Source organism: Ictidomys tridecemlineatus, chromosome X (assembly GCF_052094955.1).
Source record: "Ictidomys tridecemlineatus isolate mIctTri1 chromosome X, mIctTri1.hap1, whole genome shotgun sequence".
In the NCBI taxonomy this organism is placed as follows: domain Eukaryota; kingdom Metazoa; phylum Chordata; class Mammalia; order Rodentia; family Sciuridae; genus Ictidomys; species Ictidomys tridecemlineatus.
This window is the reverse complement of record NC_135493.1, coordinates 9406935-9551113: the sequence shown is the minus strand read 5'-3', so window position 1 is coordinate 9551113 and position 144179 is coordinate 9406935. Positions and strand designations below refer to the sequence as shown.

Sequence of the window (144179 nt, the reverse complement as noted above, 5' to 3'; positions counted from 1 at the left end):
GACTAGTATAGAAATCTTGGGGAAAGATATGGAAACAGAGCTAGAATGGAAAGGGTATGCCATATATAATCGGAAGACATGATAAAGAATTTTAATTATTTTTCTTTTAACCACACAGTAACATGAAGTTATTTGATTGTAGAAAGTTATAAAAGATGATGAGGTATCATTAATTTGCAATGGGAAAGGTTATCCTGGCTGCTGCATAAAAAATAATTTGGAGGACACAGCTCTTAGGCGGTTGTAGCAGTATTACATGTGAGAGATTACAATGATGGCATGAACTAGTAGTTTAGTCATTAAAAGTCTTAGATATATCAATGGGAGACTCCTTCCTTCCTTCCTTCCTCCTTCCTTCCTTCCTTCCTTCATTCCTTCCTTCCTCCTTCCTTCCTTTCTTTCTTGTATTTAACCCAGGGGTGTTTTACCATTACTATTTATTTTGTTTTTATTTTGAGGCAGAGTCTCACTAAGTCATTGAGGTCCTCGCTAAATTTCTGAGGCTAATCTCAGGCTAATCTTGTGATTCTCCTGTCTCTGCCTTCCAAGTACTGGCATTATAGGTGTGTGCCATCACAGCCAGCTCAATTGGAGACTTTCAGTGGTATGTTAAAACATGTACTGGCTATTCAGAGGATATATCTGAGCTCTAAGTATGAGCCACTTCATACAGTAGTTGCATTTGAAATTGTTAAATTAGAAATAAAATATGTTTCTACAAAATTATTCCATGCAGTAGATTTTTAATCTCGCCACTTCCTAAGTTTCTCCCATCTCAGTGGCATGAGTAAGCATAAAAATAATTATTTGATTGTAACAAATAAAAGAGCAATGATATAATGAAATTATAGGGTCTGTCTTTTTTACTGCCCTCCAAGAATTAAGAACTGAAATATGAAGAAACAATTTCCAGCATAAAAAATAAAATACAAAATACGAATTCTATCTAAATACACATCCCCATTAAATAAGATAGAAAAAAGGATTTTGGACAAATTTCCAAAGAATTTCTGGAAGTTATTTATTTTGAAAGACTACATCCTGTAGTCTTTCAAAAATGATTTATGCATTTCAAAGACATGCATAATGCAAAACAGGATGAGGAAAAATAAAGTGAGAGCAAAATCAATTAAATGGAAGCAATGGCCTTGATATTATTTGCCATATGAAATGGTTAGATATTATAATAATAAGGCTTTGAATTGAAAACTGTACATTATAAGTTAGAAGACAACGAAGTGAAAAATATTGAGTTATGTATGCTGAATACAAATCAGAGCACATCATCTGACAATGGGATACATGGTATACCTGAGATTTTCCCAGAATACCTGGAATGTAAACTCCCTCTCTCTGTCTCTTCGGTACAAGGACTGAACTCAGGGGCACTTCACCACGAAACCACATCCCAGCCCTTTCTAATTTTCTATTTTGAGATAATGTTTTGCTAAGTTGCTGAGGGTGGCCTTGAACTTGCCATCCTCCTGCCTTAGCCTCTGGAACCCCTGGAATTACAGGCATGTGCCACCATGTGCAGCATACTCTTAAAAATATTTTAATGGTGTATAATTCTTATACTTATTTGTAGGGTACAACATTATAATTCAATACATGCATACAGACTGCAATCATCATATCATAGAAACTAGATTTTTCCATTTTTTCAAATATTATCATTTCTATATTTTGGTAGCCTTCAAACCCCTTATTCTAGTTATTTTGAAATGAGTAAATAACTGATGTGGATGAAAGTCACCTGGTAGAGAAATTTAGTACTACTTCTACTCTTCTAATTTTATCTTGGTATGCATTATTCACCCTACACTATCACCCTTCCCTGCCTTACACTTTCTAGTCTCTGGTGACATGTTTTCTACTCTATACTTGTACATGATCAATTTTTTAACATTCACAACTGAGTGAGAATATACAGTATTGATACTTAGTGCCTGGGTTATTTAAATTAAAACAATATTTGATTGTTCCACTCATGTTACAAAAAATTATAAGATTTCAACATTTTAGAGTGAATAATATTGCAATGTAATACATACACTAATTTTTACCTATTTAACCATCAATGACCATTTTGATTGATATCATATCCTAACTATTAATAATACTGCTGCAATAAACATAGGCATGGAGGTATCTCTTAGATATATGCTTTTAGTAAATTTGGATATATGGGATTTTGGGATAATATGATTGTTCTAATTTCAGTTTTTTAAGAGATGCCCACATGTTTTCCTAAATGTTATAATAATTTATATTCCCAACAATAGTGTTTATGAGTTCCTCTCTGCATCCTTACCAGCATATTTGCTTTTTGAAAAAAAATATAGGAATTGTAATGGATTGACATAATAGCCTATAGTGACTTTGGTTTGCATTTGTCCAATTATTGGTATTGCTGAGCATTTTTTTAATATAGTTATTGGCCATTTTGTGTGTGCTTTTATGAAATGTCTACTTAAGTATTTTGCCTATTTGTAAATTGGATTATTTGTGAAGTTTTTTTTTTCTATTGGATTGAGTTACTTTATATTCTGGATATTAATCCCTTGCCAGATGGATAATTTGTAAATATTCCTCCAATCTGAAGGTTTTTGCTTCACTCTGTTAATCATTTCCTTTCCTGCTTAGAAGCATCCAGTTTGATCTCTTTTATCTAACTTAGTTTTTGTTGCCTGTGCTTTGGTAAATTGTTACCTATTCTAATGCCTTGAAGTGTTTCTTCTATGTTTTCTTCTAATAGTTTTATAATTTTAGATGAAACACTGAAGTCCTTGATCCATTTTGACATGAGTTTTGAACATGGTGAGACGTAGGGGTCTTGTTTCATCTTTCCACAAGTGGATATCCAGTTTTCTGAGCATCATTTCTGTTGTAGTCAGTTTTTTCCGCAGCTGTGACTAAAGGATTTGACCAGAACAACTATAGAGGAGAAAGGTTTATTTGAGGACTCATAGTTTCAGAGGTCTTTGTCCATAGAAGGTTGTATCCATTTCTAGAGCTCCAGATGATGCTGAACATCATGGTGGAAGAGTGTGGCAAAGGGAAGCAGCTCACATCATGCTGATCAAGAAGCAGAGAGAGAGACTCCACCCTCCAGATACAAAATATATACCCAAAGCCACTCTCCAATCCCCACCTCCTCTAGCCACACCCTACCACTTCAGTTACCACTCAGTTAATCCCTATTAGGGGATTAATTCATCAATTGAGTTAAGACTCTCAAAAGACAATCATTTTTGCTCTGAACCTTCTTGCATTGTCTCACATGTGAGCTTTTGGGGGACACTTCATATTCAAACCATAAAAATTTTAAAAAAAGAGATAGTACTTACTTCACTGCATAGTCTTTCTGACTTTGTCTAAATTCAGTTGGCTATATGTACATTGGATAACTTATAGATTTTTCTATCCTGTTCCTTTAGTGTATGTTCCAGTTTTTATATCAAATCATGATTTTTTGACCCATATATCATTGTAGTATGTTTTGAAATCAGGTTTTGTGATGTGTTCAGATTTGTTTTGCTTAAGAATGCTTTGATTAGTCTTAGTCTTTTGTAATTCCATATGAATCTCATGTTTCTTTTAATATTCCTGTAAAGAATGTCATTAGCATTTTGACAAGGCTCCCCTTGATTATGCTGATCACTTTGAATAGTAAGGACATATATTCCTCCAATCCATGAACACTGAGTATCTTTCCAGTTTTTGGTGTATGTGCTCTTCATATTTCCATCAATTATTATAATTATTATAATTTCCATTGGTGGAGATATTTCATCTTGATCAAACTTATTACTGGTTATTTTATTTTTGTATATTATAGTGTTTAGCATAAAAGAATGTGCATACTTTTGTTAACAATAAATTTCCCTACAATAAATTCAAGAAGGCATTAATGGTGTGTTTACAATCTTATTAAAAAGATTTGGGATACAGATACAGGAATGTAGATCAGTGGTACAGGGTATACTTAGCATTCACAAGAACATAAATAGGTTCAAGCCCTAGCACTACACTGACTTGTTCAGCATTTTGAATGATTGTTTAGAGCTATGATTTTCTCTTTCTGTGTAGATATGAAATCATTATTTCATTTAATAATGAAACAATATTAAGAGACTTTGAATCAAAGATATAGGAACAGATCTCAGGACTTATGGAATACCACATTTTCCTATATATATTTCTCCTTCATATGAGGGCAACTCTTTCTTCCAAATCAAACAATTACTTATCCACTTTTTAGTTTAGATAATAAATGGGAAGATTTTTTAAGTTTTAAAGTAGGAAGGCACTTATGAACCCTACTCTTAATAGTAAGCTACCCTAAATATATTTTTATTCAGAAGACTAAATTTATATGTTTTGCTTCAAAAATGAAAAATAAAATAATGCATCAGTATGAATTTTCTTTTTAAATATAACTCCTGTAAGTTATTAAGTGATGTTCATGTAATACTTTATTTTAATTGTAATATAAAAGAGCTACAGATTGTTTTATTTCCAAATGTATATTATGTATATTATTAATTGTATATTATGGTACAAGTTACATATCAGGTCAATTACATTCCATGTCTTCTTGTGACTGGGATTACTTCTCCTTAAGAATTGAAAATTGCCAATAAAACGTTACACAAAGCTTCATTGCATGAATATAAAAATATAAATTATCAAGCCAGTTACTAAGTTTGCCATCATTCCAAAAAGGTATTTATACACAATCTTTTCCCTAAAGGGGTTGGTTATTTGTTCTTTCAGAACCTGTGTCCTTGAAAGAGCATAACTTGCTCATTAGCATTTTTAAGGAGTAGAATATAGAGAAGGAAATCATTTCTCTTGGGATTGATTGTTGATATGTCAAAAAGAATCTTATAAAGCCAGTTTTTGTGTAGGTAATATAATAATGATATGTTTCACTTCTATATTACAATAGTCTTTCAAATAATATTGCTACAAATTACATCCTGATAAATAATTCATAAAATACCATTTAAAGCAGTAATTCAAATGAAGTTTAGGTATTATAAACCTCTCTGTTTTCTGTATTTCTGTGTCTTAGTCAATTTTCTGTTTTATAAAAGAATGCCTAGGATTAGGTCAGATCTAAGATGGTGGAATAGAGGAGGTACTGTTTCTGGCTTCTCTGTGGAACTAAACCAAGAAAGTAGTCAGGAGGTGTCTCCACAAGGTCTCATCTAGATGGAATACAACATTTCAGAGCATGCAACAGGACCCCTATACAGCGGATTTTCACAGAAACCACCAGAGCTGTGAAAACCTGCACAGAAATCAGAGCCTCTGTGTTCCCGTAAGACTCTAGACTCTTGACCCAAAGCCCACAGTTCTAGTGCACACACAGTTCGCAAGTGGTGGAGCAGAAACACCTAATCAGCTGCACTCCACTCCCATGCAGGTCACTTGGCTGCAATCTAGCCATAGCACAAGGCCATCCCAGCTCCTCCCACCTCACCAGACACTCTGGTGCTGGAAGCAGACTGACTCCATCTTGGAAAACCTTTCTTGCCATTTTTTGGTGGGTATTGCTATCAGCTTGGATCTTCATTTGAACAGGTACCTGGTTTCCAACTCCCCCACCCACCCAACTGTCATAACCCAGCACAGTGACTACTCAGCAAATAAACCACTCTCAGTTGACTAGGAGTGCAGTGCGACCAGGGTACCGCCTACCTGGTGCAAGCCTGAGGGAGAGAGGTCCTGCAGTTGAGACCTGATAAGCAAGAAAGGGGAGGGGTCTAAAAACCTGGAGCAAAACAGAGAGTCCAGGATCTAGGAAGCTCCAGGCAGGACAGGGAGAGGATACCAGGGGCTCAAGTCTTCTCTCTCTGGTTACCTATATCACCCTGAGGGCAGAGACTCCAGCTTAGAATAGACAACTTCACCTACTAGAAGAGAAGAGAAGCAGGAAAGAAACAGAATTCTAAGAGTATTGTTTTTCCTTCTTATCCTTCTTCTTTCTCCTCTATCCTCCTATCCTCTGGCCCTCACAATCCCAACATATGTGAAACCAAGAACTTTACATGAAATAGAACTTTGAGAACTGAGTCACCTGAATAATATAATATAGAGGAATTGCATAAGCCCCCAAAGTTTTTTTCTTCTTCTGTCTTTTTTCCTTACTTTCTCCTTTTCTTCTTTTTCTTATATTTCTTCTTCTTTCACCCTCCAAATTTTACTAATTTAACATCCTGTAATTTTCTAAATACATATGTATGTTTGTTTTTATGTACTCTACTATCCTCCCACATACTTGTCTACCCTAAATTACCTCCTCTCTATTCCCCTGCTACTAATCCTCTTCATTAGAGTTCTCCTGGAAATTTCCTAAGTTATATTAACCTGATACCCTCAAACTTTGCCCCTGAGCTTATCGACCTACCCCTGAACCCCAGTTCATTGTTGCCACCTCAAACTGTACACCTTTTATGAAACTACTGATTATATTTTCAATAATAATTGAATCTAAAATTTCTGAACATTGAGACTAATATAAATGTCTTAATAACAATAATTTGTTCAGAAGTGATGTATTGTTGATATTGGGATCTGTTAACATTGTCCTTCCCCACAAAGGAGGGATATTGAAACCCTACAAGAACACTAGAAATCTATAGAGTAAAAAAAAATAACACACCAGTCCCACAGAGCTGGAAAGAGAGAAATGCGAGTAAGATTAAAAGACAAGGGAAGAAAGTACCACAAACAAATCAAGACAACACATCATTAGAAAAAGTGACAGCTACAGAAGAAAAAATTACAGAGAAAGATTTCAGGATGTACATGAATAAAATGTTTTTGGGATGTCAAAGAAGACATAAGAGAACAAATACAGGCAGTGAAATATCACTTCGACAATGAGCTACGTAAACAAATCCAAGAAGCAAAAGATCACATCAACAGGGAGATAGAGGTTATACAAAAAATCCAAACAGAAATCCTTGAAATGAAAGTAATAATAAACCAAATTAAAAACTCAAATGAGAGCATCACCAACAGAGTAGACCACTTAGAAGATAGGAATCAGCCAATGAAGATTAAATATATATCTTGAAAAGAACATAGACAACACAGAAAAAAAATAAGAAACCTTGAGCAGAACATTCAAGAAATATGGGATAGAATAAAAAGACCAAATTTAAGAGATATTGGGATAGAGAAATGCACAGAGGTCCAAACCAAAGAAATGAGCAATCTTTTCAATGAAATAATATCAGAAAACTTTCCAGACATAAAGAATGAAGCAGAAATCCAAATCCAAGAAGGCTTCACAATGCACAGATCCATACCAAGATACATTATAATGAAAATGCCCAACATACAGAATAAGGAGAGAATTTTAAAAGCCACAAGAGAAAGGAATCAGATCACATACAATTAGGATAATGGCAGATTTTTCAACACAGATCCTGAAATCTAGAAGATCCTGAAACAATATATTTCAAGCTCCGAAATATAATGGGTACCAACCAAGAATCTTGTATCCAGCAAAATTAAGCTTCAGATATTAAGATGAAATAAAAACCTTCCACCATAAGCAAAAGTTAAAAGAATTTACAGCTATAAAACTGGCACTACAAAGCATCCTTGGCAAAATTCTTCACGAATAGGAAATGAAAAACAACAATGAAAACCAGCAGAGGGAGGTAGTAAACTAAAGGAAAAATTAATCAAAGAGGAAAACCAAGTCAAGTTAAATAACAAAAAGAAACAAATATGGCTGGAAATACAAACCATGTCTCAATAATAACCCTAAATGTTAATGGCTTCAACTCACCAATGAAAAGACAGACTAGGGGCTGGGGATGTGGCTCAAGTGGTAGTGCACTCGCCTGGCATGCGTGTGGCCCGGGTTCAGTCCTCAGCACCACATACCAACAAAGATGTTGTGTCCGCTGAAACCTAAAAAAATAAATAAATAAATATTTAAAAATTCTCTCTCTCTCTCTCTCTCTCTCTCTCTCTCTCTTAAAAAAAGACATAGACTAGCAGATTGGATTTAAAAACAAAAGATCCAACAATATGCTGCCTACAGGAGACTCATCTGATAAGACAAGACATACACAGATTGAAAGTGAAAGGTTAGGAAAAATCATACCATTCACATGGACAATGGAAGCAAGCAGGAGTTGCCATACTCATATCAAATAAAGTATACTTTAAGCCAAAGTTAATCAAAGTGGTAAAGATGGACATTACATACTTTTCAAGGGAACCATACACGAACAAGACATAACAATCATAAATATATACACCCTAAACAATGATGCAGCTATGTTCATCAAACAAATTCTTCTCAAGTTCAAGAGTCAAATCGACCACAACACAATAATCATGGGTGATATTAACACAATTCTCTAACCACTGTATATAGCTTCCAACAAAAGTGAAATAAGGAAACTATACAGCTCAATGACACAATTAATAACTTAGACTTAACTGACATATATAGAATATTTCAACCTGCATCAATTGGTACACTTCTTCTCAGGAGCACATAGATCCTTCTCTAAAATAGACCATATGCTATGCCACAAAGCAACTCTTAGCAAATACAAAAAAAGTAGAGGTACTAGCATGCATTTTATCATATCTTAATGGAATAAAATTGGAAATTAATGACAAAATAAAAAATAAAAATTTCTGCATCATATGGAGACTGAAAATATTCTACTGAATGAACAATGGGTTTCAGAAGACATCAAGGAAGAGATTAAATATTAGAGGTAAATGAAAACACAGACACAACATATCAAAATCTCTGGGACACTATGAAACAGGACTAAGAGGAAAATTCATTTCATGAAGTTCATTCCTTAAAAGAGGAAAAAGTCAACAAATAAATGACCTCACATCTCAAAGCCCTAGAAATAGAAGAACAAATCAGCAGCAAAAGCAGAATAAGGAAATAAATAATTAAAATTAGAACAGAAATCAATGAATTTGAATCAAAAGAAACAATTAAAAAAATGGAAAAACTAAAAGTTGGTTCTTTGAAAAAGATAATAAAATTGACAGACCCTTAGCCATGCTAAAGAAGAGAAGGAGACAGAGAGAACTCAAATTACCAGCATACGTGATGAAATAGGCATTATCACAAAAGACGCTACAGAAATATAGAAGATAATTAGAAATTAGTTGAAACCTTATATTCCAATAAAATAGAAGACATTGAAGGCATCAACAAATTTGTTAAGTCATATGATCTTCCCAGGTTGAGTCAGGAAGATATACACATCTTAAACAGACCAATATCAAGTGAGGAAATAGAAAAATCCATCAAAAGATTACCAACCAAGAAAATCCCAGGACCGGATGGATACACAGCTGAGTTCTACAAGACCTTTAAAGAAGAACTAATACCAACACTCTTCAATTTATTTCAAGAATTAGAAAAAGAAGGAGCACATCCAAAGTCATTCTATGAGGCCAATATCACCCTGCCTAAGACACTTCAAAGAAAGAAAACTTCATACCAATAACTCTAATGAACATAGATGCAAAAGTTCTCAATAAAATTCTGGCAAATCAAATAGAAAAACATATCAAATATTATGTACCATGATCAAGTGGGATTCGTCCCCAGGATGCAAGGTTGGTTCAACATATGGAAATCAATAAATGTAATTCATCACATCAATAGACTCAAAGATAAGAATCATATGATAATAGATGCAGAAAAAGGATTTGACAGAATACAGCACCCCTTTATATTCAAAACAGTAGAAAATCTAGGGATAACAGGAACATATCTCAACATAGTAAAGATTATCTATGCTAAGCCTTAGGCCAACATCATCCTAAATGGAGAGAAACTGAAGGTATTCCCTGTAAAATCAGGTACAAGACCACTTTCACCACTTCTTTTTTTTTATATTTTATTTATTTATTTTTTTTATGTTAAATTTTTTTTTTATTGTTGGTCATTCAAAACATTACACAGTTCTTAATACATCATCTTTCACAGTTTGATTCAAGTGGGTTATGAACTCCCAACTTTACCCCGTATACAGATTGCTGTATCACATCAGTTACCCTTCCATTGATTGACATATTGCTTTTCTAGTGTCTGATGTATTCTGCTGTCAGTCCTATTCTCTACTATCCCCCCTCCCCTCCCCTCCCCTCCCCTTTTCTCTCTCTACCCCTTCTACTGTAAATCATTTCTTCCATTTGTATTATCTTGTCTTACCCCTCCTTTCCTCTTATATATCATTCTCTATTCAACATAGTTCTTGAAACATTTGCCAGAGCAATTAGACAGATGAAAGAAATTAAAGGGATATGTATAGGAAAAGAAGAACTTAAATTAGCTCTTTTTTATGACAATATGATTATATACCTAGAAGACCTAAAAAACTTCACCAGAAAACTTCTAGGTATAGTAAATGAATTCAGCAAAGTAGCATTATATAAAATCAACATTCATAAATTAAAGGCATTTCTGCATATCAGTGACAAATTCTCTGAGAAGAAAATGAAGAAAACTACCCCATTAACAATATCCTCAAAAAAAAAGATAATTGGGAATCAACTTAATGAAAGAGTTGAAATATCTATACAATGAAAACTATAGAACCCTAAATAAAGAAATCAAACAAGACCTTAGAAGATGGAAAGATCTACCTTGCTCTTGGATAGGCAGAATTAATATTATCAAAATGACCATATGAACAAAAGCACTATACAGATTTAATGCAATTACAATCAAAATCACAATGGCATTCCTCATAGAAATAGAAAAAGCAATAATAAAATTGATCTGGAATAATAAGAGACCCAGAATAGCTAAAGCAATCTTAAGCAGGAAGAGTGAAACAGGGTTTCACTATAACAGACCTTAAACTATACTACAGAGCAATCATAACAAAAGCAGCATAGTATTGGCACCAAAAGAGGCTGATATACCAATGCTACAGAATAGAGGACACAGAGACTAACCCACAAATATACAACTATCTTATATTTGATAAAGGGGCTAAAACCATGCAATGTAGAAAGGATAGCATCTTCAACAAATGATGTTGGGAGAACTGGAAATCCATATGCAACAAAATGAAATTGAATCCCTATCTCTCACCATGCACAAAAGTTAACTCAAAATGGATCAAGGACCTATGAATTAAATCAGAAAGTCTGAATCTAATAGAAGAAAAAGTAGGCCCTAATCTTCATCATGTGGGATTAGGCCCCAACTTCCTTAATAAGACTCTATATTACAAGAATTAAAACCAAGAATCAATAAATGGGATGGAATCAAACTAAAAAGTTTCTTTTCAGAAAAAGAAATAATCTGTGAGGTGAACAGAGAGCCTACATCCTGGGAGAAAATTCTTACTTCTCACACATCAAATAGAGCACTAATCTCTAGGGTATATAAAGAACTCAAGGGCTGGGATTGTCCTCAGCAGTAGAGTGCTCGCCTAGCACAGGTGGGACCCGGGTTCAATCTTGAGCACCACATAAAAATAAAAGCATTGTGTTAAAAAACTTATAGAAAAAAGAACTCAAAAAGCTAAACACCAAAAAAACAAATAACCCAATCAAAAAATGGGCTAAGGACCTGAACAGACCCTTCTCAGAAGAGGATATACAATCAATCAACAAATATATGAAAAAATGCTCATCATCTCTAGCAATCAAAGAAATACAAATCAAAACTACTCTAAGATATCAACTCACTCCAGCCAGAATGGCAGCTATTATGAAGACAGACAACAATAAGTGTTGGCAAGGCTGTGGGGGACCAAGATACCCTCATACATTGCTGGTGGGTCTGCAAATTGGTGCAGCCAATTTGGAAAGCAGTATAGCATATTTTAAATGTATGCCATAAACATACATTAAAAAATAGATAGCCTTTTCAAACAATGGTGCTGGGAAAACTGGAAATAAATATGTAGCAGAATGAATATTAACCCATATATGTCACCCTACAAAAAACTCAGAAACCCTGCAACTAATAGAAGAAAATGTAGGCCAATACTACAACATGTAGGCTAAGGAACTGAATTCCTCAACAAGACTCCTAAAGTGTAAGAAGTAAAATCAAGAATCAATAAATGAGAGGGCATTAAACTAAAAAGCTTTACCACAGCAAAGAAAACAATCAAGAATATGAAGAAAGAGCCTACAGAATGGGAGAAAATCTTGGCCACAGGCTTCTCAGTTATAGTATTAACTTCCAGAATACACACACAAAAAAAAAAAAAAAAAACACCAAAAAGCTTAACACCGAAAACAAAACAAAAATCCCAAAGCAAATAACCCAATCAATAAATGGGCAAAGGAACTAAGCACTTCCTTAAAAGAAGAAATAGAAATGGTCAACAAATATATGAAAATATGTTCAACATCTCTAGCAATTAAAGAAACACAAATTGAAACTACACTGAGATTTCACCTCACTCCTGTCAGAATGGCAATTTTCACGAATACACATAACAATAAATATAGGTGAGTATGTGAGGAAAGTTTCCACTCATACATTGCTGATGGAACTGCAAATTGGTGCAACTACTCAAGCAGTATGGAGATTCCTCAAATATCTAGGAATATAACCACTATTAGACCTGTTCATACCACTCCTTGGTTTTTACCCAAAGGATGTAAAATAAGCATACTGCAATGATGCAGCAACAACAATGTTTATAGCAGCTCAATTCACACTAGCTAAGCTGTGGAACCAGCCTAGGCATCTTACAACAGATGAATAGATAAAGAAAACAAATAAAACATGTATGCTTAGGAATGGAAATTTTATTTAAAAAGTGGTTTATTTTTTATTACAGTTCTGGAAGATGAAAAGTTCAAGTTCAGACTTGGAAGTCCAAGCTCATGCATGTAGTAAGGGGCCCTCTGCTTCAATTCATGGTGGAACTTGTAAGAGAAATGGATATTTCTTTCATCCTTGCTTTGTATTTAGTCATGTACATTTCCTTTAACTCAGTAGAGTATAACTTTCTGGAAAGCAGACATATATATTAGTCATATCCAGAAACTTTGTACAGCATTCACATACTGGTGACTCCATAGTGTTTAAAAAGTGATGAATTTTCTCCATAATAAACTTTTCTTGTAGAAACTAATCCAGTTTCTCATGCAAAAAAAAAATATATATATATCCATGATCCAAATTCCTCCTACAGTGAGCACTTTGCATCACCACCATGTTGAGGGATTAAGGTTCTAATGTATGAACTCTTGAGGCATATACTCAACTCATATCTGTCTGTTTATTATTATGACCTTAAGCCAGCATTAATGAGTCTTCTCTTTTCCCCTGAAGTAATCTAGAACTTTTCTTTTTATCCATATGAGTCCTTTGACTGTGACTACATTTAGCTCACTACAAAGGACACTTATGCCTGCCTATGTTTTTCAACCATTTTATCATTTTAAGGAAGCAAGTGGTCCTTATGGTGTGCTGGTTGATAAGTCCCAGATAACAGATAAAATGTATTAATTTTTAAGATTTAAATCAATAGGATATTTATGGAGCCACCATTATTTTAGTATTTTACAAAAGTTCCAGATTTGGCTAATGTATATATCTGCTTTCAATAAAGATACAGTCTGCAGAGTCGAGGGAAATGTGAAACCATTGAAAACAAAGCAAAAATAAAAGAAACAACTGCTCTCTTAGAAGTTTAAGCAAAGTGCTAATGGGGTTAAGAGGAAAGGGCTGGAGATTATGGATGATTTTGCAAATAAGCCATTGTTTGAATTTGAACTCATATTACACTTTAATAGAAGTATATATAGAGAAAAGAAATATGCCTTTGGTGGAGGGTATTTGAGAAATCCTAAAAAGTTGATCAAGGCTAATCAAAATATACTTTTGAAAGTATCAATTATAATATGAACACAGCAGTCTCTTCTTAAGTAATGTCTATGTCAGAAACAGTTTTAAAAATGAAATTTTCAAAGCTATATTTCTTCATGATTTATAATGGCTACAAAGAAAACATCTGCAGAGTTTTAAGGAATCACATAATGTAATTTTTTTATTTCTTATTAATCTCATTTCTTCTTATATAAAGATTAATCATTAGCTTCTTTTTGTAAGTACATCCAGGTTCTGTATATACATAATTATTGATTAGTGTTGTATAGGAAGATCTACAAGTATCTCATCATGGGCCACTTCTGGATTTAATGCATATTTTTGTGGTGCTGGGGACTGAACCCAGGGCCTTGTGAATGTGAGGCAAGAACTCTACCAACTGAGCTCTATTCCCAGCTCCTGAGTTGAATACATTTGAAAGAGAGTATATTCTTGGAGTTTGCCTGGAAACATGTTTTTACCAAAGACAAAGTCTTACTATGGCATTAACCTGTATTTTCTAGTGGATATAGAAAGCCTCAAATATAGTTTGTGATCTATTCAAATAAAGCTGAATTGCATGCTGCAATTCGGTAGTAAACAGATAGACTTTATTTTGGGCAGAATCAGCCTAAGCATTAGCCTTCTGTTCCATTATTTATCTAGGACTACATAGTGAAGTTTGTTCATACTTTAAAACATGCATTACCATTCATGAAACAGATCTGCCATTTTGGAGAATATAAAGGAGTGATTTCACAACTTTTACATTTAGAGCAATGGGACACTGAGAAAGTTTATGTATTTGTTTATCAAACATTACATCAAACTTTGAATAGATTTGTTAAAGTTATTTAAAATGACTTATTCAGAGACTAGAGTGTTTTCCATTCATTTCTGAAGAAACACAAATCACAGCATGAAAAGTGGTGTTAGTTTCTCAAGCAAACTAATTCAGAAAGGGAAAAAAAATGATTGTTTAACATAATAGAGTCAAAGCAATGAGTTATGTGATTAATATTTCACTGTTCAACTACTTGAAAAAAGGTATGAGCATTCTATGCAATCGTTTTTCTGAGTAAATGTGCAATTATTAAAATGTGCAATTAATTAAACCACCAGGAAAAGGGATTTTGGTTTCTGAGAGCACAATCTTGTTAATCCTGGTGTCCCCGCACACGAATAGAATGTAATGGGTATTTTCAAATGATGAATTAAATCACTTATGTAAGATAAGACAATTACAACATGATGCTGTCAGAATTTTTTCCTAGATTTAATTTGTGTTAGATTTGATGGGTCTAATCTTTGGTTTAATCAATACTGTAAATATTCTATCACATATCTTAGTGATTATAAAAACATTTGTAACACACATACCCAAGCAAACCATTTTAATATTTGAATGCTAGATGTATCCTGATATTCAAGTACAAAATATGTTGAAAAAGAAAAACAAAAACATTGAACATGATATCAAATTTAGTTTTAGGCATTTAAGAAATGATGAACTTTCAATGTAAATTGATGAAATATGTCATGTTAGTTTCATATTGTTGCATAAAAATTACAATGAACTTAATAGCTTAAAAGAGTAACTATTGTTTCATATTTCCGTAGGTGAGTAGGCTGAGCTAGGTTATGCTCTTATTAGCTGGGTTCTATGATTTGGGCCTCAGGAGGCTGAAATAAATCTTTTTGGAAAGACTGATTTCTTTATTTGACAGCCCTTAATAATCTTTTTTTTCCAGAACATTAAAGTATTTGGCAAAAAAAAAATGTTTCTCAGGTCTATAGCTTTGATATCCCCCTTACCTTGCTGTTTGTCAGATAGGAACTGGTCTTGGAGATTTCTCAGACTGTTTAGCACATGATCTCCATCTTCAAATCAGCAACGATGACTATATTCCAACCTATGCTTCATATCTCTCACTTTCTCTTTTATGAATATCTGAAGAAAATTCTAATTTTAAAGGACTCGTGATTTTTTTCTTACCTACCCTGATAATCTTATTTTAAGGTCAACTGATTTGGAATCTTAATTACATTCACCAAATCCTTTTACTGAATTACCTAGATTAGTATTTGATTGAATCCTGGAGACAAAGTGAATATCTAGAATGAGGGACCAAATATTTTGGGGGCTATCAAAGAATTTTACCAGCCACATATGGGTTCCAGAAAGTCAGGAACAAATGAAGCAAAGAGGGAAGTGGTAATTTTCTCTGTGTAAGAGAGAACAGAAGGGAAGTCATCATCTTTGATAGATACAAGTCCATTCTAGAACAGATGGACCAGGGATGGCTGAAAGAAGTCATTGTGAGAAAAAAAAATGATCCATTATTTTATATGTTTGAATGTTTGATGAACAAGTATTCAAAGACCCTTCTGGATATGGTATATTGAATATTATTTAAATTAAATTGCTGTAAACCAGTAAAAAGATGGAATACTAACACTAGGATATAAGAAGTTGCATAAAAAGAAAATATATTTATAGTTTTTATGTGTGTTAATTGTGAAAAAATTTACATAATCCTGGTAAATATAACCAGTGAATATTAATTTCACCAAGTCGAAACTGAATTACATTGATGTTTGTGTTTAGATGTGAGGTATCCTCCGAAAGCTAATGTGTAAGACAATTCAAGAAGGTTCACAGGGAAATAAATGATTGGGTTGTGAGAGCCTTGACCCAATCAGTGAATTAATCCTCTGATGGGACTAACTGAGTAGTAATTTAAGGCAGGAAGAGTGTGGCTGAAGGAGCTGGGTCTCTGGTGGTGTGACTATGGGGTATATATTTTGTATCTGGCAAGTGGACTCTCTCTCTGCTTCCTGTGTCTTATGATTTGCATCCCTCCACCAAACTCTTCTGTCATGATGTTCTGCCTCATTTTGCACCCCAATGAATGAAGCCAGGTGTCTATGGACTGAAACTTTTGAAACCATGAGCCCTCAAATAAACTCGTCCTCCTCTAAAATTGTTCTTGTCCGGTCGTTTAGTTAGAACAACAAAAAGGCTGACTAAGACAATTGATATGCTTACAGGAGATATCACATATACACATGCACAAAATTTGAGGTGATCAATCTATATTATGTTGATCTGATCATTAATCATTGTATGCATGTATTGAAATATTATACTGTATTTCATTAAACCATCAGTATATGTATAATTATTGTGTAAATTAAATTTTTATATATGATTAATATGGTTTTTAAAGTGGAAGTTGAAACAAAGTAAGACAACTAAATTTTTATCTACCATAAAAGGAAGTCAATAGATAATAAATGCATGTGAAAAATACAAACATGGTAATCAAAACAGTTCTTTGGAAATGTGGTAGTAAATGCAAGAATTAAATGATAGGTCTATCAATATAGCTCAGTTGGTTGAGTGTTTGCCTAATATGCACAAGGCCTGGTTTTAATCTCCAGCACTACCACCAAAAGAAAAAAAAAAGGAATTAAATGATAGAAGAAAATGATTACTTTGGAAAGATGCACAGGAGTGTTCTTTTCCCTTTTAGACCCTTTAGTGATTTTGAAATATATATTATGCTCATAATTTATATTTGATTAATATTAAACTAATTCAAAATATATATTTTATTAATATGTACTGTGATCAGTGAAGAATTGTGACACTACATTCCAAACTTTAGAAAACTAACCAGTCTCAATTTTTACTTTAAAATGTTAGTAAATTATAGTCAACAGACTTATTGTAAGAGATCCTTTCCAAGACCCCTTCCTTGTGGATACATGAAACTGTGAATAAACTACATATATACCAAGTTTCTCCTACACATAAAAACATATGACAAAATTTAATTTATATATGAGGGATAACAACAGACTACCAACAATAACTAATAATAATAAGATATGACCATTAAGATTAAATAGTCATAAAAGTTATGTGAATGTGCTCTCTCAAATTATTTTATCTTAATACATCCACATTTCTTAAAGAAATAAATGCACGAGGTATATTGTACAACTTAGTGAGGATGCTTAATAGCAATATATACTTGAAAACTACTGACTGTAAATTTTAAACATTCTCACCACAAATAAATGATGTGAAGCTGTGAGGGAACACACTGCTAATTAGCTTGAATTAGCCATTCCACAGTGTATTCCACATACTTCATAAAAAGATAATGAGAAATTATGCAAAGCCAATATGATGGGATGAAGTAAAATTAATGCTTAGATATGGTGACATGGGCAACTAGTTACCTTCTGAAGATATGTTGGAAGCAGGATCATCTGCTTTGTTTGATCCTGGATTGTTGAAACATGTTAAAGATAGTCAGGTAATGTATATATCATGCACATTCTGGAAAGAGGAATGATTCTTGTCCTAGTTGAGAGGGAATCAGAAAGTGTGAGATTTTATTATGCTATTCAGATGCTGTACAATTCTAAAATTATAAAATTTTATTTCTGGAATTTTCTATATGATATTGTCAGACTACACTTGACAAGATAACTGAAAACATAGGAAGTGTGAAGGGGGAGAGAGGGGTTAGTTTATTCAAATGTATGTGCTCAGCTAAGTGGGTAGCATCAGTTGCATTAGTTAAATTAATACATTAGTAACTGGCTAATATCTGACTTCACTTATTTATCTGAAAGCAGCATTAATTAATAAATGCTTATATAACTTCACCATTCTTGTTGAAGTTTGCAAATTCTCAGTATTTTGCTAGTTTCAGCATCATGATAATCTTTTCTCAAGCTCAGAATCACCATTTGCTAATATGTACTAATGATGACACTACTAAAAAGTCAATTAGCAAGTCTTTTATATTGAGAGAAGAACAGTCAACACAGGCACCCGTCACTAATATGCTAATATTTATTAGACAGTTGCCAGGCAACTTCTAGTCCCAGCACACATTTTCTAAAAGTTGCCTTGCTCAGTAAGAAGGGGAGTATTTTAGTACTTCATTTTAAACTCAATTGCCTCCCTTTCAAGCCAATTGTAAAAATTCACGTATGATCTCAGGAGATTCTTTAAAATAGGTCAGTAAGCTCAAGTGATATGAAGAATGCTACAGAAAAATTCTTTCACAATAACATGATCAAGGTGTTCTGAACCTAAGGAGGAATTTTGTGCCATTGTTAATATTGAGATTGTTACTTGTACATGATATCAAGACACCACTTTTTACAAATGTATAAAAGCCCTCCTCCCCACATACACACTCTCACAAAGTAAATTAAAAAGTCATTATATGGATAATGCAGCAGACAATAAGACATATTCTCCTGTTTTCAAAATCATTGGTAGGGTATTGTATTTAACTTTTATTCTCAGTACTTTTTTCTTGTCTTGATGTTTTGTGAACTTAGGATATTATTATTATTATGAACAATATGCTTAAATGCTAAATAAATCACAGAGTAAATATAAACAAAAATATTAAAGTTCAAATTACCTCTATTATTTAGAGACACAAAGATACTATATACATACAACATAGATATTGACCTATTATCAAAGATTAATATATTTACACCAAAATTCAACATTCAAATGTCTCCTGCATTCCTGAGAAACAGTTTTTTTTTTGTTTTGAGGAGTCAGTATGACTGACTTTCTAATCAACTGAATAAATTTTTAATTTGCCTTCAGAAGAACAATGGAAAGGAAGATACATTTAACATAAATTCATTCTACAAAATAATTTGGCTGGAATATCCTTCTACTTAGGAAAGGATAGCTAACAACAACAACAAAAAATCACCAAATTCTGTGTCTATTTTCATCTTTAACTTTCATCTCTAATACTTGGCTTAGCTAGTATGCCCTGTAAAAATGTTCCAGCCATTGATTTTACATTTTGAGAGTGTTCTATCACCTTAACATTTTAAGAGGACCAAACTTGTTGTCAGCAAATGTCAGTGGGCAGGTATAACATCTTTCATAATTATTTTTTAAATATCCTGAAGAATCTCAATAGAAAGGTTGCTTAACATGTTTTGTTAAAAGGATATGCAAAAAGGTAAGTATAGGGTGTGAAATCTTTGAATGCCAAGTATGCACACAAATTTAATGAACATAAGAAAAATCTGTGATAGATGCTTTGTTAGAATATCATTCTATGTTAGAAGTTATTTTTCACATACCCAGTCAGAAAAATGATATCTGTTCTGACCAAAGGAGATTATTACTCAGAGTAATTCAATGTATCCACATTCTAGGTAATTGTATATTAACAATATATTAAATATATTAACAATAAAGTCATTTGAATTTTTAAAATCTTCATTCCAAAGATACAAGATTTTGCTTTTAGTCATAAAACTTTATTTTCATGTTATCAAGTACTGATATCAGATTAAAAACACTTATCATTATCCAAAGCCCCTGTGAAAGGAAGATGACAATACAGAATTTTATTCTCTTTGTTGTTAGATTAAGGCACAGAAAATAAAATGTACTGCTTTTGCCCTATAAAGTGTTCCCAAAACAGGGTTGTGATTCAAATTCAAATACTCTTGACTCTTGTTTATCCTCAAGGATTAAGAGCAGTTCACTCTTTGATGAGAGTAGAGAAACATAGTTTTTTCTAGACAGATTTTCTAACTTGTGAAATATGCTAAATTATGGCAAAATCATAATTTTTATATGTCAAAATTTTGTCCCAAAATGAAAATTTTACAATGAATTCTTGCTAGAAAATCAACAAGTGAAGTATATTTTAAAGGATTCTATGAATGATAATTTATTTTACATTCATATTCATATTAAATGTCAAATAAAAGTCTCATACCAAATAGAAGATTACCCTTAAAATTTCGAGGGACACTATTGCTTAGATTCATGTTGAGTCTATCATTTGGTTTTTATTTTTACTAAAGTTTTTATAGGCCATTTCTTGAATTCCTTGCATTCAAAACCAATAAATGGTCAAGTTCTAGCCAATATTTTATATATGATGTTTCCAATGGACCCTCCTTTGTTTTTTTTTTTTTTTTGGAATATTAACTTTCTTCATTGCTGTGCTCACCAGCTGCCATTGTTATGAATGCAGATTAATAGTTTTTTTCTTGTTGTGGTCCCATAAGGTTTAGTATATCCTCTATGCTGTCCCTCTTAATTTCAATTATGTAAACAATAATTGTCAATACACATATTATATGTAACTCTGAGCAAACTTTTTGACATTAATCTGTAAATAATAAAACTTCACTAAAATATATGTCAACAACACTAGAATTACTGGCAGTATTGATCAAAGTTCAGTTCTCTTATTTTAGGTAGTCTTAAAGTATTTGTAAAGACAACTGCATCTTATATTTTTAAATATTTTAAAGTAAAAACTGAGTTTTATGTGCCAGTCCATTTTTATTTCTTTCAGCTCTTTTCTCTCATATTTGATGTTTTTAATGTTTTTTCTATGATAATTTCCTCTCCACAACTAAATCCTTTTTATTAATAAAACAGTGCTTTAATTCTAATTCTAAGGAAAAATTAAATTGTGAATGTGTGATCCATTTGAAATTTAGTGAAATTAATATACCATGTGAAAAAAATACTTAATTCATTGTTTGTAATAATATCAATTTTTTGCAGCACAGGTTTGGAAAACTCACCAATGTATGTAGATGAGTAGGGTTGACATGGGGCTGGAAATCTATTTTTAAGATGCATATTCAAGTTTTTATCTTGCAGGTGGTTCACAATCTCAAATTTTGTTTAATAAAGCTATGGCTCCTGAGTTTTTGTACTATCCATAGACTATAATAAAATTTAAACCATGTCTCATATTCACATTTTACAATTCTCTATTATTATTTTCATTTCTTTTTTAAAAAATATTTTTTAAGAGAGAGAGAGAGAGAGAGAGAGAGAGAGAGAGAGAGAGAGAATTTTTTTAATATTTATTTTTTAGTTTTTGGCAGACACAATATCTTTGTTTGTATGTGGTGCTGAGGATGGAACCCGGGCCGCATGCATGCCAGGCGAGCATGCTACTGCTTGAGCCACATCCCCAGCCCTTATTATTGTCATTTCAATCATTGATTTGAATATTCCAAACATTGTTTCATTTTGAAAGCATGGGTTGATCAGATTGTTTCCAGAAGTACTCACTTCTCTGAAAATAAAATTTTGGAAAATTTTTTTTCTTCCTGAAAAAAATGCTGCCTTTAAATATTCAAAGATCAAAATCCAAAATAATATAATAGGTATTTTCTAAATTGTTCAGTGCTGAGTTTGATATATTTAGATTTAAACCAATTTTGTGCACAGCCTTTATAAATATATTCTTTTATACATAATACACACAGTAAATAGTTGTTGTTACTCATTGCTTCATTAATAAATAGAGGTCATATTGTATTACATTTTGTACTTAATTAATCTTGTAATTAAAGTCTATTTTCAGCTCTATAGGCCATAAAGCAAATTTATCTAATCCACATATCTGTTGTTATTGTTTTAAATACATATTTCTTTATGACTTTATTTTATTTTTATGTGGTGCTGAGGATTGAACCCAGTGCCTCCCCCATGCTAGGCAAACACTCTACACTGAGCTACAGCCACAGCACCTGTTGTGTTTTTACTAGATGAATTATTAATAATAACTTTCAAAGAGGTTAAATTACTGGTATAAAAAGAAAAGTTGCCAAAGAAAGGCATTGGTTTCGTGGCTAATTGTAATGACTATACAATGTGAAACACATGTAGTACAATTATAGTTAGCTTTTTCCCTACTTTAACTGAAAGACCTGACAAGAACAATTTTAGAGGAGGAAAGTTTATTTGGAACTCATGGTTTCGGAGGTTTTAGTCTGTTGTTAGCTGACTCCATTGCTTGGGGCCTCAGATATTGCAAAACATCATGGTGAAAAGGTGTGAAGGAGGAAAGCAGCCTAGAACATGGTAATCAGGAAGTAGAGAGAGCTCTGCTCAACAAGGACAAAATATAAACCCTAAACGCTCATCACCAATGACCCATCTCCTCCAGCCATATTCTGTCTACAGTTACCATTCAGTTAATCCCTATCAGGGGATAAATGAACTCATTAGGTTAAAGTTCTCATAACCCAATCATTGCACCTCTAAGCTTTCTTGAATTGTCTCACACATGAACTTTTGGGGCACACCTCATAGGTAAACCATAATAAGTACATAAAAACAATCACTTCATTAAAATGAAGGATTATGGTGCCTCTGAAAAAATAGAAATGCATTCCACTAAGTGTCTTATCTTTATGAAAATAAAGAGGGGGTATCTAGATTTTTCTATTTATACTTCAAAAAAATTATGATTCCAACAAGGAATTGTACTAAATGAAATGAGAGAGAACACTTAGAAACCACAGAAATGTTTCTTCTTACCTATGAATAAAATTCAAACTGGTTACAATCACAATGCATAAAACAGGACAATCAGTTGGAGATGTTCTCAATTGAATAAATAATTACAATATTCTAAAGAAAAGCCTAAAGAAAGCACCCACCCTTTACTTTCTGCTTGAGAAACTGACAAATATTTTCAATATTCAAAAGAAAAAAATAGTTTCTTGGCTTATTAAAAATATAGATAATATATTTGATTATAATGTATTCATTTTAATATCTGCTTTGTATTTAAAGTCCATTCCGTAAGGCATGCAGTATAGCTGAATTTCTCTAAGTAAACCTTCTGGAGTCAATCTTAAAACATATTTCAATGGGTTACTTCCTAGCTACAGTATCCTTGAGGAAAGCTCTTACTGATGGAGGGGTCAGGGAGCAGAGAGAAAGGTTAGAAAGGGCCTCAGGGAAGATGCACCCTTCCAGGTCACACCCCAGTGACCCACCTCCTTTGGCTATGTCCCAGCTGCCTACAGTTAGCACCCAGTCAGTTCATTCCAACTAGGATGAACTGAGGAAGTTACAGCTCTCACAATCCAATCACTTTAACTCTGAACATATCTGCATTAACGCAGATGCTTTTGGGGGGACACCTAATGTCAAAACCATAACAGAAGGTCTTAATGTAAATGTGGTATTTAAATTAAAATGAGAGTTTATAAGGACTCTGTCTTCAGAATATCCACAAGTAGAGATTTTGAGGCAGAGAGAATAACAATTGAAAAGGCCCTGAGTTAGAAGTTTGCTCAGAATATTAAAAAAAAGTAATTAAAAAGGGGTCAGGGTGGTCAAAAATGGAGGAAAGTCATGGGAAATTAATTCAGCGAGCTAAAAAGCTGTGTAGGTTTTTGTTGTGGAGATTTGTGTGTGTGTCTGTTGTGTTTTGTTTTTAAGGGAAGTGGGAAAATATTAAAATTTTTCAATGGAGAAGACTGAACATTTTCTGATATTTTAACAAGATTATTTCAACTGTAGTGTTGAAAATAGTCTGTTAATAGTGGCAATGGAAGAAGCCAAGATACCATTTAGGAGGTTAATTGAAATTATTTGAGTCTGAGGTGAAGGTTCTTTAGATAAGGGTGAGAGAAGTGGATATGGGGGAAAATAAATGAATGCAGACAATTCTATTGCTTTATCAATACCAAGGTTTTGTCCCTGAATATTATTTTAATATTGTATGTATGGAATTGAATATTATTGTAAGGTATATGATCATGTATACACGTACTAAAACTGTAATGGTAATTATACTTTGGTAATCCTGGTGCAGCCACAGAAACATACAAGAACACAGCTTGGAAAAAGTTCATTATACTCACACATCCCTAAAAGGAAGTCATCACATGCTATACAGAAGCACATGAGGCAAAGTTTTGGTCAGGTGGCAAAAGGTATGAGCAAGAAGAAATCCTCAATTCTGAGTCAGAGTCTTAATTGAGGTCTCCTTGTGAAAAACAAGGCAGAATGAAGAAAATAGTTTAAGATTGGCCTATTTGAATAATTCTGAAGGGCTTTGGATTTTAAGAATGATCTCTAATGCTCTAATATTTAGCCCTAGATGATTTCGGGAAAGGAAAATATGGATTTGGTGTGTGAGACATAAAGAGGTAATTGGGACTACAGGTGATGGATTGATTGGTTTTCATATGAAAAATTTTCTCCCACACTGGCTCTTTGCTATCTCCAATTGGATAGCCCTGGGCCAAATAGTCTCTCTACTGCCAGCAAACTTTTTAAGAAGACAAATCATCATACAATACAGAAAATGTAAAAAAAAAAAAAAAGGTTTCATAGAATAAAATTAATCAAATGTGCTGATTTGAGAAAAGATCATATTTAAAGTATACATTTTAAAATTTGTTTATAGCCTGCAATTGTAGCCATGGGAGAACATGATTTAACCCAGCAAGTGTATTTAAATATGGAATAGATGAGAGTTCAACACATGACCAAAGAAACCACAATCTTTAAGAATGAAGCTAAGAAACAGAAAATAAGGCACAGTAAGAGGAAGTGAAGGACTCAGAAAGAAAAATTAAATCAGAGAGGCAGGAATAAAATTAGCACAGTACAATGTCATGAAAGACAAAGGAAGAAAATGTTTTGAAAAGATGGGAGCAATCAACTTCATCAAATGCTGCTGAAATATCAAATAAAACAAATCCATAAAAGATGCATTAGATTTCAATATTATGGAATTCATTGGTGACCTTAGTAAATTGAGTTTTGTTTGAGTGGTGAGGCAGCAGCGAAATTTGAGTGGGTTGAAAAGAAAATGGGAAATGAGGTAGTTGCTAGAGAAAAAAAAAAGTAACTCAGAAATTCATCAGTGGGCAGAAAGCAGAATGTAATAGGTAGAAGGGTTTGATTAAATGATGACTTTAATAAGTTGAAAAATAAAATTGAAACACTAATAGAAAACAACCAATTTATTGTTGTAAATATAGAAATTAGTCATTTTGGAGGATATCTATGTGTACACAGACACAGATAGTGTTTAATATGTAATTAATATATAATTTTATATATTATTGTATAATAACTGGGAATAAAATTTATATCTATATAGTTCAAGCAAACCAGCCTTATTCAAACAAACAACTGAATCAATAAGTGGGCTAAGGAGCTGAACAGACACTTCTCAGAAGATACACATTTGATAAACAATATATGAAAAAAATGTTCAACATCTCCAGCAATTAGAGAAATGGAAATCAAAACTACTCTAACATTTCATCTCACACCAGTCAGAATGGCAGTTATCAAGAATGCAGACAACAATAAATGTTGGCAAGGATGTGGGGGAAAAGACACACTCATTGCTGGTGGGAATGCAAATTGGTACAACCACTCTGGATAGTAGTATGGACATTCCTTGGAAAACTAGGAATGGAACCACCATTTGACCCAGCTATCCCACTCCTCAGACTATATCTGAAGGACTTAAAATCAGCACACTATAGTAATGCAACCACATCAATGTTTATAGAAGCTCAATTCAAACCAGCTAAACTGTTGAACCAACCTAGATGCCCTTCAGTAGATTAATGAATAAAGAAAATCTGTTATATATACACAATGGAACATTATTTAGCATTAAAAGAGAATAAAATTATGGCATTGGTAGGTAAATGGATGGAGTTGGAGAATATCATGCTAAGTGAAATAAGCCAATACCAGAACACCAAAGGCTGAATGTGAATGCTGATCCATAATGGGGGGACATGGGGAAAAATAAAGTAACTTTGATGGGGCAAAGGGGAGAGAGGAGTGGGATGAGGGTATGGGGTTAGGAAAGATGGTGGAATGAGATGGACATCATTAACCTAGGTACATGTATAACTGCATATGTGGTGTGACATTACATCATGTACAACCAGAGAAATGTAAAGTTGTACCGTCATTATGTTCAATGAATCAAAATGCATTCTGCTGTCATATATACCTAATTAAAATAAATAGATAAATAAATTGGAGGTATTTATCTACTATCTAAAGTGTGTGTCCTAATATACTTGACATGGTTTACTTAAGAAAAAAGGAGCATGTAAATACTTTGTAGAATTTTAATAGAGGTTAAACACCTGTTTGATTTTGGTTTGTGATGAGTAAAACAATGGAAAGGCAGTGTTAAAATTTTGTCTAGCAAACTTTGTCTCTTGATAGAATATCTCTTGGTTCAATTTCAAGTACTGAAAATCAAGTTAGCTGTGATGATATCTGAGAAAAGAGTGATAGAGAAAGATGGAACAGTCAGAACAGCTTGGGTGAAATTCTTGAGGTAGGAGTATATTTGCCATTTTAAGTAAATTACAATTGGGCCCTTATAACTGCAGACATGAATTCAAGAGAGATAAAGACTAAGTAAGGGATATAGTAGAAATGCAGATCTGTACTGTATTTTGGGATATAGTAAGGGATTTTTAACATATTTTTTTTATTTTTATTGATTTTTAAAACATAAATGACAGTGGAATTCATTACAATTCTTGTTACACATATAGAGAACAATTTTTCACATCTCTGGTTGTATATAAAGTATGTTCACATCAATTCATGTCTTTCTACATGTACTTTGGAAAAAATAGTAAGGCTTTTATGGGTAGTAATAATTTTATTTAACCTGGGGCCATTAGAGATTTTGAGCATAGGGATAAATTGATAAAACATACATTTTAAAGGTAATTATATTTTTCTAAATATGTAGGAAGAAAAAGGTAGAGGCACGGTATTAATGAAGTCATTTTCAATAGTCCAGGTGAGAGATTGGGAATAAATAAATCAAGATTGTAACATCATAAGTGATGAGAAGTGCTGATTTTGACCATCATAGAAATCTTTTTATCATTTGAACCTAAATAATTTCTATAGAATCAATTATTATTATTTATTATCCAATGACACAAATAATATCAATAATAATAGAAATGACTGAATGCCTACTATGTTCTAGGCACTTTTCTAAATAGTGAAGAAGTAAGATACTTTTCAGATTCTGCTTGGGTTTGATTATTGTGTAAAATACTGCCCTTCTCCCATAAGATTGTGAGCTCTATGAAACTAAAAATCAAACTTATTCACCTTTGTAATTCTTGTACTATATACAGTAATGCCCTATAGATACTATTTACTCAATAAATGTTTGTTGTTTGCTTATAAATATGGTATATTAGTCATGTTGCATTACTGTAACTAAATGACTGCAGTTAGCTAACTATAAGGAAAAGAGGTTTATTTAGTTCAGTCATGGAGTGTGAAACTCCAAACAGCATACCCCTGGCTGAATGGAGGCAACACATGGGAAAAAGTGATCACATCCCAAAATAGGAAGCCAGAGAGTGATCCCAAGTTTAGTCTTGCTCTTATAACAAGTTACTCTTTTGAAAACACAACAGTACTACTAAACCTATCTAAATCCCTTCCGAGGATTCTACTGTGATTACATAAAGACTTCTTACTAGGTTCCATCTTTTAAGGTCCCACTACCTCTCCTATCTTCCAACCCATAAACCTTTTGGAGACATTCAAACCTTATCAATCCATAGCATATGATGAGAAAATTGATGAAATTATTCAGTACATCATACCAAAAAGTATATTCTTAGCATAAAATGATTGTGAACACCTATAAATTTGTAATTATTATTATAATCAAATTTCTCAAATGTAATAATGGCACAAATATATTATTTAATTCACCAGGTTTCACTCTTAATTGATTCTCCTAGCATCACCTAAATCTCCTTCATAGCATTTAACACAGTAACAATTGACAATTATTACAATCAATGACAATTACAGTTACAATTTGATTATTTTTTATGTGATCTTTATTCAAAATATGTATCCCCAAGAAGACTGTAAACTGCACAAGAACAAAAACCAACTGTATTTTGCAAATTTTATCACCAAGCCTAATGCAGCAACTGACCTAATATCCACATTTGACATTTATTAACTAAGTGGAAAAAGGTAATGTAGTAATGAATTTTTACTGTGTGCTAAAATCTCTTCTAGTACTTTGTACATATTAACTCATTTAATCTTCACCACAACAAACCTATTAAGTAGATATTATTTTCATTTTACTGACTTGAATAAATTATTATTTAACTATTAATTCAATATTTTATTATCTTAAATGGATTAATGAATATAATGACGATGATCATTAGTGAGGAGGAGATGACATCCACAGAGCAACCATTCATCCCACAGATACAGATACACACAAAAATTCACATATACTCTAAAGATGATCTTTCTCCTGAGTATAGCGAAAACTCTCAATATAGGCTTTCTTTTTATGGTAATTTACTGAATTTTTTGCATTTACAATGATTCTTGGTTTTACCTATGAGATTCCAAAACAAATGACCTGATGAGTTTATTAAACCAATTATCATGTAAGATTAAAATGGTAAAATTAATTTTCACAACTTATTGATGATTTCAATTCAAAGAAATATATTTTTGCAACTAAATAGAAAGGTCAAAGTGATTTAATGATATCATAATTACCTATGTATTCAGACCTATTTTGCCATTTGCAATGTAATGCTTTTGATATTCATTTTTCACATGTTAATTCATATAATTAGTCACATTGAAAAATGTATTTAGATGCCTATTAATTTTTTATAATTAGAATGAATCACAAAGTTCATTCTAAATAAGTAGAAGTACATGTTATTAAAATATATAGCTGCTGCGCTCAGTCATTCTCATGCTTATATTGGTTAACATTATAATTAAAGTACCATGTGCACTTTCAGGTCAAATTATAACATTTGTCAACACAAAACTAGAATCCTATGCTTAAGCTATACAACTACTTTGAGAAAAGTAGAAGAACTTTTTTTTCACTTTCAGTTTCTAGAGAAGGAAGATGTTCACCATTATTAAATTTTCCTAAGGGATGAAATTCTGGATACATAAACTAATGTATCTAAGGAAATTAAATTAAAAATCTAGGCATTTAAGAGACTGTTTGAGGTTAAATGTTAAGATATTATTGTCATTGACTTTACCACATTCTTGTAGCTTGTTAGGTGTTTCGTGGCTTGAGAGACAGTATTGTAGCTCACAGAGGTTCTGGCCCAGGCAGAAATTTTCAACATTTTTCTACCAGTTATTTTGTTATCATACTTGTGTTTATTTCAAATAAATAGTTGATAGTTGCAAAAAGACATATTTTATGTTTAACTCAGTTGAAGAATGTGCATTATTCCATGTTCCTCATTCCCTCTTTCATCTTTCATATGGATATTTCCAACAGTGACATAGGCTACCTTGAAAGTATCTTTTCAGCCAACACAATTAACTAGAGGTTGAATTTGCAAACAACCAACTTTTTGAGTTGTTATATGACATAACTGTGTATTCAATGCAAGGTTAATCAAGATATCTTTAAGATAGTACTTTTAAGAATTGTTATTGAGGCATAGACTTATAATATATGACTACCAATGAGCATTATTTTGGGACACTTTCTAAATGATGGCTGGTGTTGCAAAGTGAAAATGAGTCATTTCAGCAGGATAGGGTATTCTACTCATTGTTATGGTTCAAAAACATGTTAATTTTTTTTTAATTTTCCAGATATATAAGACAGAAAATGAAAGCCTGAGTCATCCTGAAAATAATCTTTGGAATATGTTCTAATATTTTATCTCCTGTTCCAATGCTGACCAAATCTGCTTTGGAGAAGTACAAAAATATAATACCTAGATACGTGAATAAAGTCATCAAATATGGAAATTCATAATATACATGTGGCTAATAAACAAATCAGAACAAATCTCAAAAATATTAACTTATGTATATTTCCTCATTATGAATCATCTTAAAATGTCCAACAAAAATATTTAATCTAAAAGTAAAGCCAGGTATTGTGGTGCACACCTATAATCCCAGAAACTCAGGAGGGTGAGGCAGGAGGATTGGAAGTTCAAGGCTGGCCTCATCAATTTGGTGACACCATAAGCAGCTTAACAAGAACCTGTCTCAAAATATAAAATAAAAAGTGGCTTGGGATGTGGCTCAGTGTTTAAGCACTCCAAGGTTCAGTCCCCAGTACAAACAATAAAATTAAAATAAAGGTAAAGAATAAAAAAGAAATCTTTCTACATATTTATTCTATTCCTTTTTTGGAGTATTTTAACTAAATGTACAAACAATGACTTATATTATTTTTATATAGTTATTTTAGTTGTCAATACACCCTTATTTTATTTATTTATATGTGGTGCTGAGACTGGAACCCAGTGCCTCTCCCATGCTAGGAAAGTGCTCTACCACTGAGCCACAACCCCAACCCCAATGATTTGTTTTCAATCCAATAATATTATCTGTTGCTTATCCTTGATGTAAACAATGGACCTGGCCATTATGGAATGAAGCCATTGAATTTAATGAATTATATCATTAGTAACAAATTCCAAGTTATGGCTTCACTTCTTAAAAGTCGATTGTTAAGGTTTTACATGAAAGAAATTTAAGCTATCTAAGACTGAAGGGAACTTTTATATTCTTAGGGTAAAATTTGTTTCACATCAAAGCAGTGAATTATTTCATTTTTGTGCTTTTTAATGTTTTGTGACATCTTTTTTATTCATTATTTTGTATTAGGATATGTGACAAATTATCCAGTAGAATTCATAACTATGAATTATAGTAAAGAAAAATTAATCATTCAAATCACATCATGCTTTAGTTTTGAAATACAAGGGTCCCAACTACATTTATAAAAGATATAGGATTTTAAACTGATACATATTTTGGGCTGTGAATGATAAGGCAATATTTGCTTCAGTTCTTATAATATGATGGATATATGACATAAGTGTCCTTTTTTGTGTGTTTAACTCCTCTCTATTTAACTTTCCTATATTTCTTGTGTTTGGTAACCTCTTATTGAAAATTTGAAGAAAATTTAATTAACTTGAATTTATAATGGTAATAATATTTATAAACACAAGAGTGGATAAAAATGTTTAATTTTATTAAACTTCTTGTTGTGCATTCTTCAAAAGATACTCAGTAGGGACTGGAGTTGTGGCTCAGTGGTAGAGTTCTCACCTAGTACATGGAAGGCCTTGTGTTTGACTGTCAGCACCAATAAAAGTTAATAAATAAAATAAAGGTATTGTGTCCAGACTACAACTAAAAAATAAATATAAAAAATACACTCAGTAAAATACTGGCAATCTAGCATAATATCACCCTAAGTAGAAAAACAGAAGTATTTATTATGTCTAACTTGTAAGGGAGCATATAACACTGGCAATGAGATCAATATGCAGAAAATAGTGAGAACGGTATACAATTAGCACTGGCTTATATTTATTTTTTTATCATGCTTCATTTAATCTAGCTTGACATAACTTCTTATAAATTTATTGAAGTTTCCTGGTTTGATCCACCTAAAGTTATCATCTTTATACATCAGGTAATAGCATAAGTTTTATTGTTCAAAATATCTTAATCAATGTGTCAATATATTTAGAATATTAAAATAATTCATGGTTCATTTTTCACATTTTCTTTTATTGAAAATTTTAAAATGGATTAATTAGTTACCTATCCAAACGAGACTGAAAACAAAAGATCAGAGGGAATATAAACAACATCATATGTACTCTTGAGGTATTATTTATATTTTAAATTATATTCATTTATTTCATTTAAATACCCCTTTAGATGAAATTGACTTTTTACCCTTAGTAGAGCTTTGCTCCACATCATGACATTTCAGTCAAATACAGAGCACATAATATGATGATGGTCTGATAAGTTTATAATGAAGAAGAAAGAATACCTGTTTCCAGATGATATTGTAGAATTCTTGATGTTATAGAACAATATATTACTTCCATGTATGTGATAACACTTATTTTAACAAACTTAGTGTGTTTCCAGTCATATTAAAGTATATATACATAATTATGTACAGTACAAAAATCTTCATTAGGCTAACAAATAATTATATAACTGGTTTATGCATTTACCATACTATACTCTCATTATTAGAGTATGACCCTTCTATTTATGAAAAAATATTTACTGAAAAATAGTATGTCATATTTTGATTGAATCATATTCTCTTTTGTTTGATTTAATGTTGTGTTGTTCTTCATGGCCCTTGGAGCAATAGGATATACATATATGTGGTGTATTGGGCATATTAAAGAAATATCCAAGATAACGTATATGTGTCTGTATGCATATCAAACTATATTTATATAAATTGTATGATATAATACAGAGTATATATCATTTATTTTTATAGTTGCATTCTGTGATGATTGAACCAAGAGGAAATCACATAATACATTTCTCAGACTGTTTCTCAAGTGTTAAACAATTTGAAAGTGCATCTCTAACGTGTTGATTGGTTCACATTCTATTCAGCTTTTTCTTATCTACTTGCCCTATTTTCTGCAGTAGGTTGAGATTCCATTTCAGTTAATTCACAATAACTACTACATTTAAAAACAAACACACATTTAATTTATCATCATCATAATCATCATCATCATCATCAGAAAACTGACAGGCACATAACAACAACATTATAACCTTCATCTGAACATTGAAAGAAATGGGTGATATGAATAATTTAGTTGAATAACAGAATAATAAAGAGAACAAAACCAGTTGAATCAGTTACTTGGCATTATATAGACAGTTTGAATATTTAAATATAATTGTTTCACTTGTTACTTTTATAGCATACACTCAATTGGAAAGGCTTTACATAGTAGAAAAACCAGAGCTCAAGGAAATGTGTCTAGAAAGTTAGAATTGTTCTCGGTATTTTACCATATTCTCACTTCTGTAAACATAACCATGAAAATAATAATGTCCCAACCTCTTGAGTAGAATGTAAATTTTAATCTACTGTTTTTCTAAGGCTTATTTTATTTTTCCACAAATTTGTTAAAAATTCATTTTAAGAAACTATTCACAATTATTCTATAAATGATTTTAAAGGATTTTGCTTATTTATTTATATATTTTTTATTCATCTTTTGTTGTTGTTGTTGGTGGTGATGAAATACAGGGCCTTCTATATGCTAGGAAATCATTCTAGCACTAAACTACACCCCAGCTCCAAGAAGTTTACCTTAAAATACATAAATAGGTCAAGAGGTTATTCATGTTAATCTGCCATAATATTCAAAATTGTTATAATATAGCAATTAGCTGAAGAGTAATCATTAAAGTTTAATTATATCAAGTAGCAAATGCAATTTAATCAGGAATTTGTTAAATGGCTTCCAATTATTTAGAATCAAATAATTTTCCTCTTGCCCTTTCAATTATACTTAGAATATATAAATTTAGATTAAAAAGAAGAAATTACATTATGACTACACACATAAGGACAAAAACTTCCATATTTTTTATTCTACAGAAGCAGGTTATTGTTACCTAGAAGTAAAAAACAGGAAATTTATCCTGCAACCGTAATATATAATATGGGTACAAACATGATGCAACCATAAACAAAATTGATCACACCATTGTTTCATTGTTTCAATGTTTAAAAGTAATTCTAGAGAAAAGAATAAAATATTTTGAAGCCAACCAAAACCTATACAGGAAAAGGCAATAGAAACACCTATAAAATACCAATAGCTTCTACTGAAAAGCATTAGACAACTACTTAAAAGACAAGGATTATAGGGTCAAGATTCTGGACATAGGAATACCAATGAGAATAGATGATAATCAGTAATGATTTTTCCCACCCCTCAGGAAGATTTGCCATTAATACCCTAAGGCAAGAGGCTTAAAATACAGTATTTGCTTCAGTGGAGGGAAGAGAGTTGTTGCTGACAAACAGATATAAAATCAAAGTTTATCACCAACCTTAGAGAGAAAATTAGAAACCTCAAAGCTTCAGTCTGAAGGGCACAGTAGAAAAATGAGCCTTGAATGCATATGATTTTATCATCAAGAAAATTACCAAATTCTGAAACTACATATAGCAGGGGCCTGTAAAGCTAAGTTAAGGTCATCTTCAAAATGATACATTTTTCTACAGTTTATTTTTGTTGAGAAGATGAAAAAGAAAGCTCAGGACCAACCAGGGGAAAATATCTCAGTTATCTTACCAGGATCTTGGGCAAAAGATAGAAACACTGTCAGACTTTAGATGAAAGTCTAAACTTTGGAATCACAAAGTGTCAAACCAAAAGTCAATCAAGCCTTACAAAATGTACAATGAAATTCTTAAATTGGTCCATACTCAGATTAAAGTGAATAGGCTTCATATACTTTTTGCTCACCAGAAGAAACTGGAAGCCATGTGTTCAGGAAAGCAATATTAGATGGAACTTTTCACATTTTTCATAATGAATTAATGCCTTTTCTTTTCCAAATACTTGCTTGTACTAAGAGTTGGGACCACAAAACCAAAAGCAAGAGGAAAAAAATAAAAACAGAGCTAATGTATTCTAGATCTTGTATTTGAAAGAAAAAGAAAGACAAAGTAAGAGAATAATAGAAATAAAACATGGACAATTTTATTAGAGTGTTATAAGTTTTAAAAAATAAGCTTATTTAACACGATGAAGCAAATTGCAGAAAGCCATATTAGGTAATTAACAAAAATGATGAAACCTATAACTTATATTTCATCAAAATCTAAAAGTTGTGCTCTGGAAGATAACCTGCTAAGTAGAAAAGACAATAAGCTATAGAGAATGGGAGAGAATATCTGTAAACCACATATTCAACAAATGAGTGCTATACAGAATATATAAAACCCAAAGTATAAAAAGTGAAAATCAAATTGGAAAATGGTCAAATGACATGAACACACATTGTGCTGAAGAGGATCTACAAATTGTAATTATGCAAATAAAATGATATTCAGTATTACTTATTCTAGTCAGAGTTCTGCAGAGTAAGAGTAACAATAGGATATATGTAAATATATAGAAAGAGATATATTATGAATGAATGGTTCATGAAAGTATGGAAGCTGAAAAGTCCCAGGTTCAATCATCTGCAAGATGGAAGAACAGTAAAGCCTGTAATACGGGTCATTCTAGACTCACAGTTCCTGAGAATCAGGGGAAATGATGATTTATATCTCAGTTTTGGAGGCTGGGAAGTCCAAAATAAAGGTGTGAATAGATTTTGTGATTATTAAGGCATTATTCCACACAGATGTCACATTTGTTTTGGGTCCTTATATAATACGAATGGTAAAGGAACTAAGATGTTCTCTTCAACCTCTGTTATAAAGGAATGAATCCTGTTCATGGAGGCAAAGACGTTATAACATAATCACTTCCCCCCCAAATCCTCCCTTTAATACTATTACATTGAATATTTGATTGCAAAACATGAATTTTGCAGGGACATCAACATGCAGACTATAACACTGTTCCTGAGAGAGCTCCACCCTCATTATTTAATAATATCCCAAAAGTCCCATCTTCTAATACTTTCATAATAGGAGTTAAGATTTCAATGTATAAATTTTGGATGGACACAGAAATTCTGACCCTAACATGTGATGCCATAAATTGGGATAATAGGCAGTTAGTGGGATGAGAATAATTTTAGTTATTGGTAATTTTGTTTTATGATCTTATTTCTGCCTTTTTACATTTCTATTTTCTTTAAGAAAATTGTTCTAACTTTACATTTAGGATTTTTATACTTTCCTGAAGAGATATTACACTCTAATAAAAATATATTTAAAAATGTATTTCCAAGGACTGAGTGTGTGACTTAGTGGTACAGCACTTGTCTAGCATGCTCAAGAACTTGGGTTCTATCTCTAACACTGCAAAAAATGTGTATGTGTGTGTCTGTGTGTGTGTGTTATATCTAATAGGAGTGTGTTCTGAAATAAAATTAAAAATTGCAACCTTGGGGCTGGGGTTGTGGCTCAGCAGTAGAGTACCTGCCTAGCAAGTGTGAGGCACTGCGTTCGATCCTCAGCACCACATAAAAAAATAAATAAATAAAATAAATGTATTATATCCAACTACAACTAAAAAAAAGGAAAACTAAAAAAAATTACAGCCTTGACATACCAAAATGTACACTCCTTGAGACATTGCATTAACTGAAAAATATACATATATATAAAAATATACTGATATGTATAGATGAAGGCTGGCATGATTATGATTTGGTCATATATTTGTATTCAGATATATTTCATGAGTCTTTCTTTCTAAATTTGATCCTAAAGCTACAAAATCTAAGCAAAAGTGGTAGGTTTATGCTCTACAATGTTACTGAAGGCTAATCACTTCTATGAAAATTACAAACTAACAAAGAGGCTATATTGGTCAACACACTAACTGAACTTTAAGAAATTAAAGTTTTCCATTTTCCTCAGATTCTTGGCATCCTGTTTAATATCATGAACAAGATTACATACTACCATGAATCAGAACAAAGGCAATGATAACTACTTATAGAAGAATCAATACTGGTCCCAGACATGTCATCGTTGTTGGAAACGGCAGAAAAATTCATGATACACATATGAGAAAACAATGAAAAAACTGTGTATAAACCAGGAACTAGCCACCACTAGACACTGAATCTTCTAGATCCTTGATCTTCTAGATCCTTGATTTTGGTTTTCCAATACTCCAGAACCACGAGAAATAAATCCTCATTGTTCATAAATCGCTTCATCTAGTTTTTTAGAATCCTAAATGAACTAAGATACCAGTGTATTTGTGAAGATTTTATCACAAAGTAATACATATAACAATTCAGGACATAGAGTAATCAGAATTACGATACAACATGATGATGACAGTTTCATAGAGTTATCCAAAATATAGCAACATGTCAACCATAAATCTACATCAGAGGCCTAAATATCTGGATAATTTCAGGTATAGTTAGATTCACACACATAGATAAAAATAGAAAATACTTTTATTGTCTATTATATACTAAGCACTGATCTAAGCAGTATGGCTACAAAAATTAATAAGACAAAATATCCCTTGATCTCACATGTTTATAATCTAGTACCAGAGATAAATATAAACAAATAATCCTAACCAAGATAACAATTGGAGTATACATAGGCAAAATATTATCATGTGCCTCCCAAAGTAAGAGTAATCTGAGATGTCCATTCAATTTGCAGTTAGATTGTCTGTGGAAACCCTAGTGAAATCAGTTCATTTGGATTGTGTCCCTAAGGCAAATACCTATGCTTCTCTCATGATCCTTCTCACCTGTCATCTCTATGAAGAGTTTCTGTAATATCTCCAAGTGGTAAAGACTGTCCCTGGGTTGTAAACCCACTCATTTATTACATACATGAATACAATATGTTCACCATTCTTTTCCTCATTTATTTTCTTACATGTCCCTAACCCAGTACTGTGAGCTCTTTAAATCTTGATGCAAAATCTGTTATATCTGTATTCATCATTGGAACTTACTACAGTTTCAGGCCATGGTCAGCATATAAAATTATTTGTTGTATGGTTTACACACAAATATATACATATATATATGTGTATATGATCATGATTGGAAATAGAGAATCTATAAGTTAGCATGTAGAAATGGTGCTTCAGGATACTTTGCCAAATTATAAACTATTCACATAATTAGAGACACAACATTTCCAATTCTGAAAATAAACACAATAGTAACAGACCTTTCTAAGTAATTTTCTAGAAAAAATAGGGACATTAAAAATTTATATTAGAAAATATTAATAAAATGACAATAACTAGAATACTGCATATAAAAATCTATGAAATGTGACCAAATTGTTCTTCAAGGAAAATTAATCATTCTGAACCCTGTTATTTTTGAAAGAAAACTAAGGATGAATATTCATCTCAAGACACTAGAAAAAAAAATAGAAAACTTATAGCATTATGAAAGGATTAATAAGCATAAACAAGCTAAGTGTCTTTTAAAAAGCCACACAGAGGAGTTCTCTCCTAGGAAAGATACACATTTCTTCATGTTATTTTAAAAAAGAACACTGGACAAGAAAGTTTAAAAATTTGGTTATTATTTCAATATATAAATATTGGTCAGTATTATTAAACATTCAGACCCCCAAAGCACAAACTCACTATCTCTATGAGCTGCATTCTTCTCTTTCAGACTTAATGGAATTTTAACTTGATATTTTCATATATCATTCATTTTTACCCTTTCCAAATCTACTATTTGTTGCCAGGACTGAAAACCCTATGTCTTTTAACAAGGATGTTGAAGAATAACAAGCAAACAGAGTCAGTAGTTTGTTAACCACAACTTGAGTAGTTTTCTCAGTTTTTATAGGCAAGTGGATGATACCGACATCTGCTAATAGGCAATGTAATATGGTTTAATGAAACTTTAGGGCCTTTATATTTAACAGGTTACATTGAATCATGTACCAGGCAGAATGTATTCATTATTTCAAGCAGTAGTTATATTCTAGGCAGTAAAAAGAGCAAATGTAAAGTCCATGAGGTGGGAGCCTGTTTAGTGTAGACAAATAATGGCATAGAGGCCAATGTGCCTAGGATGCAACGAGCAGAATGAAGAAGAGATCAAGAAAAAAAGGCCCTGGAAAGCCATTATAAGAGTTTTAAGCTTTCCTCCATAAGAAATGACAAGTCTCAAGGATTTTGAGGATAGACAAAGTGATGTGATTTGATTTAGTTTTGAAGCAATTCTCTGAGTACTCTAATGAGAATGTGGAGAGCAATGGGAGAAGACAAGCAGGGGCCTTTACTTTAAGAGAAATGGTTGAATGAATTCTAGGTAAAAACATAGATCCTTCTACTTCAGCAAAAGCATTGACCAAGTCCTTTACGCAAACATTCTCACAACTACTGCAAAAAAGAAGTCAGTGCCACTGAAGACTAGCTTTGAAAATATACTTCAATATCCCTATCTAACAGTGTCCCAATTATAGGTGGAAACCATCTTATGTGTATTTTCATTATTATACAAAGTGTTCTTCTCATGTTCTACAAACTATTAAGCAATAATATTATATTTATTAATAATATGGAGCCAACAACTCAAATTGTAGGGTAAATAGGTTATATCTTTTGTGAAAGTGATATATGTGATTAATGTTGACTTTTTAAAAAGGTGCTATATGATTCTCAGAGAGAAACATACTTCCTTATTTAACATAAATACCTTGACAATGAAGCCATAAGAACATTTATTTTCAGTGCAGAAGCTACCACTGAAACAAAGATACATATATCTCTTTTTCCCTTGGAAGAAATTGCATTTAATGAGTTTTTATACCATTTATCATAAATTTTAAAGATTAGGTAAAGCATGAATTTATTAAAGTAAATAAAGATAAAATACTATCAATTAACCTCTTCTGAGTTAATATTAAGTATATCTTTAAATTCTATGATCCTCATCCCACAACTACCTCTGTTAAGGCAAAATCTATGTTAAAAAATAGCAATTTAAAAATACACAATTTAGTGGCATTGTGTGTACTTTCAATATTCTATATAATACTACCTCTAGGCTTGAGAGATTTTCAAAACATCAGAATAGACTCTGTATCCATAAACAGTCATTTCTCTCAACTTCTGACAACTACTAATGTAATTTCTGATTCTCTTAATAGATGTAACCTATTCTAGATACTTCACATAAATGAAACTATACAATTCATGATCTCTTGTGCATAGAATTTTTCATTTATCACAATATTTCTAAGATCCATTTGTGGTATGTACCATTTATTAGTATTTTATTCCTTTTCATGACTATCGAGAAATCCCATATTATGTGAATATAGCATATTTTGTTATCTGTTTACTAGTTGATAGATATTTGTGCTTTTTTAACCTTTGGGATATAGTTAATGCTGCTGCTATGAATATGTGTATAAAGGAAATCTTTGAACACCTGATTTTATTTTGGCAGAATGTATTCTGGTAGGGGAATTGCTGGGTCTTATGCTAATTTCATGTTTAACTTTCTGAAGAACTCATTTATTGATTTAGAGCCATTGTAAATCAGCAAAACATGTAAAGCTTTGTAATATATCTAGTTTCTATATTCTGTATTCTGATATATATTCTATATATCAGAGCCTGATTTGATATCATTGGCATCATAATGAAATGACTGACATATTACTAAGAAAGCAATTAAATATGCTGTTTTTTTCTTTAACATTCCAATTCTGTTAGTCAGTTCTTTGTTGATGGGACTTAAACACTTGACAACAACAACTTAAAGAAGGGAAATATAATCTGGGCTTACATTTTCAGAGATCCAATCCATGGTTGGCAATCTCCATGGCTCTGGGTTGGAAGTGAGGCAGAGCATCATGATAGAAGGGTATGCAAAGGAAATCTGCTTAGCTCAAGGTAGTCAGGAAGCAGAGCAAGAGTGAGGCAAGAGGGACAAAATATAAACCCCACCAGGGAACTAGTTATAGCCAAGCCCCACCTGCCTACATTTTCCACCCAATTAGTCCACTCAAATTATTAATATAGCAAGTGTACTAATCAGTTGCAGCTCTTAATTTAATCATTTCACCTCTGAACTTTTCCTTCATTAACACAAGAATTTGGAGGAAATACCACATATTCAAACCATATGAATGTTCATATTACTAATAAACCCTCATCACAATTTTTAAAACTAATATCCATATTTCTTTTGAGGTGATTGTGGTATAAATGACAGTACTGGCTACCTTATCAGCTGAATTTGGAGTTATTTATTCATTCATATATTTATTCACTCATTTATTCAATAAATAAACAATATTTGAGACAATGTGTTAAATCAAAGCACATGAACTTAATATTTTACTTCAAAAGATTTGTCATCACAAAACAAATTCTTTCAATAAAGTTTTATGTCTGCCACAGTACACTTGAGGACTAAAGGGAGTTCAGAGCTAACTTCTCTTGGGAACTTGGGAGGACTGTTCAGAAAGTCTTCACAGATAAGGTTACTCTTAAAGGAAGACTTGAAAGATGAGTCATTATTCCAAGGCTATTGGTAGGTTACTGGCATTCCAGACATCGGGCCCATCTAACTCAAAAGTATAGAGGTTCCATATGAAAATATCTGAATATATTACATGGGTATTAAAGGGAATTTATCAATTCACTGTTAATAATTAAAGGTGATATAATTTGCATTTTATATACTCTTAAGGGGAAAGATGATTTTTCTGCTTAGAATTACAAAGTGAATATTTTCTATATTCATTATCACTGGTGGAAGTAATTATCTCAACCTTTCTGGAAACTAATTTTTCAGTAAATATCAAGAGATTTAAAAATATTCAGACCATTTTTATAGTTATCCCACTTCCAGGAATATGTTCAGATCTTTATAACATAGATTTATGAATATTATGTTAACTTTTTGTCAGAGTAAACACTTAAATACGTTAAAATATTTTCCAATAGGGAATTAACAGAATAATTTCTTTTAAAAAATGAGGCAGACATTGATTTTTTTTCAGAATGTTTGAATAGGCCAAAAGAATTCACAATGAAGTATTATATGAATACATATAAAATGATCACATAATTTTTTTGAATCATTATCCATATAGGTTTGAGCATCCCAATTCAAAATTTGAAATGCTCTAAAATAAAAAAAAATATTTTTAAGCATCATTTCCAAAAGTGTGAAAATTTGAGCAACAACATTATTTGGTCAAAAATTTGGGATTTTATTGCATTTTTAAATTGGGTTTTTAAATTAGGGGTGTTTAACTGGAAAAGTCTATGGAGATATTTAAAAATACAAACAAATATGATATTTGAAACATTTCTGGTTTCAAGTATTTTCAATAAGAGACATTCAACTTGTATTTGTATACATAAACACAGATACACACAGACACGCGTGCATACACACACACACAGATGTATATGACTGCCTGCTTACTTTGCTGGTGATGCTGCTGTTCCCTAGAAAAAAAATTTACCAAAAATCTGAGGTACAGAGTTTATGAATAATTTTGTTTGTACTTTTTAATTCTAAAATCTACAGTAATTATGTATTGCTTATCAAATAAGAAAAAAATCTGTTTCAAAAGTAAAATTTCCCAAACTTTGAATTAGAATAAAGAAGATTGAAAACTGAATTGAACACTTAATTCAGATAATATACATGTTTTGTAACTGAAGATTAGTTTTTGATACAGCAGTGTAGGGTATAAAGGGTCAGTAACTTAAATCCAGAATTCCTGATATGTCTCCTTAACTTTTTTCTTTATTCATTTTATATAGTGCCAGAACAATTGGATTATTTCAGGTGGTTACCTACATGATGCCAGAGCAATAAATCAATGAATTATTTTTTTAACTTCTAAGCTATGTTCATTGATAACTGGGCACACCTGTTAATAAAAACTTGTTTTCAGTATCTCAATTTTTAACTATTAATTGATGATAAGGATAATGTCAATACAAAGCAGATGTCAAAATGTCAAAGCAAAGCAAAAAAAAATCAATAAATCCAAAAGTACATGTATGGAACTAGAAAAAATAAGGAACAGAAAAGATCAGGTCACTAGAATAACCATGTTAATATGTCAGATTCCTTTTTAAGAGAAATTACACTTACTTCCACTATACCTATATTCAGAAATACATAAGTCACACATAATGTAGATTTAGGGAGAAATCAATTAATACTAATTTTTAAAAACTACAACTTTTATGTAGAGGGAGCAAATTGTCTCTCTCACTGAATTTATGTGTAATATTTAAGTGTGTGTTTACATTTTATGTGACTATGTTAAGATAGGAAAGTGATGACATTACTTAGGAAGATTATACTTCTTTGGAGTAGCAAAGACTACAATATTCTAGAAGCTAAGGATAAGAACATGTTCAAGTTTTAGAAATTATTACCACAAACATAGATAATTGTAATTGCCTGCTAGCCCTCCAATACTACTAGTGTAACAATATACAATATTCTTGTGGTTATATACCTAACATCCATCTGAGAATATAAAGGGAAAGTTCTGGTTTTGAAAGGAATGTGCATGTAAAAGCAAGATATCTTTGTGTTGTCTAATGTTAAAAACTTTACATCACAGGCACATTTTTAGATGGCCAGGTCTAATCTAGTTCTAATTTATTGTTTTATTATTATTTTATAATCAATTTTGAGTCCAGCAGAATTCTTTCTGAATAATATGAAAAAATCTTACTATACTTGTTTATATGAAAATAGAATAGAATTTATAACAAAATAATGTTTTGAAATAAAGGAAAAATATCTCAAAATTATTAACAGACTTCCATCATTTCCTGGAATGAGTAGTAATGATATTCCTAATGGTATGGTACACCATCACTAAAATTATCCTACAAAATGTAATAATCATAATAATCATGTTTTCCCCTAACAACTCATCTAATTATAATATTTTTCAAATATATATGGACACACATCATTCATTTTCTTAATTTTCTCATATTTGTATATTTATTGTATTATTATTATATTTTATAGAAACACATTATTACCATATATTTATTCCTTAAGTTTATCATATTCTTCATGATTAACACTAAAACATTTTGCATAGATTTAAGAGAACTACAATTTTGCCCTCCCAAAATAATTATTACAGCAATATATATTTTTAAAAGTCGGTATTCATGACATTATTAGGATTATTTTTAGTGCTCTTTTGTAATTTAAACATCAAATTTTGTGCAAAAAAAGCAATTTGTAAAAAATTATTAAACTTTCAAGGAAACTATATCACTGGTCTCAGAATGTCCTAGAACTAGCAATGGTTTCAAAACAAAAGATAAAACAAATATTTATTTACACTCACACACACACACACACACACACACACACACCAACACATACACAAACATACACACAATTTTTCTACACTTTTAATAGCAAGTCCTGCAAATTTGTCTAGGATATCATCTTGTCGTGCCTATTAAAAGCACTTAGTTATAGTACCCAGTTTTATTTTGGAAGTTATTAAACCCCAATAAAGTCACATAAAATAAAAATGAAGGCAGACATTTTTCATCACAGAAATCTTATTCCTAATGCCATCTTGGTCTGATAGTGGAAAATTGTAGTTTTCTTACATTTCATAGCTCAGAAGGTATTTGAATCAAAAAAATCAGCCACTGATCAAAATCTGCATAAAATAAACCCAAACACACACACACACACAGTGTGTGTGTGTGTGTGTGTTTATTTTATTTGGCTTTCATTACTCAGAACTCATCTCTCAATCTAAACATCATATGTTCCTTAAAACCTGATACTAAGTTGTTTCTAGAGGATTATAAACCAAAGGTTTTTTACTAAAATATGGTCAATAGTCAAAGCTATAGTCAAAGTCAAATTCATTCTAGAGTTATTATATTGTTAACTAAGAAACTATGAAAAAATGTGGCATACATACACAATGGAGTATTACTCAGCAACAAAAAGAGAATAAAATCATGACATCTTCAGGTAAATGGATGGAGTTAGGGAAGATAATGCTAAGGTGAAGTTAGACAATCCAAAAAAAAAAAGCTAAATGTTTTCTTTGATATAAGGAGGATGATTCATAGTGGGATAGGGAGAGGGAGCATGGGAGGAATATAGGAACTCTAGATAGGGAAGAGATGTTGGAGGAAAAAGGAGGGGGTATGGGGTTATTAATAATGGTAGAATGTGATGTGATGATCATTATTATCCAAAATACAGGAATGAAGACACGGATTAATGTGAATATACTATATGCAACCAGAGATATGAAAAATTATGCTGTATATGTGTAATAAGAATTGTAATGCATTCTGCTGTCATATATAAATTTAAAAAAAGAAAACAATCCAGCTTTCTGGCAATGAGCATGAGCCTCCGTCACAAAACGTTTTTTTTTTTTTTAGAGAGAGACAGGGAGACATAGAGAGAGAGAGAGAGAGTTTTAATATTTCTTTTTTTTAAGTTTTCGTTGGACACAACATCTTTGTTTGTATGTGGTGCTGAGGATCGAACCCAGGCCACACGCATGCCAGGCGAGCGCTCTACCGCTTGAGCCACATCCCCAGCCCACAAAACATTTTTGAAATCAACCAGAAAAGACATCTCTAGTGATCCATGCCCTTTTTGTTAGTATAATAATGAACTGGTAAGAAATTTATATCTTTGAAATAGCAAGAGCAAAAGATTTTGCCTATCACAGCAAGTTTGCAGTTACGTATGCCTTCCATATTAGCACATCCCAGCACAATTATTCTCTCCTTGCCATCTTTAATTCCTGAAGCAGCTGTCTCAACAGCTCTTGAAAATGTCTTTCTGGGGTAATACCACCCAAACTGAGATGTTTCATAGGTTTTGTAGATTGCTTTTGCAAGATATTTTCATTTGTGATGACCTTCATAAATTTATCAATAAATTTTTCGACTGTTTTTTGTGATCCCCAGATGCTTTAATCTCTATATATTTTGGACAGTCCAGTGCTGTGTGTCTTCTTAAATTCCTACCTTTAAATCAATTACTGGTATAGGGAGATTCAAGTCAAACATTTTCCTACTTATTTTCTTATTTCCCATCTGCTTTTCACAAATTTATTTTTTTTCAATCAATGATACATTACATTCCTTTTTATTTATTTATTTTTTTACTTTGGTATGGGGATTGAACCCAGGGTCACTTAACCATTGAGCCACATTCCCAGCATTTTTTATATTTTATTTTCAGACAGGGTCTTGCTAGTTGTTTAGGGCCTCTCTAAGTTGCTGAGACTGGCTTTGAACTCTTGATCCTCCTGTCTCAGCCTCCTGGGCCACTGTGATTATACATAACCACAGCCAGTAATCATACATTCTTATAAAACTTTTACCTTAAATATTGTTTTCATTATGAATCCTATTATTAATTCTTTATTAATACAAACTTAAGTTTAGTACACAATATAGCTTATTAAAATCTACCCCTTTTTAGTACTTTTACTGTTTCTATAAAAAGTCAAGAATCTTACAAATATATATAACTCTTTCATTGCATTGTCATGCTTTGATTTTTTCCATACAATTACATATATGTTTATTATATAACATTCAACACATTATTTTTATGTTAACAATACTATTTTATAGTCGCCTGTATATTAACACTTCTAATTTTTTTTTCAACTTTTTTCATTTGGAATGCTTCCTATGCTATATCACTAATTTTACCTTGAAGAATTCATTTAAATATTTTCTCTATAGTAGTTATTCTGCTGATGAGTTCTCTCAAAAAATATTTTATTTGAAGATGACTTCTTTAATCTTCAATTTTCAAAGATAATTTCATTGATATAACATCATAGTCTGGTAAGTCTTTCTGTTTATTGATTGGGTTTTTATTTTATTTCACACTTTAACTTCTGTTTCTTTTAGAGAATTCTAGCTATAGTATAACCCGTGCTCATTTGGAGATAAATTTGCATATCTTCTTGTTTTCTGGCTAGTTTTTAAGAATTTTCTTTTTGCTTTGGCTTTCAGAAGTTGATTAATTGCATAGGTACATTTTCTTTCATATTTATTCAGGTTGGGGGTTACTGGGATTCTTCAACTTGAGAGCTGAAGTCTTCAATTATTTTTCAATAACAAATTTTCTGGTATTTAATCTGGCTCTATTTTTTTCTCCCTTTTCTCCCTCAGTAACTACAAATAAACTTAAAAGTTTTTAAAGTACTCACATTTTTCTCATATAGTGTTTACTTTTTTAAAAAATATTTTTCCCTGTGTTCTATGTTGATGTTCCTCCAATAACATATTTGTCTTTTGCTGGATCCTGCTTGCTCTTAAAAACATTCTATATGGTGTGAGATAGTTTTTTTAACAAAAATTTCTATGCTATTAATTTGGTTCTTTCTCATAGATTCTAATTATTTTAAGTTCTACATAAGTTATTTTATTTTACTCAATATTTTCATTATTTTATACAAAATCATTTTATTTTAAAGTCTATATGTTGTTGTAGGTGATTTTATACAGTATTGTCATCTTATGGGGTTCAAAGATATCAAAAATTTTCTTATTATCTTTCTAGTAAGAGAATATTTTATGGAAAGTAATGTGGCAGTAAGAATATTTAAAATGTTTATATACTTTACAATTCCATAAATATAATTTTTAAAAATTAGTGGATACAATAAAAACTCAGTGCATTTATCTTCACTGCTTAATATGTGAAAACAGAAAGCAATGTACATGTTCAATAAAGTGACCCATAAACATATTCGAATCTATTCTTGTGATCCATTATTGTATGTTTATGACAATCACATCTCAAAAATTATTGAAGTATAAAGTAAAACTCATGATAACATGTTGTATGAAGTATCTGGATATCTCCAGCCACACATCAGCTGGATCACTCTGTCATTTTACAATCAAATAAATTAATTTTCAACACCCTTAATCATTCTTTGAAAAGTGTAAAAACCTGCTCGGGATCACTAGGAACAATTAGGGACCAGTGATCTTTCTAACATTCATGATTATAACATTTTTATCTCACTGGTATCTCAATCTAATTTGCATTCAACTTTCTATAGATATTTTCTTCCCTTTGCTACATATTCACACACATGTGCATACATTTCAGATCAAGTATTTTAACATTTATTTATCTGTACTTTTTATTCTTAAATATTTAATTTTCATTTTAATCATTATTTTAAATATTTGTATAATACTATTTTATTTTAATAAAAAATAAAATGTAAACAAGCATCAAAGGGGACAAGAAAAAATCACTAACTTGAAAATATTTACACTGATATTTTAGTCATATTAACCTGATAATCTAATTTGTGATTTATATGGACAACTAGATGACTCAATCACAAATAATGGAATATCAAAATGTAAATAAATATTGCTCCATCATTTAGCCAAGTATGGGTTCTAAAAGCACACATACATCCAAAAATTTCATCATCTGTACAAATGACAAGTGTGAGTATAGTCACATTCACACATGTACATGCATTCACATACATGCCTTTCATCAATATTCAGGCATGAACAGTGTAAAAATGTGCATATGTCACATGTTTATTATGACAATGACTGAAACCATAAATAAATATAAACACCTGTACACACACATGAAATTTTTCTGGTATGTACATATATATTATTATCATTTACACAAACAGAATTCTAATGCATTCAATCAATATCACAATTAGAGTTATAAAATTTGATTACTCTGAAGTTCTATTTTTAATTCTGAAGTAAAGCAGCAGTCTACACTTTTTTCCCATAGAAAAATAAGGAAGAAAACCTAAAATTATTTAGGACTCTAAAAAGTCATAGCAGATTATGTAATTTTTTATTTTTTAACATAATTATTAAAAACCTCTGAGGGTTTTTAGTACTCAAATTGTTCTTCTTTAGGAAAACAACAATAAAACAACAGAAAACTAGTCATCAAATAGTGAAAACTAAGCACTTTCATGATCAACATTTTAAAATAAATTAATGGGTTATTTTGAAGGAAAATGCCACAGGTTTAGTAGTGTTTTCAAGTGATATGACATTTTTTTCACATTCATTTTTATATTGAGAGAGATAGAATTAGAAAAATAAGTTCTAAAGAAAAATTCAGATTGTTGAACTCTCTACAGTCAGATAAGTATTTGCATTATATTGACACCATATATGTAGAAACTTGAATGCTGACATTAATACTCTATCAATAGAGCTGAAGTTTGTACAAACAATGTAAACTTAGGTAAGGAACTATATGAAACAAGTATTTAGATTACTGACTACATAGTAGGCAAATTTAAATATGATTAATGACACGTGTCATTTAATTTTATAATAACCCTAGAATAAATATCTTATTATCCAAATTCCATAGCAGGGAAATGAAAGTTTATGAAAGTTCAACTACTTTCCCAAGATTGCAAGGCTAGAAGTGAGAAAGTTAGAATTTAAACTAAGGTATATGTTATCTGAGAATTTTATCTATTTATTTGCTATGAAAAACTGCTTCTTTAATACTGTTAATGTAGCACAGTGTAAAATCTGCTAATATGCTTTTGATAACTATAAACACAAAGTGACAGAAAAAATGCTCATATATTCAACGTACAGTCAATAGGTTACAAATACAACACACACACACACACATACACACACACACATTATTCTTTTTCACCCTTAACATTCTTTTCTGTCAATCTTGGCTTTTGGAAAATTAGATAATCATTAGAATGAAAGAAACAAAGAAAAAGGAAGGAAGGAAGGAAGGGAGGAAGGAAGGACAAACGAACAGAAAGAAAAAGATTCACATGATAGTAGAATGAGTCTAGATCATATTGAATTCTACTTCTGCTTTCCCATCCTGCAGGTATCTCCTCCACAGCAGGGGAATGAACACTTCCTGTGACTTCATGTAGCAACATGTTTCAAGGCTATACACTTTACAAAGTTATTCCCTATATTGAGTAAAACTTTTCTACCCTGTAACTTTCACCCCTTAATGCTAGTTATGCCCTCTGGGTCTACAGAAAAAAAAATATATTCCCACTTACACATTACAGGTACTCAAATATTTCAAGACAACTAACATGTCTACCCTTAGTCTTCACTTCCTCAGGCTAAATACCTATGGAAGATTATACTGTTGCATTAAAATTGCCACCTTGCATTTTATACAAGCCTACATGTCTTCTCCTTTGTTACTTCTCTCTGAAATTATAGGAACAATGAGGAATTATGACATATATGACCAAATTATATAATCTCATTCACCTCCTATTTCACTCCCCAAAATTGTTTCTTTGTAGACCTTCTAGGTGGTGAAGTGCTATAGGATATAGAGGAAAGAAATCATTCAAGAATCATTCTTAAATGAATATGATGTTTTTAAGCCTAAAAGTCACAGACATAGAAATGTAAAGCACATTCTAAGACCCATTGTCATTTAATTGGAGCCATCTACAGTAGCAAATGTACAATATATGAAAAACATTTGATTTATTAAAGTCATAATAATTAACAAAATTTACAGGCAGATTTACAATAGGGACAAACCGTATTGCTACATTTTAGAGTGATATTTGTGTCCAAATTCTAGTTATACCATTTACTAGCTGTTTTCTGTTTTACACATACTAAGTAACAATTTACTTTAAAAAAGAAAATAAATCTGAACTCACATTTTTTTCTTGTAAAGATGAGAATGATCCAACATATAGTCAATTAAAGCAGATTAGTTTTAAATTAAAGCATATAGATGAAAGTACTGGAATAATCAAATGAATGGTTCTGAGGGCCATTACCAAGTAGGAATGACGCATCGAAATTTCCTTGCCAAGCGTACCCCATGCTGCTTAGAGGACATTCGATGGGACATTGCATGCATGCTTTAATAAGGTGACCTTGCTCAAGGACCTAGGCAGATCCGGGTTTAGAGCTGATCAGGTTTGAGGAAGTAACCGGCTCCTTGAGTTTAAGGCGTTGCCAGTTTAAGATAATGGGTTTTAGGGAAGTTGGAGGTTGAAGATTATTGCTGGGATTAGGGTGTTCCTGCTGCTTGTTCCCGTTGAGTTCTCCTGAGATTAAAATGGGATTTGGAGATAGCCTCGTGGAGTAGGTGAATTGTGCCGGCAGACAGCAGAACAAGATTGCCCCTGGACCAGTGTGGAGGCGGTGTGAGAGCGGAATAAAGAATTGCTGTTTGAACCTACAAAGGTGTGTGGTGGCTCGTGATTCTGGTGCCAAGCCGAGACCTTGGCAGAATGGTTTACTTTATTTCAAAGTTTTACATCAAATGTATATCACAACAGCTATTCAGCAACAGGAAGAACATTCATCATGTCAGAATGAAGAGTTTCTAATATCTATAACAGTCAATCAAGGATGTTCATTTAATACAACATGGTAAATTGAATCCACATATTATTAACTTCTGTTCCCAGTTTAAATTCTACTAAAATGACAAATATTTAAATGCATAAATGTGTAAGATCAAAAAAGTAAAGAAAAATGACAGGTGACAAGAAACAGTGTGCAATTTTAGAAGTTGGGGAGCAGATACACAAGTAGAAGTTGGCTTAGCTGCCCAGAGAAAGTTAAGTATCTATAGAAGAAAGGCCAATGTGAAGCCAGTATGTGGCATAGCACGCCCCAAATACTCAAGAATTGTAGCTGCTCCTTTAAAACACTGCATATAATTCTACTCAGCTAAATATCATCCAAGGTGATCTCTTACAAATTCTATTTTCTACAAAATAGTAGAACACAACTCAGCCAAGCTGTTTGTCAGTTTATAAAATGAATCCTCTCTCTCTCTCTTTTTATTTTTCAGGGTGGTGGGATCTTCTGTCTCTGTCTCTGTCTCTCTCTCTCTCTCTCTCTCTCTCTCTCTCTCTCTCCATATATATTTAAAATAAAGGTATATATATATATATATGTATATATATATATGGTGTGTGTGTGTGTATATGTGTGTGTGCGTGCGTGTGTGTGTGTGTGTGTGTATATATATATATATACACACCTTTATTTTATTTATTTATTTGTGGTGCTGAGGATCGAACCCAGCGCCTCACACATGCTAGGCGAGCACTCTGCCACTGAGCCACAACCTCAGCCTGGGATCTACTCTTTATCATTGTTCTTTTATTAAGATTGTGATTGTACATATTTATGGACTACAGTGTTATAATCCAATAAATGTATATAGTGTATAATGATAAAATCAGGATAGTCAGCATTTTCTTCTCCTTAAATATTTATCAATTTGTGATTAACACAATAATTGTACACATTTATGAGGTGCAATGTGTTATTTCAACAAATCTATATATTATGTACTGATCAAAATAGAGTAATATTTTCATCTTTATATTTTCACTAACATGTTCATCATTTCCATGTGAGACATCAGCAGAAGCACCTTGAATATTCATAGAAATAAAAATATTCTGTTCACAATGATATAAGTGTATTCTTTGAAATTATACAAGCTTTCCCTACATCTGTCTTCTTTCTGGGATCTTACTAAATTCACCTCTAACATACTTGTAATGGCCAATTTTATGTATCAATCTGGCTTAGACACAGGGTACCAAACCTTTGTCTAAAAGTTGAGTAAACTTTTTGGGTGTGTGTTTGTGTTTCTGCATGGGATTAACATTTGAATTTTCATTGTGGCTACAAGAGGCTGGAGGAGAGAGGTGGAAAGTAAAAGGGAATCATTCAATGCATAAATAAATTTAGGCAGACAGAAGGTACAAGCTTTAGTAATCTCTTGCCAATAACAGAGTAACCTAACTTGGCCATGCACACTTTCTGAATTACAATAGCAGGAATTTATTCTCTCATGGTTCTTGGGGGCAGGTATTAGAATCAAGGTATCAGCAGGGTCATATTCCTTTTAGAGGCTGCTGCAGTCTGGCTGGGCACAATTCACAAGCCACTTATCAAGCAGAAATGAACTTTTTTTTAGAACACACATGCGGCACCACATGAGCTCTTCAGGAATTCCCTCAGAGCCCAACTGCCACCACCTGCTTCCCACAAGCTTCTCAACACCCCCACTCCTCCTGCTGTTGAGGCCGATTGGCTGGGTCATGTGGGCAGAGCCAAAAAAAGTTCCCCAATGAGCAGCTCTGTGGTCTGAAAGGGCAGGGAAACAGCCCAATGAGCATCAACGCAGAGGAGCCAATCAGCTGGCAGCTAGAAGTTTGCTGGGGCCCCTTGGGCTGTGGCTCTCAACATCTCCCCCTCTCTGTTTAAACGACAAGCATGTGGCTTAGGGACCCTGCCTGCCTTAGGTTGTCCAATACAACATAAGGTCCTTACCTGTCATCAGATGAGCTGACCTCAAGGTGTCAGCCTCCTGTCTTAGGTTGGTACCACTGCAATTGGATCTTACCTGTCATTCATTACCGGTCCAGTATACAGCCACATCTGTGGATAGGCCTTTGTACCAGCAGGGGGGTGAGGTTCTTTGCCTCACCTCTGTTGGCCCCCAAATTTTAGCTGAACGACCATCACAAGCAGAAGGGAGGAGGATACACCAAGCAAATTGATGGCTCCTTTTGGAAAAATTGTACCATTGATGACACCATCAGCAAAAATACCCCAATACTACCACAAGTCGCTGCACCAACAGATAGTTCACAATGCATACAAGTGATAGATAGTCCAGGCAAGTTCTGCAAGCAGTTCAGTGATAGCTATTGCAGAAGCTGTAGATTGGTTTTATCCTTGTCTTCACTGGCACTGGGATGAAGATAGGAATTCTGGCAATAATGGCTAAAGAAAAAAATTATTTAACATTCCAGAAGGCACTAAAAGAAAACAATTTTCTGAACAATTTACATTATCTTGAACAGAATTATTAAATATAATGAAAAGGAAAGGTGAGAGTAAACAAACAGATCTGTTAACCTCCGTTTTTGTTCATATATTAAAACAATCCTCAACAGCTGTTTACCCAATTTAAATTAAACCATTTAAATCACGTGAATAAAAAAAAATATTTGAAGCCATTTTTTCATGAGTGCTCATCATATATGATATATGGATATATGTACATACAAACATACAACACAAAACACAAGTGTGCACATATAATATAATACATACAACACATAATAATAAAGGCCTTATAACTTTTTACAGGTGAAATCTCCATTGCAATGTTTAAAAACTCTATAGTCAAAAAATGGAAATGATCATCAAAACATTAACCTAGGTCTGTATGAGCTCAAAAAACAAAATAGAACTTCAAGATGTGGGAAAGGGCAATAATAAAATAGATATTGAAAAAAGCATCCTGGTTCTGTCACAGATGTAAGGATAGCCAAACTGGAGTTCTGGATATCAGCTGTTATGGATTTGAGCCAAATCATCTTCTTTTTGGTCTGTAGAAATCACTTTAGTTAATCTCTCTGGAATCAAAATCAGCTGCTGTTCTCCCTTTAGAAACACACAAACAGACCCCCGACTCCAGACAATTACTGGGTCAGGACCTTTCCATTGTCCTGTTAGAATATCCTACCAAAGTACCTTGGGCTTATGTACATTTTTTGGACACATATGCCTTTCTGTAGCACTAAGCCCTGATGAATCCAAATTTTAAAAGTTTAGAGTAAAAAGGGTTATTTTAAGTTTATCTTTGGGGAATATACACCCCTTCACAATTCCCTCTTTTTGCTTTAATAAGTAAATTTTAATAGTTTGATGTGCTCTTTCAACTATGCCTTGTTCCTGTGGATAGTATGGGATTCCTGTTATATGAGTAATGCCAAATGAGGAGCAAAATTGTTTAAAAGAGGTAGAAGTATAACCAGGGGCATTATCTGTTTTAACTGTTTTGGAATGCCCACAGTGGCAAAATTTTGTAAGCAATGAGCTATAATATCTTTAGGGAGCACATCAAAAATCCGGAAGAAGTATCAGCTGTAACATGCAAATATTTTAATTTTCCAAATTCTGGCAAGTGTGTGACGTCCATCTGCCAAATATGGTTAGGTATCTGTCCTCTAGGATTGACTCCAAGATTAACTTGTGGTAAAAAGGTCACACAATTTTGACATTGTTTTATTATTTGTCTAGCTTGTTCCTTGGTTATTTTAAAACGCTTTTATAAAGTATTAGCATTAACATTTAGCAATTTTTTTTAGAATTGACTAACTTTACTTAGCATTATCTTCTCTCACTCCATCCATGTACCTGCAAATGCCATGATTTTATTCTCTTTTATTGCTGAGTAATATTCCATTGTGTATATATGCCACATTTTTTTTATCCATTCATCTATTGAAGGGCATCTAGGTTGGCTCACAGTTTAACTATTATGAATTGTGCTTCTATAAACATTGATGTGGCTGTAGTATGCTGTTTTTAAGTCCTTTGTGTATAGACTGAGGAGAGGGATAGCTATGTCAAATGCTAATTCCATTCCTGATTTTCCAAGAAATCTTCATACTGCTTTCCATATTGGTTGCACCAATTTGCAATCCCACCAGCAGTGTATGAATGTACCTTTTCCCTCACATCCTCGCCAACACTTATTGTTGTTTGTCTTAATACTTTCATTCTGACAGAGTGAGATGAAATCTTAGAGTAGTTTTGATTTGCATTTCTCTAAATGCTAGTGATGATGAACATTTTTTCATCATGTATGCTGGTTATTTGAGTTTGCTCTCCCTTTCTTTTTGATAGCATGGCTAAGGGTGTGTCAATTTTATTTATTTTTTCAAAGAACCAACGTTTTGTTCTATCAATTTTTTCAATCATTTCTCTTGTTTCAATTTCATTGAATTCAGCTCTGATTTTAATTATATCCTGTTTTCTGCCACTTTTGGTGTTGATTTGTTCTTCTTTTCCTAGGGCTTTGAGGTGTAGTTTTAAGTCATTTATTTGTTGACTTTTCCTTCTTTTAAAGAATAAACTCCATGCAATGAACTTTCCTCTTAGAACTGCTTTCATTGTGTCCCTGAGATTTGGATATATTGTATATGTGTTTTCATTCACCTCTAAAACCTTTTTAATCTCCTCCTTGATGTCTTCTGTAACTCATTGTATATTTGGTTACATATTATTTAGTCTCCAGGTGTTAGAGTGGATTTTATTTCCTATTTTATCATTGATTTATTTCATTCCATTAAGACCTGATATAATACAGGGTATTATCTGCACTATTTTATATTTGCTAAGAGTTGCTTTGTGGCATAGTATATGGTCTATTTTAGAGAATAATCCTATTTGCTGCTAAGAAGAAAGTATATTCTCTCATTGAAAAATTGAATATTCTATATATATCAGTTAAGGCTAAGTTATTGATTGTATTATTGAATTCTATAGTTTCTTTGTTTAGCTTTTGTTTGGAAGATCTATCTAGTGATGAAAGATGTGTGTTAAAGTCACACAAAATTATCATGTTGTAGTCTATTTGACTCTTTAACTTGAGAAGAGTTTGTTTGTTGAACATAGACGCTCCATTGTTTAGGGCATATATATTTATAATGGTTAAGTATTGTTGGTGTATGGTTCCCTTGATCAGTATGTAGTATCCTTATTTATCCTTTTTGATTGAATTTAGTTTGAAGTCTATTTTATTTGATACAAGGATGGAAACCCCTGCTTGCTTCAGCAGTCCATGGGAGTGGTATGATTTTTCCCAACCCTTCATCATCAGTCTGTGAATGTCTTTTTCTATGAGATGAGTCTCCTGGAGGCAGCATATTGTTGGATCTTTTATTTATTTTTTTTTTGAACCAATGTGCTAGACTATGGTTTTTGATTGGTGAGTTTAAGCCATTAACATTCAGGGTTATTATTGACACATGATTTATATTCCCAGCCATTTTTGTTTATTTTTGGTATTTAACATGACTTGGTTTCTCCTCTGATTAGACTTTCCTTTAGTGTAATCCCTTTGTCTTCTGAGTTTCATTATTGTTTTCATTTCCTCTTCTTGGAATATTTTGCTGAGGATGTTCTTTAGTGCAGGCTTGGTGTAAATTCTTTTTACTTTTGTTTATCATTGAAGCTTTTTATTTCATCATCAAATCTAAAGGTTAGTTTTGCTGGATGTAAGATTCTTGGTTGGCATCCCTTTCTTTATGAGTCTGGTATATGTTGATCCATGATCTCCTGACTTTGAGGGTCTGGGATGAAAAATCTGCCAAGATACAAATTAGTCTCCCCCTACATGTGATCTGATTCCTCTCTCTTGCAGCTTTTAAGATTCTACCCTTATTCTGTAGGCTAGGCATTTTCATTATCATGTGCCTTGGTGTAGATCTGTTGTAATTTTGTACATTTGGTTTCCTGTAAGCCTGTTGTATTTGGTTTCCAATTTGATCTTCATGCTTGGGAAATTTTCTGATTTTATCTCATTGAAGAGACTGTGCATTCCTTTGGTTTGAAACTCTGTGCCTTACTCTATCCCAATAACTCTTAGATTTGGTCTTTTGATGATGTCCCATAATTCTTGGATGTTCTGTTCATGGCTTCTAACTTTCTTCGCTGTGTGATCAACTTTATTTTCCAGGTTGTATACTTTGTCTTCATTATCTAACATTCTTTCTTCCAAGTAATCTAGTCTGTTGGTTAGGCTTTCTATTGAGTTTATTTTGATTTATTGTATCCTTCATTTTAACAATATCTGTCTGATTTTTTTCAGAGTCTCTGTCTCTTGGAGTAATCTTTTGTTACCTGTATATGCTCTCTTATCTCTTTGTTGGAGTGATCAATTTTTACCTGTATTTGCTCATTTAGGTCATCTTTATTTCACAGATCATCTTAATTATGAACTTTCTGAACTCCTTCTCTGACATTTCATCAACTTTGCTGTCCATGGGTCCTGTTACTGTAGTGTCCTGGTTTGTTTGGGGCACTGCCCTCCCTTGTTTTTTCATGTTGTCTCTATGTCTTCCTTTCTTGCACTGTGTATCTGAAATATTACAGTTTCTTCCCTATATTCTTGTAGTATCCGTGTAGATTGTCTGTACCTCACCTTGATGTTTGGCTTCCAGACCCTGATGATGTCCCTCAATGAGTGCTAGTGCATCCTGGATCTGGTCCTGTGTAAGTTGGAGTGGGTGGATCTGGGCCGCTGGGCTTGGTCTCCTGTGGTAATCTTCTGGTTGGAAATGGCAGTCCTGACCAAAGGCTAGGCTTTGGTGGTGTCTGCCCCACCGAGGGAGGGCCTACTGAAAGCCTTGATCCTGTGTGGGCTGGTGTGGTTGGTCTGGGCTGGATCTCAGCTCCTGTGGTAGTACACTAGTCAGAAGGGGTTGTGCTGCACCAGAGGCTAGGCTCTGGGTAGTGTCTGCCCCGCAGGGAAAGGGGTGGACTAGGCCTGCTGTTCGCCTGGGCCCTGAGGAGGCTGGTATGGGTGGGTCTTGGCTGCTGGGCTTGACTTCCCATGGTTGTCTCCTTATAATCAGTGTTTTGATCATTTTTTTTTTTGTTTGGATATTTCCATAGTCGTGACTGTAGGACTATGATGGTAAAAAGTACAAATAGGACTGTACTTGGGAGGCCTTATTTTTTGCATCTCACTTTCTTGTTCTAACTGAAATCCATGCTGTCTTTGTGGAATTATAATGTATATGATTTAAATTTAAATTATTTGTTGAATAAATATACATCCATAACCATAAATTTTAGCCAAGAATTATTGCCGCAGTCCGGCTGGGCACAATAATCAGGAGGTGACAAGTGACTTGAAGGTTGAAACGGGAAGTGCTTTATTGTGGGGAGACTCAGCGGGAACTCAAGGTAGCAGGCACCCAAGGTAGCAGGAGCCGCTTTATTGCAAAACAGCAGAGGTATATATACCTTACTGATTACACACAGCTTGTCTCAATTAGCATCTTCTAGATACAGTAGTCAGCCAATAAGGAATCCCCATCATCTTAATGGCTCAGTGGCATTGCCTCACAAACCACTGTGCCAGGAACCATCTTGACTTGATTTGCGGTCCCCAACACATTATAATATATTTTATTAGAAAAGAAAAAAATAATAGGCAAACTCATAAAATTGGGTAAAGGTTTTTTGATCCTAGAGTTAATCTGCTTTTGAGTATCCATTGTATTACAAACTTTCAAATATGAAAGCTGCCTAAGAATGCAAATTCTGTAATTCATAGAAAATCCATTCTGTATACTATTTACATTTAATTCATTTTTATCAAATTAAAAAAAATTTTTCACGAAAAGGAACTATTTTATAGTTTATATTTTTATTTATTCTAATTAAGTACATGAGACAGCAGAAAGCATTTTGATTCATTGTACACAATTGCAGCACAATAAAGAACATTCAGCCTTTTTTTAACGATAGGTAAATGATCAAATTGAAGAAGTCTATGGAATTGCAGTGAGAAATCTTTTTAATTATTTATGTTTCTACAACATCAGGATATACCCTGAAATTTTCTCAAAAGTATAGAAAACTACCAGCTGCAATTCAATCATCAGCACTTCTCCCTTCCTCCACACCTTTTCCTCCACTTTACTTATCTCTCTTCAGCCTAATTACATTTTACTATTTTTTTAATTACTATGCTGTGGATAAATTTGATGCCAGGATCCAGAAGGCTGTGCCACATCCATGCATGCACATACAAAACTTTTGTCATATTCATTCCATTGTTCTTTTCTTTTCCTTTCCCTTCTTTCTCCTCCTCAATCCTCTTCATCTCTACTCTACTGATCTTTCCTCTAGGTTGATAAAATTCTCATTCTCTTTTTTTAACTCTGTTTTTCTCTTTTATTTTAAATCCACCCCTTTATTTTGGGTTATCTTCTGTATTTCAGAGAAAATATCCTACCTTTGGTTTTTTGGGGTTGGCTCATTGTACTTAACATGATAGTCTCCAATTCCATCTATTTACCATCAGATCCCATAATGTCATTCTTCTTTATGGCTAAGTATTGCACCATTGTTTACATGAACCACATTTTCTTTATCCATTCGTTTGCTGAAAGGCATCTAGGTTGGCTCCATTGTTTAGTTTTTATAAATTTTACTGCTGTAAACATTGATGTGGCTGTGTTACTGTATTATGCTGTTTTTAAATCTTTTGGATAAATACTAAGGAGTGGAAATTATAGCATTGAGTTCATACATTAAAAGAACAGAAACACACAACATAAATAAACTAATATTATATCTCAAGGCCCTAGAGAAAGCAAAAACAAAAACAAAAACAAAAAACAAACAAAAAAAAACCAACACCAAAATTAGTAGCAGACAGGAAATAATAAAAATAAAAGCTGAAATCAATGAAATTCAAAATAAAAGGATAATATGAAAGATCAATGAAACTAATTAATTTAGTTTAATGAGAGGATGAACGATATTGATAGATCCTTAGGCAAAATAAGCAAAAGAAAAACAGAAAAATTCAAGGTGAAAAAGGTAATATCACCACAAATACTACTAAAATATAGAGATTGTCACAAACTTTTTTGAAAATTTACACTTCAATAAGCTAGAAAATCTTGAAGATCTTGACACATTCCTAGAGACATAGAACCTAACAAAGGTGAACCATGAGGATATAGAAAATGTAAACAGGTCAATATCAAGTAATGAAAAACCTAAAACAAAGAAAAATTCTGCCTCTTTTTAATAATTATCTTAGAACTTGTCAGTTTTTCTTTCCAGGTAGATGTCCACTGTGGGAGGAGGGGACAATGATTCGAAGGAACAATCCATGAAAACATAATTTTCTTTTAAAAAGATCAAATATTTTCATTAATTTTAATGAACTTTGCCTATATTTGCTGAGAAAGAAAAGACTATTTTTATTGTGTTGAGTTAAAATGAACAAAAATATCATTTCTTTGTCTCATATGAAATATATACTGTGTGTGTATATTATTTTTTTTTAAAGAGAGAGTGAGAGAGGAGAGAGAGAGAGAGAGAATTTTCAATATTTATTTATTTTTTTTTTAGTTTTCAGCGGACACAACATCTTTGTTGGTATGTGGTGCTGAGGATCGAACCCAGGCCGCACGCATGCCAGGCGAGCACGCTACCGCTTGAGCCACATCCCCAGCCCTGTGTGTGTATATCATATATATATATATATATATATATATATATATATATATATATATATATATATGTCTTATCCAGACTCTTTAGATTCTGTAATAAGTACTATTTTTATTATAGAGCCTTTCTGGATTCATCTAACAACATTTTACTTTCTCCATTTTTTCTGTATAGACAGGCTTCCAAACAATTGCATTCTTCTTTACACCTTCACTGCTCAAAATTAATTGATATTGACAAGTATTGGCATAAAAATATTAAATTGTCCATTCATATATAATTCAATATTTCTATGTGCTATCATATAGCTGTGTGTGCTATTTCTACATAAATTGAGTGTTAATAATTTTCAAAAAATTATGTCTAACAATAATTTGTAACACAGTTCATATAGCAAATTGTTATGGTTTAGAAATTAGATGTCCCCTTAAAGCTTATGTATGAAATAATGTAGAAATATTCAGAGGTGAAATTATTGAGTTTGGGGGACCTTTAACCTAATCAGTGCAATAATCCCCCTGATAAGAATTAACTGGGTGTTAAGTATAGGCAGGTAGGGTGAGGCTAGAGGAGGTGGGTCATTGGAGGATTACCTTTGGGGTTTATATTTTTTCCTTATTGAATGAATCCCTCTCTGCTTTCTGGTGTCATGTTCTGATCTGCTTTCTTCCATCACACTCTTCTGCCATAATGTTCTACCACACCTCTGACCCAGAACAATAGAATTTGATGCCTATGGGGTCTGACCTCTGAAACTGTGAGCCTCCAAATAATTTTTTCCTCCTCTAAAATTGTTCTTGTTATGTCTTTTGGTCATAACAACAAAAAGCTAAAACACAAATCAAAAACAGAATTACCTACTACTCTTCAGCTTGTATTAGAGAACACAAATGTCAATGTGCTTTTTGTATGCATACCTGTGCCTTTAACCAATGCTATGTACGGTTGCCAGACAAGAATGAGTGGACTCTTTTTGCCATCTTCTATATTTTATTCCTATTCTAAATTGACATCACTATACATCACATGGTCTTTCTGAAAGCATTTTCCTGCTAATTTTGTTCTAACCAATTAAACTTCATTATACAAATGAACAGAGAATAACTAGATGGTGAATGTTGGAGAGAAAGGAATGCAAAGTATACTAAATGCTCTTTATTGAAATTGTGACTAATAGTTTCTTGGTAAATTGAAATTTTCTTCAAGCAGTGTGATTTTTTTAAAAAAAATATGTGTATATATGTTAAATGTTTTTAAATTAAAACATAAATGCAAATTAATTTGTTAAGCTTTTGATGTAGGTTAAGTCTTCCTTTTTTGCATATATAATCAAGCCCAGTGACTATTGCATAAATCTCATACACAATGCAACAAGTACTGTTTTTAGATTATCCTTCTTTAAATGAAACTTAGAGACTATATAACAATCTGCACACAGAACACTTGAAGGATTTTATAATTTTTCCCAATATTTTATACTCCCCCCACATCCAATTTGACAGCAAATTATAATTGATGACTCATTTTTATAGTCTTTGCAAAAGTACTCACGTTGTTATTAATAGAAATGACTTTTAAAACTCAGATTTCTTCAATTTATATAATATTTAGCTGAATTAGGTAATTCCAGTAATAAACAGAAGTGGTATAAGCAGTGTCTTAGTCCTTTTTTATTTTTAATAACACAAAATACTATAAGATGGGTATCTTATGAGCAACAGATCTTTATTTCTCATTTTTCTGCAGTCTGGATAGCCAAGATAAAGTTGGTAGCAAATTCTGTCCTGTCCGGAGAGGGCTCAATTCCTTATTAACACACTGTGTCTTGGTGCTGTGTTTTTACTTATTGGCATTTCTTTTATAAGACATTAGAGAGTACCAATCTCATTCATGAGGGCTCCTTCTCCATGAACTAATCTTCATCTCCCAAAGGTCCTATTTCATAATACCATCCCCTTGGTAGATAGTATTTCAACATCAAAACTGTGGGAGACACCTACATTCAGGCCATATTGGGAAATTTAAGTAACAATACATTTACCTCTTGGAAAACATACAACTCCTCTATTGTGGGAAGATGTTCCTCCTTATACGAGAGTAACATTGGGCCATGAGTGCTATCCAACATTTTGGAAAGAGAAAGAATAAGTGTAGCTTAATCTGATGAAGAATATCCTGGAGCTCAATGGCATTTCAGAAGTCAAAAATGAGAAAAATGTGTGGATGAGGTTGATAGAATAAAATTCTTTGAAAAATGAGGAAGGGTTAGTTTTATATAAACATATGCATAAACATTTAATATTTTAGATTTCTGAGAGTATCCAATCAAGTGCAATCCCAAAATATCTGTTCTCAGACATGCTGTGCTCTGAAGAAATTAGTTCCTAAGAAATAATATTCCTGATGGGTTCATTTTCTAATTTGAACTTGAATTAATTACCTTAAGCAATTTCACAAATGCCCCCAAAATATCTTTTTGCAAAGATGTTATTGAATCTGTACTATGCAACTAGAAATAAAAATAGGAAATTGACAGCTTAACTGTCTCCCCTGCTTTTTCTTTAATGTGTCTTCCAAACTCCAGAAATAGAAATAATGAAACCAACAACACTTGGTTCTAAAAAGGTAAGATATTTTGAATGAAATCTTTCAAAAGATTCTTTTTGGGGGTGAGAGTTATATGCTCATTTTGCCCACTGAATAGCATAACACTTTGGGTATTCTAATCAGCACTAAAGACTCCTTTGAAAATTTCCCATCATTAAAATACACCTTTAAAATTCCCCATTAGTCAATTTACCATACAGTGTACTAAAAATACACCAATAGAAATTATATTCAATGAGGCAATCTCTTGCTAGGAGTTCCTATTTTTAGCAAACAGGTGACTGTTTTGAAATTAAAGATTGCTTCTATTACATAAAATGTTCATGCTTAAAATATTCACTTATTTTAAAATGTCATTAGTCTTTCCAGAGCATGTAACCCCAGAGGCATTCTCCCCACTACCAGAAATTATGAAAGGTCAACTTTCTTTTGAGACACCAGGATGCAAGATCATACATATCAGGAACTGAAATTCATCTTTACCTGGGTTAGATGCCAGCATGCTACTCATTCTAAATTGCCAAAGTAACAATGCCTACTTTTGCTTTTGCTGAAACTAGCTTTCTATATTATAGCTCTAGGCTGCTGTCACTCTTTCTTATCTCCTTACTATGGCCACAAGAGAATTTTTGAAAACATTTATTTTTTTTAAATTTTCTTCAAGGTGTATTTTGCCTTTGCAGTGTCATTGGAAGTTTTGTTTTTTTTTTTAAAAAAGAATGTAGTGTCATATTTATGAATTAGAAGGAAAAAATACAGAAAGAGTTTTAATGAGTTTTCATTCTTCTTTACCATTAATTCACTCTGAACCTTGTTATAGCTTTGCCAGTTGCTGATACCATGCAGTTTCTAAATAAACGATTAATATGTCTGCATACTAGACCGTGCATTCATTCTCATTAAAATACCTTTGTGTAAAATTTTTAAATTCAGTGCCACTTTTTCCCAGTTAAATATAATTTATGTTCTATTCTCAGTGTTGTCATCACAACTGCATAATTCTTGAAATGGTAAGATGGCTTAAAATCCTGGGAGGGTGCTAATAAGAGCATGAAGTTTGCTTTTCTATATGGGCCAGGAAAATCTGATAACAATTTCAGGTATATGTATGTGTATGCTTTTGGGCATACATTCATATTTTTTCTATGGTAGATATATGATGTTTCACTTTCAAATCATATTCAAAACCTCAGATACCCTTCCTGTAACATATTTTAAAAGCCATCAGGTTGAAAGAAAGATTCCCTTGAGATACACATGTATATTATTATAGGAATGACGTTTAAAGGGCAGTCTTATTACCTGTACCCTCTGCAATATTACTGGCAATTTTAGATCATGTGTTATTTTTTGTTATCTTGGATTTCAAACAATTTACACTTACTTAACTGTGAGAGGTAATTGGTAGATTTGATTATTGTAACAGTCACGACTGAGAAATATTAAACTGCACTTGTTTTTCAGATATGTTAACCTTTTATTTGACCTAAATACAAATCTATCTTTCTGTGAGTAAATTCTTATGCATATTGGACCAAAAGATTAAAGATTGATATTTGAAAATGTTTAATAGTTTAAAGAAAGAAATCTAATCACTAAATATTATAACTTTTATTGTGAAACATGGATGTATATAGAATCAACAAAAATGTGTAACATATGATAATGAAAACAAGAATACATTTGTTATTGTCAATCAAGTCAAGAAATACAATTTTAACAGAACCTAAGTGTCTAACATGCATCTTTTTCATATTTAAAAACACAGGCATCCCTAAAATATATAAATGGTTTACACTAGTTTGTTTTTGAATTTTGAATAAATGTCATTACTGGAATTATAGATAACTGTCTTACTTTTTTTCATTTAGCATGATTATTGAGATATTCATTATGCTATTCTATATAGCTCTCAGCCATTCATTTTCACTGGTTTACAACATTCCATTATATGCATGTACACAGTCAATTCTAATGATTGTGAACATTTGGGTTCTTTTCTAGTGTGCAACTATTGAAAACAACACTGACATAAAAATTCTTATACATGCATTCTGATGGTCATATACCAATGCCTATATCTAGGAGTAAAATTTGGGGTCACAGTGTAAACATATCTTCATATTTCAGTAGGTAATGCTAAAGCCTCTTTCAAATTAGTTGTAGCAATTTATCCTCCTAATAATATTGTATGAGATTTCTTTTTGCCTCATTTTCTGAAAAATTTGATAATTTATTTTTAACATTTGTTAATCCAACAGAAATTTCATCCCAATATGTGTTTTAATAATTGTACTTTTATGGCATAAATTCATAAATGCAAAATCTTTGTGTCATTTTGATACTTAAGAATATAGTTTATTTTTCCATAGATTATGTCTCTTGTAAACTTATTTAACAGCTTGCTATTTCTAAGAACTAATCTGTAATTATTTTTATATTCTTCATACACAAGAATTATATAATCTATGAAAATGGATAGTTGTATATATTTTTTTCAATTCCTCTAGTTATTAAATATATTTCTTGTCCTACTTTGTTATTTAGGATATTTGAATTGTGATAGGATTATTTCTATTATCTAGATTTCAAAGGAAATCTTTCAAATTGATAGTTATGCATATTTGTTGCACCTATTCTAAGATCTTATATTTACATATTCAGTGTATAGATTGATAATACTTTTTTTAAGAGAGAGAGAATTTTTTTAACATTTATTTTTCAGTTTTTGGTGGACACAACATATTTTTACTTTATTTTTATGTGGTTCTGAGGATCGAACCCAGCACCCTGCACATGCCAGGCGAGTGTATTACTGCTTGAGCCACATCCCCAGCCAAATAATGCTCTTTTCACTTGCATTTTGGTAATACTGTGCCGCAGTCTGGCTAGACACAAAATCATGAGCCACTCAAGCAGGAACAAACTTTATTATTTAAAAATGCCGCCAATGCCCCGTATGCCCCGGGAACAATCCCGATTGACCCAAGTGGCTTCTCCTGGGACACCAGAGGAAGTTCCTCCCCCGGAATTCCCTCCTTAATGTACTTTCCCAGCCAATGGGAACTCTCCAGGAGTCCTGTAGCAGGCTGAGGTGAACAGCAGGAGTCCAATATCCATATGAATGCAAATCTTAACATAATCATATCATCTCAATGGCTTGCTGGTGTCACCTTTCAACCAAAAATGCCATGCATCATATTACTTGGCTGTGGCTCTTAGGAATACTGTTTGTTAATTGTCAATGGATTAAGTTTTAAGTGATTTTTTTCCTGCATATATTGAATTTATCACATTTTTTTCCTTTACTATGTAAAGTGTTTAATCATACTGATCATCTAATGCTAATGCAAATTTATATTCCTGGTATGAGCCCACTTTGAGCATATAACACTTTTGATGTTCTCATGATTAGAAGTGTTACAAATATTTTTTTCTAATTTTTAAATCTGTATTTTTAGGGATATTGATACCAGCATTATGTAAGCCTGCGGTGTGATATAATTTCATAATAATTAAAAGACTATTTTTCATCTTTCTTCTTTGAATCTATTTGGGTAAATCATAAATTTAATTGTGATATATCTATTTCATCTAAATTTTCTCTTTCATTCTTCTTTCTCACTTTTTTCCTTGGTATTGAGGATTGAACTTGGGGCAATTTACTATTGAACAACATTCCCAGTCCTTTTTTTTTTATTTTGAGATAAAGTCTCATTAACTTGATGAGGCTGACCTCAAACTTACCATCCTCCTTTCTCTGCCTTCTCAGTTGCTGGAATTCCATGTATGCACTACTGTGCCCAGCACATTCTTTATCTTTTTTTCCCCTCACACAAATTGATAATGGCTCTGTTTTTTTATTTGATGTCTGAAGGATTTCTAGTGATGTCACTTTTTTAAATTATGGATTTGAATAAAGAGTCCTCTTTTTGTTTACTTTGGTAAGTTCTACCAAATATTCACAAGATAATTAATTTCTGGAATTATTGATGTCACGTACACTATGCTTCTTTTATTTTATTAATCATTGGTCATATCTTTATTATGTTCTTCCTCTAATGTCTTTTGATTCTTTTTATGAGATTTTCTTAATTGCTTAATAGGATGCTAAGAATTTTTATCCCTTCTTATTTTAATATACAGATTAAAGGCTATAAATTTCCCTTTAAGGATTAGTTTAATTAAATCCTACACAACTTGATGTGTAGCATTTTATTTTTTGACACATGCTTTGTTTAGAAATAGTTAATAATTTTCAGATGTATGAGAATTTTTAGTTAACTATTTTTAGCATAATTCTTATTTTTTGTTTCTTTAACTTCCCCACAATGACTTTGGATATTCCTTTTTACTTCCTGCAATTCTCTCAGTTTTGGCTAATATATTTTTGTGATTAACTATATATACATTTAGAATGTTGTGTCCTTTGCAGATTGAATATTTTATTGTAATGAAAATCTTTATTTCTAAGTTTATTTTATTTGATATTAGCATATGTATAAAGACTCAACTTCTTAGTGGTTTTTGCACTGCATATTTTCATCTTTTGACTGTTGAAATTTCTGTATATATATGGTTTGGATATTTCTCCTATAAGCAATATATTTTTGTATTTTGTTTTTATGTAGGAGTTGTACCATTCAATTATGGGTATTTGACATTAAATATACCATCTAAATTTGTTATAGTAATTGTGCACATAGAGAAAATACACAGAGTATATGGACAGATCATATTGTTACAATTCGGACACACAAGAAAAAAAACTGAAAATAAGTTTACAGGAAAGAAAAATACCAAAACTCCAGAAGTCTCCAATAGCAACCTTACAACAGCAACACCACCAAGGAAAATAATCATCCAATAGCAACCTTACAACAGCAACACCACCAAGGAAAATCACTATCTTAATTTAAAACAATATAAAGAAGTGTAGATAATTTTTTACTTCATATGAATAGAATCCTATTATATGTACTATTTAGTATCTGGCTTCTTTCACTTAACATTATATGTGGAAGACAACCATATTTGTTATAATTTTTAATTAATCATTGCCATTTTTGTTTGAGCATGGTTATATGTGATATACCATAAAAGTGGTATCCATTATACTGGTGATGCATATTTGTTTGTTCTCCAATTTGGGTCTAATGTGAATTGTGCTGCATTGTGTATTCTAGCATGTATATTTTAGCTAACACATGTATGCATTTCTTTTGGGTATGAACCTGGGAGTTAAAAGGGCTGGATCATAGGTAAGTATGGTGTATTAGTCAGTGTTCACTAAATTAACAGAACCAATGGGATGTGGTGTGTGTGTGTGTGTGTGTGTGTGTGTGTGTGTGTGTGTGTGTGATTGTAAAAATGGGATTCATTAGATTGGCTTACACATCCAGAAGATGGTTAGTCCTCAAATTGCCATTTGCATGCTGAAGACCAGTAGCTGGTCAGTCTAAGTAGCTGAAGCCTCAGAACAAGAGGAATCCATAATGTGGTCCCAGTCTGGAACCAAATGCCTGGAAACTCCCTAAAATCACTGGGAAGAGTTGGCTTTGGATGAATGAAGGAATTGGAGTCTGATGTTTCAGGCAATTGCAGCAGCAATCAAAAATCCCTTGAAGGAGAATCCAGTTTGCATCTGTTGCTTCCTTGTTTTTCCAACTTTTTGTTCCATTCAAGCCTCCAACCTATTGTACTGTGCTGCCCACACTTAGGGTGAAATATTCACCTCAGTTCACTGTCCCACATAGCAATCATTCCTAGAAACATCCTCACTGAGACAACCTGGAGTCTCTTAATCTTCAGCATCTCTTAATACAATCAAATTGACAATTCAGATTAACCATCACATATGGCAAAATATTAGAGATACCAAGCAAACACATTTCGAATGTGTTTGTAATAATTAAAAGCCACCAATTCATCATTATTCCAGTTGCTCCATACATTTCTAGTAATTGGAAAATTTTTATCTTTTATATTTTAGCTATTGTTTAGGTGTTTATTGCATCATATTGTAGATTTAATTTTTACCTTCTTAATGCTAATGAACTTTTGGACTTTGGGGTATTTTTTCCCTGAGTGTTCCCACAAATCTTTTGAACATCTTTTCTGTTGAGTTGCATTTATCTTATAGATTTATATGTTCTGGATACAAGTCCTTTGTATGAATTCTGGACATATTAAGTAATTATATCATGAACACGTTTGCATAAATATGTAAATACAATTTTTGAAGTTATGTATATGCAAACACATGTAAACTTATTATTGGTACATCTAAATTATACAGAATGCTGGGTTTCATTGTGGCATATTTACACATACATAAAAGCTGAATTTTATCAGTTTCACTCCCCAATACCTACCCACCCTTACCTCCACCCTGCTCCAATCCCCTCCAAGGAGTGGTATAGCTGGATCATATGATAGTTCTATTTTTATCTTTTAAAGAACCCTCCATACTGAATTCCACAGTGACTATACTAATTCACATTCCCACCAACAGGGTATGAGAGTTAATTTTCCCCAAACATCCTCACCAGCATTTATTGTTATTTGTATTTTTGAAGCTTGTCATTCTAAATCAAATGAGATGGATTCTCAGTATAGTTTTGATTTGCAGTTCCCTGATGACTAAATATGTTGAAGATCTTTTCATGTAGATGTTGGACATTTGTGCTTCTATTGAGAACTGCACTGTTCAATTCATTTGCTAATTTATTGATTGGATAATCTGCTTCAAGAATGTTGAGATTTTTGAGCCTTTATATATTCTGGATATTAACTCTGTCAGAAGAGTAGCTGGCAAAGATTTCCTCCTATTCTGTTCTTTGTGATGTCAATCTGTTGTTTCCTTTGCTGGAAGAACACTTTTAATTAGATGCCATCCATTTATTGATTCTTTGTCAAATTTCCTGAGCTATAAGGGTCATATTCAGGAAGACTTTGCCTATATGTATATATTAAATGTTTGCTCTAGTTTTTTTTTCTTCTTCTAACAGTTGTGGATAACTTTTTAAATAAATGTTTGGCAATTCCTGTCTCTTGTTTAGGAAATCACTGTTTGTTTGTTTGGTACCTGGGATTGGACTCAGGGGCATTTGATCACTGAGCCACATCCCAATCCTATTTTCTACTTTATTTAGAGACAGGGTCTAACTGAGTTGCATTGCACCTTGCTTTTGCGGATGCTGGATTTGAACTTGCAATCCTCCTGCCTCAGCCTCTGGAGCCACTGGGATTACAGGGTGCTCCAGGGTGCCCAGCTAGGAAATTGTTAATAGAAGGTCACAAAACATCCTCTTGGTATTGTTGGTTTTTAAGACAGCTTTATTGTAGTATATGTTAAATGTGAATCAGAAATTAATCTGGAATTAAATGTAATGTGTGATATAATATAGTGCAAAGGGACATTTTCCCTCACATTTATATCTAATTGACCCACTGTGTTTCTTAAAAGATGCTTCCTTTCCTCACTAAACAAATTGCAAGCCTTTGTTATAAATGAGGTGAGCCTTGAATGTACCTGTTTCTGAACTCTTTTCTGTTGCATTTATCTTTTTAGCAATCCTTTAAAATATCATACTATCTCAATGAAACTTCAAAGTAATCTTGATTATCTGTTAGTTTTTACACTCCACATTTTTTTCTTAAACATAACTTTGAATACATGATTAAGTACAAAAGCAATTGTAGAAATAACATCTTTCTTCCTTACATATATTACAGTAGACACAAAGAAATATGCACAAATATACACAATAACTTCACATCATTTCACATCAGAATCTGAGTCTCTGCTTGTAAATATTTCTTAAAATTACCTAGCTGCAATTTTGATTGCAATCATAATGAAAATTTAGGTTAATTTTTAGAGAATCAATATATTTATCAAAATCTCTTTGATTCCAAAAACATGATATATTTTTCTATTTATAGTTGCCACTTTTAATTATTTAAATAATGTCTTCTTATTAGTTTTTTGGGTTAGAAGTTTTACACATACTGAATGTATGTATTCTTTGATATTTATTGCTTGCTGATACTCTATTTTAAAAACAGCTTTATTTAACAATCATTGCAGATGCAATTTAGATAATTTAAAAATATTATTTTATATGCATTGATTTTTTTTTTAAAAATTAGTTTTAGATGGACACTATTTATTTATTTATTTATTTATTTAATGTGATGCCAGGGATCAAATCCAGTGCCTCACACATGCTAGGCAAACTTTCTTCCACTGAGCCACAACCCTGGCTCTCTGTTGATTTTTTAAAAGAAATATAGATGCTTTTGTTTTTCAATTAGTTACTTTTTTGAGACAAGTTCTGTCTATGTTGTTCAGGCAGGCCTTGATCTTTTGCATTCAAGCAAACCTTCTGCCTCAGCCTTCCAAGTAGCTGGGACTATAACTGTTTTCTGAACTAGACATAAATGAAAAAAAAATAAGAAGAAAATTTGTCAGTACAAGACCCTCTGGCTTAGGTTTTTTTTTTTTTTAAAGGAGAGAGAGAGAGAGAGAGAGAGAGAGAGAGAGAGAGAGAGAGAGAGAGAGAGAGAGAGAGAGAGAGAGAGAAATGCCTTTATTTATTTATTTTTTATGTGGTACTGAGAATTGAGAATCAAACCCAGGTCCTGCCAGTGCTAAGCGAGGGCTCTACCGCTGAGCCACAACCCCAGCCCTAGCTTAGGTTTTTAATAAATTACACATACTGCTAAAATATAATTTTAGTTACAGGCAGGAAATGAGAGGGAAAGAGAGAGAATACTGTGGAAATATCTATTTATCTAATTTCCTCCAAATAATGTCACCTCAGATTGGCTGTATCCTTCAACCTAAGAGCTCTGTTCTCTCCCTGAGTCAAGAATTAGAAACAGAAATACTCCCCAGTATTAGTAGCATGGGATAATGCACTTTTAGTAGTTTTCTTAGTTTTGTGCACATCTTATAATAATCCCTTTATTAAAATTTCTGAATAATCCTGATTTGGAACTATGATTAGTGCTTTAAGACAATGATATTTATTGACCTATTAATTTCAAAGTATAAAATTGTGTATTTTAAGAATGTTGCCAAGTTTACACACATATCTACCTCCACAATCAAGCTACTAAAGATTTCACATCTTTATTCTAATTTCTGTTTCATATATGATTTCAGTCTATTCTTGAACTCATAAAAGGTGAACCTAGAGCTGGGGGTTGTGGTTCAGTGGTAGAGCACTTGCCTAGTACATGTGAGGCACTGAGTTAGATCCTGAGCACTGCATAAAAGTAAATAAAATAAAGATATTGTATCCATCTACAACTAAAAAATATATAAAAAAGTAAACTTACAGTAAGTGTAAATTTGTTTCTATTTCTATTAAATGAAATGTTTTAAGATATATTTAGTGTTAAACAATAATCTATTGTTAATACAATAATTGAATATCAATTAACCTGTTGATAGCCAGTTGGATCATTTCAAGTTTTGCATATCACCTATATAATCACCAATTTTTTTATTATACTTGTTTTATGAATAACTTGGATTAACATTTAGAAATATGATTCCTATGACATATGGTGGTTGTGTATTTAAACTTGTTAGAAACTACCAAAACTTTTTCTAAAATAGTTATCCCTTTTTGAAATACGACAAGCGATATTTGAGCAATTCCATTTCTCCACAGTTTTGTCAACATTTGGTCATTTTGTCAATCTTTTTAATATTTGTGATTGTAAAGAGTGTGTAGTCAAATGCTTTGTGGTTGAAGGTCATTCATGGCTAATGATGTTGAGCAGATCTGCTTTTGATTTTTGTCAATTGCATATTTTCTTTATGGAAGTTTCTCTAAAAGTTATTTGCTAATACTTTTATCAATTGGTTTGTTGTGTTATCATTGAGTTTAGAAAGTTCTTTATATATGTGCCATAAATATCCTTTATACAAAACACCTATTGCAATCATTTTGTCATATCCTGCAATCTGTATATTCATTTACCAACACTATCTTTTGGTCAACGGAATTTTTAGTTTATTTATTTTTTTATTTTAGCTTTAGATAGTATGGACATTTTTATTTTTATTAATTTTTTAAAAAATAAATGACAGTGGAATGCATTTCAATTCTTATTACATGTATACAGCACAATTTTCCATATATCTGTATGCATATAAAGTAATATTGACACCAATTTGTGTCTTCATACCTGTACTTTGGATAATAATGACCATCACATTCCACCATCATTTCTAACCCCCTGCCCACTCCCTTCCCCTCCCACCCCTCTTCCCTATCTAAAGTTTATCCAATCCTCCCATGTTCCCCTCCCTATCCCACTATGAGTCAGCCTCCTTATATCAAAGAAAACATTCAGCATTTGTATTTTTTGGGGGATTGGCTAACTTCAGAATTTTTAATTTTGATGAAATTTATCTTTGTTATTTTATGGTCAATATCCCATCCAAAAGTTCATGACAATACCAATTTTTTGAAGGTTAGTATGAATAAAGAGTGAACTGAATACCTATTGTTAATCATAGTTTTAGCATTTTCATTTATACCTATTCTGTTTAACTATTTTTTGACATGAAATACTGATAAAATTGTATGGTTTTTCTACAAATAATCAGTGATATCAATATTGTTTGTTGAAAACTATTACTTCTCCAGTGAATTGCCATGATGTCTGCTTCCAAAACCAATTGCGCACCTTTGAGTGTATTGTAGACTCTAATATACTTCATTAACCTAATTCTGTACTAATATGACACTGTGCTCATTATGTACCTTATAATAAATACTAAAGCATGATGGTGTGAGTCCAACCACTTTGCATTTTTGTTTTCATTAGTGCCTTATGTGTATACATAATATAAATAATATGTGTGTTTGTGTGTATTTTTTTTTTTGGGGTATGGGATTGAACCCAAGTGCACTTAACTACTGAGCCATATTCCCAGCCTGTTTTTTTTTTTTTTGAGATAGGTTATTGCTAAGTTGTTTATAACCTTGTTAAGTTACTGAGGCTGGCTTTGAACTTGCAATCCTTCTGCCTTAGCTTTCCAAATAGCTGTGATTACAGTTGGGCATCACCACAACCAGCAGGGGTTTGTTTTGACATAATCACATATGCACAGAATATAATTTACTCCACTTCAGTCCCCAGTATGTGTTTTAACCTCCCCTCCTCCCTCTCACTTTTCCTTTCTTAATCTATTGGCATTTTGTCTTTTCAATTACAGTCTCTTTTTTAAAAAATTGATGTTTATAGACAAAGATAAAAATGAAATTCACCTAAGGTTGCACAAAATTTTCAACATCAATGTCTTTGCATCTTTATGTAAATTTTAAAAGCAATTTTTCAATATCTAGCAAAAATCATTTTAGGGCTTCAACTGAGACATCATGGAATATATACATATAATTGTTGGGAAATGGACATCTTAAACACTTAAATATTATACTCCATAATAGTAGTATAACTCTCCACTAATTCTGGTCTTTTCTCTCTTAGTAAAGAGCTGGAAATTTCAATATATAGATCTTACAGATTTTTATTGAAGTTCTTCCTAAGAATTTACACATTTTATGCTATTCTAAATGGAATAAAACTATTAAAATTTTCTCCTGTTATTATACATCCACATTTTCATTGGTACATATTGATTTGATTTAGTGATATATATTCATACAAGGACACATTATAACATAACAATATCATATGACCAATATCACTCCACAGGACTTCCCCACACACACACGCACACTCTCACCACTGCTCAACCCTGGTTCCTTTCCTCTGGTGATCACCCTTTGATTTTCATTAGATACCTATACCTCACCTTTCCTTTTCTTTACCTCTTTAGCTTTCACATGAGAAAGAAAACATAAAACCCTTAACTTTCTGAGTTTGACTTATTTGGCTTAACATAATAGCGCCTAGTTCCAACCAGTTTCTTGCTAATTCTATAGAAGCACAAGTATTGAGATTGATTTAGTATCCTGTCATCCTGCTAAACATTAGACTCAGCCTTTTTTATTTATGGAAAATTCCTCACGTTTTTAAATGCTAACAACCCTGCCATAGAGAACTTTTCTTTGTTCTAATATGTATTTACTTTTTCTTTTTTGTCTCACATTGGCTAGGGTCTTCAAAACAACATTTAATAGAAGATATAAAAGTAGACATTCTAGTGTTATTTCCAAATTTAGAGGGAGAATGTTCACTACAACAGCTGTAAATTTTAAAATAGATCCATGTAATCACAATGAGAAAGTTCTCAAATCTGTTTTGTTGATGCTTTTTGTCACATGTGTATACTGAATTATACTACAAGTAGTGCTGTTTAATTTGGCATATATTGAAATAATAAATTTTATCTTCTTTGTTATTACACTGTTGCATCATGACTGGTTTAACATAAAAGATATGGCTAGATATGTTTGTGTATGTCTGTGTTTGTATAGCTCTCAATATGTACATTTTTTTAGTCTTGTCTGCTGAGGTATTCTAGGAGCTATGACATTTCCACAGTAATCAGCACACCTAACACCCAGGTCATTGTTTCGAAAAACTATTCTCTGTCAAAAAGAACTGAAGTCTTTAAAAGCTGTCATGCTACAGAAACACTATGCAGGACTAATGAACCATTCCAGGTTGAAGAAGTGTAAAATGATGTGAAAAATAAACATATTATAATATATTAGACAATATTCTGGAGCAGAAGAGTAAAAACAACAATGTTGGGGCAATTGGTAAAATGTGAATTGCATTGCATATATTTTGAGAGTGTGGTATCATTTTAATGTCATAATTTGGATGAAGGATGGATGTAGCAGTATATATTATAGAGTGCCCTTATTTTGGGGAAATACATGCTGAAAAATTTAAAGGGCATTACTCAATCTCAAATGATTCAGAGAACAATTATATAGGTGCGTATTAAGTGCAATATGCATACGTATTGAGTGAGAAGGAAGATGGAAGTGGGGAGATATAGAAAATATGGTAAAATATTATTAATTAGGAGAATTAGGGAAGTTTGAGTTAAAGGTTAATAATTTTTATACTGCTTTTGCAATATTGTTTAAATAAAGTCTATCCCTTGTATGGAGCATGTTGTCAAATAAGGTATGGTGGCTTATCAAGGAAAAATATGACCATCATATACAGAATGAACTTTATTGGATAGCACTTGGAGAAGATTATGTGAGAGGGGAATTTCCTTAGGGTTTGATACCATCCAGAGACTATGGCATGAGGCCTTTATAAAGAAATGGAGGAAGGAAAGGGGACTCCTGGGGTGAGGATCCTGGAATCAAAGAAGGGTGTTGAGTACTTTGGCAATGTTTATTGGAAGCACATTTGGGAGTCTCTGAGCTAGAGAGTTTTGAAGGGCCACAGCAGTTTGAGGCATCATAACTATAGTGTTCTAACCAACTTGTTAATAGGTATTAGGTGAGGTGTTATAGGTTACATAAAAAAGGAAGGCCTAAATGGCTAAAATTCTGCTTTTTGTTTTTTTTTTAAATGGATTAGTAAAAAATTGACTTTGGTACCAGTCATATTTTGAGCTAACAAGTCTCAGACTGATGTGAAGAAAGCAACTGAGAGACTGGCATGGTGTGTCCAACTTCAATTAATTTATCCAATGTGTTTCCAATCTCTGCCTTTCATTACTGTGTGTAGTTGGTTTGTATGAAGGTAACTATTAATTTGCATATATTAAAGTATATGAATTTGCTATTAATTTTCCAAGTATCTCTTCTTTTTGTGTTCATTCCTCATTTTCTGCCATAATTTGGGTTGATCAAATATTATTAGCATTTCATTTTGATTACTCTTGCTGTTTAAATTATAACTGTTATGTTGTAGTTTAGAGATTATAGTAGAAAGTTAATATATCACAGTTTACTTATATTTCATACTTTTAAAATTAATATAAGAATCGTAACAGAGAATACATTTGTACCATTTATGGTGCTATTTTAATATATTCTATATTTGTGCATGTTGTAAACTCCATAATATAAGGTTATTATTTTTCTTTGGAGAGTTGCTTGTCTTTTGAAGAGTTTAAGACAACATTATAAAAATGTCTTTTCCATTTCCTTACAGGTTTACCTTTTCTGGTTCTTGTCATCCTTTCTTGTATATACTAGTTACCATCTGGTATCATTTCAGAGTCACACCATAAATCATTTCACACATTTCTGAAGGCCTTCCAATGAATAGTTTCCTCAAGATGTAGAACCCTAAAATTTATTGTAAATTTCTCTCTTCAATATTGTTTCTTGAACAGTGAGCATTTTGCAAAGACTTGTGAAGATTCCTCATAAAGCTGATGTTGCAGTCAGAAAGACTTGGCTCTAAAGCCTGGTCCTGCCATACTGCTCCCGTGTGATTTGGGGAAATTTATGTAAAACACTCAATCTCAATTGCTTCATCTGAAAAAGGGAAGTAATACCACCTATATCTTACAATTTCTTGAGGCAATTTTAATATCTGTCAATATGCCTAAGACACACTAGAAACATAAAATTTAAAGCTACCTGTTAACATAGAAATTAAATCTAATAACTTTAAAATTCCTGTCTCTTAATATCCCTTCTCCATATAAAACAGAAATTATCAACAACTTTCTTAATCACCATAAACTAGATTCATCGATATCATCACTCAACTTAGAATTTGGCTATGTCTTTGCCTTAAATTTTAAAATATCTTTGATATTTAGGTTTAGTTTATGTTTTAGTTTCATGTGGAAAGCATTGAATAAAAACATGAGAGGTATAAAGTGAATACTTACATCTGTGATTCACAACATTCCTTATACAAAAAGAAAAACAATCAGTGCTATTTTTAAAGATTAAAAAAGAATCACTAATGGCAAGTTAATAATTATATAGTATGTTTAACAATTATAAGGGTAGATGATTATTTTGGTAGCTATCATACTTCTACAGACATCAGATCTTTTATAAAATCTGATGTTGATTGAAAAATCTATATTTGATTGTGACCTTAACCTCTCTGATTACTGAGTTCCCACATCTGAAAAAAAAAAATTCAAACTTCATATTTAAAATAATCTCTAGCTCAAACTACTTAGGTTTATATTCTTTTTCTAGAATTTTCTCATGAAAATTACAGAAATAATTGCTGAAATAATAATCAGTTTAAATTATCTTATAACTATAAAATCTGTTTTATCACACATTATTTACAAGATAGTTTCTGGATAGAGCAATTATTTTTTCTCCACTGCTACGTCTAAAAAAATAATTTGTGAAATTTAAACTTAAATTGTTTAGGGTTTTTTATTAGGATGTATTTATCATGGAAATCTAAGTTTGCCAATCCGTTACTTTAAACCATTTTATAGTCACTTTTTTCAAAATTCCATATACATGACTGAAATACCTTCAATGCTCCACACTGTGAATTCCATGTGACACTCTTTGAAATCCCTACTAAATTTTCATGAAAAATACAAAGTTAGACAGCATGAGAAACAGTAGAACTACATAAATCTTGCATGCAGCCAGGAGGTGGGCAGTAAAACAACAACATAGAGTAGAATTTCGTAAATTGCTTCTACAACATAACACTGTCTTATAGTTATGTAATATATTAAAGTGAAGCTTAAAATTACTACTGCAGTATTGATTTCCAGTCAACTAAATGACTTAAGAATCATATCTTAAAACAATAGTTTGGCTAAAAAAAAATCTCTTGGTCAACTCTGTGCAATATTTGAACTTCATATATAAAATAACCTGTAGCTCAAAACTACTTAGGTTTATATTCTTTTTCTAGAATTTTCTCATGAAAATTACAGAAATAATAGCTGAAATAATAATCAGTTTAAACTCTCTTATAACTATAAAATCTGTCTTCTCACACATTATTTACAAGATAGTTTCTGGATAGAAGAATTATTTTTTCTCCATTGCTACATCTTTATCTGGATAGAGGAATTCTAATGGGTGAATTAGTGTAGGTCTCATTTTCATACTAGATGAATCACTCTGCCCCCAATATTTTGAAAGAATCAAATATAAATAAGAAGACAGCAACTTTTTAAAGAACACAAATTCACTACAAGTATTGAGGATCATCAAGTCACCTGGGAAGTTATTACTCTTCAAATGTGAATTTGACCTAAAAATGAAAACACAACATGATGATTTGTCATTATTTGTTCATGACTGAAATGTGGAACAAACCTTATTGCATTTTCTTTTTTTTTAATAAAAAATTGTATTTACTTAGAAGCATTCAGAATGTCAACAAAACAGCTGCAACTTTTTTTGCAATTATTGAGTTATATTCAGTTAACAGAACAACAATTATTTCGTATAAGCTGCATCAGAGACAACTGAAGATGAAAACTACCATCCCCATTTATAACTAATTTGTGCTGTGCACCAACAAGAACCTGCTTTAAATTTCCACGCCAATTTACAACCCCCACACTGTACCAGGCAAGGTTAGTGGCTATTGAAAATACCACCAGGACAGGGCTATCTAAAGACACATTCAGTAGTGTGTTAACTACACACACAAAAAAGACTTTGTACAGTATAAAAACAAATTTTACACAGCCTTACATTTCAATTTTTTCTTTAAAAGGAGTGAGTTGTGTACAGAGGGGTTAAATGCTTTATAGACAAGAAAAAAAAACTGTGCTAGTTCCAACTTATTCATCATCATCATCATCTTTTTCTTCATCTTCATCTTCCTCCTCCTCCTCCTCCTCATCATCTTCCTCCTCTTCCTTCTTTTTCTTGCTTTTTTCAGCCTTAACAACTCCCTTTTTGCTGCATCAGGTTTTCCTTTAGCTCGGTAGGCAGCAATATCCTTTTTCCTTCAGCTTGGCAGCTTTCTTTTCATAAGGCTGCTTACCATCTGCAGCAGTGTTATTCCACATCTCTCCCAGTTTCTTTGCAACATCACCAATGGATAGACCAGGGTGTTCTCCCTTGATTTGGGGGCAATACTCAGAACAGAACAAGAAGGCCGACGGAGGCCTTTTGGGTGCATTGGGATCCTTGAACTTCTTTTTTGTTGCCCCTTTAGGAGGGATATAGGTTTTCATTTCTCTTTCATAACAGGCCTTGTCCGCGTTTGCCATTTCTTCGAATTTTCCTTTCTCTTTAGCACACATGGTCTTCCACCTCTCTGAGCACTTCTTAGAAAACTCTGAGAAGTTGACTGAAGTATCTGGGTGCTTTTTCTGGTGCTCCTCCCAGCAAGTTTGCATAAAGAATGCATATGATGACATTTTGCCTCTCAACTTCTTAGGATCTCCTTTGCCCATGTTTAGTTATTTTTCCATAGCAAGGCACAGAGTGGCCCAGTGCCCTTCCGGCTCTCACTTACACCAGCACTGTCTCTATGGAGCTCAATTCACTGCAATGGCTGTGAGAGCCCTTACTGCACATTTTCTAAAACGGATGGAGTTATCTTGCACACAGAGTTTGGGCCAATAAAGATAATAAGAAATGATTTTGGATTCTGGTAATTAGAATTGTGTGGAGATCACTCAATGACTTTTGTATTTTCATTTTTGAGCAAGTCACTTTTATGAATTGTCCTATTTTAATGCTTTTAAACTAAACTCTCAAACTGAAACTTTTGTATCCTTAATTTCTACCATGAAAATGTTCTTCAAATTGTAATAGACAATAACATAAGAGTGTACTTAAATATACCTTATAAGGACTCATTTGTAATTAAGTGTTTTTTTATTCTTAAAAAGAGTCACAATAACAGAAAACTTATTCTGTATTAGTATTATCACTATGAATTAAAATAAATATAAAGAATTAAAATAAATAATATGAGTACCTTAAATTTGAATAGCATTTCATATTAAATAGTTTTATATGCCAATGCCATTTTAATTTTTAAGTTAGGAAAAATGAAATATGATATAAAATACATATGGATTTAGATGCACATATAATGTTAAAATGTCTCTGCATTATTTTTAAAATAATTCAAATATTTTGTCATTGCATACAAAAAATTTCACAATCTCCTTATCCTCTATTTTTAAAATTTATTTATTTATTCTAATTTGTTACACAATGACAGTATAATGCATTTTGAGTCATAGTACGAATACAGAGCACAATTATTCATGTCTCTGGTTGTACACAAAGTAGAGTCACACCGTTCATATCTTCTTACATGTACTTAAGGTAATGGTGTCCATCTCATTCCACCATTGTTCCTACTCACATGCCCCCCTCTCTTCCTCTCCTTCCCCTTTGCCCTATCTAAAGTTTCTCTGTTCCTCCAAAGCTCCACACCCCTATCCCCAATATGGATCTGCATCCACATATCAGAGGAAACATTTGTCATTTCATTTTTTTGGATTGGCTTACATGGCTTAGCATTATATTCTCCATCTCCATCTATTTACCTGCAAATGCCATCCTTTTTTTTCCTCTTTTAATGCTGAATAATATTCCATTGTGTGTGTGTGTCTGTGTGTATGTATATTATATATATATCGCATTTTCTTTATTCATTTATCTACTGAAAGGCATCTAGGTTGGCTCCAAATTTAGATAATGCAAATGGTGATGCTATAAATATTTATGTGGTTCTGTAAATGAAGTATGCCAATTCTAAGTCCTTTTGGGTATAAACTGAGGAGTGGGATAGCTAGGGCAAACTACAGTTCTAGTTCTACTTCTTTGAGGAATCTTCATACTGCTTTCCATATTGGCAATATATGAATGTGCCTTTTTTCCCCACATCCTCGCCAACAATTATTGTTGTTTGCCTTCATAATAGCTGCCATTCTGACTGGAGTGAGATGAAATCTTAGAGTAGGTTTGATTTGCATTTCTCCAATTGCTAAAGATGCTGAATAGTTTTTCATGTATTTACAGATTTATTGTATATCACCTTCTGAGAAATTTCTGTTAATTTCCTTGGCCCAGTTATTGATGGGGCTGCCATTATTATTATTATTATTATTATTATTATTATTATTATTATCATTATTTAGCTTTTTGAATTCTTTATATACCCTAGAGATTAGTGCTCTGATATGTGAGGGGTAAAGATTTGCTCCAAAGTGTATGCTCTCTATTCACCTCACTGATTGTTTCTTTTGCTGAGAAGAAGCTTTTTAGTTTAAATCCATCCCATTTGGTTATTCTTGATTTTATTTCTTGTGTTTTAGTAGCCTTATTAAGGAAGTAGGGGCTTAATCTGACATGATGAAGATTATGGCCTACTTTTTCTTCTATTTGGCATAGGGTCTCTGGTTTAATTCCTAGGTCCTTGATCCACTTCAGTTGAATTTTGTGCATGGTAACAGAGAAAGGTATAATTTCATTTTGCTGCATATAGATTTCCAGTTTTCCCATCACCAATTTGTGAAGAGTATATCTTTTCTCCAATATATTTTTGGTGCCTTTGTCTAATATGAGATAACTGTGTTTATGTGGGTTAGTCTATTGTCCTCTATTCTGTGCCATTGGACAAGTCTATTTGAGTACCAATACCATGCTGTTTGTGACTATTGCTCTGTAGTATAGTTTAAAGTCTGGTATAGTGATGACATTCGCTTCATTCGTCTTTATAAGGTTTGCTTTAGCTATTCTGGGCCTCTTTTTTTTCCCCATGAGAAATGTCATTGGATTTTTACTGGAGTTGCATTAAATCTGTGTTGTGCTTTTGGTAGTATGGTCATTATGACAACATTAATTCTGAATATCAAAGAGAAAGGGAGATCTCTCCAATTTCTAAGGTCTTCTTTAATTTCTTTCTTTAGTGTCTGTAGTTTTCATTGTAGAGGTCATTCACCTCTTTGTTGTTTCCCAAGTATTTCATTTTTTATGAAGGCTATTATAAATGAGGCAGTTTTCTTAGTTTCTCTTTCATAGGATTTGTCGAAGATGTACAGAAATGCCTTTGATTTATGGGTGTTGATTTTATATCCTGCTACTTTGATGAATTAATTTATTAGTTCTCACAGTTTTGTGGTGGATTTTTTTTTGGGTCATCTAAGTAAAGAATCATGTTATCATGAAATAGTGAGAGTTTGACTTCTTCTTTTTGTATCCATATCCATTTAATTTCTTTCATATGTTTAATGGCTCTGGCTAGAGTTTCAACAACTATGTTAAACAGAAATGACAAAAGAGGGCATCCCTGTCTTGTTCCACTTGTTAGAGGGAATGCCTTCAATTTTTCTACATTTAGAATGATGCTGGCCTGAGACTTAGCATAGATAGCTTTTACAATGTTGAGATATGATCCTGTTATCCCTAGTTTTTCAGTGTTTTGAACGTGAAAGAGTGCTGTATTTTATTGAATGCTTTTTCTGCATCTATTGAGATGATCATATGATTCTTATCTTTAAGTATATTCACGTGATGAATTTAAATTTTTTATTCTGATTTGTTTCATATGACAATGAACTACATTACAATTCATATAAAAATTTGTCCTCTATATGTCTAAATCTCTGGTTATATACAAAGTATATTCACACCATTTGTGTCTTCATATGTGTACTTAGGGTAATGATGTCCATCTCATTCCACCATCATTTCTACACCCATGCTCCCTCCCTTCCCCTCCCACCCCTTTGCCCTATCTAAAGTTCATCTAATCCTCCCATGCTCTCCCCGTACGGGCCACCAAATGCCGCAGTCTGGCTGGGCATAATTCAGGAGCCACTTGTTAAAAGAAACTAACTTTATTTTTAGAACTACAAACGCCAAACAAAACAGCTCCTCGGGAAAAAACCCTCAGAGCCCAACTGCCACCACCGGCTTCCCACAAGCCTCTCACCCCCACACAAGCCTCACCACCTCCTAATATCCTCCTGCTCTTGAGGCCGATTGGCTGGGTCGCATGGGCAGAGCCAAAGAAGTCCCCCAATGAGCAGTTTCGTGGTCTGAAAGGGCAGGGAAACAGCCTAATGAACATCACCGCAGAGGAGCCAATCAGCTAGATGTTGCTGGGGCCACTGTGAGCCAATCATCAGCCGGCAGCTGGAAGTTTGCTGGCACCTGGAAGTTTGCTGAGGCCCCTTTGGCTGTGGCTCTCAACACTACCCCACTATGAATTGGCCTCCTTATATCGGAGAAAACATTGGGCATTTGTTTTGGGGGGGGTATTGGCTAAGTTCACGTAGCATTATATTCTTCAACTCCATCTATTTACCTGCAAATTCCATGATTTTATTCTCTTTTAATGCTGAGAAATATTCCATTGTGTATATATGCCACATTTTCTTTATCCATTTATCTACTTAAGGGACATCTAGGTTGGTTCCACAGTTTAGCTATTGTGAATTGTGCTGCCATAAGCATTGATGTGGCTGTGTTCCTGTAGACCAAGGAGTGCATAGCTGTGTCAAATGGTGGTTCCATTCCAAGTTTTTCAAGAAATCTCCATACTGCTTTTCATATTGGCTGCACCAATTTGCAGTCCCCCCAGCAATGTAAGAGTGTGCTTTTCCCCCCACATCCTAGCCAACACTCATTGTTGTTTGCATTCTTAATAGCTGACAGTCTGACTGGAGTAAGATGAAATCTTTGGGTAGTTTTGATTTATATTTCTCTAATTCCTAGAGGTGTTGAATATTTTTTCCTATATTTGTTGATTAATTATATATCATCTTCTGAGAAGTGTCTGTTCAGATGCTTAGCCCATTTATTTAGTGGATTATTTACTTTTTTTGGTGTTTAGCTTTTTGAGTTCTTTTTTATACCCTAGAGATTAGCGCTCTATCTGATGTGCAAGTGGTAAAAATTTGCTCCCAAGTTATATGTTCTCTATTCACCTGATTGTTTCTTTTGCCGAGAAGAAGCTTTTCATTTCAAAATGAACCCATTTATTAATTCTTGATTTTAATTCTTACACTATAGAAGTCTTTTTAAGGAACTCAGGGCTTAATCTGACATGATGGAGATTTGGGCCTCATTTTTCTTGTATTTGGCATAGTGTCTCTTAATTCCTAGGTCCTTGATCAACTTTAATTTTTTTGCATAGTGAGAGAGAGAGAGGAGTTTAATTTCATTTTGTTGAATATGAATTTCCAGTTTTACCAGCACCCTTTGTTTAAGAGGCTATCTTTCCTCCAATGTGTGTTTTTGGGGCCTTTGCCTAATATAAGATAACTAACTATGTGGGTTTGTCTCCATGTCCTCTATTCTGTATCATTGGTCTACCACTCTGCTTTGGTGCCAGTACCATGCTGTTTTTGTTACTATAGCTCTGTAGTATAGATTAAGGTCTGGTATAGTGATGCCACCTGCTTCACTCTTCCTGCTAAGGATTGCTTTAGCTATTCAGGGTCTCTTATTTTTCCAGATAAATTTCATGACTGCTTTTTCTATTTCTATGAGGAATGTCATTGAATTTTGATTGGAATTACATTAAATCTTTGTACTGCTTTGTTAGTATGGTCATTTTGACAATATTAATTCTGCTTATCTAAGAACAAGGGAGATATTTCCAACATCTAAGGTCTTCTTTAATGTCTTTATTTATTGTTCTGTAGTTTTTATTATAGAGATCTTTCACCTTTTTTGTTAGGTTGATTCTCAGGTGTTTTATTTTTTGAGGCTATTGTAAATGGAGTAATTTTTCTCATTTCCCTCTCAGAGGCTTTGTCACTGATATACAGAAATGATTTTAATTTATGGGTGTTGATTTTGTATTTACATGTTCTAGAAGTTTTCTGGTGGAGCTTTTTGGGTCTTCTAAGTATAGAATCATATCGTCAGCCTATAATGCTAATTTAAGTTCTTCTTTTCTGTGTACATCTCTTTAATTTCTTTCTTCTAATTGCTCTGGCCAGTGTTTCAGTTAAATAGAAGTGATGAAAGAGGGCATCCCTGACTTATTCCAGTTTTTAGAAAGAATGCTTTCAAATTTTCTCCATTTAGAATGATGTTGGTCTGAGGCTTAGCATAGATGGCTTTTACAATGTTGAGATATGTTCTTGTTATATTTATTTTTCTCCTGTTTTTAACATGAAGAGGTGCTATATTTTTAAAATTTTTTTCTGAATCTATCAGATGATAATATGATTCTTATCTTTAAGTCTATTGATGTGAAAAATTGATTTCTGTATGTTGAAACAAACTTGCATCTCTGAGATGAATCACACTTGATTGTGTTACACTATCTTTTTTATATGTTTTGAATTTGATTTGCCATAGTTTTATTGAGAATATTTGCATCTATGTTTATTAGAGATATTGGTCTGAAGTTTTCTTTCTTTTTTTTTTCTGAAAATTATTTTTTTTATTGGTTGTTCACAACATTACAAAGCTCTTGACATATCATACTTCGAACAATAGTTTCAAGTGAGTTATGAACTCCCATTTTTACCCCAAATACAGATTGCAGAATCACATAGGTTACACATTCATATTTTTACATAATGCCATACTAGTGACTGATGTATTCTGCTACCTTTCCTATCCTCTACTATCCCCCTCCCCCCATCTTCTCTTTCTATCCCATCTACTATAATTCATTTCTCTCCTTATTTTTCTTCCAATTCCCCTCACAACCTCTTTTATGTAGTTTTTTATAACAATGAGGGTCTCTTTCCATTTCCATGCAATTCCACTTTTCTCTCTCTTTCCCTCCCATCTCGTGCCTCTGTTTAATGTCAATCTTTTCTTCCTGCTCTTCCTCCCTACTCTATTCTTAGTTGCTCTCATTATATCAAAGAAGACATTTGGTATTTGTTTTTTAGGGATTGGCTAGCTTCACTGAGCATAATCTGCTCTAATGCCATCCATTTCCCTGCAAATTCCATGATTTTGTCATTTTTTAGTGCTGTGTAATACTCCATAGTGTATAAATGCCACATTTTTTTAATCCATTCATCCATTGAAGGGCATCTGGGTTGGTTCCACAGTCTAGCTATTGTGAATTGTGCTGCTATGAACATCGATGTGGCAGTATCCCTGTAGTACGCTCTTTTAAGGTCTTCAGGGAATAGACCAAGAAGGGCAATAACTGGGTCAAATGGTGGTTCCATTCCTAGCTTTCCCAGGAATCTCCATACTGCTTTCCAAATTGGCCGAACCAATTTGCAGTCCCACCAGCAATGTATAAGAGTACCCTTTTCCCCACATCCTCACCAGCACTTGTTATTTCTTTAATGTGTCTTTGTCTGGTTTTTGGAATCAGGGTGATATTAGCCTCATAGAATGAGTTTGGAAGTTTTCCCTCTTTTTCTATTTTATGAAATAATTTGAGAAGTGTTGGTATTAGTTTTTCTTTGAAGGTCTTGTAGAACTCAGCTGTGTATCCATTTGGTCCTGGGATTTTCTTGGTTAGTAGACTTTTGATGACTTCTTCTATTGCATTGCTTGAAATTAATCTGTTAACTTGTATATGTCCTCCTAATTCAGTTTGGGCAAATCATATGACTCCAGAAATTTTTTGATGTCTTCAATATTTTTTATTTTATTGGAGTACAAATTTTCCAAATAATTTCTAATTATCTTCTACATTTCTGTAGGGTCTGTCATATTTCCTTTTACATCACAGATGTCAGTAATTTGAATTTTTGTTCTTTTTTAGCATGGCTAAGGTTTTATCAATTTTGTTCATTTTCTCAAAGAACCAACTTTATGTTTTGTTAATTTTTTCAATTGTTTCTTGTTTCAATTTTATTGATTTCAGCTCTGATTTTAATTATTCCCTGTCTTATTCTGCTTTTGGTATTATTTTGTTCCTCATTTTGTAGGGCTTTGAGATGTAATGTTAGGTCACTTATTTGTTGACTTTTTCTTTTTAAGAAATTAACTGCATACAATGAACTCTCCTTTTACTACTGTCCCAGAAATTTTAATACGTGGTATCAGTGTTCTCATTTACCTCTAAGAATTTTTTAATCTCCTCATTGATGTCTTCTATAATCCACTGTTCATTCAACAGCATACTATTTAGTTTCCAGGTATTGGAGTAGCTTTTATTTTTAATTTTACCATTGATTTCTAATTTCATTCCATTATGATCTGATAGAATGTGGGTTAGTATCTCTACTTTTTTGTGTTTGCCGAGTTGCATTGTGGCATAATATATTATCTATTTTAGAGAAGGATCCATGTGCTGCCGAGAAGAAAGTGAATTCAGTAACTGATGAATGAAATAGACTATATGTCTGTTAAGTCTAATTTATTGATTATATTATTGAGTTCTATAATTTCTTTGTTTAGCTTTTGTTTGGAAGATCTATCCAGTGGTGAAAGAGGTATGTTAAAGTCACCCAGAATTATCATGCTTTGGTCTATTTGACTCCTAAATTTGACTCTTGAGTTTGATGAACATAGATATTCCATTGTTTGAGATATATATTTATAAATGTTATGTCTTATTGATGTATGATTTCCTTAAGCAGTATGAAATGTTCTTCATTTCTTTTGATTAACTTTGGCTTGAAGTCTACTTTATTTGATATGAGGATGGAAATCCCTGCTTGTTTGCATAGTCCATGTGAGTGGTATGTTTTTCCCAGCCTTTCACATTTAGTCTGTAGATATCTTTTCTTTTAAAATGAGATTCTTAAAGGCAGCATATTATTGGGTATTTTTTAATTCAATCTGTCAGTCTATATCATTTGATTTGTGAGTTTAGGCCACTAACATACAGTTTTATTGTTGAGATATGATTTGTATCCTGGTCATTTTTGTTTATTTTGGATGTTTAGGTCGACTTGGTTTCTCCTTTGGTTTTTCTTTTAGTGTAATAATACCCTTTGCTGATTTTCATTGTTTTTCATTTTCTCCTCATGTAATATTTTGTCGAGAATGTTCTATAATGAAGGTTTTCTAGTTGTGTTAACTTTTATTTATAATGGAAGTTTTTATTTCATCATCAAATCTAAAGGTTAATTTTACTGAATATAAGGTTCTTGGTTGGCACCCATTTTGTTCAGAGCTTGGTCTATGTTGTTTGAGGATCTTCTAGATTTCAGGGTGTAGGTTGAAAAATGTACAGATATCCTAATTGTTTTTTCCCTATATGTAATCTGATTCCTTTCTGTTATAGCTTTATAAATTATTTACTTATTATGTATGGTAGACATTTTCACTATAATGTGCCTTGTTGTGTATATGTTCTGATTTTGTACATTTGGTGTCCTGTAAGCCTCTTGTATTCGATTTTTCAATTCATTTATCATGTTTAGAAATTTTTTGATACTATTTTTTAGAATAAATTGTTCATTCCTTTGGTTTGAAACTCTCTACATTTCTTTATCCCAATAACTCTTAAATTTGGTCTTTTTATATTATCTCATAATTCTTGAATATTCTGCTCATGGTTTCTTATCTTCACTGTGTGGTCAACATTATTTTCAAAATTATATATTTTGTCTTCATTGTCAGAGGTCCTGTCTTCCAATTGATCTAATTTGTTGGTGATGCTTATTTGAGCTTTTAATTTGGTCTATTGTTTCTTTCACTTCAAGGAATTTTTCTTTTCATTTTTTTGAAGGTTATTAAGGTGAGAGGGTTGGTTCAAGGATCTCCTTTGGGGCCTGCTTATGTGATGTGGGAACCTGGTCTTATCTCCTTATATTGCCTATAGGCCTCACAATTCCTGTTCTCTAATTTAGCATCTAAACTGTATTTCACTCACCCTTTCATTTCTACTTCTCAATTAGGAACCTCTCTCTCTGGAGGTTTTGTGGGCTGCACTCTGAGGGTTGTGCACCTGTCATGAAGAGCTGTTTTGTATTGGGAAGTTCAGGGCCAGCCTGTGCAAGCTACTGACAAGCTGCATAGCTGCAAGCACTGTACTGGGTTAGCAACTGCAGGGGAAAAGGGAGAGTTGGGAACTATAAGTACCTTGATATTGTTTCTAAGTCCCAGCTGGTGCCCCAAGCTGGGAGTGACCCCAACTAAAGATGGCGACAAAGGTGTCCTAAGATGGAGGCAACTGCTTTCAGCTATTGGGTATTGGGTTTGATGGAGACAGGTGGTGGCATTGGGGTATGTGTTCATAGATGAAGCTCTATGGCATGCAGTGTTGTGGGCTGGTGGCTGTCTCCAGACTCTGTGTGGTTTTCCCAAGTTGAGCCTACCATGTGTAGGGGACTATGGAATTGGTTGCAGTGTCCCAAGACGGAGGGGACCAGGTGATCCCCATGTTGGGAGCTGAGGGTCCAAATGGGAGTGGAGGCCAGAGCTTCTGCCCATGATCAGTGGCTGGATGTCCTGTGTGGGAGCAGTGGCTGGGATTTCTACACAGGTGCTGACGCTGGTAGTCCTGCTCAGACACCTTGAGGTCCTGTGTGGACAAGTTGCCAACAATCCTGTTCTGACCCTGAGGCCTAGAGACCTACGTGGGCATGTTGACCAAGATTCTTCTGTGGGAGCAGCTGTCAGGGGTCTTCTAATAATTTCCAGAGAATGAGTATTCCTACTACTTGAATGCCAGGTCATGGAGTGACACAGATTGCAGCCTCCTCTAGCCTGCCATATTGGATCACCCCTTCTTGCCCTCTATTTTAAGGACTTCTATTTCCTAGCAGTTTTCAATATAACCCTTGTTCCAGTCTCAGTTGACAATTCATTATACTCCAAAGGAGCCATGTGCTTTCTGGCATTTGCTTCATTGTACATGCTGTTTTTTCTACTTGAAACAAGACTGTCTTCTATTTAAATCAGCCCAAATAACATAAATAACTATTTTCCTTTTCCCCCTTCCCAGTTCCTCAAAATCATTTTGTTATGTATGTACTTCTGATTTTTTCATAGTACCATTTTAATAGTTCTTACAGCACTTGTCATGATAGAACATCTCTCTCTTGCCAGTATTGCTGTAATACCTTATTAAATTGTCCCCATGCTCCCTATTTTTATCCCTTATCCTTCAGCAGCCAAAGAAATCTTTTAAAAACCTCAGATATGAATGTTACTACCACTAACATGCTCTTCCCTTGTTTTCACATGCTGCTGATAGGGCTCATAAAATGCTAGGCAAGTACTTTACCACTAAGTTACTTCCCCAGGCCTTCACTTCCCTTGAAAAATATCCAATAATTCCCAATTCTTCTGTTCTTTTGCTTACTCTCTGTACTTCATATGTGTTCACTGTCATTCCCATTCTTTATAATCATGAAATCTTCCTACCTAAGGGCTTCACACATATTGCTTATTTTGCCTGCAGTAATGTCATTCAGATGAAAATAAAGCAATATAAAATTGAGGTCTCTGTTTTACTTCTTCAGAGACACCTTTCTAGATTATAATATAAAGTACATTTTCCTCTCCTTACCAGGTTTCATAACAACATTCTTTCAAAGAACATTTAAATGTAAATATCTCATTATATAATTCATTTATTTAATGCTGTTTTCCTAACAAGACTGGAACTTCCATCAGAAAACAGATCATGGATGGCATATTCAATGATAAAGCTGTTTTGCTTACTAATCACAATGCTAAGCCCATAGCAGAATTAAATAAACTGAAGGATACCTCTATAATTTCCTGGAATTTTCTCTCCTCCACTTAAAAAATATATTTATTCTAAATAGTTATACATGACAGTAGAATTCATTTTGACATATCATATATAAATGGAGTATAACTTCTCATTCTCATAATTAATTGTATGTGTCTCCTTCATTTTGATGGCTTAGTTTAAATTTCATCTGCACAAAATGTTTTTCAGGGTCACACTATCTATAATATGTCCTCTGCATCTCCTACCTTGTTATTAACTATTACAAACTTCTGGAAATTTCTGTCATAGAACACCATTACCAGTTAATCATTTTATGCTTTCCTAATAATATCTTTCTTTAATAGTAGAGTACATATTTCAGTAAGATTATGGTTATATTTTGCTTATAATTTTATATCTAGAAAAGACTTTCTCAACCTTAGCATTATAAATAGTCCTGGGTTGTAAGAATTTACCTTTTTTATCACATTCTGAGCAGCATCTTGTCTTCTATTTTCTAGAAGCCAATAAAATCTCTCAATGGTAATAACCAAATTTGTCTCTAGACATTGCCAAAAATATCTGCTGGCAGTAAAATTTCCACCTTTTAAGAACCATTGCTTTAGGATTTACCACTTTCAATGGAGTAGCTGCTTGATAAGTATTTTTGAATGAACAAATAAATATATGAGATGCTTTGTTTCTTTCAATTTTTAAGTCCTAATGAAGTATTATTGATAAAATTGTATCTATGATGTGTACAAGATGCTTCAATATATACATATATATAGTAAAATTATTACAAAAATCAGGCTAATTAACATATCCACCACTTCATATGATGATGTTTTGTGTCCATGTCTTCGTGGTGAGAACAATTAATATCTACCCTCTTCGCAGATATCAAATATCCAATGAATTATTATATATATTCTCCATGCTGTACATTAGGTCTCCAAAATTTATTCATCTGCACATTGCACCCTTTAATCAACATAGATTTGTTTAATTCAAAAAGGAAAATTTCAGTACTGTGCATACCAGTTTAATGAAAACTTGATCATATTCAAGCATGAGGTTTATCTCTCAAGATGTCATATCTATGAAACATCTCTTAGAGAGGCTATTTCAACAACAAACAGAGTGGCTGTGTCATTGATTACTTAATACTCATCATCTCCTTTTTTATTTCTGAAAGATTTCTGATTATATTCCAGGAGCATGGTACTAGCTTAACAACTGCATGCTATATCTCCACGGAAATAAGGAATTATCAGTGAGCAATAAGTGGATGTCCTTTGGTGGAGTTTCGGATAAAGTTCCTTAAAAAGGGCTGACTGCTGAGTGAAGCAGGACATGCCTCCTTTGGCCTTTCCTTATATTCCTTCTTCCTGACTGGAAAGTGGATGTAATACATGGAGAAGTAATTATTATATGTCACTAGCAGGTATCTTTGAATATGGAAATCACGTACTAATAATAATGCAGAGATAAGAAGAAAAAGAAATAATCTGAGTGTCTAATGACTGTAAAATCATTAGCATTGGGCTTCTTATTTAAACCACTTACTTTTTGTTATCTCCTATATTCATGTTTTAGATTATTAAGAAGTGCATAACAAATAGAGTGGCTTAAAGAGTAAATATTTATTTCTCGCAGTTCTGGAAGCTCAGAAGTTCAAGATAAAGGTACCAAAAGATATGGTGTCTGGTGAATTCTCACCTCCTAGCTTGCACATAGTTGGCTTCTCACTTTATCCTCACATACCATAAAGAAAGAGAGCTGTCTGGGGACCCTTTTACAAGAACATTAATCCTATTCAAGAGTATCTACTCTCATGACCTAATTATGTTCCAACACAATCCTAATAGCATCACTTTGGAGGCTAATAATTCAACATATGTACTGGAAGGACACAAATATTTAGTGCATAAAGATGCACCAAACCAAAATTGATATAGTGATCTCCCCAGAAGAGAGCTAGCTCATTATCTGACCCTTATATTGATTTATGTGGACAAGTATCAAGTGGAGCATGTGTGAGGGGTGATATACTAAATGAAATAAAAAGAAAATCAGAATCCATATGTGTACCAGTATGATTGGCAGCTTTATTATACAGGAATTCAGGAACTCAGACACAAGGTAGTATTCCACTATTCTGAATTGAAAAAATCAGGAAGAGACATGATATTTGGAAAAGATGCTCAAGAAGTGGAATAACTACTGCTTCCACATTTCCCTTCAGTAATCTACAATGTTGTTCTGAATGTATCATATGTTGAGCTAAATTTAGGCATGGACTCAGAATTGTTTTAAACCCAGTTATTTCTATGACAACATTCTCAATTGATCTTAATTGACTGCGAGATTAATTTCATTGCCAACTTTGTTCTTACATATATGAACTGAATAAGTTAGAAAGACACAAAGTAAGCTAGGTTTGAAGAAAAGAGTGCTTAGCTGCAGAAACCATAAATGAGGCAAGTACTGGTAATTTCTTCTTATTTCCTCTCATTTGGCCTAATTCCCTTGACCCCAATATCATTAACTATAATAATTACACCTTATGTTGTCTCCATGTAGATTGGCTGAGTCACTTAAGGTCTCCTTTCTGTATACTGTTATCATGGGTGTTAAGCTGCAATACTATCCTAAAATGCAGGCAGAAGCCATATGTATAAAATGCCCTGCCTTGAATGTGTATATTGTTTGCATAAACATCTTTGTTTTGCACTTTGAACTAGAATCTTTAGAATCAGAATTTTGATACTGGCAATATGTTGTACCTGATACTTTGACCTAGGATAAAGTCAAAGTCAAATATATCTAAGAATTTATGAAAATAATAAGCATATGGAATGTAAAATCACTTCATATTATATCAAAATACCATTTTAGTAGTAGGCAGAATTCTAAGATGACTCCCAAGTTCTCCATCTTCTAATGTTACCCTCATGATTAAAATTAGAGTTTGTGGCAAGGATGTTGAGAATTTTCTGATGAGAAGAATTCAACTCTGTTGATTTTAAATTAATCAAGAAAGATATTATCCTGGGTAGGTCTGACTTAATGGAAACTCTTTAAAAGAAGGTCTAAGCATTTGCTTGAAGTTATAGATTCTATCCTGCTGGTCATGTAGTAACATACCACCATGAGTTCTACAGCTGCAAGGAAATGATTTCTCCCAATAATCATGTAATCTTGGAAGAGAACTCTAAGACTTTGATGAAACCCCCAATGTTAGCTAATCTCTTGATTGAAGCCCTGAGCATATGACTAGTTAAGTTATGACTAGATTCCTAACCCAAAAATATGTGAAACAATAAATGAGAATTGAATTAAGCCACTATGTTTTGGGGTAATTAAGAACAAAGAACAATATCAATAAAAGAAAATATGCATGGATTTTCCCCAAAATTATACAAATATTTGTGAATACAAATTAATAATTACATATTGATATTGTATGCTATGTGTAGTGGGTTAAATAGTGGTCCCAAACATATTAAAACCTATAAATATGATCTTAGTAAAGATTATGCTATGCAACTTGGAATTAATGTGATCAAAATACCTGAACAACTTAGAGGATAAAAAGTTTATTTTGGCGACAGTTTGTTTCCCTTTGCCTGGTAACCATGAAAAAATGCTCACCATCTCTAGCAGTCAGAGAAATGCAAATCAAAACCACCCTAAGATACCATCTCACTCCAGTAAGATTGGCAGCCACTATGAACTCAAACAACTACAAGTGCTGGCGAGGATGTGGGGAAAGGGGTACACTTGTACATTGCTGGTGGGACTGCAAATTGGTGCGGCCAATTTGGAAAGCAGTTTGGAGATTCCTGGGAAAGCTGGGAATGGAACCACCATTTGACCCAGCTATCGCCCTTCTCGATCTATTCCCTGAAGACCTTAAAAGAGCATGCTACAGGGATGCTGCCATATCGATGTTCATAGCAGCACAATTCACAATAGCTAGACTGTGGAACCAAACCAGATGCCCTTCAATAGATGAATGGATAAAAAAAATGTGGCATCTATACACAATGGAGTACTATGCAGCAATAAAAATGACAAAATCATAGAATTTTCAGGGAAATGGATGGCACTAGAGCAGATTATGCTTAGTGAAGCTAGTCAATCCCTAAAAAAACAAATACCAAATGTCTTCTTTGATATAATGAGAACAACTATGAACAGAGCAGGGAGGAAGAGCAGGAAGAAAAGACTAACATTAAACAGAGACATGATATGGGAGGGAAAGGGAGAGAAAAGGGAAATTGCATGGAAATTAAGGGAGACCCTCATTGCTATACAAAATTTCATATAAGAGGTTGTGAGGGGAATGGGAAAATAAACAAGGAGAAAAATGAATTATAGTAGATGGGGTAGAGAGAGAAGATGGGAGGGGAGGGGAGGGGGGATTGTAGGGGATAGGAAAGGTAGCAGAATACAACAGTTACTAATTGGGCATTATGTAAAATTGTGGATGTATAACCGACGTGATTCTGCAATCTGCATTTGGGGTAAAATTGGGAGTTCATAACCCACTTCAATCTAATGTATGAAATATGATATGTCAAGGGCTTTGTAATGTTGTGAACAACCAATAAAAAATGTTAAAAAAAAGTTTATTTTGGTTCATAATTTAAAACATGGTTCCATGACTTTGGGCCTGAGGTATGGCAGAGTATCATGACAAAAGAGCTCAACACAAGAAAGCTATGGAGCTCAGGATGGGGTCAAGAAGTAGAGAGAGGGAAGAGAAGGGACTTTAGGGAAGATGAACAAATCTAGAGGCTGCACCCAGTGACCTAACTCCTCCAACCACACACCACTTGCCTAGAATTACCTCCCAGTCAAATCAAACAAGTATGGGCTGATTAGGTTATAGTTCTAACAGTGAAATCATTTCACTTCTGGACATCCTGCATAAATACAGGAGCCTTTGGGGGATACTTATATTCAAACCATTACACAATCATCCATAATTTAGGGTTGACCCTGAGTCCAATGATTCTTGTCTGCGTAAAATAAAAATTAGAAAATTTAAACACATAGAAAGGAGAAGTCAATGTAGAAATAGAGGCAGTTTGAATTGACATCTAGGACCACTAGAAGCTGGAAAAAGCAGGGATAAATTATTCCTTACAGCATCCAAACAAAATATAATATTGCCAATATATTTATTTTAGAATTTGTGCTTCCAAAATTGCAAATTCACAAACTTCTGTTGTTTTAAGCCACCAAGTTTATGGTAATTTTTATGTCAGCCCCTAAGAACTAATATACTATGTGTGTAGCCATGGGGGTAAAACATAATTAGGATGCAGATTCTACAACCCAGGCATTCAATATATAATATGAAATATGTGATGTGCAATTATGTAAAGTAAGATATAATAAGGTAAATTCCAAAATAGAAGTAGAGATAAAATGGTTACAGTGAAAGAAGGAATATTTAATTCTAGTCAGGGCAATCAAGTAATGATATCTAAAAAATAATTTAAGTTCTAAGCAAGCAAATATATGACAGGTATGTACAGACAGAAGAATATCAAGAAGAAAATCAATAAGCACCTGTAAAATTCTGCTTCTTTTTAGTACAACAGCCTACCATCTGACATCAATTGTACATTACTTCTATCAAGCTTGTCAATTGAAAAATTTTCAACATTCAATATGCTCTCATTTAAGGGCTCAAATATTCTTTGTAAATAGAGGAGACTATCAGTTTCTAATTATACTATTTTGTACAGATCAAATAATTTTCCAATTTCAACTATTAGGCACTATGACATACCATTGGGCAAGATTGTGTAAAATTAAAAATTTAATCCATAGAGTAATGGGATCAAATTAAGAATAGTAAATAAGATAAAGGTAGGTAAGTAGGTAGATATATATATATATATATATATATATATATATATATATATATATATATTATATATATATATATATATATTTTATATATATATATATATATATATATATAGAGAGAGAGAGAGAGAGAGAGAGAGATAGATAGATAGATTTAAAAAACTTGATAACTGTTGCCTAAAACACATTAGTAGCCTTTATAAATAGTCTATTTTATTTAATTTCTTTAGTCTGCCATTATAGAGTTTGCCAAATGTTTTTAATCATAAGCTATGAGTGATAGATATACTAGGAATTTACAGAAGAGATACAAATTGCTAATAAAATTTGCTAATAATTATAGAAAATACAGGGAGATTTTTCTTTCACTTGATGAAATTTTCCTTAAAAATTTTGGATCATCCAGTTTTGTTTGAGAGTATAGAGAAGCAAACATTTGCACACATTTTTTGTAGTATAAATTGGTAAAGAAATTGGAGGGCAATCTTTTAGTATCTCTTAAAAATGGAAATATGAATACTTTATGAGCCAACATTTCAAATCCAGGAATCTATCTTATAGAAATAAAAATATGAAGGCTTAAAAATATCTTAATAATGATATTCACTACAGCAGTATTTGCAATAGCAAGGAAATAAAAATACAAAGAAAAGAAATGAATGTTCATTAAAACAAAATTAGATACAGACTAGGAATGTAGCTCATTGGGAAAGCACTTGCCTAGCATGTGTAAGGCCCTGGGTTCAATCTCCGGGACTGCAAACATTTAAAAAAGTAGATTAAATATTATATAATCATGTAATTAAATACCATGTAAGTATTCAAAAACAATCAAATGTAATTTGTATCTATAAGTACTTAGCCAAGAGTTTTAACCAAGATATATTAAGGGAAAAAGGCAAGTTACAATGTAACATACTTACCATGGCCCATTTTCCAATGCATGTACATACATATGCACACTTTTGTATCATTCTGTGTGTGATAATATTCTGACCAAATTATTTAATATGTGAGATGGGAGAAGTCAGGGAGGATTTTTACTAAAGCATTTTTTTTCAGGGCTGGGGATAGAACCCAGGTACGCTTTACTCCTGAGCTACATCCCCAGCCTTTTAAAATATTTGATAGGTTCTTATTAAGTTGTTGAGGTAGGCATCAAAGTTGCAATCCTCCTATCTCAGCCTCTTGAAGGGCTGAAATTACAGGCATGTGCCACAGTGCACAACTATAAGGTATTCTTTACAATAAAATATAAGAACTCTAACGAAAGATATTCTTGGAGCTGGGCACTGTGGCTCATGCCTGTAATCCAAGATACTCAGGAAGCTAAAGTGGGAAGCTGAGGCAGGTGGATGACAACTTTCAGGCCAGCTTGAGGATTTTAACTAGACCCAATCTTATAATAAAAAAATAAACAAGCAAACAGGATTGTGAATGTAGTCCAGTGGTAGAGCATTCCTGGGTTCAATTCCTGTACTAGAAACCAAAAGGCCTCTTAACATAAAAAAGTAGCCCAGCAAAATTCAAACAATTTTAAGATATAGTGCTGTTATTCATTGACATCCATAATAATTGTTATGGTTTTTTAAATAACTTTATATTAATCTTTCTGTTGCATCAGATTATACTATGCGCTCCCATAACACACACACACACACACACACACAAATATCATATATACCACTTTATCACAACTTTAAAGGGAGCAGACTTTGCTTTAGTTTTGTTTTCTTGTACATTATTTTTTTTCCAGTGCCCTTATGCCATTCGATTGTTTAACTTCCTTTCACTTTAGAGTGACAATCATTTCCAGTAACAAATATTTTAAAATCCTATTAACTCTGCTAGTTTTTGCTTCATTAAGCTTATTCTAACATGTAAGTAGCAAACAAAAGAAACAAACATAACAACAGCATTCTGACTTAGCTGAAAATATAAAAGTTTGCAGAATTTAGGCCCTAGCTATATTACTTAAAATATGGAATTTAGACAAATTATGACTTTTAACAAATTTATTTGTTCTTTTTAGTTATACATGACAGTAGAATCCATTTTGATATAATTATACAAGCATGGACAATATCTTATTCTCCTTAGGACCTCAGCACCTCTCCTTCCTCTTCTGTTTCCTTACCCCCTACTCCCTTCCCTCTATTGATCTTTCTTAGTTCCAGAGGTAAGGGAATACAATTTAAAGATATCTGAAAGAAGAGTTGCCCTAGCAAATAACATAGTAAAGGAACTCAGTGAGACCCTGTCTCTAGATAAAATCTAAAGGACAGCTGGGGATGTGGCTCAGTGGTCCAGTGCCCTTGAGTTCAATCCCCTGTACCTGCCCCCCCGGGGGGGGGTGAAGTGGCCCTGGGTTTGATCCCCAGTAACCAAATAAATAAATAAATAAATAAATAAATAAATAAATAAATAAATACATACATACATACATACATACATACATACCCTTGTCTTCAAATATCACCACACTGGGGTCTAGGGCTTTAATGTTTATATAGAGAGAGTACATAGACATTTAGTCTATAGCACAAGGTGTTAACATATGGAGGGTGAGATAGAAAATGATTGGAAGAAAGCAAAATCAGCTACCATTAGATAAGGGCTGTAAGGGAATAGAAAGTCAGCTTTCATTTAGACTAAGAAGTTGAAGGAAAGTTTGAAAAAACAGTTGATGTTAGTGAGGTTTTTGATGAGGATTTTGAGTTCTAGATGGCACAATGGATATTGCTGCTCTCATCTGGGATAAAGTTGATTTATGATATTCAAGAGTGAAACTATTTTTACTCTCATTAGGTTTAATATATACTTTTTCCAGAATGCTACTTATTGAAAATTATTAGTGTATTAAAATATACTAGGATGCTAAAACTAGTACTCTGAGAGCTCAATGGCCAAAGTATGTCAGAGCATGATAGTTTAAAAAGAATATGTTTGGCCAATAAAAGGCCATTTTTTTTTACAACCTCAAGAATGGGAAGTTATATTCCCTTTGTGTATGATATGTCAAAATACATTCTACTGGGGCTGGGGCTATGGCTCAGTGGCAGAGCGCTTGCCTACTATGTGTAAGGTACTGGGTTTGATCTTCAGCACCACATAAAAATAAATATATAAAATAAAGGTATTGTGCGCATCTACAAATAAAAGTATTTTTAAAAATACATTCTACTGTAATGTATAACTAAAAAAGTATGATTTTTTTAATATTTATTTTTTAGGTGTAGATGGATACAACACAATGCCTTTATTTTTATGTGGTGCTGAGGATCAAAGTCGGGTCCCACCCATGCTATACAAATACTCTACCACTGAGCCACAATGCCAGCCCACAAAAAATTTTCAAATGGTAAAAAAGTCTGCATTTTCATTATTTGCATGTATGTCACCTCAACTAAGTGACTGTAAGATCTTTCAGGACAGAAACTACTTTATCCATTCCTATACTTCACAGCAACAAAGACACTACCTTGAATGATAAATGTTAAGTGAATGGAAAGTTTTATTAGAAGACTGGTTGGCCAAATTGGCTTCATAACCTAACCATATGGCGCCAAAATAAATAAATAAATAAATTAATTAATTAATTAATTAATTAAAAAAAGGCCATTTTTTTAACCTTTCATAATTCTGATTAAATAATTTATCCAAGAGTAAGGGGTATTTTAACATAAAATTTTCCTAAAGCATGTTTTATAAAATATCATCTTTTAATGGTCTGTTTATGCATTTTTTACTCATTAACTGTAACAAGGTTAAGCTATTTGTTTCTATGTGTTTTTTGTCATAATTACACAACATTTATAACCATGAAAAATATAAATCATGATAGTATATCCATACCCCCTGAAAAAGCCCCCATTCTGACAGTGTCAATTGTACAGGTAACAGTTGTATAACTGTCAATAAAACAGAAACTTTGATGTTATAGAAGACAATGGAAACTCTTGGATGGAGATACAATAGTCATTCCCAGATTTTAATCCATGCTTTAAATCAATTCCATGGGAACCAACATTTGGCACAAGGGCCATTGTTATGAAAAACAGTTAGAAGGCAGCTTCTACTAAGCCAGATGGTTAATTTGTAATAGGGGAATATAACAAGGAGGAACTGGGTTATATAACCCCTAAAAACTCTTGATAATGGATTCTATGGACTAAATCATTGGGCTTCTTTCCAATTCTCTGCCAAAGCTACTATCTGTGGCAATAACATTATCAACTACAGGAGAAAACATTCCTAATTGCAAAGTGTCTAGAAAGGTAAATGCCAAAGCTAAAAAATAGGATAAAGTGTTCCTAGACCGATCAGGAGAGTGTAGGTCAAGAATCCTGAGGTAATCTAAATAAAGTTATATCAGGGGAAAGTAGCAAAGCAGAGGAGGAGAAGTATATTGGCTTAAGTTCCCAGAACAATTAGAATAAAACTAATTATCTGGATTAACTGTCAGTACACCTTGAAGTCAGCATTGTGAAGTGTCACTTTGAATTGCATGAAATTGGAGTGTTCTATGATTTTAGTGCTGAAAAGAACCCTAGAGATTCAGTGAGTTACTCAAAGTCACACAGCAAGTTATTAAAACAGCTGGGACACGAGTCCTGGGGCTAAGACTTAAGATAATTAATACAATGAGATTTATCTGGACATGCTGCTCCTTTAAGAAAGTGCTGGATGCTTTCCTTAGGGAAATCCTAAAACTACTTTTTCCCAGAGTGTTCTTCTAAATTTTATGGGACTACCTTAGGTTACCTATAGCCTATACCTATACTAAGTCCCAGAATTTATATTGAGGTGGGACATCAACTTTCTCTTATGGAGAGGGCAAAGTTACAGTTTTAATATGAAGCAATTACCCCACAAGTCATAAACATGGACACAAACAGATACCATAGGGGTTGCTATATGAAATTGAAGTATTATTTCTGTATCTCAAAGTTGTATTCTTGAAGCTACAACTTTAAATTTGGAGTGACCTTGAGAAAAAAAGTTTGTTTATATTTCATTACTCTTATATTTAAATGGGTTTAATAATGTCTGTCTCAAAATGGTATTATAAATATTATTCTTTAATATACAACAAAGTTCAAAAGAAAAAAAAAACATATTGCCTGTAAAGTTTTATTAACCAGTGTATTTTCCTTTTCTCTTTATTATTTATAATGATTTTTATCCATCTATTTCATTTATTTATTATTTTTATGTGGTTCTGAGAATCAAACCCAGTACCTCATAGTAGGTAAGTGCTCTACCACTGAGCTACAAACCTAGCCCCTCATAATAATTTATTGATTTTATGAAATTAGCAATGATTATACTTTAATAAAAACTAAAAGTAGAACATAATGTTGAATGTTTAAATTAAATGTATACTTTTGACAGTAAAATACCCAATATTTCTCTGAAAATTCTATATCATGTCAAATATTTTTAAAAATGTAAAAAATACGAATATTCCAATGTTGGTGACTCAAATTTATTTACTTCAGTCACATTTTGAAGAATAAATATTTTTGCTTTTCTTCTTCTATCAGTGATAGAATTATCAGCAAATGCCATCCACATTCTCATTAATTTACTCTGGATGACTAATCTATAAAAGAAAAGGCCTACTTTTCATTAGTTTGACTATTAAGGAAGATCATTAAATTTATAATTGTTTTTTGTGAATATTAATTGTAAGAAAGTACTTTGAATCACTCCCTCCTCTCATTCAAAATGCCAACAAGACAACTTTATCACTGTGATTGTCTACAGAGTGCAACAGAACTGGCCTAAATACCGTTGCTTGTTCATTACTAGTGCTCTCAGTTGGCTCTCCTGGAACATTCCAGCACAGCAGGTATTATTCTGTGCCTGCAGCCATAATGTAATAGAAAAAGCTATCATGACAGTCTCTGCTTTGGAAAAATCATCAATGTGGCATTCAAAAGTGTCTCCTAACTCCTGTGAAAATAGATTTTGGACTTCAGATTCACTGTTTTTGGTCCATGGAATCATTAAGACCTAAAGGACAAATTTTCTGTCTCAGAATTCTCAGACCCTCAAATTTTAGCTGCATTCGTACATCTATAAGGAGATAGTAGTCTAAATAAATCACTCTAAAATGTATTATAATCTTTTCCCTCAGTCTTAGTACTCACTTGCTATTGTTTAACAATATTTTCAGGATTTCAGATGACAGTTGTGAGTGTGATCCATAAAGCCAAATGCTGGGATGCACATCTCATCCCAGCACCCCTATCACCTCCCTCCCCCCATTAAAAACAGGGGATGTTTTTACTCTTACATGGCCCTAGTCATGAATCACATCTAATTCCAACACAGAACCACTCCTTCCTGCATACAAATTCCTAGGGGACTTTTCAAGTATACATGTGTTCTATCCCAAGTACGGAACCTTTCACACAGGCCCCACCTTGTCACATGTCATGGGCTCTCAATCATCCTCCTCATGTTCTGAGTCACATTTCTCAGTCTGAATCAATCAGGAGTCTGGTGCTTGCATCTCTGTTATTGGTTTACAGCATTTCCAGTAGCAGATTCTACCCTGTGTAGACAATTGGAACCTCCAACCTAGTATTACTTAAATATGACCCTTGCTCTCATGCAATTTCACATGCACATACTAATTCTAACATAGAAACTGGGCATAAGAAGAGGTGTGTCATTCTGCAACTCTAATATGTATATTGCTACAAGCAATTAGGGGATAATTCAAATGTTCAACTAAAAGGTAATAGTTTCTTAGGGCAGGACATTATGAATGGAGATTGAGAAAAATGGTGGGGATTCTGGATAGCTTAGAAGGATTAGCAGGATATACTAATGGATTAAACATGAGGCATGAGAAAAAGAAAGTAGACAAGGATAACCTCCATGCATTGTGAGTGAATTCCTCAAAGAGGAGACCTGCCATTTGTTGAGATGTAAAAGACAATTCAAGTGGAAGGTTTATAGAGTGGAAACTAAGATTCTCTTCATGATTATGTGGATTTAAAAAATGGTCACTGGGAAAACAAACTGTGGAAATGGGTAGCCAATAATATGCTTGTAAATAGTTAGTATGAACTTTAATGCTGAAATTATATGAGAAAAGAGGAAATACTAGTCTAATGATGAGTGAAAAGAATGACACAAATAAAACAAGCTTTATAAGTTTAAATATATGCTAAAGATAGAAAAAACAAAGTATTTTCAGAGAAGTATGTCCAAATGTAATCAGTGACAGCTTTGAGGGATGGGATTATAAGTTTTTCTTTTTTTTTCCCCTTATGCCCTTCTGTACTAAGCTTCTTTATTTTTATAATGAACAAAGTGACCAAATATACTTTAAGTAATAATACCAAAGTAATCCCAGATAATTGAAACAACTACTTGGAGATGTTAAACTGCACATACACAGCAAGCATTTTAGTCTAAACTTTTAAGTCATTGTTTTAAATAAATTTAGCCTTGAACTATTTGTTTCTGAGGATCATTGGATAGTACTACTAAATCAGAATCTCAGAATTTGAAGCTCAAGAAGCTATACTTTAGAAAAATGTCCAAAGGGATTCTTTCTATAGTACCATATATACTACTAAACTGGCCGATTGGATGTGATATTTGGAAGTTTCTTCAGAATGATTCAGGATTGGGTTGTAGCATAAAGAATTATAAAAGAAACAAGATTGGTCATGAACTGGTCATTATTGAATCTACAGCATACATATATATTGCTTGATTCTACTGTTCTGTTTATGTTTGTAAATGTTTAGATACCCAACTATATCCAAATATATCCAACTGCTTAATTCATACCTACTAGAAAATAACAACTACTTGTTAAACACAATTTAAAAATAGCTCATAATTGTTGTTTAACAAATAATGTTTTATCTTTAAGTATTTTGTGTTTTTTCTAAACTAAACTTCATTATTGAAGTGATTACTATTTTTATTTATGTTTTACATATGAGGGACTAAGAACAATGTTAAAAAAATTTCCCTGGGTCACACTAGTGGCTGCTTCAAGATTCAAATTTAAGTGGTCTGTTGAGAGATTACTCAAGTGTCTCCACAGTACTTTAAACTCAACATGTACAAGATCAAACATAATCTCCATTTCTCATTTTTTGTCCTTTTCCAGTCTTTCTACGAATGTTGCCTCCATTTATCTAGTTTTGAAAACCACAAATGTACATGCCAACTTTGACATTTTTTGTTCTCCTTCCTTTAGATTTTCCAACTTAATAGCTACAGAATGGATTGAGTTCTCTGTTTTCATTTTTTATATCTAATATATCTAATCTATCATCTCCCCATCCATCATCTCTCTATCCATCATCTATCTATTATATTTTCTACCTTCCATAATCAAAATTCAAAAGCAACCTATTACTGACTCTTTGCTCCCCTCCTGTATATTGTTCTTTATTTTTGTGTGTGGTACTGAGGATGGAACCTAAGGCATTATACACACTAGACAAATGCTCCTTTCCTGAGCTATAACCTAAGACCTAAGACTGTTCTTTTTTAAAAAAGAAAATCTTATCAAATTTTATCATTAAAAAACTACATTACTTCTAAGTGAGGCTCTAATTTAGAACAAAACTCATAATATTGTTTTAAACTATCTTGGGTGACCCCATTTCTGCCTTAACTTCCATTCATACCTCACCCTCACTCTGTATTTAACCTCACTGGATTTCTTTCAGTGCCTATAATGCACAGTGGTTTTATAATAAAGTTCTCTACCTATCCTTCTACCCCATCTAGTAGTCTTTCTACACTCCAGTCTTTGCCTTTTAGTTACACTTTATTCTCCACTTCTCAATTGTAGTATTTCTCTTACCTCATAGTAGATTAATCATTTTCTCACTGTCTCTTGCAGAAGCCCTTTCCTTCAAACACTTATCACCAACTTGTATGATTATTTGTCTTGCTTCTCATTAAGATTCTTAGCTCCATGAGAACAGGCATGATACGTGCCACATAGCAGGTATTCCATTAATCTTTAATTAAAAATGTGAAGGAATGTACATATTGACATTTTATGTACACTTAAATTTGAGCATCTTTATTATAGAAATGCTATTGATGATTCTATTCCTGGCTTTTCTAAAATCAAGTCAGAACTATTTTAACTCACAAATCTAATTTTAATAGAAGCAAAACCTATATATTGAAAGCCTGTCAATATCAAATATTGGGGGAACACAAGAACTCTCATATACTGCTGAATGGAGTGTAAATCAATACAATTTGAAATTGTTGGGTAGTGTTATGTTCCTATGATCAAATAACTCATTTGGAATTTAAAATACTTCAGGTTAAGAAATTTTGATCTAGAAAAATGTATACATAAGGATACCATGAGACATGCACAGGCATATTCAAAAGAGTGTTGTTCATATAAGCCCCAAATTTTGAAACAATTCAAAAGTTGTCAACAGTTGAAAGAATAAATTGTCTTTACTTGGGGAAGAGGTGCTGTGGGTCAAACAGAGGGCCTCACACATGTGAGGTTAACACTGTAGCATTGAGCTGCATACCCAACCCCCAGAATGATTACATTCTTACAGATCAAAAGCAGGAAAACAAAATCATAGTATTTAAGGTTACAAGCACATATGCAACCATAGGGAAAATAAGGAAACACATCAAAAATTATGACAAAATTATCTCTAGGATTTAGAACCTTCAAGGGAAGGAGAGGCTTATGACTCAGTAACAACACATGAGAGACTGCTGAGGTACTGGCATTGTTCTATTTTTTTGTACTGAATTAAGGCTATGTTGGTGGTTATTTAGTAGCTGTTTACAGTATACATTTGTGCACATTTATGAACATATATCATGCCACATAATTTAAAAATTAAACAAATATTTGTTGATTAAATAAAGATGTATCAATAAACTTGTGATCTTCTCAAATCCACTGTAATTAAATCATTCTCATAATATGAATCTAGAGCACTATTGAGCCCATTGCACTCTTTAATGTCAACAAACCACCTTGTTATTATTTATTCATTCATCTGATCATTCATTCATTTATCCACAGATTATTAAAAAAATGGGAATCTACTCCAGGGGCCCTGGTGAGTTTGCTCAGTCTATGTTTCCCACAATCTTGTGTGCCTGGAGGTTCCCCCAGAGGATGCCAGGTCACCACAGAAGCCAAAATTGAACTACTGGGCATTAACAAAAGGGCTACATGCATATTTGGCAAGTTATCTACTATGGAGCTACTCTCCAGCCCAAGAAAATTAGTAGTATAGGTTCATAAACTGTGAGGGAAGAGAAGATGGTGGGCCAGAGGGAGACAGCATTCTTTGTTGCTCTGTGATCCAGATCTCACCTACTTGGAATATTGAATCTCTGAAAGTATTTGAAGGCCCACAGAAATCACCAGTGCTGTGACCTCTGCGCAGGACTCTGAGCCTCAGCATTCGAGTAGGACTCTGGACTCTGGGCTCCCAAAACCCAAAGCCCACAGTTCTAACACATACACAGCTCATGAGTGCCTTAGCAGAATCATCTATCAGCACCTTTGTAGAACTCCAGACTATACTCTGCTACCACACAGGTCACTCAGCTGCTATCTATCCACAGCACAATGTCATCGCCCAGCTTCCCTCACATCACCAGACAACCCGAGTTGGAATCAGACCACCTCCATCTTGGATAAACTTTCTTATCAGATTTGGTTGGGGCAGCTCCAAGGTTGGATCTCCATCTGTCCAGGTACCAAGTACCCAACTCCCATAGCCCAATGGTGATAACTCAACATAGTAACCACTCAACACAAAACAGCTCTCAGTTGGGCAGGTGTGCAATGCGACCAAGTCGCCTCCGACCTGTTGTGAGCATTGGTGAGAGGTCCTGCAGTTGGGAACTGCAAAGGGAGAGGGAGATGGGGCTAAAGTTTGGAGCCTAACAGAGAACAGGAATTTTAAAATCTCCAGGCAAGAGAGGGATATAGTATCAGGCATTCAAGTCATATGAGTCATCTCAAAAAGAGACCCGTGAGGTGCATTCTTCCTGCAGGGACATGGGTGGCACTCCCTGCTTCCAGGCACCCTACACCAGGACCAGACTTTCCACCCTGGTTACCTCCACCATCCTGAGGGCAGAGACACCAGATTAAAACAGACAACCCCACCTATTAGATAAGAAGAGAAACAGGAAAGATATGGATCCCTAAAACCAGCAACAAACCAGTCTCTTCCTTTGAGTATTATTTATTTATTTTTTCTCTTTCTCTTCTATCCCTCTATCTTCCAGCCCTCAGATCCCCAACATATGTGAAAACAAAAACTTTGCATGAAACAGGATTTTGAGGACTCAGTCATCTGAATAATATAATATAGATGTGTTGTATATGCCCCCTATTTTTATTTTTTCTTCTTTCATTTTTCTTTTCCCCTCAAAATTTTACTATGTTAACACCCTGTATTTTTATAAATACATATATGTGTTTGTTTTATGTATTCTACTGTCTTCCCACATACTTGTCTACCCTAAATTACTTCCTGTCTATTCTCTTGCCACTCTCTTCATTGGATTTCTCCTTCATACTTCCTAAGATATATTAACTCTATATCCTCACATCCTACCTCCTCAGCATATTGTCCTAGGCCCCACCCCCAGTTCATTGTACACCATCAGAAACTGTAAACCTTTTTACAAAACTACTGATTATGTTTTAGATAATAATTGAATCCAACATTTCTGTACATTGAAACTAAACTGTAAATGTCTTAATAACAACAAATTGTTCATAGGTGGTATATTTTTGATATTGGGATCTATTAACATTGTCCTTCCCCACAAAGGAGTGATCTTGGGACCCTATAAGAACACTACAAACCCACAGCCTAAAAATAAATACATAAATAACACCCCAGACCCACAGACCTGGAAAGAAAGATACACTATCAACAAGAAAGGCTAAGGGAAGAAAGTACCACAAACAAATCAAGATATCACATCATTAGAATCATTGGTAGCCACAGCAGATGAAATAACAGAGAAAGACTTCAGGATGTACATGGTTAAAATGTTCTGTGAATTCAAGGAAGATATAAGAGAGAAAATACAGGCAGGGAAATCAAATCAACAAGGCGCCACATAAACAAATATAGAAAGCAAAAGATCACCTCAACAGGGAGATAGAGGTGATAAACAAACAAACAAATCTTTGAAATGAAAGAAACTATAAACCAAATTAAAAGCTCAAATGAGAGGCTGGGGTTGTGGCTCAGTGGTACAGCATTCACCTTGCATGAGCGAGACCCTGTGTTTGATCCTCAGCAACACATAAAAAAATAAATAAGTGAAATAAAGGTGTTGTGTCCAACTACAACTAAAAATAAATATTTTTAAAAAGCTCAAATGAAAGCAGAACCAACAGAGTAGACCACTTGGAAGATGAGACATCAGACAATGAAGATAAAATACATCATCTTGAAATGAACACAGACCACACAGTGTTAATGATAAGAAACCATGAGAAAAATATTAAAGAAATATAGGATAGCATAAAAAGACCAAATTTAAGAGTTATTGGGATAGAGGAAAGCATAGAAGTCTAAATCAAAATAATGAACAATCTATTTAATGAAATAATATCAGAAAACTTTCCAAACATGAAGAATGAATTGAAAATACAAATTAAAGAAGTCTACAGGACACCAAATGCACAAAATCAGAAGAGATCCACACCAAAACACATTATAATAAAAATGTCTAACAGAGAATAAGGAGAGAATTTTAAAAGCCATAAGTGAAAGGAATCAGATTACATATAGGGGAAATCCAATAAGGATAATGGCAGATTTTTCAACACAGATCCTGAAAGCTAGAAGATCCTGGAACAAGATTTATCAAGCTATGAAAGATAATGGGTGTCAAACAAGAATCTTGTATCCAGAAAAAAATAAGCTTTATATTTGAAGATGAAATAAAAATCTTCCAAAATAAGCAAAAGTTAAAAGAATTTATAGCTAGAAAAATGGCACTACAAAGGATACTTGGAAAAAAATTCCATGAAAAGGAAACGAAAAACAACATTGAGAATCAGCAGAGGGAGGCAGTACTGTATAGGAAAAACTAATCAAAAAATAAAATCAAGTTAAATAACAAAAATAAACAAATATGGCTATGAATAAAAACCATATCTCAATAATAACCTGAATGTTAATGGATTAAACTCACCAATCAAAAGACATAGTCTAGCATATTGGATGTAAAAAAATCATTATGCTTCCTCCAGGACACTCCTCTGATAGGAAAAGACATACACAGACTGAAGATGAAGGGTTGGGAAAAATGATACCACTCACACGGACTGTGGAAGCAACCAGGGGTTTCCATCCTCATATCAAATAAAGTAGACTTCAATCCAGATTTAATCAAAAGGGATAAAGATGGAGATTACATACTGATCAAGGGAACCATACACCAAACATTACATAATAATCATAAATATATATGTCCCAAACAATGGTGCAGCTATGTTCAATGAACAAACTCTTCTCAAGTTCAAGAGTCACGTTGACCACAACACAATAATATTGGGTGACTTTAACACACCTCTCTCACCACTGGATGCATCTTCCAAACAAAAGTTGAATAAAGAACCTATAGAACTCAATAATATAATCAATAACTTAGACTTAGTGGACATACATAGAATATTTCAACCTGCATCAAGTGGATGCACTTTCTTCTCAGCAGCACATGGATCCTTCTTTAAAACAAACCATAGACTATGCTACAAAGCAACTCTTAGCAAATACAAAAAAGTAGAGCTACTACCATGCATTTTATCAGATCATAATTGAATGAAATTGAAACTCAACAAAAAAATAAAAATAAAAATTTCTCCAACACCTGGAGACTAAAAAATAGCTACTGAATGAACAATGAGTTAGAGAAGACATCAAGAAGGAAATTAAAAAATTCTTAGAGGTAAATGCGAACATAAACACAACATATCAAAATCTCAGAGACACTATGAAAGCAATACTAAGAGGAAAATTCATTGAATGGAATTCATTTCTTAAAAGAAGAAAAAGTCAACAAATAAATGATTTCAAATTATATTTCAAAGCCCTAGAAAAAGAAGGACAAATCAAGACCAAAAGCAGAAGGCAAGAAATAATTAAAATTAGAGTTGAAATCAATGGAATCAAAACAAAAGAAACAATTTAAAAAATTGACAAAACAAAAAGTTGGTTCTTTGAAAAAATAAATAAAATTGACAGACTCTTAACTATGTTAACAAAGAGAAGGAGAGGGAAAACTATGAAAAAGGTAATATCACAACAGACATTAAATAAATACAGAGGATAAATAGAAATTATTTTAAAAACTTTATACTCTCATAAAATAGAAGACATTGAAGGCATCGAAAAATTTCTTAAGTCATATGATTTGCCCAGATTGAACCAGGACGATATACACAATTTAAACAGACCAATATCAAGTGATGAAATAGAAGACACCATCAGAAGCCTACCAACCAAGAAAAGTCCAGGACTGGATGAATACACAGCCAGTGTTACAAGAGCTTTAAAGAAGAACTAATCAATACTCTTCAATTTATTTCAGGAAATAGAAAAAGAGGCAGCACTTCCAAACTTATTCTATGAGGCCAATATCACCCTGATTCCAAAACCAGGCAAAGACACATCAAAGAAAGAAAACTTTAGACCAAAATCTCTAATGAACATAGATGCAAAAATTCTCAACAACATTTTGGCAAATCGAATACAAAAATATATCCAAAAGATCATGCACCATGATCCACTGGGATTCATCCCAGGGATGCAAGGTTGGTTCAATATACAGAAATCAATTTGTTACATCATTAGTCTTAAAGATAACAATCACATGATTATCTCAATAGATGCAGAAAAAGCATTCAACAAAGTATAACACCCCTTCATATTCAAAACACTAGAAAAATTAGGGATAACAGGAACACATCTCAGCATTGTAAAGGCTATCTATGCTAAGCCCAAGGCCAACATCATTCTAAATGGAGAAAAATTAAAGGCATTCCCTCTGAAATCTGGAACAAGACAGGGATGCCCTCTCTCACCACTTCTATTCAACATAGTTCTTCAAACACTGGTCAGAGCAATTAGACAGACGAAAGAAATTAAAAGGATATACATAGGAAAATAACAACTAAAATAACAACATATTTGCTAAGGATATGATTCTATACCTAGAAGACCAAAAAATTCCATCAGAAAACTTCTAGAACTAGTAAATAAATTCAGCAAGTAGCAGGATAGAAAGTCAATACTCAAAAATCAAAGGCATTTCTGTATATTAGTGACAAATCCTCTGAGAGGAAAACTACCTGATTTACAATAGCCTCAAAAAATAAAATACTTGGGTATTAACAAAAGCAGTGAAAAATATATAAAATGAAAACTATAGGACCCTAAATATAGAAATCAAAGAAGATCAGGAAGATGAAAAGATCTACCTTTTTCTTGGATAGGCAGAATTAATATTATCAAAATGACCATACTAGCAAAAACACTATATAGATTTAATGCAATTCTGATCAAAATCCCAATAGCATTCCTCATAGAAATAGAAAAAGCAATCATGAAATTCATCTGGAAAAATAAGAGACTCAGAATAGCTAATGCAATCCTCAGCAGGAAGAGTGAAGAAGGTGGCATCACTATACCAGACCTTAAACTATACTACAGAGCAATAGTAACCAAAACAGCATGGTATTGGCACTAAAACAGACTGGTAGACCAATGGTACAGAATATAGGATTCAGAGACTAACCCACAAAATTACAATCATCCTCTATTAGACAAAGTTGCCAAAAACATGCATTGGATAAAAGATAGCTTCTTCAAAAATTGGTGATGAGAATACTGGAAATCCATATGCAACAAAATGAAATGGAACCCCTCTCTCTCACCATGTACAAAACTCAACAAATCTAGACACCCCGCATCTAATAAGAAAAAAAGTAGGCCCTAATATTCATCATGTGGGATTAGGTCCCAACTTTGCTAATAAGACTCCTATAGTGCATGAATTAAAACCAAGAACCAAAAAATGGGATGGATTCGAATTAAAAGGTTTCTTCTCAGCAAAAGAAATAATTTGTGAGGTGAATAGAGAGCCTATATCCTGGGACAAATTTTTACCCCTCACATATTAGATAGAGCCCTAACATCTAGCGTATATAAATAACTCAATAAGCTAAGCACCATAAAAACCAAATAACCCAATCAATGCATGGGCCAAGAACATGAACAGACACTTCTCAGAAGAAGGTATACAATCAATGAACAAATATATGAAAAAAGTGTCATCATCTCTATCAATTAGAGAAATGTAAATCAAAACAACTCTAATATTTCATCTCACTCCTGTCAGAAAGGCAGCTGTTAAGAATACAAACATCATTAAGTATTGGTGAGAATGTGGGGGAAAACGTACACTCATTCACTGCTGGAGGGACTGCAAATTGGTGTAGGCAATATGGAAAGCAGTATGGAGATTCCTTGGAAATCTGTGAATAAAACCATCATTTTCCCCAGCTATCCCTCTCCTCAGTCTTTTTAAGTCAAAGGACTTAAAAACAGAATACTACAGGGACACAGACTCATCAATGTATATAGCAGCACAATTCACAATAGCTAAACTGTGGAACCAACATGGATGCCCTTCAGTAGATGAATGGATTAAAAATGTGGCATATATACACGGTGGAATATTACTCAGCAATTAAAGATAATAAAATCATGGCATTTGCAGGTAAATGGATGATGTTGGAGAAGTGAAGTTAGCCAATCCCCAGAACACACAAATGCTGAATATTTTCTTTGATATAAGGAGGCTGATTCATAGTGGGGTTGGTAGGGGGAGCATGGGAGGAATAGATAAACTCTAGATAGGGCAGAGTAGTGGGAGCAGAAGAGAGGGAGCAGGGGATTAGAAAGGATGGTGGAATGTGATGGACATCATTATCCAAAGTACATGTATGAAGACACAAATTAATGTCAACATACTTTATATAGAACCAGAGATATGAAAAATTGTGCTATATATCTGTAACAAAAATTAAATGACAACAGAATGCATTACATTTTTTTTAAAAAAATCAATTAAATTTTTTTAAAAAATGAGAGAGCTCTTGAAGATCATTTAGTAAAATCCCTCACTTGGTAGTCAGAGTAATTAAGGTCCAAAAATAAAATTGGTTTGCTCAATGTCAAACACATGGTGATACAGCCATTACTCTAACACAGACACTTCCAGATAATTGTTACCTAACAGGGAAAAAAAACAACTAAGAAAAAAGCTGTTAATTTTCACTGATATCACTTCTTTTTATCTCTAGAATTTTTATCTGTGTACATGGCCAGCAATATTGAGACTAAATTATCAAACCTCCTTTTAGTAAGGTGAGGTCACCATTTGATGAAGTTCTGGAAAGCAGACAGTATGTAGAAATATCATATCTTGTGAATGCTTATAAGAACTTGCTGTATTTGAGGATAGATGTGACACCTGTGTTGTCATTATTCTTCATACTTCTTGTGTAATCTTATTTATTGGAATACATATAATATTATTTCAACCTACAAAGATGCAGAAAGACAAAATGTCTAGCTGGAAGAAGACTGCATTCCAGAGTATATCATGGGGCAGAGTTGCCAGATCAACCAGGTCTGCATTTCCATAGACTTACATGGCAAAGAAATAACAAATTCTATAACAGTTATATCACTGGTCCTTTGTGTTTTCTTGTTAATTGCAATCAAGCTAATTCTTACTGATTCAGAGATTATGTATGTATATGTGTATATATATATATATATAAAATACATATTTATATTATATATAATACATATATATATATATATATATTAAATTAAAGTGAGTTAAATTAGACTGGCTTTGGCACATAGACCATGTATTTTCTATTATACCAAAATGCTCCTTTTTACATTAAAATAACAAAATTGATATTCCCTATTCTATATCACCTTTGGGTTTCTTTTTTTTTAAGAGAGAGAAGAGAGAGAATTTTTCAATATTTATTTTTCAGTTTTCGGTGGACACAATATCTTTATTTTATGTGGTGCTAAGGATCGAACCTAGTGCCCCCTGCATGTTATTGCTTGAGCCACAACCCCAGCCCATACCTTTGGGTTTCTAACATGTTCTATTTATGTTATCAACTTTGAATATGGAAAGAATAAAAAAATAATTTAAAATAAATTTTAAATTTATTTTATAAAGAATAAAAAAAATTTAATTTAAAAACATGGTTTAAACCAAGCTCCAAACTTATAAATAACTTTGTTGTAGACATTAAAAGTAAGCTGATGATTTAAAGATAGTCTAGATTACTGTAAATAAAACCAGAAAACTCAGCTGATATCTCCCCAGATATTGTTTTCAATAAAACTTGTTGTAAGAAAAATGCATTTTTGAGATTGCAGCAGTTATGTATTATATGTCTATCTTCAGATTGTTCTGGGGTTCTTAAATAGTTTATTGCTAAGTGCTTCAAGCTTGTAAGAGGAACAGTGTTCTATAAATATAAAATGTTATTAGCATCATTACAAAATGAAACATGGAAAATAAGTGCATATAAACATTTTTGTACATTGTTTAGAGAATCCAGGCTGAAAATTAGAAATAAATTTTATACAGAATAAAGATATTCATGTTTCCTGATGAAATATAGACGAGTTGAGAAATAGGAATTTAGAAAATTAAATAGGGAAAACACCAATTTAAAAACAGAATCCTTTCTCAATTTTGGATTCTTGGTTTTGTAGGTTGCCCTGCAAATGCTGTATGTCCCAAATTAAACAGAGCTTCCACTGACACATGAAAAGTTTTAGAATAGGTAGATATCTTTTAAATAAATTTGTTCTCTATTTCATAGAGAAGGAACAAGTAGTTGTGAATTAGTGAGAGCTGTGAGTTTGGTCATGTAGATTTTGCTTCCAACAATCTACATTTAAAAGTGTTTGTAGCATATGTTGCTGGATGAGTGGCCCGTGCCTATAATCTCAGCAACTTAGGAAGTTGAAGCAGGAGAATTCCAAGTTTGAGGCCACCCTCAGCAACTTAGAGATGTTTTCAGCAACCTAGTAAGAACCTGTCTCAAATTAAAAGGGAATAAAATAGGTTGGGGATGATGTGTCTCACAAAAAAGTATAATACTGAAATAAATGGTAAAACAATACTATCGGACCAATGACCTCCATAGCCTGCACTGGTTCTGACCAAGATGCAACCAATCTGCCATTCAGAAACTTAAATCTAACTAAACCAACCAGGTCATTTAATCTTTATCTACCTGTACCGTGCTAAAAAAGAAAGTTCTTATTCTTAGAACCTGTCCTATTCTTTTCTATGCCGTTTTCTCCTATATAAGGGACCTTCTTTCTCCATTAGGCTCTTTCTTTTTGCCCTTAGTAGTTAGAACTTTTAAAATGTTTAACCTGCTAATTATATATTTCTTTTATCTTCTTCTTTTAACTGTGAATCAGCTCTCTATTGAGACCAATTTAATATCTTACAACACAATGGGTTACTAGGACACCAGGTGAACTCTGCTTCTATTTCAATTTCCAATGCCACTTCAACATCTAGTGAAAATTTCATGTCATGCAGATACATTACTTTCCATTCTTCTTTCTTAGTATCATCTACAGATTATGTGGTCACTTCCACACATTGACTAAAGAATTGGGTGTCTGACTTCCTCCCGACCTGAATCCTGCCAACATTTTGGCTGATTGTACATCTATGTGTACATTGGCCTTTGAACTTTGCTTCTCATCTCCTCTCTAGTGACTTTCATACCAACACTCCATTGTCACAGGCTTCTGTGACAAGCAGAACACCTTTTATCCTTTCTAATTCAAATGAATTCCCTACACACTAATGCTCACTACCCATCCTTCCAGCTGCTTTAGTCCCTTTTTAACCCTATACTTGCTTTTTGACTGCAGAGAAATTTCCTGTCTTTGATTCCTATTTTCTCTCAGTTTATTGATATTGCTTAAATGTACTTCTTTGTCTATTCAACATATACTCCAAGATCAATCAACGAAGCAACTCTGCTACCAACATTTTCAACTTCTGGATATACTCAGAGTTCCCTGAAGATTTCAGATTTTCTTTTGCCTCACTGTCATTGCGTTTCTCATTTTCAGTCAGTCCTTCTGTAAATTCTTTGCCTGGTTAATTTATACTTACTCTTCAAATCTCAGTTGTGTCATAAGTCACACTTTCTCAGATATCCTGCCTCCTTCCCAACTCTGGAATAAATGTCCTCCTTCTGTGTTCTCCTGACATTCTCATTTCCCCTTTAAAGTGTTCACCATACACTGTTACATTTCCATTTAGCTGTTTTTCTATCTCAATGGACTACAAGATTCATGAGGTCAAGGAATTTTCTCTGTCTCAACCATAACTATATATCCAAGACATAAGTCTATTCCTGCACAATTTTAGTGCTCAATAAATACTCAATGAGTAAGTACTCAAAACATCCAGATTCCTCTCATTTTCATACTTTTGGACTTTTCCCTCAGCCCATATTATGCCTTGACTCCAACCACTTCAACAACCTAATCCTCAAACCAAGTTCCACCTGTTCCAGGAAGTCATCTCTGATCTCTCCACCATTCTTTCACCTCCCACAACCAACTGCACATATTTATTATCATGTCATTTCTCATGGTACTGTGGTCTATTTGTTGATAGTGGACTATTTTGTCTCAATAAAAGTGAATTATATAGAAGAATGACTATAAATTACTCATATCTCCTTTCCCTGTGAACTAGAATGTATTCTAGCTGAGAATAGCTTAATAATGTTAATATAAATGTATAAATAAATTCTACTTTTTCTTAAAAAGTCATTTCTTCCATCCAATAATGTAACTTTTGAGCTAAGTTACATGATTGCCTTCTTTACCACCAAATAGTCTGGGGAAACTACAACAGAATGGTTTTGTTCCTAAGAAATAAGTATATACAATGCTCTTGATCTCCATACTTGGTTGTTTACTAGGGCCCAAACTTTTGTCCACAGTACTTTCTTCCTCAAGGTCAAATAGATGATTAAATCTCCACATTTACCTGACTCTTCAGTTACTTTTGATGGTAATATTCTTTTTACCTATTTTTTTAAACTCCTCATTATACTTTATGCTTTTGTCTATTCACCCTATTTTTTGGTGCATTCTCTCTCTAGAACTTTATTCTTACTATGAAATCCTTACTTTATTGAGCTTGAAACCATTTTGAAATTGAATTTCCTTATACTCAAACATCTGCATGACTGGCATTTAGTTTGGTAGAGATTTTTATGTAGAAATTAATGAAATAAATATGGTTTTATGTTAGAAAATATCCCCTATACCCTGCTATCTTCATGAGGATGTCTCTTATATCAAGTCTTAATGGAAATATCAGTAATCAATGTCTCTGATGCCAGGACTCCTGGAATCTAATGAGAAAGAACCTCAAATTGTGCCAAATTCACCAATGTTCCAAATAATTCTATCTGAGACCCAGATAGAAGATGTGAGCCTATAATAACAGTCCCCAAGGGCTTTAGACATGTGTCATTTTCTTGTGTTTGACATTAGGACCAGCACCATCATGGCGTCTAGCCAGAGTCAAGAAGAGAATTCTTCAGTATCCACAAATATCTGACACCTACTTTTAAAGATATAAACTTTCTGTAGATTTGGTTAGATATAGTTTAAGATCTTAGTTCAAATTTTTCTGTTTGATTGATTCTGTCTTGAATCTTGCTTTCATGATCAATAATACAGTTTGCTTTAGAGATTTTTTTTTTTAATTGGAACAGCCACCAATACCTCTGGCCCCTAATAGCTCTCTAGGCTATTTTCCATGATAGGGTCCTCACACACAGTTTTCAATCACAATATGTGAATACACAAGAGTTGGGCAAAAGCCAGAGACAAAAGGAAACTATGCCATCACCATAATCACAGCAACAAATGTTATGTTGAACTACATGAAGGAGAATGCAAAGGGATATACAGCTTTAAAGTAGCAGTAATTCTGAACATTAAAAGATGAGAAATTATTAGAAGGTAGGAAAAAATCCTACAATTTTAAAATTATTTTTTCCTTTAAAATGGTACCCAACTCTTTTTTTACAATAGTAATTCTGATCAAAATTATGATGATGATGATGATGATGATGATGATGTTTTCTAAGCCCACAGAAGCATACAGGTATATGCTCATATCCGAACGTTAAATAGTCTCATTCGGTTGCTCAAAGATAGAAAGCCACAGAATTAAGTAGTAAAGTAGATAAAGTATAAAGATAATAGTGTATGGAGTCAGGCATGCCTGTATGTGAACATCAAGTTGGTTAACTACTAGCAGTATATGATTGTGGACAAATCATTAGATCTCAATGAATCTTAGCTTCCTAGTCTGTAAAATTAGGAAGGAATATTATTACCTATTTCATAGGATAGAAAAAGTGATGAAAACTGTGGTGTCTCATATAAAATAGAAATATATTTCTCCCTTATGTTTACTTATATCATCCCCTATGACTGATAGAGCATCTCTGTTCTACAAGACTATTCAGAGTAGTCAAGACTATACCTCCAAACTTTTTCATGCAATGTCCATCAAATCTGTATTTCTTAATGTTGATATTATTGACATTTTAGGCCAAGGTGATTGTTTGTCATATGATTGGAGAAGGGGTTGTTCTATGAATTTGAGGATATTGAGCAGTATTCTTGGACCTTATCCATTGCATGCCAGTATCAATGGCTCACCCTAGTTGTGACAAGCAAAATTATCTCCAGATATTTACAAATGTCTGCTGAGACAAATTATGTCCATATAAAAAATACTCCCCGTGAGTAATAGTTTGTCTACCTTTTTGAAATTTAGCTTCCACCATTCTGTGTTGTAGCCTAAGAGGAGAAGAAAGAAAAAGAATCCAAGTAAATGCATACCTAGCTTCAAAGGAGACTAGGAAATGTTACTAGCAGATAAAACATAGCATATACAGAATGAAGAGGCGAATACACTTAAGAAGTGAAAGTAATATGAGTAGACTACTATAGTTATATAATGGAATAAATAGTATAGTGGTTCACAATGTACTTGAAAAATAAAATGGTTTCTGAGGGGCAACAATTTAAATTGTATTTACATAGCAGTAGTGTATTCTTGGGGTGGCAAGTCAAATATTACAAAACTTATGGAAGAAATGTGACTAGATAAGATTTTCATTTTACATAGTCTATAGAAGATGGATAAAACTATAGTTATAGGTATAATGAATAAAAAATAACATCGATAAAAAAGGACAGAAACACTCAATAGAGCAACCGTAGAATAATTCAAATTTGAGATCCCTTTTTAATCACATTCTATAATAATATTTTCAAGATTATTTTCTTCAGTATTATGTCATGTAAGTATTGAAACAGTATTATTTTAGATTAGTAAGTGTCAAAATAATAATACTATTGAACATTGTTGTTAAAATTACCAACTTGCATTATTACACCACATTAACTTGAAAGATATGGAAAGGCATAGTTCATTATCTCCTCATTAAATCTGCAGTGGCTACTATTATTTGTATTTAAGTTGTCCAGAGTTTGTTGATTTTATTTTCTAACAAATCTAAAATATGCTAACATGTTTTGCATAAAAAAATAGTAAGTTCACAGAACTGACATGTATAGAAGACCTGAAATAGAAAACTTTCTTAATGTTTCCACCCTGGACTCATATCCTGGGGTCCAGAATGCAAGATAAATCAAATGGGTTTTCTCACTAGAAAAGTACCAGAAATAAATCAATGACTTTCTAACATAGTATGTTCTACAGATTCTATACACTGACTGTGATTTTGGATCATACTGAAAAAATACAGTGATATTTTGTGCAGTGATAGTCTCTCTTTAGCCATTTAATGGTAAAGAAAACTGAATCACATAAATCACAATTATTGCATGCATTTAAAGTCATAAAAATGGGAATTGTGGAATGATTTTTTGCCTAGGTGATCTGTGGAAGGTATCTAGAAGAGTGAAATAATCCTCTGTTAATCTGCTGACTCCATAAAGAGACCATGATTTTCATACTACTCTCTCCTCATATGTAGTAAACATCAAAAAAATAAAGACTTTCTAGAAATATAAAAATGAAGGAAGACCAAAAAGCGACAGGAGACAGAAAGGGAGAGAGACAGTGAGGAGAGCAGGAGGGGGAGGGAGGGAGGGAGGGAGGGAGACAGACAGAGACAGACACCAGCCAAAGAGTATTAGAGGATGGTTCAACCAGACATAGCAGGAGGGTGTTTTGGCTCCATAGGGTGGAAGTGGCATTGAGGCTTGGCACAATTTGTACAATACACAAAGGTACCCAGCTGAGGAAGGAGATGAGAAGCTGAAATGCAGCCTTTCTTCTGTTCATAATGGAACAATTCCTTTGCAGTCTTATATGCCCAACCTGGGCCATCTTTTCCCTAGCTTTTCAGACTAGAAAACATGCATTTTTCTAATTCATGCAAAAGTATTATGTAGGCCTCTTTATAATGTGTTGTATATAATGCATAATACAATGGAGACATCAAAAAGTTCAACACATTTCAGCAATAATTGTTAGTGTGGAATATGGTGTGAGGAAAAAAAAAGGATGAAACTGGTGAAGCATACAGTTCATCCTACAGGTAAAACATTAAGAGGTTTTAATCAGGGAATTGGAATAATCAATTTTTTACTCTGACTTCTACTTTCTATTTCTTAATATCCCTCATCTGCAAAACAGGGATAGTAATAGTATACCTCATAGAGTTGTTGGTAGAACTGAATATAAGTGACATATAAAACTCTTAAACCAATGTCCTTCACTTAGTAATTGCTCACAAAATAATAACCAAATAAATGTTAGCATTTTTTGTAGGAATCATTTGACTGCTATGAATAAGAGACAAAAAGAGTACAAGATCAGAGAGATTAGGAGACCAATTAAGAGGCTAGTACAATAGTTTAAGAGGAAGTTGGTCAAGATCAAAAGTAGTGAATGCAGAAAGATGTAATAGATGGATTTGAGAGAGATTACAAAGTCTGTCCTAGAGATGTTAGCAGGTCTATTATCAAATCACATTCAGATTCTTAAACAGGATTCTAAATTCTAAAAAGGTACTTAATAAAATCAAATCCTCATTAATTATTAAAAAATACCTTTGCATAATTAGTAAACAGAGCCAAAGCAAGCAATGCCTTGAAAGTCAGATTAAATAATTACACATCCTGAAGATCAGTATTTATCCAAGTGTAGCTTTTAAACCACCAGTGTCAAAATTCATCAGGGTATGGATTAAAAGGCAGATTCCTAGGTTTTACTCTAAGCCTCCAGAATCAGTCTTTCAGGGAATGCATCTGCTTATTATAAAGCTTCCAAAGTGATTATGAAGCACAATAAATCTTGAGAACAACAAAGAGAAAAGACATCGATGCTTTCTAAGCAAGGACATGCTATTCTAATTTGTGTTTTATAAAGGTAACCATGGTGACAAGTAACAGGAAGAGAACAGGATGGATGGAATGGTGAAGAATTTAGGGGCAAAGGGCAGTGTTATTTCCAGTGAATTGCATTCCTGAAAATACAGACTTCATATTCACACAGGCATTTGTAACTAATCTTTGTAGTAATTATAATTCTGATGATGGAATTAATCCACAAAAATCTGCTATAGATTTTGGAACAGTTTCTAGCCTTTTCATTAGGACATCTGGAAATGCAAGGATGAGGCTATAGACATCTATCATCTAAGCGTGTTTTATTTTTCCTGTAAATATGAATAATCCTTCATTTGAAAAGAGCAAATGAACATATTTGGAGGAGCATCTGAGTTAGCCAATAGGCATTCTATGCCAAAATATGATGTTCGCCCTAACAAAATATTTATTTTCTAACATTTTTATTACTTTTGGAGCTTGAGAAAGATGCTAAGATTCCTAATTTTTAACTCCTTAAAAAAACTAAACCAATGACTCTTGTTCAATGTGGCCAAAAGAAGGTATCTAAAAGGTCTAGAGCAAAGGAAAGGGCAATTTGCTATAGCTTGCAACCCTAAGGCAAATAAAGTCCCTGAGGCTTCCCTCTATTTATCAGATTGAGTACTGCAGAGTTGTTAAGAGCTTTTGGATCAGCAAGTTACTTAAAATCTGAATCTCAGTTTCCCAGTATTGAATTACGGATAATTTAACAACAGTATGCTGTAAACACTAAAAATCGAACACCAATGATACCTATCTATTGTGGATTAATTGATATAATTCAGGCAAACTGTAAGCACTCACAAAGGCCACTTATTCATAAGAACATTAAAATCCAAGTCTATACATCACACAGTAAATACATGGTGTAAGGGGAACATGGAACATATATTATTCCATTTTCCATTAGGTGTGTGCTATTACTTATGTGTATATATTGCAGATGAGGTAACTGAGGCAGAGAGATTAAGTAACTACTGTGTCTCTAAAATATATACACTTAAACTACTATTGTATGTCACTGTACTTCCTATGGCTTGAATCAAGAGCTTTCATCAGATTTGTAAAGGGTTCTGTTACACAAAATAAGATTAAGAACTCAGTTATGGGGGAAGGAGACAAAAACTTATAAACACTCTAACATAACACAAGCTAAAATAAAGATTTATGGCAGGTGCTATGTGAGGGAACACAAGGGAGAAAATACTCATGTGTCACTGAATGTGTAGAAAAAGGAGAAAACAGAAATAGAAAACATTATTTTATCAACACTGAACACAGATATGCCATGTTAGCAATTTTACAAGAATTTTGTCCTCCTGTTTTAGATAAAGGGAAGCACAAACAGCTGTGTGACTTTATCCTGATTTTTAAAATTTAATTGACATTCAGAGACTGCTGTGATGTTATTGTAGTCTAACTTTGGCGACATTAGAGTTAGGAGGTCCGTGGTATCACAGGCTGAATAAAATGGGCTCCCAGGCCATATGATCACCCTTGGTATGAGCTTTACCTCTGACATCAGGCCCAGAAGTCTCAGCAAATGCCATTCCTCTACTATTTAGGGTTGTTGCTGCATCATACATTTTCAGGCATTATATATTTATGGTATCTTTGTGTTGTGCATTGTTGTTTCAATTTTTCATATTTCATGTGTAAACAGTTTCCAAACAAAGGAAGGAATAAGGTAAGCCATTTTGAAAGGATTTTGTTACTTTCCAGTGAGATTTTACAAAGAATCACAACAAAGTTTAGACTCTAATGTAGTGTTTCTGTTATTTGTGAATATGTAACCTTCTATAGCAAAAGTTATGCAGTTTAGGAACAGTAATAGTGAACACATTCTTAATATAGCAGCTTGGGAAAATAACTGTTTTTGCAGCTATATATACATATACATCCACACAAACAGAAAGAGGGGTAAGACAGAGAAATATCTTTTTATAAAATTGATATTGGCAAGGTAGTTGATATCAGTATGAACTTGCAATTTTTCTTTATGTTTTTCCATTCTTTTTCTTTCTTAAAATCATAATTTTTTTGTGATACATAATGAAATCATTCTTTCAATCACAAGTACTTACACTTTGTTTGGTAAATATTTTAATGGTTAAATTAAAAAGTATAGAAAGTTTGGTAGATTATTCAATATGTAAATACTTGTAAAATATGAAATTTAGCTTTAGAATTAATATAGTTTTTATATTTCAACACAGTCAATTCATTAAAAAGCATGTTCTAAGCCTTACTTAAGTAAATGTCATTAAGGAGACTAGAAACAAACCTATCAGGCAGTCTCAGTTACACTCTAGTCAGGCTGCCAAGACACATCCACAAGTGGTGGGGGTGTAGCCCAGTGGTAGAGCAATTTTCTAGCAGGTATAATGTTCTCAATTCAATCCACAAATACATCCACATGTGAAACAGAGGTTTGGCTAATAATGCATGTGATTAAATATAAGTACAGGGAAGGGTCACAAAGAGTCACCTAAATTTTGAAGATGCAAAGGGTTTTAAGTGATACCAAGTGGGAAAAATGGAATTTGACTTATCATTCATGAGAATGAGGTAGAACTCAGATATGGAGAGAGAAGAGGGAAAACCCTTAATGTTGTAGGGTCAGAAGCAGGCAGAGGAATGCTTTCTTTTTGAACTCCATTGGTCCTCCCACTCAGGACCAAGACTAGGCTTTGGGTATCTGATAAAAGTAACTCCTAACTTTTTATATATTATCTATTATATGCCAGGTATTCTTCTAGATGCTGTACTCATTTAATATTTATGGATGATCACATTGATTTCTCGTGATGTGATGAGGTAGAACTAGTTACATATCCATTTTCTGAATAAGAAAACCATTATACATGGAGACTCAGTGTCTGAACAACTCACAAGCACAAAGTGGTGGAGCCAGGAGTCAAGTCCATGAAATCTTGGTCTATGCTCTTCCTTAGTACTAACCTGGTATTCTCATTTTTTCCCTAAGTATATTTTTATATTCATAAAAATTTAAAATAGCCCAAAGACATTTTGTCATTATGATTTACAGTTTATCAAGAATGTCCATATGAAAAATCAAAGTTAAAAAAATGATTCTTGTCTAATAATTAAACAAAAAAATTATAGAAATTGAAAATCTGTTCATGTTTTCCAGGGGCTATGGTAGAGAAGGAAAATGGGTATGGCTACGAAAGCAACCTTCTTTTGATTACAGGACAGTTCTATATATTTTGTACCTTGATTGAGTCAATGTGAATATTCTAACTATGATATGATACTACAATTTTGCAACATGTTACTATTATAGTAAACTGGGTAAAGAATACTCATGATCTTTCTATATTATTTCTGTTAGGTGCAGAACAGTCTGAACTATGTTATCTGCAGGGCAGGCTGAACAAATGTTAGCTGCAGGATGGCCCATGTACTCAAACCCCCCTCTGTCTGGTCCTTTATCACCTGTTTGTATCAAAGCTGAACACTCAACCCCTCTTGTGCCAACAAGGCAGCTTGCAGACCAGAGGCCCCTTTAGATTTGGGCTATAAAAACTCCCTCCTGCTGGGCGCCTCTCTCTCTTGCTCTCTTGCTCTCTTGTTCTCTTGCTCTGTCTCTCTCTCTTGATCTCTGTCTCCCTTGCACGCATGCTCTCTCCCCTCTCTCTCTCTCTCTCTCTCTTTCTCTCTTTTCTCCTCTGTTGCACTGCTGCCAAAAGATCTCTTGGTGGCTCCAAGTGTTGTGGTCACTTTTCTTTCAATTTCTTACAAATCACTTCATGTGAATCTACAAAAAATCCTCCAAAATTAAATAAGTTTCATTAAAAATGGTGATAACAAAACCATTACAAATATCAGTATCATTTTAATAAAATAATTATACATTTAAAGAATGAATCAGTTGAACAACTAATAATAAAAAAAGAATGAATTAGTGAGGGACTGGCATGGCTTATATGATTACAAGTCTTTAATGGCTGGCTTAATAGAAGGTTGGACTCTCATATCTGCTTATGCATTCAGCCTATTGTAATAGAACTTGTCATGTAGCCTTTGAAATGTCCTCTTTGTACTTGTAAAGAAAGGGAATGCAAATGCTGAAAAGGATTGTAGTATTAGGAAGGAATTTTGACTTCATGGATACCCTAAAAAGATCTTGGGAACCTCCAGTGGTCTGTAGACCACACTTTGAAAACTGATACTATCCTGCTTCTTGATATGAATGCTAGTAACTGGTATAATATTAATTGTGCTAATATTTCAGTTTCAGCTTCCAAGACAATTATTATTAAGTTACTCCCCAACTCACTGCTGAAGTATTTGAATGCAGAACTTCTTTTGCAGCCTGAGAGATCTAAAAGCTCCCAAATGAACACACAGTAAGCAAAACAAACTGTTCAAACTGCTGCAATTTGTTTACTCCCTCCCTGCTGAAGATTTCTGGCTGTCTTATTTCAAAAGGAACACTGTATGAGGAGAGCATCTGTGGGGAAAAGATAGCAAGGCAAATGTAGCAACTAAAGAAACTTGAGCTTGAAATGTTTTTGTAAAATGCCAGGATACTATGCACAGGGACATAGTGTCATTGGGAAGCAGATAAAGGAAACTGGAACATTACTGTGAGAAGTGATGTCAATAGGAATACCTTAACCCTTCTGAGGAACTTCTACCAACCAACCTTTCCTTAAATTGCCATTGGACAACATTGAAGAGAAAACTCTGCCATTTGAAATGACAATGTAGATTTGAACCACAAACTACTATTAGCTTAGCAGTAGATTCCAACTCAAATTTTGCAATAAATTCCCAGTATTAAATTGGGGATTCTTTTTTCTTTCACTTTGGCTAATACCAAAGCTAAAGAACTGAAAAGGTATACTACAATACTGTAAGAGGCTTGGTGAATATACTAGATTTAAAATAAAACTGGTTCATCTTTGTGTATTAAACATTCAACAAAGCTCCTGGAAGAAATTCAATCAATTAATATTACTAGAAGTTTAGAGATAAGAGAAAAAAGCACTTGAAAAATAATTTTTGTAAGTGAAATTAAATAAAGACTGGTCATAATTAATTTTGCCTTTTCCCCTTACAGGTCAAACAATTTTCCATACCAATTTTACCTTTCTAAAACCAAGTTTTCTGTGCTTCTCAATTCTGGTTTAACCTAATAATTAGCTTCCTGCTATTGAGAGTATAATATTTGCCAGGCACTATGCTGCACACTTTGCTGTATGCTCCCTACCCCTTAGAAAATCCCTGAAGAGCAGCTATCATTATTTACATTCTATAATTTAGAAAATTGATGCTAAAAGTCATTGAGTAACTTGATCAAATCTATCTAGTGAGCCAGGCATGGTGGCACACAGGAGGCTGAGGGAGGAAAATCAAAAGTTCAAAGTCAGGGGCTGGGGCTGTAGCTCAGTGGTAGAGCACTTGTCTAGCATGTGTGAGGTACTGGGTTTGATTCTCAGCACCACATACAAATAAATAAATAAAACAAAAGAATTATGTCCATCTATGACTTACAAAACCTTTTAAAAAGTTCAAAGGCAGCCTCAGCAATCTAGCAATGTACTGTCTCAAAGCATAAAAAAGGTCTTGGGGGTATAGCTCAGTGGTTAAGTGTCTCTGAGTTCCATCCCTGCTACAAAAAATAATTTTTAAAAATTATATATTGAAAATGTAGACACTCCAATATACAGGATAAAGTAAATGTTCTTCAATCCAAAGATAATATGTCTGTTGCTTCCTCCTTATCTTGGTATTTGGGATAATTTCAAGTGGACTTTATGCAATTATATTAATTTATGATAAAAGTTCTAGTCCCCCTTTCTTTGGTGCAGCACTAAGGATTATACCCAGAGGTACTGTATACTGAACTACATCCCAACCTTTTTATATTTCTTTATTTTGAGATAGAGTCTTAATAATTACCTAGACTTGCCTGGAACTTGTGATTTTCCTACATTAGTCTCCCAAGTTACTGGAATTACAGTCATTTGCTGTCTAAACCAGCACCAATTAATATTAAAGTATAAATAATGGATGATAATTTTCTTTTTAAAAAAATATTTTTTTACTTGTAGTTGGACACAATAAATCTTTATTTTATTTATTTATTTTTATGGGGTACTGAGGATTGAAGCCAGCACCTTGCAAGTGCTAGGCAAATGCTCTACTTCTGAGCCACAGCCCCAGCCTGGAGTGATCATGTTCTTATGTCATTTAATGTTTTGTGTTGTAAGATATGATCTAATTTTATTTGAATTGTGCAACTTTTATCTCCAAAGGGTGTTTCTGTTACATTAGAAGGCAAGACACACAGATTTACCAGAAAGAACATCATCAATAATACAGTCAATAATAAATACTGTCGAGGATGTGGTAAAAAAAAATGTATATTCATACATTGCTGGTGGGACTGCAAATTGGTGCAACCACTATGGAAAGCAGTATGGAGATTCCTCAGAAAATTGGGAATGTAGCCACCATTTGATCCAGCTATCCCACTCTGTGGTTTACACCCAAAAGACTTAAAATCAGCATACTATAGTGACACAGTACATCAATGTTTATAGCAGCTCAGCTCACAATAGGTAGAGGGACCAACTTAGGTGTCCCTCAATAGTTGAATGAATAAAGAAAATGTGGTATATATACTCAATGAAATATTACTCAGCTTTAAAGAAAAGTAAAATTATGGTATTTGCCAGTAAATGATTGGAGTTGGAGAATACCATGCTAAGCAAATAAGCCAATCCCACAAAACCAGAGTCTGAATGTTTTCTCCAATATGCAGATGCTAATTCACAATAAGGCAGGGGACAGTATGGAAGAATAGTGTTACTTTAGATTAGGTAGAAAGAAATTATGGGAGGCAAGGGGAGGGGATATGGGGATAGGAGTGATAGTACAATGAAACAGACATTATTACTGTGTGTATATATTTGACTACATGACCAATACGATTCAGCAACAGGTACACTCAGAAAAATGAGAAATTATATCCCATCTATGTATGATATATCAAGGTATATAAATTCATTCTACTGTCATGTATAAGTGATTGAAACAAAGAAGTTAAAAAAATAAATATGGACTTCAGAAACACTGCAACATGCAAAGAGAAGTCAGTCTCCCTAGTTTTAATCTGAAGCTTTCTTGGCAATTTAGTGTCAAGTATCTTCTGACATTGTAGTAGTTTCCTAGAGCTGCCATAGCCAAGTACCAAAAACTTGGTGAGTAAAATAAAAGAAGTTCACTTCCTCATAGGTTTGAGGACTATAAGTCTGAAATCAGGATTTGGATGACCACATGCTCTCTTGCAGAATGAAGAAGAATTCTTTTTTGCCTTTTATTAGCTCTTATGATTGCTGGTAATCCTTGGTATGCCTTCACTTTCATTGCTTTATGATAACCTCTGCTATTGGCATCCATAACATGACAGTCCACTGTGTATCTCTATGCCTTCATATAGCATTCTCTTCTGTATGAGACTCTTGTCAAATTTTCTGCTTCCAATAAACACCAGTCTTTGGATTAGGGGCCACCTTAATCCACTAATTCCATCTCCAAAGAATTTATTTACAAATAAAGTTATATTCTGAGGTTCCAGGAATATAAGATTTGGAGGTATAGTATTTAATCTAGTACATACAGTTAGCTAGCCCAGATGATTAGAGAAAAAACTCAGTTGAAGATTTTTATAACATTTGCTTTTGGGAAGATTCAGTAGTGGACTCTAAGATACTTCCTGTCATTTTACAAGTATCCTCATTTGTAAAGTAATCTTTGTATTGAGTAGCCCCATGTTAATTTTTGTCACATTAAGATAACTACTCTCCTCTATTTTCTTCATGGACACATGTTCTTATCTTATTTGAGAATTATTGCTTTGTCTCTCTCCATTAGAATGAAATTAACTAAAGGCAAGGATCTTTCCACTCTTGTGCCAAGAACAGTTCCTGACATACGGGCTCTTAGTAAGTGCTCAGTAAATGATTGAATTTTGTTTACAGTACAGGGGATAAAATTCAGGACCTCTTGAATAGCACACAGTGCTCTACCAAGTTGGATACATGGGAGATTAATTCTGGTTCCCAGTAAATGACTTTATTTGGGTATTAACCCATATCATTCATTCTGCTTCCATTAATTAATTCACCACACATTTACTGATTGTATCCTATTTACCATGCCCTTGATATAGCACTGATGTTACCAATTGCAATCAAATTATGACTAATATTATTCAATGTCTTAGAACTTGGACATTTATTTGGATAGACCATTGATATTCTCTAGAAATTGTTAAAAAGATATCTGGGGGCTGTGGTTGTGGCTCAGAGGAACAGCACTCACCTGGCATGCATGAGGTACTGGGTTCAATCCTCAGCACCATATAAAAATAAAATATAAAGCTACTGTGTCCACTTACAACTAAAAAAATAAATATTTTAATAGAGGATATCTGAATAGCACTACAACTTATGTAGAACTATAATTTGTGCAGAGATGTGTACACAAACATAAGACTTATTCCTTGTTGATGTACTACTTAGAGACCTACTTTGAATATAGGACTAAAATAAAAGTTAAAACCTAAATAGCATGAAATCATGTCTATAGAGTGAATAAAGAAAATCAGGAATTGTATTCATCAGTTGGTGAAAGTGTGACTAAAATTAAATGTATTAACAAGGGAGAGGGAAAAGAGGGTAGACAGTCCAGGATTACAAATATGTCTGGAGCAATAGCATCAAGGATACTGAGAAATTAAGCTAAATGAATCAAATACAATAAGTTTACATATCTTTACTGAATGACCATTATCAAAAAGACACTTATTCTTCCAAAGATGATTCAATAATGATTTATAGGGCAAAATAAAGGTAAAGTAAAGATCCCCAGTGATTCTAACACATTGAGATAATGTCTACATACAACTTCCAGATAAATTATAGGAAAGATAAATGAAAGTTTTACCATTAGATTGCTTGCATTAAATAGTGTTTTGAACACATCTAGCCTTTTAGGTAAGATAAAGTATCAATAATTTGTAATAATATAGAATTGAGGAAACTGTTTGCCTGATAAACATTCCTTTTAAAAATTCAAGAGAGTTGACTTGAGCACAAAGTGACTCACAATATCAAGTATGTTCTCAATTTGTCTACTTAATATCCAATATGAACAACTACGACAGTAAAAGAAAACTAGGTTTTATATATCACTCTTCTTGTGACTATTTAGACCAAAACAAGAATACTATGTTTACATTTAAGTTCTGTCTTTTAAACATAAGCATCTACTGAGTTCATTCAGATGAGAATATACTATGTACAGGTAAGGATGGCTATTTTATCAAGTATTTCAAGAGCCATATAGTGGAAAAGGAATATTTATATTCATAGATTTTCCCCCAAGGTATATAGTTGTGAAGGTAAAGGGACAGGGCCACTAAAGCCAGTGAAATGCCTCCACTACTTATTACCTAAGATTAGTTACCTGAAATAAATTACATAACTTACTTTTAGTTAGTTTACTTTTAATTTGTTCTTATAAGTTTCTTAATCTCTAAATAATAATATCTCCTTCCCTCACAGGATTGTTAGGATGGTTAAATAATTAAAATAAAATTTAAAAAGTGTTATAAAAGGGAAAGATAGTACATTCAAGATAAAAATAACCATGAGGTAGGTTTTATCAACAAAGGAGGGCTATATAAACAATCTGAGCCATTCTAAATTCAAAAATTTATTCATTCATTTAACAAATGTGTATAAGACTCACAATTTGACAAGCACAATACTAGGCACACGGAATGTAACAGCAAACTCAGAAGACAAATCCTCTGCATTAAAGGAACTCAAAATCTGGCAAAGAATACAGACAATGAACAATCATAAATATATCATTAAAAATATATATATTTTTAGTTGTAGTTGGACATAATACTTTTATTTTATTTATTTCTATGTGGTGCTGAGGATCAAACCCAGGGCCTCACATGTGCTAGGCAAGTGTTCTTCTACCACTGAGCCACAACCGCAGCCCCCTTTATTTTATTAATATGTGGTGGTGAGTATGGAATACAGTGACTCAAGTGTGCTGGGAAAGCACTGTACCACTGCGCTACAACCTCAGCCCTTCATAAATGTAATTTAATGTTAGACAGTCATTAATGCCATGAAGCAAGTATACAAGATAAAGGTCTCAGTGATGGAAGAATATCCTTGATTACATAGTGAGAGTAGTCTTCTGAGGAGATGACATTTGACCAGAGTTCTAAATAAAGCAACAGAGTAAGTCAATGGAATATCCATGAGAATTTCTTTGGAAGGTAGACTGGTAAGTGTATAAACCTTAAAACTGAAATAGCTTGGTGCATTGAGAACAGCAAAGAGGCCAGTATGGTTGAAGCAGAGTTACAGCAGAGTGATATAAGGAGGTGGTGAAGCTTTCCAGAGGTGAGATCACATAGGGCTTTTTATCACATTTAGAAGTTATTATTTTCTTGTGAGTGGTCCAAGATTTGGGAAGGCCATTAGATTAATTTGAGCTAGATGTGGTCCAATCTCAGTAATGCTTTAAAATCTCAAGATATATATTTAGATAAGGGTAACAAAAATATTAAATAAGATACTCATTTTTTCAGAATTAAATGTATGGGTTGTTATGTTATCTTTTGCTCCATGAAGTTTACAAGTAATTTATACAGGTGTGGTTGGTATTTCTTTGTGTGGAGATTCCATGACTTTTATATCCTATGGAGGTAGCATATCTAGGATTTTGCCTTATCTTCATAGTTTAACTCTGTTATGGACAAAATTTAATAGAAACAAAGAGGAAAAGTGATCAATTCTTTCTGAGAGATTGGGAGACATTTCACAAAGCAAGGGTTAATTTAAATTGGCTCTCTTAAAATAAGTAGAATTTGACCAGATGGGGATACAGAAGAGGAATATGCTAGTCCGAGGTATGAAAGTCCATGAGGATGGGAAGGTAGTTGCCAATTATGGCCACACTAAAATGTTCCTTGAGATGTGATGGGAAAATAATCAATATCTGTTTAGTGAGTCTCTGTTAAGTTTGAAGCTCTTTGATGGGAAAAGCCACATAAATGTGAATACACTTATTAAACAACAGATAGTAGAATTAAAATGAATGTGCATGAAAGGTTAAGTGTTACCGAATGAATTAGCAAATGAATGACAGTCTGTTCTAGTTTTACTGTAATGGTTCAGTGTTGACTCATCCACTGCAGAAACCAGTATCAGGTTATTTATCTGGATATGAAGAACCTCCCACAAGGGTTGGATGATGGGTTGAGACCATAACCAAACCCAGAAGAGATTGTCACTGTCAGCATATCGAATCGAGAGACAGTTAAAATAACTCACAATAGAAATTTTACACTTGATTGTATAGACCACAATTCAGTAAAACCAATCATATGCAAAAGACTAAGACTGAATTACAATCCTGTAGATGCAGTTTTGACCTTGAGGCTACATTTGATATACTGTAACACATCATTTAGCCTGCAGCATTGCCACCTTAAAACAGCTAAAATGGAGGTGAAACTATTAGAATAAAAAAATCCATAAAGGTCCTTTGTTATTTTGTCTTAATGTGTATATCCACATCTATCTGATGCAGGTGGAAAGCCATATTGGTGAAGATTTGTGGCTTGATAATTAAGTTTTGACCTCCATTGAGAGAAAATCAGTCTAAAATTCTTTAGATTCTCAAGTATAGCTCTGAACCTAATTTATGAAGATATAGATCATAAAGACACACCCCTGATATGGACAAAATGTGCAGAAGATAATCTTCCTGACTTTTGTTAGTGGAATGTATTTACCTAAAGCAAAAAGGATATAACCTAGAACCGTAAGGATAAAAGCCCCTTCCTTCCATCTCAAAAATGTGGGGAGAGGAAGAGGGAAAAAAATATAACAGGTGTATATCGACCTCCCCTAGACTCAAAAATCAAAGGAAGAAAATGGTAAAAAGTTGAAGTAAATACTATGGCAGAGAATCTTCAAATATATTTGAGATAACAAGTGTAGATAGATATGCTATGTGATTGGCATTGTGCTACCATAATTTAGAGTGCAGTGTGGTCTGGTCAGGTTGAGGGAAGTTCTAAATAGTATCTCAGAGCTGACTTTGATTTGTCTTTATGTTATAAGGTGGGTGAAATGAGAACATGAGGTCAACCAGTACATAAAAGTTGGGGCAGCACCTAGATACAGGCATTATATGAACAATGACTCAAATCAAGGAGCTTATAAACACTGAGTTGAGGCTAATTAACTCTTAGAATGAAGCAAAAAAGGCTGTTATCTGAAAAACACCACCTTTTTATTTGAAGGGGAAATGAATCACTTAAAATTGCTTACATTATTATATTACATTGATAGTTACCTGGATTACATGGTTATTTATGATTTATGAAGAACATTCCAGTCACAGATAAAATAGAAAACATTTTCTCTGCAGATCTGAGTTTTAGAGTGAGTATATTTATGATCCTACTACATATGTGTATTTACTGATTGCTATAGTTCTAGGACTTCAACATTGTTGGAATTTCATAAATTCTACTTGCACTTTTTAATTTTTAGACCAGGTGACCCTTAACTTCTAGGACAAACAATTGTAGGCAAACATCCCAATGTTTAAATATGGATGAATTTCAAAGTTGAGTGTTATGGGTTGATAGTATCTCAACAAAATTCACAAGTGGAAAATGAATTTGTATCTATAAAGTAGTAAAAAATGAATTAAAATGAAAATATTACCTTTATTTGCAACAGCATATACTGGAAAAATAGACATAAATTTAGGGCTGGGATTATGGCTCAGTGGTGGTGGAATACTTGCATAGCACATGTGAAGCACTGAGTTTGATGTTTAGCACCATAAATGAATGAATGAATGAATGAATGAATGAATGAATGAATAAATAAATAAATAAAATAAAGAATTGTGTCCCTCTATAATTAAAAGTGAATGAATGAAGGAATGAATAAATAAATAAATTTAAGAGAACATCACAATACTCAGACCTGAAAATTAGCAAATATCTTTCAAAGAAGTTGAAGAAGACTTAAATAAAGGGAAAGATATCCAGTGTAATGGTTCAGAAGATTTAAGGTTGTTCAAATGCCAATATTCTTGTGGCTTAAGATTTAATACAATCCTTATCAAAATCCAATGGGACTTCATTACAGAAATTAACAAAATTATCCTAAATTTGTTATGGAAATGCAAGGGACCCAGAAGAGCAAAAAGAATCATCAAAAACAAAAAATTAGAGAGGATTCAATACTTTTCAATTTCAAAAATTATTACAAAATTACAATAAATCAATATATTGTGGTATTGTGGTACTGCCATAGAGGAGACTATATATATAAAGTCAAAGAGGGTTTGAGGTATAGCTGCTCAGTGGTAGTATAATTATCTATATGCTCAAGTCCCAGGGATCAATCCTTAACACACCCAAAATAATATATGCAATCAAATGCAATAGAACTTAGAGCCCAGCAATAAACTCACATATTTAGAGTACATTGATTTTGAAAAAAATGCCAAAATTATTCAATGAGGAAAAAATGGTCTTTTACAGTGACTTTATCAACACTGGATATCCACATGCAAAATAACAAATTTCTATCTTTACTTTAGAACATATACAACAATTAAATTGGTCAAAGACCTAATATAAGAACTAAAACTATGAAACTCTTAGAAATGAACAGGAGTGTAAATCTTTATAATTATGAATTAGGCAATATCTTATTAAATATGATCCCAAAAGCATAAACAGTAATAAAAAACGTAAATTGGACATCAAAAATATTAGATATTTACTTCAAAAAAATACCATAAAGGAAGTGAAAAAAACATCCCACAGAATGAGATAAAATATTTATAAAATATATATCTGATAAAGGTGTAGTATCCAGAATATATAAAGAATATTTACAACCCAATATTTTAAAATGATTAAAAAGAAAGGAAATAATTTAAATAGCCAATTATTCCAAGATATAGCCAAAAACATATACCACATCATTAGTCTCTAGAGGTATGCAAGTAAAACCTTTGCACTAGGGGGCTGGGGGTGTGGCTCTGTGGTAGAGCACTTACCTGGCAAACATGAGGCACTAGGTTCTATCCTCAGCACCATATAAATCAACTAAAAAACAAACAAAAAGTATTGTATAGGTCTACAACTAAAAATATTTTAAAAAACTTCACACTAGGATTAGTATAATCAAAACCAGACATTAGTGTGCATTGATGAGAATGTGGAGAAATTGGAGCCCTCATATATTTCTTATTTGAATGTAAAATGACACAGCCACTGGGGAAAACAGTTTAAAAGTTCCAGAAAAGTTTCACATAGTATCTACATGATCTAGCAATTCCACTCCCAGGTATATACTCAAAAATAATATATACTGATTGAAAAATATTAAGAATTGAATTATAAAATTATTAATAAATTATAATAATTTCTATTATCTACAAACAACATTTACCATTTATGATGGCATTTGTGGCTCAGCATTGTTTATGGCAACAGGATTTCATAAATTTCATGTGATTATTAATTAATACCACTTTCCTAGCAGTATGTTTCCTGTGACAACTAAACTTTCATTTTATATCCAATCATCACTTTGGCTCCGAAGCTGCTGCTTCAATTTAAGGTTGAGTGGAGGAAACAAAATAAAAAAGAAAATGTCTTATGTTTTTCTTCTCTGGACTATTTGACATTTATACAGAGACATGTCTTATAGAATAAAATACATAGCCTTTAAAATTATTGTTCATATTCTTTCAAGACCCAGTGGTTAGCCCTATGCCAAAATTTACTATCTCTTTAGAAAGAACATGTGCATATTGTAGAGAATTGGAATATACTGTATTATCAAAAACTTTGTGTATTTCTATATCTTGTCAAAGGAAAACTAGCATTTCTGGTAGTAAATATTCACATTTGCACTAGCAGAGACATAGGTTGTTTCTTTGTCTTATTGGTTAAGAGAAAACCAGAGAGTATGGGACCCAAGGTCCAATATCTTATAGTCAACTGAGTATAGTCCTGTCGGGAATGGAAAAGAAAGATATAGCAATATTTGACATATTGTTTTGCTTATCATGAAATGTAAAGGGTTATATCTTCTAAGCACACCTTGATGACTTAGATATCCAAGTGTTGAGGAACAGTAGACCAAAATTATCTCATCAGTCATCAAAATAATACAAAGTTAGGCTCCAATCACATACTCATTTAAATATGGCATTCTATTCTACATGCCACTGTTTGATTAGAATCATATGCATTCACCAATTTTATATCTAAGGAGTACCTGGCTCTACAAAATGTTCTGGTGATCTAGTGACCAAAGAATGAAAGGACCAAATCCAGCTTTGTTTGTGCTTGTTTTTTCAGGGGCCAACCTGGAAGAAAAGATTTTCTCTAAGAAGTCCCAAGAATAAGATCATGGCATTTGCAGGAAAATGGATGGCATTACAGAAGATTATGCTAAGTGAAGTTAGGCAACCCCTAAAAAACAAATGCCGAAGGTTTTCTCTGATATAAGGGGGGGGTGACTCAAAGTGGGGTAGGGTGAGAGAGCATGGATTAAAAATTACCTCTAGATAGGAAATAGGTGTGGGAGGGAAAGGGAGGGAGAAGGGGAATAGCAAGGATGGTGGAAGGAGACTGTCATCATTATACAAAATTCATATATGAAGATGTGAACTTCATATCAACATACCTGATATACAATCAGAGATATGATAAATTGTGGTATAAAGGTGTATTAAGAATTGCAAGCAAAAAAAAAAGAGCTCATGTATAATGGCATAATTTGGTATGAACGAACTTTATATACAGAGTTACGAAAAATTGTGCTGTGAATGGATAATTATGAATGTAATGCACTCCACTATTGTCATGTATGTAAGAAATAAAAAAAAATTAAAAAGTATTTTTCTGACTCAACTTCTTCAGACTAGATTTGAATAAATTAGTTCATCATAGTCTTTAGCAAGAAACAAACAAATAAAAAAAGAAGTCCCACATTAAGAGTATACAGCAGGGTCTGAGACAATAGCTCAGTGGTAGAGCACTTGCCTAGCATAGGTGAGGCACTGGGTTCAATCTTCACCAAATAAATAAATAAATAAATAGATAAATAAATAAATAAATAAAGTTATAAAAATATATATATATATATTTTAAAAAAGAGTTTAAACCAAAGGAATCTTTGTGTGTAGTTGGAATGTAAAGTTATCTGTATTTAATCACAATTGTTAATGAAAATCTATGGCCATAAAATAAACCCAGTGGCTCTTTTAAAATCCTGTGCTTTTATTATCTACATATGTTATTTTCTATAACTTCATAGCAAAGCAGTCCTTAAATTTAAAATATCAGGTTTCAATAAATACATATATATTATTTAGAAGAGTTGGAAATCCTGCAAACTGTGTGAATTAGTGGTAAAACAGAATATAAAAATCTAATATCAGATGGCAAGTCCAAAATGTGAATATCTAATAAGAGAATAACATACCCAGATCCCCTTCACTTATATACAAAATGAAACATCAGCATGGGTATAAAACTAAAGACTAGAAATTTCCCATGTATTGCATTTTATGTCATTGTAAATGAGGAATACTTTTAAACATGGTGGACATTAGACAGATCTCAGCACAGAATTTCATGGAATATGGCTTGATGACCCAATGTAAAAAAAAAAAAACACAAAACTATTTATTGCCTTTACTACTGGCATTATAATTTCAGTAGTTGAACTGATGGGCTAAATAAGCATTATAATGCAGCTGCAAAACCCTAAAGAAATTGTAGATAGGCTATTAAACTGTGATTTATGAAGTCAGCTTTTCTTCAGCTAAGTGATTAGAATTTAATAAGTTGGCCTACTTAGCTTTTAACTATACACAACCAATCAGAAGAAAAAAAATATATGAGAAATACACATGTGAGAAGATTGATGTCTCATTTCCTAGTAGGCCATTTATTCAATTATCAAACAGTACTTCAAAGTGAAGTGATAGGCACTTTAGGCAATATAAAGTAATGCAAAATGTGGACCCTGTCCTCAGGAGGATTATTTATTCTAATATGTGAGTGAGATTTGTACACAAATACCTACATTACAAGGCATCATGGAAGCACAGATATAATACTGTGGAGGATAGATATAGGCAAAATACGGCTAGCTGGGGAATTAAGAGAAAGCTTTTAAAAAGCCCTTATTTAGCTTCAGTGGTGTGTCCCTGTTTGGATATGAAGAAGGGAAGAGTTGTATACAAATAGACATGGTTACAAGTGGTAATTCACTTTATTAAAGTTTGTTAATGAGAATAAAAGTACATAAGGCTAGAGTTAGAAAATATATAGTTCATAACAAATATATGATCTCTGAAATATGAAACATGGTTAAAAGCTTTCATTAGATTCAATTCACTATGTATTTACCAAGGTCCCAATATACATGCACAATATAGGAAATTCAGGGCAGAGTCTCTTGATACAAGGAGGGCAAATCATAGACAAGTGTAATAGTTAAGGTGTAATGATGGTCAAAATGAGGGTGGAAATTAGAGATATTAATGGTAACAAGAACAGGTACCTCATTTATCTTGTGCAGTTGTGTCTACCTTGTTCCTACAATGGTGCCTGAGTATGTATTCCATAAGTAACTAAGTGAAGCAACAAATAAAAAGGCAGATTAAACACAGGGGTTTATGTCTAAATGATTGGGGGCAATGGAGTATTTATTAATAAGTTTGGAAAGTACCTTGTACTTTCTTCTTGAAAGATACTTATGATGAAATCCTAGCACCTTGAACACCCACCAAGGAATCAGAGCATCTTGTCTTCAAGATTTAGGTAAACATTAAATGTTTTGACTTTGTCATATATCTGCAACAAATGACAAATAATTTGAGAGGAAATTAAAAACCACTTCTTTGATAGAAATAAATGCCAAAAGCAAAGGTGGTCATTGTCAATGAGAAGGCCAGTTAGAAAGAATTGATTACACTATGAATGGGAGGAAATATGAGGTTACATTGGAGATCAATTTGTGAATAAAAATTGAATTTAACAACAACAAAGGAAAACCTAATTTATGTGTTAACCAAAAGACAAGAGAACCATATGTTTTCCTGCTCCACAGGCCCCATTGCAGGACATTGCTGAACCCAAAAAATCGAGTTATAGCAACAGAAGGCCAATATACTTTCTTCAACTCTGTTCCCAGATGTCTGCCTTTATGAAAGTGTCATTTCTAGGAATAAATGTGTAATATCTGTAGTACAATGGGGAATAGCTTAGTCGACACACAGTTGAACAAGTAAAATTCCTTAATATAATAAATTAAATACAAACTGCATTCTAAATCCATTCATTTTAGTGTTCTAAGCCCTAGACATTGTGTACTGTTTATCCAGTTACCCAACCTTAAATGAGATATGAGTTTCCATCATATCTCATGTAAGAAGAGCAGTAATTTATGCTCTTTATTGAATTTATTAGATATTTAGCTGTTAAGAGGGCAAAGGGAGCTAAGATAGGAAGAAACTAAATGATTTCTCACTTGGGAAACTTTGTTTCAGATTTCTTTGTATGTTTCAACCAGGTTAAAAAAAAATAGACTTTTCTCATGGGTAACTGAGATAATAGATAATAAACAGGCTCTTTTGTTCTCTTCAGTTTGGAAGAAGAATGTAAAATGAAGTGTAGCAAGTGCTTCATAAAAGATGTTATAGCCTTTGGAAGTCTGAATCATTCACTTAAACTTCCTGGAAATTTTTATATTGACATAGTAAACACAAATTATACATCAATTCATCCATTTAATTATTCATTCAGCCAGTATTTATTTTGAAAATATTAATGTCAGGAATAGTTCTGTGTAAGGGGATGCAGGTTAAACCAATCCAAACAAATCACCTGCCCTCATAGAGGAAATAATGTATATGAGTAAAAAGAAAATGAATGAATGAGTGAATGTCTTATCAGATAGTAATAAGTGCTATCAAGCAAAATAAGTTAGAGTACATATATAATGAATGATGGAAGGACTACAGGTAGTTTAGATGTTCTTTTCATAATTGATTGTGGTTCTTATTTTAACATTTATAGATATGAAAGTAAGTGTTTAAGTGTTTCTATAAAGAAAACTAAAAAGATAGTGCATACAGACTACTGGTTCAAAGTTACCTACTTGTTCTACTATTATTGTTCCAAGAATTAATTTTATTCTGTGACAAAACAATTCCCATCATTCTGTTATTTTTAACATTATGTACAATCAAATCAAGTTGTTTTTAATAAATCATTCAGGCACTGTTCTCTAAAAATTAATATATAATTTTGTCATACCTTATTATAAATTTCTTGCAGAAGAAGTGGATATTTCCATAAATAGTATCGAGTCTCATTTACTTGAAATCATTTAAAGAATTTCTGATTATATTATATTTTACTCTCTGTTCATTAAAGAACCTCTAAATCTGAGGCAGTGTATTAGTTAGTTTTGTTGTCACTGTAACCAAAAGACTTGAAAAGAACAATGCAGAGTATGAAAAGTTTACTTTGGCTCATAGTTTCACAGGTTTAGTGTATGGTAAGCCAACTCCACAGGTCTGAGCCTGAAGTAAGGCACAATCGCATGACACAAGGGTGTGGAAAAGAAAAGCAACTCAAGACATGCTAAAGACGAGGAGGATCCTCCACTGCCCCCCACACCCATGAACAGCTTGGTGGATGAGTGCCCTCTGGATCAGGGGCTGCCTAAGCTCTCGGCTGAGGCAGTCTTTGAGAAGTGCAGTCAGATCTCACTGTCCCAGTCTACCACTGCCTCCCTGTCAAATAAGTAACTCTTGGGAAAGGAAGAGATAGTGGGAGAGGTTGCTTGACCCACCTCAAATGCATGTTTTGAGATATTTGGAGATGTCAGCAGTCATGTGTTCATTGCTCCAGGATCTGGTGTACTGTTCTCATAAAACTGGGAGGAGAAAGAAGAGAAAGAAAATAGCTGCTTCACTAATGGCTTTCTGCCTTTCTGTCTCTATCCAACAAGCTGTATTATTTAATTTCATTATTTAAATCTGCACTGGCTTTCCTCTTCATTTGTCAGGGCATAATGTGATATACCCACTGTCCTAGCAGAGAGGGACAAGAAGAATATAGACCCTAAAAGGACCCTCAGTAAGGATCTTGAACAGAACCAATATCTGTCATGGAACCAAATGTTCATTCTTTGCAT

At 33.1% G+C, this 144179-nt stretch overlaps 1 pseudogene; it reads right to left on the bottom strand.

Moving 5' to 3' along the window:
• Nucleotides 1-80477: 80477 nt before the first annotated feature.
• On the bottom strand, nucleotides 80478-81232 carry LOC101966227 (high mobility group protein B1 pseudogene; annotated as a pseudogene).
• Between the last annotated feature and the right edge of the window lie 62947 nt (nucleotides 81233-144179).